This window comes from Anomaloglossus baeobatrachus, chromosome 3 (genome assembly GCF_048569485.1).
Source record: "Anomaloglossus baeobatrachus isolate aAnoBae1 chromosome 3, aAnoBae1.hap1, whole genome shotgun sequence".
NCBI classification, from domain to species: Eukaryota; Metazoa; Chordata; class Amphibia; order Anura; family Aromobatidae; genus Anomaloglossus; species Anomaloglossus baeobatrachus.
Genome location: NC_134355.1, coordinates 93,339,713 through 93,483,891, shown reverse-complemented (window position 1 = coordinate 93,483,891; position 144,179 = coordinate 93,339,713). Strand labels below are relative to the sequence as shown.

The window sequence follows — 144,179 nt, the reverse complement described above, 5'->3', positions numbered from 1 at the left end:
GCCTGATCACATCTGCGTCCATCGCTGGGTCCTTCCTGGGCATTCTGCTGATCTGCCTGCTGCTCCTGTAAAGCTGTCCATCTCTCTGCCATCTGTTCCTCTGCAGCTCTTCTGGTCAGTGATCCTCCTGCTAGTCCTCTGGGTACTGTGAGTATAACTTTTTTTTTTTTTTCCGTATCCCCTGTCCATTTTTACACCTCATCCGTCTGTGCGTCCCGCCAAGCGCTGATCAGGGATGCAGATAACGGATCGGCATCCCTGCTCAATTTTTGGCGTGACTTTTTTTTCCGTATCCCCGACGCTTTTTGTATCGCATCCGTCCGTGCGTCCCGCCAAGCGCTGATCAGGGATGCAGATAACGGATCGGCATCCATGGTCAATTTTTGGCGTGACTTTTTTCCGTATTCACGACGCTTTTTGTATCGCATCCGTCCGTGCGTCCCGCCGAGCGCTGATCAGGGATGCAGATAACGGATCGGCATCCCTGCTCAATTTTTGGCGTGACTTTTTTCCGTATTCGCGACGCTTTTTGTATCGCATCCGTCCGTGCGTCCCGCCGAGCGCTGATTAGGGATGCAGATAACGGATCGGCATCCCTGCTCAATTTTTGGCGTGACTTTTTTCCGTATTCGCGACGCTTTTTGTATCGCATCCGTCCGTGCGTCCCGCCGAGCGCAGATCAGGGATGCAGATAACGGATCGGCATCCCTGCTCAATTTTTGGTGTGACTTTTTTTTCCGTATCCCCGACGCTTTTTGTATCGCATCCGTCCGTGCGTCCCGCCGAGCGCTGATTAGGGATGCAGATAACGGATCGGCATCCCTGCTCAATTTTTGGCGTGACTTTTTTCCGTATCCCCGACGCTTTTTGTATCGCGTCCGTCCGTGCGTCCCGCCGAGCGCTGATCAGGGATGCAGATAACGGATCGGCATCCCTGCTCAATTTTTGGCGTGACTTTTTTCCGTATTCGCGACGCTTTTTGTATCGCATCCGTCCGTGCGTCCCGCCGAGCGCAGATCAGGGATGCAGATAACGGATCGGCATCCCTGCTCAATTTTTGGCGTGACTTTTTTTTCCGTATCCCCGACGCTTTTTGTATCGCATCCGTCCGTGCGTCCCGCCGAGCGCTGATTAGGGATGCAGATAACGGATCGGCATCCCTGCTCAATTTTTGGCGTGACTTTTTTCCGTATTTGCGACGCTTTTTGTATCGCATCCGTCCGTGCGTCCCGCCAAGCGCTGATCAGGGATGCACATAACGTATCTGCATCCATGGTCAATTTTTGGCGTGACTTTTTTTTTTTTTACGTATCCCCGACGCTTTTTTTTATCGCATCCGACCGTGCGTCCTGCAGCGGCCGATCAGTGCACTGCGTTTGAAAAGTCAAATGGCGCTCCTTCTCTTCTGAGCCCCGCCATGCGCTCAAACAATTACTTTCCACCACATATGAGGTATCTGCGTACTCAGGAGAAAATGCACAATACATTTTATGGTGCATTTTTTCCTGTTACCCTTGTGAAAAAAAAAGCTACCTAGTTGAAGCAACCATTTTGTGGTAAAAAAAAAAAAAATTCTTTTCACGGCTCAACGCTATAAACTTCTGTGAAGCCCCCAGGTGTTCAAAGTGCTCACCAAACATCTAGAAAAAATATTTGAGGGCTCTAGTTTCCAAAATGGTGTCACTTGTGGGGGAGCTCCACTGTTTAGGCACCATAGGGGGTCTCCAAACGTGACATGGCGTCCGCTAATGATTCCAACCAATTTTGCTGTCAAATGGCGCTCCTTCTCTTCTTAGCCCCGCCATGCGCCCAAACAATTACTTTCCACCACATATGAGGTATCTGCGTACTCAGGAGAAAATGCACAATACATTTTATGGTGCATTTTTTCCTGATAGCCTTGTGAAAAAAAAAGCTACCTAGTTGAAGCAACCGTTTTGTGGTAAAAAAATTTTTTTTTCTTTTCACGGCTCAACGCTATAAACTTCTGTGAAGCCCCCAGGTGTTCAAAGTGCTCACCAAACATCTAGAAAAATTATTTGAGGGCTCTAGTTTCCAAAATGGTGTCACTTGTGGGGGAGCTCCACTGTTTAGGCACCATAGGGGGTCTCCAAACGTGACATGGTGTCCGCTAATGATTCCAACCAATTTTGCTGTCAAATGGCGCTCCTTCTCTTCTGAGCCCCGCCATGCGCCCAAACAATTACTTTCCACCACATATGAGGTATCTGCGTACTCAGGAGAAAATGCACAATACATTTTATGGTGCATTTTTTCCTGTTACCCTTGTGAAAAAAAAAGCTACCTAGTTGAAGCAACCGTTTTGTGGTAAAAAAAATTTTTTTTCTTTTCACGGCTCAACGCTATAAACTTTTGTGAAGCCCCCAGGGGTTCAAAGTGCTCACCAAACATCTAGAAAAATTATTTGAGGCCTCTAGTTTCCAAAATGGGGTCACTTGTGGGGGAGCTCCATTGTTTAGGCACCTCAGGGGGTCTTCAAACCCGACATGGCGTCCGCTAACAGGTGCAGCTAATTTTGCACTCAAAAATTCAAATGGCGCTCCTTGCCTTCCGAGCACTGCTGTGTGTCCAAACATTTGATTTCCACCACATATGAGGTATCTGCGTACTCAGGAGAAAATGCACAATACATTTTATGGTGCATTTTTTCCTGTTACCCTTGTGAAAAAAAAAGCTACCTAGTTGAAGCAACCGTTTTGTGGTAAAAAAAATTTTTTTTCTTTTCACGGCTCAACGCTATAAACTTTTGTGAAGCCCCCAGGGGTTCAAAGTGCTCACCAAACATCTAGAAAAATTATTTGAGGCCTCTAGTTTCCAAAATGGGGTCACTTGTGGGGGAGCTCCATTGTTTAGGCACCTCAGGGGGTCTTCAAACCCGACATGGCGTCCGCTAACAGGTGCAGCTAATTTTGCACTCAAAAATTCAAATGGCGCTCCTTGCCTTCCGAGCACTGCTGTGTGTCCAAACATTTGATTTCCACCACATATGAGGTATCTGCGTACTCAGGAGAAAATGCACAATACATTTTATGGTGCATTTTTTCCTGTTACCCTTGTGAAAAAAAAAGCTACCTAGTTGAAGCAACCGTTTTGTGGTAAAAAAATTTTTTTTTCTTTTCACGGCTCAACGCTATAAACTTTTGTGAAGCCCCCAGGGGTTCAAAGTGCTCACCAAACATCTAGAAAAATTATTTGAGGCCTCTAGTTTCCAAAATGGGGTCACTTGTGGGGGAGCTCCATTGTTTAGGCACCTCAGGGGGTCTTCAAACCCGACATGGCGTCCGCTAACAGGTGCAGCTAATTTTGCACTCAAAAATTCAAATGGCGCTCCTTGCCTTCCGAGCACTGCTGTGTGTCCAAACATTTGATTTCCACCACATATGAGGTATCTGCGTACTCAGGAGAAAATGCACAATACATTTTATGGTGCATTTTTTCCTGTTACCCTTGTGAAAAAAAAAGCTACCTAGTTGAAGCAACCGTTTTGTGGTAAAAAAATTTTTTTTTCTTTTCACGGCTCAACGCTATAAACTTTTGTGAAGCCCCCAGGGGTTCAAAGTGCTCACCAAACATCTAGAAAAATTATTTGAGGCCTCTAGTTTCCAAAATGGGGTCACTTATGGGGGAGCTCCATTGTTTAGGCACCTCAGGGGGTCTTCAAACCCGACATGGCGTCCGCTAATGAGTGCAGCTAATTTTGCGTTCAAAAATTCAAATGGCGCTCCTTCCCTTCCGAGCTCTGCCGTGCGCCCAAACAATTGATTTTTACCACATATGGGGTATCAGCGTACTCAGGAGAACATGCACAATAAATTGTATTGTGTACTTTCTCTTTTCTCCCTTGTAAAAATGAAAATTTTATGGCTAAAGTAACATTTTTGTGTTAAAAAGTAAAATTTTCATTTTTTCCTTCCACATTGCTTTGGTTCCTGTGAAGCACCTAAAGGGTTAATAAACTTATTGGATGTGGTTTTGAGCAGTGTGAGGGGTGTAGTTTTTAGAATGGGGTCACTTTTGGGTATTTTCTGTCACCTCGGCCTCTCAAAGTCACTTCAAATGTGATGTGGTCCCTAAAAAAATTATTTTGTAAATTTTGTTGGAAAAATGAGAATTTGCTGATGACCTTTGACCCCTTCTAACTTCCTAACGGAAAAAAAATTTGTTTCGAAAATTGCGCTGATGTAAAGTAGACATGTGGGAAATGTTATTTAGTAACTATTTTGTGTGACATATCTCTCAGATTTATGGGCATAAATTTTCAAAGTTTGAAATTTGCGAAATTTTCAAAATTTTCGCCAAATTTCCTAAATTTTCACAAATAAACGCAAAAAATATCGGCCTAAATTTACCACTGACATGAAGTACAATATGTCACGAAAAAACAATGTCAGAATCGCCAGGATCCGTTGAAGCGTTCCAGAGTTATAACCTGTCAAAGTGACACTGGTCAGAATTGCAAAAAATGGCCCGGTCATTAGGGTGTTTTAGTGGCCGGGGGTGAAGGGGTTAAAGGTTCCTTCTTACCAATAGATGCTACATTGTAAGGAAGATGGAAATGCATAATAAACAAGCAATTGTTATAATTTCAGGTCAATTTAGTACAATCCGAATGTCCATAAGGAAAATCTTGGCTATTGGCTTGAGTGAACACCTCATAAGAAAATGTAAAGCTTTGACATATTGTAACATTATAACTTTAAACTCTGTCCCAACCTCGCTGAAGTACTAAACAGGGAGCCAGCTTCTGTGGTTCCTGCAATGAAGAGGCTATTTATAATAGCTTTCAATAAATTGAGAGCCAGTTTCACTTCAAAAGCAACTTTATAACAGATTTTCTTACACTGAACCTCAGCGCACAATCATGACTTCATACTTCAGCATTCTGCATGCATACTCTGTTTGATTTGAGTCCTTGACAGATGCCAATGAAAGCATGCTTATTCCAGCCCCGTTACATTGAAGAGTTTCCTTATTTCATCCTCTACATTCTCCACGGAGCCAAAGGCTGTGCTATGTTAAGGCTTTGAGATGGCTCGTTGGCATTTTTCTCTCCACTTCCAAGGGAATTACCATTCGGAGGCCAACAGGGGTTCATTTAGTTTGTGTTGTTCAAAGCATATAAAAAAGCCTTTCTATGATTAACAGGCGTGATTCTTAGGTTTACCGGCGTGCTAATGATTCTCACATTTACTGTAAGTGGTCCTCTTACCTGTAGAGGGGATCTTTTTAAGGCAAGTTATCCTTATTATGTTTCTTTAGGATTTGTGAAATTAATAAATACAAAATGTTAATCCATTAAGAAAAAATAAAAAACTACCTTTGATATTTAATTAGTAATTAATAGGGATGATAGAATGCCTCAATTATTCGGCTTCGCAAATATTCGACGAATAACTCACCGCTATGAGAATATTCGATGCGCAATGTAGGTCTACCCGAATCAAAATTCAGCGTATAGTGTGCGGGGGGGGACGGGGTTTAGATCAGTACTGCTGCTGAGTGCTGAGAGAATGCCGATGGCCATTTTTTTTTTCCCCTAACCGCGCGTATAGTGGGGCGGGCCAGGCTGTCAGCCAATCACAGACACACACACAGCTAAGAGGATTTTTGACAGACAAGAAAGGGCATGTGTCATAGCATAGGCTGTGCATGTCACATGTCCTTGCATGATAAGACACAGCCATTTTCCCCGTCGCCGCCATTATCTCTCTGTTGCATGTGGATGACAGTCACCACTCCCGCTGCTGCTGCTGCTGTGTGCGCTATAGAGATACAGTGCAATCTACACAGCGCTTTAGGGATTAGGGACTACTGGTTATTTCAGCCCTTTTCAGGGCTGATTTAAAGGCGTTCATAGCAATAGCTGCTAGGCAGGTCTGTGCTAATTCTGTGCATGGCTTTAGATAACAGCGTCTGGCTACCTCAGCTCAGGCAAATCCTTGCTGCATTTTTTCTTTAGCAGGGATAGAAAGGGAGGCTTCCTTTGCTGTCCTGCTACCTACAGCACCCATGCATTCTACCCACCTACCCATTTTTGCCACGCTATTTTATTTCTCCAAATAGCTGACACTTTTTGTGGCATCCTAAAAGTGTCTGGAATACTAAGTTAGTGTTCCTTTGCTGTCCAGTGACCAACAGTACCCATGCATTCTACCAACCTACCCATTTTTGCCACGCTATTTTATTTCCCAAAGAGCTGACACTTTTTGTGGCATCCAAAAAATGTCTGGAATACTAAGTTAGTGTTCCTTTGCTGTCCAGTGAGCCACAGCACCCATGCATTCTACCCACCTGCCCATTTTTGCCACGCTATTTTATTTCCCCAAAGAGCTGACACTTTTTGTGGCATCCTAAAAGCGTCTGCAATACTAAGTTAGTGTTCCTTTGCTGTCCACTGACCCACAGCACCCGTGCAATCTACCCACCTGCCCAGTTTTTGCTACGCAATTCTAATTGCAAACTGTGCTGCCACTGTTACGGGCATACTAAAATTGTCTGGGATACTACCTTAAGGTGGTTTTACATGCTACGGAATTTGTGACGCATATTCGGCCGCTTTAGCGATGTCGTTGCGTGTGACACCTATGAGCGATTTTGAATCGTTGCAAAAATGTTCAAAATCGCTAATCGGTGACATGGGGGTCCTTTCCCAATTATCGTTGCAGCTGTAGGTACGATGTTGTTTGTCGTTCCTGCAGCAGCACACATTGCTATGTGTGACACCGCAGGAACGAGGAACCTCACCTTACCTGGTGACCAACAGCTTCCATGCATTCTACCCACCTACCCATTTTTGCCACGCTATTTTATTTCCCCAAAGAGATGACACTTTTTGTGGCATCCAAAAAGTGTCTGGAATACTAAGTTAGTGTTCCTTTGCTGTCCAGTGAGCCACAGCACGCGTGCATTCTACCCACCTGCCCATTTTTGCCACCCTATTTTATTTCCCGAAAGAGCTGACACTTTTTGTGGCATCCTAAAAGTGTCTGGAATACTAAGTTAGTGTTCCTTTGCTGTCCAGTGAGCCACAGCACCCGTGCATTCTACCCACTTGCCCATTTTTGCCACGCTATTTTATTTCCCAAAAGAGCTGACGCTTTTTGTGGCATCCTAAAAGTGTCTGGAATACTAAGTTAGTGTTCCTTTGCTGTCCAGTGACCCACAGCACCCGTGCATTCTACCCACCTGCCCATTTTTGCCATGATATTTCATTTCCCCAAAGAGCTGACAATTTTTGTGGCATCCTAAAAGTGTCTGGAATACTAAGTTAGTGTTCCTTTGCTGTCCAGTGAGCCACAGCACACGTGCATTCTACCCACCTGCCCATTTTTGCCACCCTATTTTATTTCCCCAAAAAGCTGACACTTTTTGTGGCATCCTAAAAGTGTCTGGAATACTAAGTTAGTGTTCCTTTGCTGTCCACTGACCCACAGCACCCGTGCATTCTACCCACCTGCCCAGTTTTTGCTATGCAATTCTAATTGCAAACTGTGCTGCCACTGTTAGGGGCATACTAAAATGGTCTGGGATACTACCTTAAGGTGATTTTACATGCTACGGAATTCGGGACGCACATCCGGCCGCTTTAGCGATGTCGTTGCATGTGACACCTATGAGCGATTTTGAATCGTCGCAAAAACGTTCAAAATCGCTAATCGGTGACATGGGGGTCCCTTGCCAAATATCATTGCTGCTGCAGTAACGATGTTGTTTGTCATTCCTGCGGCAGCACACATCGCTATGTGTGACACCGTTGGAACGACAAACATCTCCTTACGTGCGTCCACCGGAAAAGGAGGAAGGAAGGAGGTGGGCGGCATGTTCCGGCCGCTCATCTCCTCCCCTCCTTTTCTATTGGGCGGCGGTTCAGTGATGCTGCTGTGACATCGCTGTGACGCTGAACGAACCGCCCTATTAGAAAGGAGGCGGTTCGCCGGTCACAGCAACGTCGCCTCACAGGTATGTGCGTGTGATGCTGCCATAGCGATAATGTTAGCTACGGCATCGATCACCACATATCGTTACAACGTTGGGGGCGGGTAATATCGCGCTCGACATCGCTAGCAACTGCTAGCGATGTCGTAGCGTGTAAAGCGGCCTTTAGTGTTCCTTTGCTGCCAATCACGGTACAGCACCTGTGCATGCTACACATCTGTCCATTTTTGCTACGCAATTCTAATAGCAAACTGTGCTGCCACTGTTAGGGCCATACTAAAATTGACTGGGATAGTCAGCGTTGGTTCTTCAGCTGTCAAAAAAGCTAGACCACCTCTGCAAGCTACACCACCTCTGCATGTTTGCTACCATATTTTAAGTGTCCAATCTTGTTGCTAACAAAATGAGTGGCAAAAGGACAGATGCTGGTGGAAAGGGGAACAGGCGTGTTGGAAAAGGAAAAAAGTTTGTGTCCGTGGGGAAGGTGGGAAAGCTACATTAACATCTGCTGAAGAAAGGCCATCTTCCAGCAAAAGTAAGATGTCTACTACTTTCCGTGGACAATCGGATGTGCTACCTTTTTTACGGAACCAAACAACTGTAACTAAGGTAGATGATGCACAAAAAAAGAACATGCTTGAATGGATCTCAAGTGCTCCACAAGTGGCCTCTCCTCCACCTCAACTTCAACATCCAAAAATCAACAGTCCTCTGAGTTGTCACCCCAATCGCACTTGCTTTCTCCCAGCTCTCAAGTCTCCACCCGCCCTACAGAGTATGGTGTAACAGAGATAGCTGAGTCTGCAGAGCTGTTCAATCACACTATAGCCTGGGAATAAGAGGTCTGCTCCCAAGCTAGAGTGAGTACAGAACAGGAAATGGTCTGCAGTGATGCCTAGAAGCTTTGTGAGTCAGATTCAGGCCTTGATGAGATGACCAAGTTTCTGAGCATAATGTAGACCCTCATTCCCAAACTTTAACACCTGTTGGTGGAGACATTGAGGAACATACTGATGACGATGAGACGCAGATACCTGATTGGGATGACAACTTAACTATTCAGTCAGGGCAGGACGAGGTTAGGTTTGAGGGCGAGGGGAGTGCAAACACAACTCTTGATGATGAAGTTCTAGATCCCACTTACTGTCAACCCACAGTCAGGCACTCGCGGAGGTCACCAGAGGTGGTGGAGGAGGATGCAACTGATGACGAAGTTACCTTGCGCCTTAATGGACAGAGTCGGAGTACTAGTAGCACGTCAACAACTGCATCCTCAGCCACAACTCTGCCTCTGAGCACAAGTCATGGTGGCTCTGCAGGTCGCATGGGCTCTAAGCCTTGCCTAGCCTGGTCCTTTTTTGACATCGCAAAGGATCTCCCAAATCATGTGATCTGTAAGATTTGTCACCAATCTATAAGTAGTGGCCAAAACCTCACTAGTTTGACAACTTTTTCCATGAATCGTCACATGAATAACAAGCATAAGTCCCAATGGGAAGCTCACCGTGCTACAATGCGGCCTAGCAGAGCGGGCCAACCACTGTCTGCCTCTTCAAGTGCATCCACGCGCTCTTCATCCTCTATGACTGTGGGGACAGCTGTCACACATGTTTTTCCACGCAGACCTTCCACCTCTTTAACTGCAACAGGCAGTTTCCTTGGCGGTCGTCAGTTGTTTTGAAAGGGGAAACAAGTGCTGGTGTAGAGCTCTCTCAGACATCAAGAGCACTAACTTTGGATGAAGGCAACATCATGTCTCCGCCTGCACTTTCCTCACAGACATGCAGTTTTCCAGGGACACCCTACTCAACACCGTCTCCACACAGCAGCCAGATCTCGGTCACTCAGATGTGGACAAATAAAAGGCCATTTCCTCCGAGCCATGACAAAGCTAAGAGGTTGACTTTCACCCTCTGTAAGCTCTTGGCTTCCGAAATGCTGCCTTTCCGCCTGGTGGACACAGAGGATTTTCGAGACCTTATGTCAGTCGCAGTGCCCCAGTACCAGATGCCCAGTCGCCACTACTTTTCCAAGAAAGGTGTGCCTGCGCTACACCAGCATGTCGCACACAACATCACCGCTTCCTTGAGAAACTCTGTGTGTGACAGGGTGCAATTCACCACGGATACTTGGATCAGTAAGCATGGACAGGGGAAGGCCGTGTGCGACAATGCTGCAAACATGGGTGCGGCCCTACGCCGGGGCAAGGTGACACACGTGGCTTGTATGGCTCACATGTTGAACCTTGTTGTCCAGCAATTTTTAACCCACTATCCCGGCCTAGATGGGCTTCTGCACAGGGCATTGTCACTCTCTGCTCACTTCCGCCATTCAACCAGCGCAGCTGAGCGACTTGCATCACTCCAGAATTGCTCTTTCGGCCTGCCGGTTCATCGCCTGAAATGCGATGTGCCGACACGCTGGAATTCGACTCTCCACATGTTGCAGCGACTGTGGCAACACCGCCGAGCCCTGGTGCAATACGTTATGATGTATAGCCTGGGCCAACGAGATGCAGAGGTGGAGCAGATCACGCTGCTGGATTGGTCTCACATCAAGGACCTATGCACCCTTCTACACAGTTTCGACATGGCGACGAATATGTTTAGCGCTGACAATGGCATTATCAGCATGACAATTCCAGTCATTTACATGCTGGAGCACACACTAAACACTATTCGGAGTCAGGGGATGGGACAAGAGGAAGGGGAGGAAGTACAGGAGGATTCATATGTGCAAGGGATACCAACATCTACAAGGTCCAGACGTTCAGCATCACCAAGGCGGCAGGCATGGGACGGTGGGGGAGAGGGATTAACAAGGGTGCATGGTAGCAGCCAAAATGTTGGGGAAGGTGCAGGAGACCAGGAAGAAATGGAGGACAAACTTTCGATGGGCATGGAAGACTCAGCAGATGAGGGAAACCTTGGTCTAATTTTGGTTGAACGAGGTTGGGGGGAGATGTCAGAGGAAGAAAGCATGGTTATCACCTCGCCGCCACAAACACAGCAAGGGCTTGGTCCGCATGGATGCGCAGGACATGAGCGCCTTCTTGCTGCACTACCTACAACATGACCCTCGGATTGTCCGAATTAGAAGTAATGATGACTACTGGGTTGACACACTATTAGATCCCCGGTACAAGTCCAAGTTTGGCGAAATAATTCCAGCCATAGAAAGGGACGCACGTATGCAGGAGTATCAGCAGAAGCTGTTACTCAATTTTAGCTCGGCTTTTCCACCAAACACCAGTGGTGCACGGAGTGAATCTCCCAGTTGTAACTTGCCAAGCATGGGACTGTCTCATCATTATCAGTCAAACTATACGAGCAACACCGTATCTGGTGCTGGTAACAGCAATTTTATTGAATCGTTTCATAATTTTTTTAGACCATCCAATGCAAGGCAACAAGAGACAAGAAGTGTGACACATAGTCAACAGCTGCAGAGGATGATACAGGAGTATCTCCAAATGAAGATCGATGCCAAAACTTTGTAACTGGAGCCTTGCTCATTTTGGGCTTCAAAAAAAATGGCCTGAGCTCGCCACTTACGCCTTGGAGATCTTGTCGTGTCCCGCAGCCAGCGCTGTCTCTGAACGTGTCTTCAGTGCTGCTGGGTGTGTGCTGACAGATAAGTGCACGCGTCTGTTCAGTGACAATGTGGACAGACTAACGTTCATCAAGATGAACAAGTCATGGATCCGCAAGGACTTTACTACCCCTGTGTCATCCTGGGGAGATTAAAGGCTGTCGTATTTTTGAATGTGCTTGGAGTCCCCTTGCGGTGTTTTTAAAAATGATCAAAGATGAACAAATCATGGTTCAGCAAAGACTTTGCTACCTACCCCGGTGTCATCCTGGGGACAGTTAAGGCTGGCGTATTTTTGAATGTGCTTCATGCAAATCTACCTGTCAAGTTTGCAACTGAGGCACAAGTGATGCCACTGAAGTGGTGTCTGTGTGGCCCAATTTTTGGAAAAAAGGGAGACTCAGCTTAGAGTCCCCTTGCTGTAATTTACATGATTTTAGAAGGGCATGACATGCCTATATCTGTGTCTCCTCCTCTTTTTCCTCATCCAGCTGTTTTGTTTTCGCATGAGTATATGTCCTTGTCACTTTCCCATGTGTTTGTGGTGTCTTGGTAGTTGTTTGCCACCTTTTGGACACCTTTAAAGGTGTTTTCTATGTGTTTTTATGTGTTTGTGTTTGCCTCCCATTGTTTTCAATGGGGTTCGAGAGGTTCGTCGAACAGTTTGTCGAACGTTCACCGAACCAGCCCTCCGTTCGATGAACCGAACCAAAACTCGAGCCTTCAGAGATTCGCTCATCTCTATTGGTTACCAAAGAGCGTTCTCAATGTCAAGCAGCAGCTGCAAAAGCCTATCAAATTTTGCGGTGTTTAAAAAAAGCATAAAATCTTGTGATCTCAATATATTATTACCCCTCTTTAAATCACTTGTAAGGACATATCTTAAAAATGGGATTCAGTTCAAAGGCAAGATTATTACACAAGATTGTGGATCTCTCCTAGAATGAGAAGTTAGGAAAGTTGGGCTTATTTAGCTTAGACAAAGATAGCTCAGAAGTGATCTTATTGATATGGCTAAAATACATGTTTTGTCAATAGAAAGGACTTGCACTTATTACTTATAAGAACTTTACAAATGACCAGGATACATTCATTACATGTAGAGGAATGGCGATTCTAGCAGCTATATATGAAAGGGTTCTTTACAGTTAGAGCAGTCAGACTATGAAATGACTTACAGTAAAGGGGACTTTACACAGTAGCGATATCGCTTGCAATTTCTAGCGATAGCGAGCGTGTAAGTACCCGCCCCCGTTGCGCATGCGATTGTTTGTGATCGCTGCCATAGCGAACATTATCGCTACGCAGCGTCACACATACTTACCTGGTCGGCGGCGTCGCTGTGACTGCCGAACAATCCCTCCTTCCAGGGGGAGGACATTCGGCATCACAGCGACGTCACCGCAACGTCACTAAGCGTCCGGCCAATGAAAGCGGAGGGGCGGAGCTGAGCGTGATGTAAACATCCCGCCCACCTCTTCCTTCTGCATTGCGGCCGGCGGCAGGTAAGGAGACGTTCCTCGCTCATGCGGTGTCACACTCAGCGATGTGTGCTGCCGCATGAGCAATGAACCACAAAGCTAAACAACCCTTACCGATTTTTGAGTTTGGGATGACCTCTCCATGGTGAACGATTTTCACTATTTTTGAGGTCGCCTAAGGTCGCTGGTAAGTATTACACGCTGCAATATTGTTAATGACGCCGGATGTGCATCACTAACAATGTGACCCCGACGATCAAACATTAACGATATCGTAGCGTGTAAAGCCCCCTTAAGGTAGTAATCATCGTGTGATCCTAACATAGCTTTACCCCCTATAAATCACTTGTAATCACATATCTTAAAAATGGGATTGAGTTCAAGGGCAAGATTATTACACAGGATTGTAGACCTTGTCTATAACGAGAAGTTAAAAAGTTGGGCTTGTTTAGCTTAGACAAAGACAGCTCAGAAGTGATCTTATTGATATTGATAAAATACATGTTTTGGTAATACAAAGGACTTTCACTTATTAATTCTAAGAACTTTACAAATGACCAAGATACATTCATTACATGTGGAGCAAAGGTGATTAAAGTATTTATATAAGAAAGGGTTATTTACAGTTAGAGTAGTCAGACTATGAAATGACTTACAGTAAGAGGTAGTAATGATCCTGCAATTCCAATATATTATAACCTCTCTATAAATCACTTGTAAGAAAATATCTTAAAAATGGAATTCAGTTCAAAGGCAAGATTATTACACAAGGCAGTAGACCTCTTTTATCATGAGAAGTTAGAAAAGGTCAGCTTGTTTAGCTTAGATAAAGATGGCTCATAAATGATCTTATTGATATGGATAAAGTGCATGTGTGGTCAATACAAAGGATTATTACTTCTAAGAACTCTACAAATTACCAATATACATTCATTACATGTGGAGCGAAGGTGATTACAGCATTTATATAGGAAAGGGTTCTTTACACTATGAAATTACTTACAGTAAGTGGTAGTAATGATCTTGCGATTGCAATATATTATTACTCCTCTATAAATCACTTGTAAGAACATATCTTAACAATGGGATTCAGTTCAAAGGCAAGATTATTACACAAGATTGTAGACAGCTCCTATAATGAGAATTTAGAAAAGTTTGTCTTGTTTAGCTTAGACATAGATAGCTCAGAATTGATCTCACTGATATGGATAAAATACATGTGTGGTCAATACAAAGGACTTCTAAGAACCTTACAAATGACCAGAATACATTCATTACATATGGAGTAAAAGGGTTCTTTACAGTTAGAGCAGTCACACTATGAAATTACTTACAGCAAGAGGTAGTAATGACAGATGATATATAAGCATTTTCTAAAAAAGGGCTGGATGCTTTTATCACAACAATAGCATTGTGGGTAATAATGAATTCAGAAATACATAATGTATAATTTGTCAAGAAATAATTATTTTAATGGACCTGTGTCTTTTTCATCCTATGTGATAATGTAATTATATGCGATCCTCTATATTTCCCTATATTTAAAAAATATGTAAAGTATAATCCCGATAAACAGAAGACACTAAAATGTTGGGATTGTCGTCACACCACATCCACAAAAGACATCCAAGTACTTTCTTAATGAGACTAAAGGCCGCTTTACATGCAGCGATCTCGGTAGCGAGGTTGCTAGTGTACCGCCACGCGCTCGGCTGCAGCCAAGCCGCTCAGATCCGGGCTCGTTGGTGGGTGGCTCAAGCGCCTCTGGACCCGGGGTCACTTCGCTCTGAAAGGATGCTGGCGCTACGTAGGGGGGGTAGTAGGTAGGTGTACGGCCGGAGCCGTGTTTGAGTTCGTGACGCCACCCACGGGATGTAGTGAAGGTGTAGACACCACCACTGCAGTTACGGGGCACCCAGGGGAGATGGTTATGCAGCAACATGTTAACCCCTCTGTGGGCAGGGATGATGGCCCCGGGACCCGTTGGGGAGAAGTAGCTGGGCGGTGCAGGGCGATGCGCGGCCGGATGGCACTGTTGTACTCACTGTTATTGACACACACAAGTCTCTGGTAAACAAAGTTGATGGTGGTCGGTGCTCTCAGCCGGCTGCGTCTACTCCCCCACCCGTTTCGGTGGTCTTTGCCTTTCTCCTGCACCATGTAGTGTATGTGTAGACTGCCTGCGCTTCAGCGACGGGAGTCCGTTCCCCGGCTGTAGGTATGTCGGGAAAGTCCGTTTGCCCGCAGATGCTAGCCCGTGGGATCTCTCTGCCTGTGCGGTGGCTTTCTATCCCTCTCGGTGGGCTGTTGTCTTCAGTCGGGACTTGGGTGGCAAAGGACCTATAGTCCAGACCTCAATCAGTGAATTAACTCAGTCCAGTGGCTTCTGGACCTCGCTTCAGGGTCTGAGTACCCCCCTGTGTGCTCCGGTTTCCAGTCGGTTCCCCGGGTCGGTACCGGCGGGCCACTACCCTGTCCCGATCCACCACGGTTCCACCCAGCCGTCTTCCCGGCTCCTGCAGGCTAGGCCACCATCTGCCCCCTAGCCACAGTACCAGGGCTACGACCCTGGCACCTGTCAGTTTCCGCTGCAGACCTGTCACCACAGGCCTGCTGCACTTGACTACTCAACTTGCACGACTGCACTAAACTGACAACTAACTTAACTAACTTGTGCTTCCTGCCTCAGGCCCTCTGAACTCCTCGGTGGGCGTGCCAACCGCCTGGCTCCACCCCCCTGGTGTGTCCATTAAGCACTGAGGGAGGTGACTAGGGTTTATGTGTTTGGCTGGTATTACCTAATGTGGGACTGGTGTTATGCGGGGTGCTATCTGTGACTACCAGGTTAGTCCAGGGTGTCACACTAGCATGCGTACCCGTCCCCGTCGGTTGTGCGCTACGGTCAAATTGCTGCCCGTGGAGCACAACATCGCCAGGACCTGTCACACTACTTACCTGCCTAGCGACATCGCTGTGAACGGCGAACCATCTCCTTTTTAAGGGGGAAGTTCGTACGGCGTCACAGCAACGTCACTAAGCGGCCGACCAATAGAAGCGGAGGGGAGGAGATGAGCGAGACGAACATCCCGCCCACCTCCTTCCTTCCTCATTGTGGGCGGCTGCAGGTACGATGTGGTTCCTCGTTCCTGCGGTGTCACACATAGCGATGTGTGCTGCCGCAGGAACGACGAACAACCTGCGTCCTGCAACAGCAGCGATATTTGGGAAGTGGACAGCGTGTCAACGATCATCGATAAGGTGAGTATTTTTGATCGTTAGCGGTCACTCGTACATGTCACACGCAATGACGTCGCTAAGGAGAACGGATGTGCGTCACGAATTCCGTGACCTCAACGACATCGCGCTAGCGATGTCATTGCGTGTAAAGCGGCCTTTAATTGAAAAAAATCTTCAGAAATGAATAAATGATGAAGAGGATTTAAAGCTGAAATATTTCACTTTATACTTAGAAGAAAAAGAAAACATGCTACCTCACTGAATGATTTCATACAAATCCGCTTCTGTGGCAAGTAAAATATACAGCTCCGTATAATACTTATATATTAAGCATTTCGTTCAAGCTGAGGTTTGGTTCTTGTGTAGATTGGCCAGACTGTGCTTACATGGTCAAAATACAGCTCCAAACACAACATTTAATATGTTGATGACTGTTCCTCTTCTTCCATATTATTACTCTCTTATATGATGAAGTATGGAATAAAATCAATCCGACAATATCGGTGACACTATCTATGGGCCAACCTTAAAATACGCAAAAACATAGGTTTATACAAAAGGTTTATTTGTTATACGCATCTCAGATTTGTATTGCTTTTTTGCGCTTAGAAGTAAAATAAATTTTAGAGGTTTAAGCAATATACCACAAATAAAGATATACAATCTACAAACGGTTTCAAATGTGTTTCCCACTTGGGGAAGTCCTCTCCAAAATCCATTCCTATTAGTGATGAGCGAGTACTAAAAAGCTCGGGTGCTCGAAGCTCGGGCCGAGCCTCCCAAGATACTCGTGTACTCGGCCCGAGCAACGAGCCCAATGTTATCCTATGGGAGACCCGAGTATTTTTGTGAAATGACCTCCCGGCAGCATGGAGAAACCCTAAAAATGTCACAAAAGTCTCAGAAGAGTGCTCAAATGACATGGCAACAGCATGGGGAAGACCCCTTGAAGCATTTATCACTCAAAAGTCACAGCTGTGAACAATTTTGTCCGCGTTTTACGCCATTTTTACGGACTCACCAGAAAACCTTCCAAAATGACCCCAAAATGATTTTTCATGGCGGAAATGTTAAGGGCACATACCCAATAGTGAGATAGATCTGGTGTATGTTACTTTTTGAGATCAATACATGAAAGATTTTACGTGAAAACATTGTGTGGCACTCCGATGTCCCTGAGAAGAGACGTACATGAAGGCCTCTTGAGTCTAATGTGCCCATTTTGAGGAAGTGAGTCTTTGTAGTATTTTCCTTTGCCAGGGCAGTCCTAAATTGTGAGGTTCACCAATGCCCCTGCATACAGACGTGCATGAGGGCCTCAAAACATTAAGTGTCCATTGTCAGGAAGTGGGTGTATTATAGTATAGCCCTTAGGCAGGGCAGCCAAAAATTGGGAGGCTCCACATTGTCCCTGGGTAGAGACGTGCATGATGGCCTTTAAACCTGAAGTGCCCATTGTAAGGAAGTGGGTCTATTTCAGTATAGCCCTTTGCCAGGGCAGCCAAAAATTGGGAGGCTCCACATTGTCCCTGGGTAGAGACGTGCATGAGGGCCTCAAAACATTAAGTGTCCATTTTAAGGAAGTGGGTGTATTTCAGTATAGCCCTTAGGCAGGGCAGCCAAAAATTGGGAGGCTCCACATTGTCCCTGGATAGAGACGTGCATGATGGCCTTTAAACCTGAAGTGCCCATTGTAAGGAAGTGGGTCTATTTCAGTATAGCCCTTTGCCAGGGCAGCCAAAAATTGGGAGGCTCCACATTGTCCCTGGGTAGAGACGTGCATGAGGGCCTCAAAACATTAAGTGTCCATTGTCAGGAAGTGGGTGTATTATAGTATAGCCCTTAGGCAGGGCAGCCAAAAATTGGGAGGCTCCACATTGTCCCTGGGTAGAGACGTGCATGATGGCCTTTAAACCTGAAGTGCCCATTGTAAGGAAGTGGGTCTATTTCAGTATAGCCCTTTGCCAGGGCAGCCAAAAATTGGGAGGCTCCACATTGTCCCTGGGTAGAGACGTGCATGAGGGCCTCAAAACATTAAGTGTCCATTTTAAGGAAGTGGGTGTATTTCAGTATAGCCCTTAGGCAGGGCAGCCAAAAATTGGGAGGCTACACGTTGTCCCTGGGTAGAGACGTGCATGAGGGCCTCAAAACATTAAGTGTCCATTTTAAGGAAGTGGGTGTATTTCAGTATAGCCCTTAGGCAGGGCAGCCAAAAATTGGGAGGCTCCACATTGTCCCTGGGTAGAGACGTGCATGATGGCCTTTAAACCTGAAGTGCCCATTGTAAGGAAGTGGGTCTATTTCAGTATAGCCCTTTGCCAGGGCAGCCAAAAATTGGGAGGCTCCACATTGTCCCTGGGTAGAGACGTGCATGAGGGCCTCAAAACATTAAGTGTCCATTGTCAGGAAGTGGGTGTATTATAGTATAGCCCTTAGGCAGGGCAGCCAAAAATTGGGAGGCTCCACATTGTCCCTGGGTAGAGACGTGCATGATGGCCTTTAAACCTGAAGTGCCCATTGTAAGGAAGTGGGTCTATTTCAGTATAGCCCTTTGCCAGGGCAGCCAAAAATTGGGAGGCTCCACATTGTCCCTGGGTAGAGACGTGCATGAGGGCCTCAAAACATTAAGTGTCCATTTTAAGGAAGTGGGTGTATTTCAGTATAGCCCTTAGGCAGGGCAGCCAAAAATTGGGAGGCTACACGTTGTCCCTGGGTAGAGACGTGCATGAGGGCCTCAAAACATTGTTCCCATTGCAAAGGAGCGGGTCTCCTGTCGTTGTAATGTCCATTCTGCAAAGAATGGGCGAAAAAATTTACCACTGGGGGTATACCTGAAACAAAGACCTAACTATTGTAACGGTCATCATGATGGCGCATGAGGAGAAGGAGGAGCAGTCCAGCGATTATCCAAAGTCGAGAAGTGTACCCATGGGTGAGTGGAGGTACATGGCAAACTTTAAATTCCGCTCTCATTTGCTGGTGGTGTGGTGAAGTCTGGCCCAATCCAACCCTTGTTCATCTTTATCAGAGTCAGCCTGTCAGCATTTTCAGTTGACAGGCGGGTGCGTTTATCTGTAATGATTCCACCTGCGGCACTAAAAACACGCTCTGACAAAACGCTAGCAGCAGGGCAGGCCAGGACTTCCAAGGCGTAGAGAGCCAATTCATGCCACGTGTCCAGCTTGGATACCCAATAATTGTAAGGCACAGAGGAATGTCGGAGTACAGTTGTTCGATCTGCAAGGTACTCCTTCAGCATCTGGGCAAACTTAGGATTTCTTGTGGCACTACCCCGCACCTCAGGGGCTGTGGTACGTGAGGGGCTGAGAAAACTGTCCCACATCTTAAAGACTGTTCCCCTACCTCTGGCGGATTGGACTTGTGCCTCTCTCGGCTGTACGCCTCGGTTGTCCACTGATTCCTGACCTATGCCGCTAGCGTTTTGTGAGGGGAATGCTTTGCCTACTTCCGTGAGTATGGCCTTCCGAAACTGCTGCATTTTGGTTGACCTCTCATCCACGGGAATAAGAGACAAAAAGTTCTCCTTGTAGCGTGGGTCTAACAGTGTTACCAACCAGTAATGATTGTCGGCCAAGATGTTCTTAACGCGAGGGTCACGAGACAGGCAGCTTACCATAAAGTCAGCCATGTGCGCCAGACTCTTAACAGCCAGGACTTCAGTAGCCTGACCAACAAGATGACTGAACATGCTGTCCTCCTCCTCCTCCTCCTCCTCCTCCTCCTCCTCCTCATCTACCCTGTCCTCTGGCCAGCCACGCTGAATCGAGGATATGACTGGTGTGCATGTCATATCCTCAATTTGGCCGGAGAGTTGCTCCATGTCTTCATCCTCCTCCTCGTCATAGTCCTCCACTGCACGTTGTGATGAGACGAGGCTGGGCTGTGTGTTATCACCCACACCCACTACTGTTTCTTGCTGCAACTCATCGCGCTCCGCCTGCAATGCATCATGTTTGTTTTTCAAAAGGGACCGTTTTAGAAGGCAGAGTAGCGGTATGGTGACGCTAATAATGGCGTCATCACCACTCACCATCTTGGTGGAGTCCTCAAAGTTTTGGAGGATGGTACATAGGTCTGACATCCATCTCCACTCCTCAGGTGTTATGTGTGGAGTTTGACCCATTTCCCGACGGCTTAGGTGATGCAGGTACTCAACAACTGCCCTCTTCTGCTCACATATCCTGACCAACATGTGCAGAGTTGAATTCCAACGCGTGGGGACATCACACACCAGTCTGTGAGCCGGAAGATGCAAACGGCGCTGAAAGCCGGCAAGGCCGGCTGAAGCAGTAGGTGACTTTCGAAAATGTGCAGACAGGCGGCGAACTTTTACCAGCAGATCAGACAGCTCTGGGTATGACTTTATAAACCGCTGAACCACGAGGTTGAGCACATGGGCCACGCATGGAACATGTGTCAGCTGGCCTCGCCTCAAAGCCGCCACCAGGTTCCGGCCATTGTCACAAACGACCTTTCCTGGCTTTAGGTTCAGAGGTGTGAGCCAGTGATCTGCCTGCTGTTTCAGAGCTGTCCACAGCTCTTCTGCATTGTGGGGTTTGTCACCTATGCAGATTAGCTTCAGCACAGCCTGTTGCCGCTTCGCCGAGGCAGTGCTGCAGTGCTTCCAGCTTGTGACTGGTGTGGAGGGCACAGTGGATGAGGATGCGCAGGAGGAGGAGGAGGCTGAAGAGCATGACATTCCGGAGCTGTAGAGTGTGGGTGAAACACTGACTGAGGTAGGGCCTGCAAACCTTGGTGTGGGAAGGACGTGTTCCGTCCCTCGCTCAGACTGGGTCCCAGCTTCCACAATATTAACCCAGTGTGCCGTCAACGAGATGTAGCGGCCTTGCCCACAAGCACTTGTCCACGTGTCTGTGGTTAGGTGGACTTTGGGTGAAACAGCGTTGTTCAGGGCACGTGTGATGTTTTGTGACACGTGGTTATGCAACGCGGGGACGGCACACCGGGAGAAATAGTGGCGGCTGGGGACCGAGTAACGTGGGACAGCTGCCGCCATCAGGTCACGGAATGCTTCTGTCTCCACCAGCCTAAAAGGCAACATTTCCAGCGCAAGCAGTCGCGAAATGTTAGCATTTAGAACTGTGGCATGTGGGGTGTTGGCAGTGTATTTGCGCCTGCGTTCAAAGGTTTGCTGAATGGATAACTGAACGCTGCGCTGGGACAAGGACGTGCTTGATGATGGTGTTCTTTCTGCGTAGGCAACTGCAGGTGCAGGAGTGGAGGAGGCTTGTTCGCAGGCAGCATGGACAGAGGATTGGCTCGCATGCACAACCAGCGAAGACGTAGCAGTGACATCAGCAAGCACTGCTCCTCGACTCTGTTGTACTTCCCACAAAGTCGGGTGCTTGGCTGACATGTGCCTGATCATGCTGGTGGTGGTCAGGCTGCTAGTTTTGGTACCCCTGCTGATGCTGGCACGGCAGGTGTTGCAAATGGCCTTTTTTGAATCATCTGGATCCAACTTAAAAAACTGCCAGACTCGTGAAGACCTAACATTTGTACAGGCACCTTGTGTCGTCGTGTTGTTACGGGGAACGGTTGCCTGACTTCTGCCTGGGACCACCACCCTGCTTCTTACTGCCTGTTGTGATGCTACGCCTCCCTCCCCCTGTGCACTGCTGTCCTCGCTCTGCATATCCTCCTGCCAGGTTGGGTCAGTTACTGGATCATCCACCACGTCGTCTTCCTCTTCCGCACCCTGCTCCTCCTCCTGACTTGCTGACAATTGTGTCTCATCATCGTCCACCACTTGTTGAGACACGTTGCCAACTTCGTGAGAACGTGGCTGCTCAAATATTTGGCTATCTGTACAGACGATCTCCTCATGACCCACTTCAATATGAGCTGGCGAGAGGCCAGAATGTGTGAATGGAAACGTGAACAGCTCTTCCGAGTGTCCAAGTGTGGGATCATTAATGTCCGAGGAGGACGTGTACTCAGCCTGGTGGTAGGAAGGAGGATCAGGTTCAGAAATGTGCGGTGCAGTATCACGGCTACTGACACTTGACCGTGTGGAAGACAGAGTGTTTGTGGTGGTGCCAATCTGACTGGAAGCATTATCCGCTATCCAACTAACAACCTGTTGACACTGGTCTTGGTTCAAGAGCGGTGTACTGCTGCGGTCCCCAAGAATTTGGGACAGGACGTGCGAGCGACTAGATGTGGCCCTTTGTTGTGGCGAAATTAGAGCTTGCCCACGACCTCGGCCTCTGCCTGCACCACCATCACGTCCACTTCCTTGTTCCTTGCCAATGCCCTTGCGCATTTTGCAATGCTGTGCACTGCTGACGTGTATATTCACTACTTGTGCGTTATATCAAAGTTTCTGGAAATTGCACACCAGTGCACCTGTACGCTGCCACCAACAGGCACACACGTGCGGTTTTAAAAACCAAGCACGGACGCAATAATAACCTAACACAGGTTTTAGGAGCAAAAATTAAGAACTCTGACACTATCAGCCACTGCTGACTGACGTGTATTATACACTACACTTGTGCGTTATATAATAGTTTGGTAAACGCACACCAGTGCACCTGTACGCTGCCACCAACAGGCACACACGTGCGGTTTTAAAAACCAAGCACGGACGCAATAATAACCTAACACAGGTTTTAGGAGCAAAAATTAAGAACTCTGACACTATCAGCCACTGCTGACTGACGTGTATTATACACTACACTTGTGCGTTATATAATAGTTTGGTAAACGCACACCAGTGCACCTGTACGCTGCCACCAACAGGCACACACGTGCGGTTTTAAAAACCAAGCACGGACGCAATAATAACCTAACACAGGTTTTAGGAGCAAAAATTAAGAACTCTGACACTATCAGCCACTGCTGACTGACGTGTATTATACACTACACTTGTGCGTTATATAATAGTTTGGTAAACGCACACCAGTGCACCTGTACGCTGCCACCAACAGGCACACACGTGCGGTTTTAAAAACCAAGCACGGACGCAATAATAACCTAACACAGGTTTTAGGAGCAAAAATTAAGAACTCTGACACTATCAGCCACTGCTGACTGACGTGTATTATACACTACACTTGTGCGTTATATAATAGTTTGGTAAACGCACACCAGTGCACCTGTACGCTGCCACCAACAGGCACACACGTGCGGTTTTAAAAACCAAGCACGGACGCAATAATAACCTAACACAGGTTTTAGGAGCAAAAATTAAGAACTCTGACACTATCAGCCACTGCTGACTGACGTGTATTATACACTACACTTGTGCGTTATATAATAGTTTGGTAAACGCACACCAGTGCACCTGTACGCTGCCACCAACAGGCACACACGTGCGGTTTTAAAAACCAAGCACGGACGCAATAATAACCTACTAACAGGTTTTTTTGGGGAGCGACAATTACAGTACAGACAAGTCAGACACTATCTGGACTGTTTTACACTGTGTACACCAGCCCCAGATATGAAGGCTGGTATACGGTCACCACTACCCTGCCTGCCTGCCTGCCTGCCTGTATACTGCTACAATAGTCCTGACAAGGACTCTTTTGGTCACTAGCCTGTATTCAGACCTGGCTATACCCTGCCTGTATATAGCAACAATAGTCCTGAGAAGGACTCTGCTACTGTACTCCGACCTGGCTATACCCTGCCTGCCTGTATACAACTAGAATAGTCCTGAGAAGGACTTTTGGTCACACTGTTTGCAGCCCTGCAACTGAAAAAGCTATAAAGGGCCGCAAAGCTTTCCCTGAATCAGCGACACTCTCCCTACACTCACTGTCAGAATAGCTGTGAGCAGAGCACAGCGCGCCGGCCGATATAAAGGCTCGGTGACGCTGTGCAGGCCGGCCAATCACTGCAATTCCACAACTAACAGGGCTGTGGCATTGCAGTGGTCTGCCAGCCAATCCCTGCATGAGGGCTGGCTCTCAAAAGAGCGCCAACATGCAGAAATGAAGACCACGAGTAAAGCACGAGTATCGCGAGATTACTCGGTCCCCGCCGAGCAGCCCGAGTACAGTGATACTCGTGCGAGTACCGAGTAGTGACAAGCATGCTCGCTCATCACTAATTCCTATTATAGTCCCAAAGAAAGAGAACATATATTACAGAATCAGATGAGCAATGAGATCTTGGCTTTAGATTCACATCTGGAAAGGTCCATGTACAGTAACTGTATTTGGCAGATACATTCGAAAATGGCTTCTGTCTGCCAATTTGTTATAATGTTTCAGACAGATTAGGAAACAAGAAAAGTTTTATGCTTGAACAAAGTGTAGCCTGTAAACCCCAACGTGATGGCTAGTACACTGTGTGCACAATTATTAGGCAAATTGTATTTTTGATGAGTAGTTTTATTATTGAACAACTACAGTTGTAATGCTCGAGGGTGCTTGCGGGAGTGGACACATTGGGCTGCAGCACACGGTATATCTGAGAGGCATGACTTAAGGCCGCTTTACACGCTGCAATATCGTTACCTATATCGCTAGAGTGCGTTCCCGCCACCGTCGGTTGTGCGTCACGGGAAAATCGCTGCCCGTGGCACACAACATCGTTAGTCCCCGTCACATGGACTTACCTTCTCTGTGACGTCACTGTTGCTGGCGATCCGCCTCCTTTCTAAGGAGGCAGTTTGTTCGGCCTCACAGCGACGTCATTAAGCGGCCGCCCAATAGAAGCGGAGGGGCGGAGATGAGCGTGAAGAACATCCCGCCCACCTCCTTCCTTCCTCATTGTGTGTGTCTGCAGGTACGATGTGCTTCCTCGTTCCTGTGGTGTCACAGATAGCGATGTGTGCTGCCGCAGGTATGACAAACAACATTGTACCTGCAGCAGCAACGATATTTGGGAATAGAGCACCATGTCAATGAGCAACGATATGGTGAGTATTATTGCTCGTTAACGGTCACTCCTGCATTTCACACGCAACAACGTCGCTAACTAGACCGGATGTGCGTCACGAATACCGTGACCCCCAATGACATCTCATTAGCTATGTCATTGCGTGTAAAGCGGCCTTTAGGCACACACCGGGTATTCACCAGAGCTTCTGATGGTGAGGATGGACTGAGCTGCCAGTAGCCACCAAGTACCAATCAGTGATACTTGGTGCTGCAACAGCTAGCCCCAAGGTTATAGACACTGGCAGTCTCAGATATGACAGATGCAGCCTGGACAGTCAATGCAGCATTCTTGCAATCATGCAGTAGGAGCGGCCGGTACAGCAGACTCTGCTGATATGGAACAATGCAGCAGGAGCAACCAGTACTAGGAGACAGACAGGCTCTAAGTAACGCAGCAGAAGCACATAAGTAAAGGACCTGAAAAACTAGTAATGCGTCTCTAAGATTAGATCAAGTTGCCCAGACACCTCCCAAAAGGGGAAGATGCCTTAAACACATAGTGCATGTCAGCCATATGCTGAGAGGCATTTCCAGGTTAGGGCACACTGGTCTTTTAAGAATAGGTTCACGTCTGCCCTAAGTGTGCTCCCAGGAGGCCTGTGCAGCACAAACAAGTCCTGGGAGCTGCCAGCAAGGACCGAGGGCAGAGCAACCAGCACTGAGCAACAGAAAGGGTGAATGAGCAGGTGTCCGTACCAGGTGAGGGGAGTGGGACAGTGTGGAGACACCGGAAACAGCGTTACAACAGTGCTGTTGATTAATCCAAAAGGTTGAAGCACCACTTCAGCGTTTTGGGTTTTCTCAGTGCTGCAGTGGAGCTTTAAATCGAAGCCCTCTTCCCGCTTTCATATACTCAACTTCCTACGTTTTCACCTTCTACCAATGTTGCTTCGGTCCCATGTACCATTGCCGTCTTGTGACAATAACGGCTGATTGTTTGGAAGTCAGAAGATACTTCGCAAGAACCCTGTGCAAGTCTATGAGAGCTAGAACGATGCTCCCATAAAGACGTACTGAAGAGTGACCTACAATGCGCTCTAGATTATAAATTGTTGAGAATGACAGGAGCAGTGGCAATAGAAAGTGAGTATATGAAGGGTCAGGGAAACCAGAAGCCTGAATATTTAAAAACAAAAGTGAGGTTTTGTCTTTCTTAGGTGACATTTTCTGTCTATCTATACCTGCTGTAGATTCTGCATTTTGGGGCCGTTTTTTTGCCATGCATTTTTCAGACTGAAGTCAGTTGGTGCAAGGGCTGAAAAATGCAGGCAAAACCACACCAAGAATTGACATGCTGCAGATTATTTTCTGCACCGAATCTGCAAGAAAAAAAAGCAATGTGCGTACCAAAAAATGTCTCATAAAATGCATCAGAAACTCAGGGAGCTCACACACTGAGTTTTTGCCAGTATTCTCACGCTTGGGAGGCCCATGGTTATTGGGCCCCCTCCAGTCAAAAAATAGCAGCCTGGGGCCAATTAAAATTGTTGTATCCATTAGATACTCCAGAAAGAGATTTCCTTCCGGCACTCCACAGAAAACTTGGGCTTATGAAGAGTTTTGTCAAGGTGATGAATTGTGATGGCGAGGGTTATGTATACCTCAGAAACAAATTTCCACAAGACCAAAATCACGTAAGGACTTTTCTTGGAGCCACAAATAAAGGAAATTATGAAAGATATTGATTGTCACAAACCAAGAGAGACTGAAGCACCGGTATGGAAGTGGTTCAGAAATGTAGTGGTGAACTTCCTTGCCATATAGCACCAAACTATAGAGATCTTGTGACTTATTAGCTATTACAAAGCTACAAAGAATTGGGATGCATTATGTCTCACATGACACATTTCCTGGTCTACCATTTAGATTTTTTTTCCCCAATTACCTTGGAGATGTCAGTGATGAGCACGGGGAGTGGTTTCATTAGCACATTGTGCTACATGAAGACCATTGTAAAGGGAATTATAGCCAAAAATTCTCACAGACTACATGTGGGGACCAGGAAAGGGATGTACCTGAAGCTAAATATTCAAGAAAATAGGACAATTTTATTTATATAATTAAAAAAACCTAAAATTTATATTTTAATATTTTAAGTAATTTCTGTTAAAAATAAAAGTTTTAAGTATTTAAATGTGTGTTTCTCAAAATCCCTGCCCAATCGAAAAATTATTTAAGCAGATTTGGAATCAGAGGACAAATCACCATAAGAAGCAGCCAATTTCATGTAATTAACACAAAAAATAGTAACATTTTGTAGGTCAGTGTTTTAGTCCATTAACAACCCAAAAAGGTCCAAATAGCTCATAATAACAGCCAATAATAGTATCACACCTCCATTGTGTCAAATTAGAGGTCTGTGACTTTTATTGATCCAGTCATGAGCCTATCCATTTGGTCCACTAAAGGCCCTGTCACACGCAGCGATATCGCTAGTGAGCGTACCCGCCCCCGTCGTTTGTACGTCACAGGCAAATCGCTGCCCGTGGCGCACAATATTGTTCGGAGCCGTCACACGGACTAACCTGCCTAGCAACGTTGCTGTTGCCGGTGAACCGCCTCCTATCTAAGGGGGCGGTTCGTGCGGCGTCACAGCGGCGTCACTAAGCGGCCGCCCAATAGAAGCGGAGGGGCGGAGATGAGTGGCCGTACCATCCCGCCCACCTCCTTCCTTCCTCATTGCCGGCGGCCGCAGGTAAACTGTAGTTCGTCGTTCCCGAGGTGTCACACACAGTGATGTGTGCTGCCTCGTGAACGACGAACAACCTGCGACCTCAACAATCAACGATTTTTTGAAAACTAACGACGTGTGAACGATCTACGATTTGGTGAGTATTTTCCATCGTTAAAGGTCACTCGTTGGTGTCACACGCAACGACATCGCTAACGATGCTAGATGTGCGTCATGGAATCCATGACCCCAGCGATATATCGTTAGATACGTCTTTGCGTGTGACGGGGCCTTAAGAGTCCCTCTCATCTCATCTCAGCCCTACTTAAGCCTGCTTTACACGTTGCAATTTCGCATACGATTTCGTATGCGATTTGCAACGCCCCCATCTTATGTGTGGCACGTTCAATTTGTTGAACGTGCCGCACAAACGATTAACCCCTGTCACACGTACTTACCCGTCCATACGACCTCGATGTGGGCAGCGAACGTCCACTTCCTGGAGTGGGAAGGACGTTCGGCGTCACAACGACGTCACGCGGCAGCCGGCCGATAGAAGTGGAGGGGCGGAGCTGAGCGGGACGTAAACATCCCGCCCACCTCCTTCCTTCCGCATTGTGGGCCGGGAGCCGCAGGACGCTGGTAAGGTCTGTTCTACCCCAGGTACGATGAACAATCTGACGTGCAATTCTAGAGAAAGGTATGATGTGTATGCGATGAACATTTTACCGTTCAATCGCACATACCTGTCACACACTGCAATGTACCTTACGATGCCGGATGTGCGTCACTTACGACGTGACCCCGCCGACACATTGTAAGATATATTGCAGCGTGTAAAGCAGGCTTAAAGCGGGCTTTACACGCTGCGATATCGGTACCGATATCGCTAGCGTGGGTACCCGCCCCCATCTGTTGTGCGACACGGGCAAATCGCTGCCTGAGCCGCACAACATCGCCCAGACCCGTCATACGTACTTACCTGCCCGGCAACGTCGCTGTGACCGGAGAACCGCCTCCTTTCTAAGGGGGCGGTTCATTCAGCGTCACAGTGACGTCTCAGCAGCGTCACTGAACCGCTGCCCAATAGAAGCGGAGGGGCGGAGATGAGCGGGACGTAACCTCCCGCCCACCTCCTTCCTTCCGCATAGCGGCCGGGAGGCAGGTAAGGAGAGCTTCCTCGTTCCTGCGGTGTCACACGGAGCGATGTGTGCTGCCGCAGGAATGAGGAACAATTTCGTTACTGATGCAGTAACGATATTTGAGAATGGACCCCCATGTCACCGATGAGCGATTTTGCACGTTTTTGTGACGATGCAAAATCGCTCATAGGTGTCATACGCAACGGCATTGCTAATGCGGCTGGATGTGCTTCACCAATTCCGTTACCCCAACGACTTCGCATTAGCGATGTCGTAGCGTGTAAAGCCCCCTTTAGTCTCATTTTCTTTGCTTCCTTCTTTGGGTTTCAAAAACCTGCACAACTCACTTGGAAATAAGGGCATGGAACTGGGCTATGGTTAGGGAGCTGATTCATTAAGGCTAGTGTTGTACATACCATTCATAATGATGGGTTCGCTGGAGTATAATGCATCAAATACATTAGAGGTGAATAAAGAGACGATAAGAGCATGCTATTAAAACGGGAACACTGGTGAAAAACAGTAATTTTATTCAGCGAAAACAATCCACATGACAAAGATAGTAAAAAGCATTTAAAAAACCCTTAGGGGGGCTTTGCACACTACGACATCGCAGGTGCGATGTCGGTGGGGTCAAATCGAAAGTGACGCACATCCGGCGTCGCAGTCGATATCGTAGTGTTCATATACTTTTTGATACGATTAACGAGCGCAAAAGCGTCGTTATCGTATCACCGGTGTAGGGTCCGACATTTCCATAATGCCGGTGCAGCGACAGGTACGATGTAGTTCCTCGTTCCTGCGGCAGCACACATCGCTGTGTGTGAAGCCGCAGGAGCGAGGAACATCTCCTACCTGCGTCCCGGCTGCAATGCGGAAGGAAGGAGGTAGGCGGGATGTTTACATCCTGCTCATCTCCGCCCCTTCGCTGCTATTGGCCGCCTGCCGTGTGACATTGCTGTGATGCTGCATGACCCGCCCCCTTAGGAAGGAGGCGGGTCGCCGGTCAGAGCGACGTCGCAGGGCAGGTGAGTGCATGTGAAGCTGCCGTAGCGATAATGTTCGCTACGCCAGCAATCATAAGATATCGCTGCTGCGACGGGGCAGGGACTATCGCGCTCGACATAGCAGCATTGGCTTGCGATGTCGCAGCAGGCAAAGTACCCCTTAGAGGGTTAACGGAGATCAAACTAGGTGTGCCACCAATCCTCACAGAAAGGCCACACTCATAATGGAGGATATAAGGTACTAATGTTGAGTGGTCACACATGAACACAATAAGCTAATATGACAAAAAAATACAGATATAAATGAAATAAATATTGAGCAAAGCTCACAATCTAAGTAAATATAGTTGCTGGACAATGGTGCCTTCCAAAAAATGCTAAAAAAAAGAGAATAAAGTGAAGCACATAACCATATACGGTAATGTACTAAGGATAAATAGCATAAGGAAATAAATGGAATCGGTTATATGTAAAAAGCTCTTAGTGTTGTAATTTCTTAAAGCATTTTAAAACAATTTTTTGGCATAATAGCTTTGATGAATTGAGAAGTAGGTCTTTTTGTTCAGGAAAGCAAAATGTGGCATCAAAATTCGAAAACATATTTTCTGCATTCACTATATACAGGAAGCAAAAGGAATTGGGATTAGACGAGTTATTCGGGAAAGAAGAAGAAATGGGTGAGACCTAGTGATGGACGAACCCAAACTGCAAAGTTCAGGGTCCGTTCCGAATACATAGTGTTCGTGCACACGATCCCAAACACAAGCTTTCTGGGAAGCTTGTGTTACAGTTTGGGTCCAGTTCTGGTCCAGGGGCTGTAAAAAAAAAAGCACATTATTAAAAACATTATGATTATACTTATCGCTACGGCGACACGTCCTGCAGACTCTGTCTCCCGACCACTTTTGCTTCCGGGTCCGATCATTAACTTCCGGCGGTAATCACTGCACTGCTCATCACTCGGCAGTCTTTGGCTATTTTCGGCCGTGTTCGCGGTGACGTCAGGGTTCACCCAAGTCCATGAGCCATGGACTCGATTGAACTTTGACTGTCACTGTGCGAGTCTCACATCGGTATCACCCGGTACGACGCACACTCTCCCGACAGGAGCTGATTGGCTGCATGTATTTCCATGTCAGGAGAGTATGCGCCATGCTGGGTGATACCGATGCAAGACGCGCATGAGTCTTACGCAAGTGGAATCATACCCTCAGTGTCAGCCTGCTTCTTGGTCTCTACAGATGGTTAACTGTACAGACAGAGCAATGAAGCAGAGCTGACATGGCTCTCCCTGTGGACTACACCGGACTAAGGAGTTTTTTATAATAAAGATGGAGTCTCACATTTTTTTTTGCTTTATTTCTAATAAAAAAATTTCGATGTGTTGTGTTTCTTTTTTACTTTTTACTAAAAACTCATGGTGTCCATGTCTAATTTGGCATGACATCATCAATTTCGGGCTTAGTACAAGCTGAGAATACAAAGCTGGTATTGACTCCTTTATTACCCAGTGTGCCATCGTCATCAGAGCCACTGGATGAGCTGGGTAAAGTGCCTGGAAATAGCGCTAATAAACAATGTGCCATCTTCTGCGGTTTTTAGCGTGGGGGCCCAAAACGCTTGGGCCTTACCACAATGAGAATCCCAGCCCCCAGCTGCCTGGTTTTACATGACTAGCGATCAAAATACGCCGGAAACCCACGCATTTTTTTCTTATTATTATTTTTTTAAATAATTAAAAAAAATTAATAAGCTTCCCACTCTGTGACAGTGTTTGTGATTGTCTGTTATTTTAACAGTCTAATAAAATAACAACACAGAGAAAAAAAATATTTTTATTAAAAACTAGCTGTACTACCCGGCTTTGCCTGGGTTAATAACTATTGTTAACAAAATAGAATGTATTAACATTCCCGGGATAGAATGTATAAATAGAATATATTACTGCCTGGGATAGTAACTGTCTTTCTGTTTCTCTCCCATTCTCTGTCTGTCTCCCCCTCTGTATATACCGTATCTCTCTGTCTCTCTCTCTATCTCTTTATCTGTCTGTCTCTTTCCCTGTCTGTCTCTGACTGTCTCTGTCTCTTTCTTCGTCTCTCTCAATCTCTTTACCTGTCTGTCTATCTATCTCTTTCCCTGTCTGTCTATCTATCTCTGTCACTTTCCCCGTCTGTCTCTTTCCCTGTCTGTCTCTTTCCCTCTCTTTCCCTGTCTGTCTCTTTCCCTCTGTCTCTTTCCCTGTATCTGTCTCTTTGCCTGTCTCTTTACCTGTCTTTGTCTGTCTCTTACCCTGTCTGTCTCTTTCCCTTTATTTCCCTGTCTGTCTGTTTCCCTGTGTCTGTCTCTGTCTCTTTGTCTGTGTCTGTCTCTTTCCCTGTCAGTCTGTCTCTTTGTCTGTGTCTGTCTCTTTGTGTCTGTCTCTTACCTTGTCTATGTCTGTTTAATACTCTGTCTGTGTCTGCCTCTTTCCCTGTCTGTGTCTGTCTCTTCCCTGGCTGCATTGTGACATGCCAACATATAAGGGCGTGGCTGCGCATTCTTCTGAAGTTCTGGCTGCACTGTGGCTCCCAGCTCCATTCGCTTTAATGGAGGCAGGTTTTTTGGTGAATAACTGTAAAGCGTGGGGTTAAAATTTCCACTCAAAACATAGCCTATGACGCTCTAGGGGTCCAGACGTGTGAGTGTGCAAAATTTTGTGGCTGTAGCTGCGACGGTGCAGATGCCAATCCCAGACATACACACACACACATACATACACACACACACGCTCACAAATACACACATTCAGCTTTATATATTAGATAAAACAGAAGACATTTAGGACTCCATCTTTATTACCCCAAAATAAACCTCCGACGTAGTCTAAGTGGGTGAGTATCTTCAGCTCTGCTACATCTGTGCGAGGAGATAACCACAGGTCTGCTCACACAGACTCAGCTGAGAGCTGTCAGAGCCTTCACTAGAGTACCCAGCTGAGGCCAGTTAGCTGTGCACCCAGGTAGTGTAAAAAATAAATAAATAATTTAAAAAAAATGATTCTCAGTGCAGATAAAGCAGACAGCTATGGGCTGCCATCCCCATCCACCTGGCTTTACCTTGGCTGGCAATCAAAATACAGGTAAACCCATTATTTCTTTTTTTTAATTATCTAAAAAAATAATTAAAAAAAAAATGTGTGAGCTCCCATCGTATTTTGATCACTAGTCAGGTAAAACCAGGCATCTGGGGGCTGGGATTCTCCGCAGCCTTCAGCCGCCCCTGGAAATGGCGCATTGTTTCTTAACGCCATTTCCAGGCACTTTACCCGGCTCATCCAGAGGCTCTGATGGTGGTGCACACTGGGTAATAAAGGGGTTAATACCAGCTTTGTATTCTCAGCTGGTACTAAGCCCAAAATTGATGGTATCACGCCAAATTAGCCATGGCCACTATGAATTTCTAGTAAACAGTAAAACGAAAAACACAACACATAGAAAACATTTTTTTATTAGAAATAAAACAAAAAAAAATTAGAGACTTCATCTGTGTTATAAAAAAATCCTTAGTCCAATGTAATCCCCAGTGAGAACAATGTCAGCTCTGCTTAATCGTTCCATACAGACAAGCGTCTATACGGAGCAAGAAGCAGGCTGACACTGACAGTGGAATCACATCAGCTGACAATGGAGGAGATGGGGAGATAACTCCCTGCCTCTCCTCCACAGCGCCTGTACTCCACCCGCCGCTGTGCTGGGATCGCAGGATCATAGCACAGTGATGTGAAAATCGCATAATACTCAGCTCACACTCCAGCAGAGCTTATAGCCATGGACTCGGGTGAACCCTGACATCACCACAAACACAGCTGAAAACAGCCAAAGACTGCTGAGTGATGAGCAGTGCAGTGAATACCACCAGAAGTTAATGATTGGACTCGGAAGCAGAAGCAGCCAGGAAACAGAGTCTGCAGGACGAGTCGCGGGAGCAGTAAGTATATTGACAATGTTTATTATTACCTATATTCTTTATTTTACAGACCTTGCGCCCAATCCCACAACTGTAAAGTCCAAGTCCGGTGTTTGGACGCAAGTTTGCGTTATCTCAGAACCAGAACTCGAACTTTACAAAAAGCTTGGGCGAGTCTCCCAAACACGAATATCGGGGGGGTTCGCCCATCACTAGTGAGACTAACGCCTGCTTTAGACGTTGCAATTTGTTGTGCAATCGCGTTTGCGATGTGACACGCCCAGATCGCATATGTGATCTAATGAGATCGCACGTAGGTCGTTCATTTGCTGTCACACGTGCGTTAATAGTCTATGTTAAATTGATCAATTTTGTGTGTGATCCTTTAGATCATGTGTTCTGTGACGTATGCAATGTGCACCCTTTTTTTTATTTTTTTTTTTATTTATTGACTTGCCAAGCGTGTGTAATGCATAGGGGATCCGTTTTTACTATGTCATCTGCCATTCAGCTCTGCTACATGGCCACTAACAGCAGACACAGACAGCCATGTAGCAGAGATGAATGGCAGATGACAGCAGACACAGACAGAACTGCACGATCAGAATGAAGTCGGATGAACTTCACCCGACTTCATTGTCATATCGCGGCTCTGTCTGTGTCGCCTACTGATTAGCGGTCACCCATGAAGGACTCACCGGTGACCGCTAATCTCCTGAGTGACTGAATTGAGCAGCCCTCTCTCATACTCACTGATCCCCGATCCCCGGCGCGCTGCTGCACGGCGTTCACACTGCTCCGGCGGCTTTTACTATTTTGAAAAAGCCAGCCGCTCATTATTCAATCTCGTATTCCATGCTTTCCCTGCCCACCGGCGCCTATGATTGGTTGCAGTCAGACACGGCCCCACGCTGAGTGACAGGTGTCTCACTGCACCCAATCACAGCAGCCGGTGGGCGTGTCTATACTGTGCAGTGAAATAAATAATTAAATAATTTAAAAAAACGGCGTGCGGTTCCCCCCAATTTTAAAACCAGCCAGATGAAGCCATACGGCTGAAGGCTGGTATTCTCAGGATGGGGAGCTCCACGTTATGGGGAGCCCCCCAGCCTAACAATATCAGTCAGCAGCCGCCCAGAATTTCCGCATACAATAGATGCGACAGTTCTGGGACTGTACCCGGCTCTTCCCGATTTGCCCTGGTATGGTGGCAATTGGGGTAATAAAGAGTTAATGGCAGCCCATAGCTGCCACTAAATCCTAGATTAATAATTGCAGGCATCTCACCGAGATACCTTCCATGATTAATCTGTAAGTTACAGAAAATAAACACACACAGCCGAAAAATCCTTTATTTGAAATAAAAAACACTAACAAATTCCCTCGTTCACCAATTTAATAAGCCCGGAAAAGCCTTCCATGTCCGGCATAATCCAGGATGGTCCAGCGTCGCTTCCAGCTCTGCTGCATGAAGGTGACCGGAGCAGCAGAAGACACCGCCGCTCCTGTCACCTCCACGCGGCAACTGAAGACAGCCGCGCGATCAGCTGAGCTGTCACTGAGGTTACCCGCGGCCACTGCTGGATCCAGCGGTGGCCGCGAGTAACCTCAGTGACAGCTCAGCTGATCGCGCTACTCACCTCAGTTGCTGCGTGGAGGTGACAGTGCAGGGCCCACCGTTATTAAAGTGTCCCTGATGTACCCTTTAGTTGTGTTTTTGTCATCAGGCTGGACCTCCCCTAGTCTGAGAGTGACATAATAACCCGCCGTTATCTTACTACTGAGCCTCTATGGCTCAGGCTACAGTGTTAGCTCACCTGTTGCAGACTCTATCACAAGAGTTGGTGGAGATGTGGTTACAGGTGGTGCAATGTCTGCAGCATGTGGCCGGTCTGCTGGTTGCAGCCCAGTCACAGCCTGAACCCAAAGTTGCTCTCCCAGATAGGTTTTCTGTTAAAAAAAAAACTGCATTCCCCTGGTGGTATTGAGGATAGCGACCAGTGTGTGTACGTGCCCCACGCTTCAGGTCAAAAATTTATTTTTTCTGAGTAAACATGGAGCATGACAGTCTGGGTGTGTATATTTCCTTCATTATATCTGGCTTGTTTTCTGTGGTTTCTGAGCCAAAATCGGAGACAAGCAGTGTTAAGTTTCCCACTCCGCAGGTCAATCTTAGGCCTCAGTGTTCCCCCTGGAGAGGTGATATGAGGGTGCGACCGTGATTTCTGAGCATATGGCTCTGCAGACATGTGGAGATACTTCTGTTGTGGGTCCTTCAGTGAGATTGCCAGTTTCCAAATGTGTGCCTAGTAATAAACATTCAGGTACAGAACCTGTGTATGAACAATCTGTGGAAATGTGCATCCGGGGCTCTGAATTCTAGGTGGCTAAGTCCATATCATGTTGCAAACATACAGCCATGTGGCTGGAGCTAACCCCGGGACTTTTCGTCCATAACATGGTTCACAGGTTGGTGCTCAGATGTCTGGTGTTTCTCCGGGGCATGTGTGGTGCTCCTGAGGCTTCAGTCGCCACAGAGGTACCGCACCTCAGCCAGAGGTGTAGTGTCCCATTCCCGGGTAAGGAGGAGGTCGCAAACCGGTATACACAAAACACAGACACTCTCATTTAGTAACACTCCACTGGACCGGGGTTAGGGCAAGTTGCACATTTGATACACCACTGGAACGCACAGTCTGAGCCAGGCTGGGTATGAAGTCTAATTAGTGGGAGTCGTCTGCAGAACGTGGCAAGTCGAGAAGGAGCAGAAGAGGAATAAAGACCAGTTGTCTGGCGCTGCAGCAGCTCGGCCCATGCACACGACAGAAAGGGTCTTAGAGCCCACGGGAAGTCTACCATACTCCTGTGGCCTCATTCCACAGACGACATACTGGAAATGGAGGGACTTGGCCATATAGGGGACCGGCCCCTCAACTAGTGGAGAAAATTCAAGGCACAGCGAGCAAACTGGAGTCTGAGGTTACATCAAATGCTGAAGCCACATCCACACACAACCAGTGAAATGGTGACCACATAGGGCCAAAGGATAGAGTTTCAAGCCACCCGACAGGTTCCGCAGACACCGGCTTGGGGCTCTCTGTGTGCAGGCATGGGACAGGCAGGAGAGGTCAGCGTGGGAAGATGACCAGAAAAGGAACACAGAAGGGTGTACCGGGTTGTGCCTCCAAACTATCCGGGATCAGCTGGAGCCCATCACAGCAGGACTCCCCGAGGGCAGCATTTGTCTAGACATGCTAACCTGGTACCCTGAACTGTGAGTAAAAACCTTGTGACTGCATCCCTGTGTTGTCCGGTTATTCCCTGCACCTCTGGCCCTGCAACCCACCATTACAGACTACTACTCCCAACAGCCCTGGGGCCCACCTCTATCTGTGGCGAGCAATTCCAACTCTGCTGCGTCACCACCGACCACAGGGGAAACTGAACTGCAGCAGCAGGTGCCACAAGTGGCATCATGACATCTCCCTTGTAAATATAATCCCCACTATCCTCAGCCATTTAAACGATACTGCCGGGGTCACGGAACCGGACCCTGTCGCCGTGACATCCTCCCAGACAGAGCAGAGTCACGGTCCTGTAACGAGTAGTCCCCAGTCCCCGGTGCGGGCGTGTCACATGCATGCATTTGTGGTAGACATAGGGGTTTGTTCACATTGGAAGTAAACAACCAAGAGGATGGATTCCATCTTGAGAGTCTGGAAGCCTCTCCTTAACATGGGGATAACCGTCACGGTCTCTCTCTGCTGTAAGGGATTAGTAAAAGGTTCTGGGTCTCAGTCTCATTTTAAGTTATGAGACTCTGCTATTTAAATGTGGTTTTCTTTCCTTTGGCATAGAGAGGGTTAGTGTCAGTTTGCTTTGCAGCAGCCTCAAACTCCTGATCAGTTGTTTCCAGTTTGGACTACTCCCAGTCCCAGCAGTGTGCTGTGGTGTTTTCGCCCTGTCTGTCTTCCTTTCCCAGTGTGTTTTTTCAGGGCAGGGGTGAGGTTAGCGTCCATCACCTGCTCACACCTAAGTCAGGGAATATTGTTGGGCCATCTCAGGGCTTCAGGTTCTGGCTCGGTGACAGGTGAGGAACCTGTATAGGGACTGGCTAGGAGTGCAAAGTACAGCGTCAGGTAAGTGAGGAGGTGCCCATCTTCCCTCACACTAGTGCTAGGGCCCAGTGTTGTTAAAATATCCCTGGTGTACCCCTTGTTTGTCATTGTATTTCCTCTGTTTAGTTGTATTTTTGTCCTCACGCCGGACCTCTCCTAGTCTGACCATGACAGGGACCTTGCGGACACCGCACTCTACCTACAGAGGCCTAAGCTATTCCCTAACTATTATACCTGGGTGAAAACTAATGACCCTGTCCAAAAGACCTGTCTGCTGTCAGAACACTTGGTACGTTGGTGCGCTCTTCTCTTGAGATGGGCAGCGGAGGCTTTTCTTCCCTCGGGTCACAAGACAGTTGGGCTCTTCCAGGTAACATCTTCTACTGGGCCGGGTACTGACTCTCAGGCTCCTTCTCACTGAATGTCTACCACTCCTCACCCTTTTACTTTCTCCTCCTTCCTGCACTTTTCCAGGGCAGAGCAAACAACACACCCACAGAAGGGAAGCCACGATCCAGTCCATTACACTAAGCAAAGGAGCCCTGTTTCCTTAAGTCACAGTACAACACAGTCGTTCATGGGGTTTACACCCCGTACACATCCACCACATCTCATTTTTTTATCTTATCTTCGTGTCCTTTCATTTTACCTATTTTGCCCAACTCCCTTTTGTATTTCTTAACCCTGTGTATTGTTCTTACTTATCTAATAGTGCCTAGGGATTAGAGATGGGCTAACCTTTGGAGGTACGGTTCAGAGGGCACATTCGAACCTTCAAAAAATTTGATATTTGACCCCGACTTGATCTGAACCTCAATGGAAGTCTGTAATTGGGCATGTCATGGCTCCACCCACTTGCTGCCAGCTATAAACAGAACACTTCCGGGGGTGGGCGGGTGGAGTTTTGTTTGTTCGTGTGTGCACACCCTGAATCTGATCATCATGATTTTACCCCAAGTGCAAGCCATTCAAGCACTGCACGTGGCTCGCACTGGGCTGAGCATCACTCATACCCGAGCACAACACTGCTCGCTTGAGTGGTTTCCACTTGTAACTCACTCAAACTTCAAACCTGAACTTTGGGTTTTTTCTTTTAGAAGTTGGTTTTTGACCGCAAATTCCGAATATCGAACCTCAGGTTGGCTCATCTCTATTAGGGACGATACCTTTTCTAGGAGTATGCCATTAATCTGGAATATCTACGCACAGGGAGACAGAGGATGACTTGTGTCCCAGTGAGTCATTGCTAAACTGAACTAAAACCTTAAGTTCTTATGTGAACAAAGCCTAACAGTTTGAATTGAGCATTTTTTTACGGGTGATAGGAAGTATACATACTGCTCAAAAAAATAAAGGGAACACCAAAATTCAAAATCCTTGTTTAATTGTTCCCTTTATTTTTTTGAGCAGTATATTTATATCTGCAGGTTAATAGTGTTTTTTACATGACAGGTTCACTTTAAAGCTGGAGTTAAAAAAAATTCTTATATGTGTAATGTTGGCATGATTTCCTCTAGACATGTTGCAGAAGTTTATTCTGGCTTATATATTCCAGATTATCCTGCTAACCTGTCATATGTCTGTACATTTAACTTGTAGTCAGTGTTTATATATAACACACCAGGTGAGTTGGGGATGGGTTATGGAGTAGACTGTGTGTGAACAAAACAATGCTGTAACATAGACCTGGTAACTATTTCTGACTGCTCTTAGGAAACATATATCTACTAAAGTGTATTATTGTATATAAATATACATGGGCAAAGGAATTAGGACAGCTACACATTACATCTACAGGAACTTTTATAAAATCCCATTCTAAATATATAGTCATTATTATGGACTTAACTCCTCATTTTGCACCTCTACCAGCTTTTGGAATTCTTTCTACAACATTTTGTAGGGTGGCACTGAGAATTTTTAGCCAGAAAAGCGTTTGATGTCAGACACGTTTTGAATAAGATGACCTCGCTCGCAAAATCCATCCTATTTCAGCCTTAAGGCCCCGTTACACGCAACGACATCACTAACGAGATGTCGTTGGGGTCACGGAATTCGTGACGCACATCCGGCTTCGTTAGCGACGTTGTTGCGTGTGACATGTACGAGCGACCACTAACGATGCAAAATACCAAATCATTGATTGTTGACACGTCGTTCCTTTCCCAAATGTCGTTGCTGCTTTTGGACGCAGGTTGTTTGTCGTTCCTGAGGCAGCACACATCACTACGTGTGACACCCCAGGAACGACAAACAACACCGTACCTGCGTCCTCCGGCAACAAGGTGGGCGTGTCTTTCATGTGGCTGCTCTCTGCCCCTCCGCTTCTATTGGACGCCTGCCATTTGACGTTGCTGTGACGCCGCACGGACTGCCCCCTTAGAAAAGAGGCTGTTTGCCGGCCACAGCGACGTCACTAGGAAGGTAAGTCCGTGTGACGGGTACTAGCAATATTGTGCGCCACGGGCAGTGATTTGCCTGTGACGCACAAACGACGGGGGAGGGTGCTTTCACGAGCGACATCGCTAGCGATGTCGCTGTGTGTAAAGCGTCCTTTATAGTTATTGATGGGGTTGATGGGCTCTTTCCCCAATTAAGTTCTTCCACATCAAATTCACCCAACCATGCCTTTATGGATCTTGCTTTGTGCACTGGGCACAGAGAAGAGCCCTCCACAAAGTGATCCCACAGGTATGGTAGCATATGATTGTCCAAATTGTCTCAGCATCCTGAAGCATAAGGGTATGTGCATGCAGTGCATTTTTATCAGTTTTTTTATATTTTTAATGCAGTTTTGTCACAAATCTGTAAGTAAATCATTATGCCAGCAAAGTCAATGAGAATCTTGAATTTTTGTGCAAATGTTGCTTTGTTTTTCTTTGCAGAAATAAATCTGTAGCATGTCAATTCAGTGTTTTTGCAGTATTTTTCCACCCCAGGATGCATGGAAAACGCACTGAACAACCCGAACAGTACCTAAACGTTGAGAGTCTAGGTCTCTGACTAGAATACTGAGGTTTAAAAAAAGTCTGTGTTCAGGTACTATTCATATGCCAATAAAATTTGTTGAAATCAACAGCTAATCAACCATCATACGGAAGTTGTCTGTACGCTGCTGTAAACAATAAAGGAAAAAAAATATTACATGGAGTCCCTCCTGTTTTTGATAAGCAGCATAGGTAAGGCAGACAACTGCGGGCTGCAAACCTTAGCTGTCAGGCTTGGCTGGTTACCAAAAATAGGGAGGATCCCACTCTGTTTTTAAAAATTATTTAAATAAATAATTTAAAAAATGGAGTGGGGTCCCCCCTATGTTTGATAAAACAAGCCCCCAGCTGTCTACTTTACCTTGGCATGTTATCAGACTAAGAAGGCCCATTGTTATTTGGTCTATCCCAGCCTAAAAAGAGCAGCCACACCCACTCCAGAAGTGGCACATCCATTAGATGTGCGAAATCTGTCATTTGGAATGTTTCTTCCCGATTGCCCTGGTGCAGTGACAATCAGGGTAATACTTTGGGGGTTGTTGTTAGCTTTGAATTGAAAAGTGGCATCAAGCCCAGGGGTTAATACTGGATAGGTATCTAACAGACACCCCTATTACTAACGCGGCAAGTGTATAGTTAAAAAACCACACACACAGGGGAAAATTGGCTGATCGGGAGTGACCTACGAAACTTCGTTCTGACAACATTCTCAAAACAAGGCTCCATAGAAGTCGATTGGCTTTGTGGGACATTACTTTGTTGGATCATGTCAGAACTTCCAGGATTTCTTTTCATTAATAAATTGGTGAATGAGGGAGTGTGGGGAAGTCCTCATTCACGAAGTGGATTACTTCAGAATTTCAAGGATTTTTTGTATTCAAAAAATGGAGTGTTGGGGAGTGTTTATTCAAATAAACTATATTTTCCTGTGTGTTTTTTTTAACTCCATATTTACTGAGTTAGTAATGAGGGTGTCTGAAAAACATGTATCCAGCTTTTTGGCCAAGGAATCCCATGCCATGAAGCGCTGGGTGCCCAGTTTTTGTCCTGAGATTAATGTCAGAGAAGAATGTTACTGACTTTCTTTGCACTAGTGACTGCAAGGCTTCGGGTTCGGTTTTATAGAACTGTAAAAATTGGACTAAATGATAAATCTGAATTTAATAAGTAAAGGCCGCTTTACACACTACGATTTATCTGACGATCTCATTAGCGATGTGAGATGCTCAGATCGTAGTTACGATTTTCCAAGATCGCACATAGGTCGTTTATTAGCGGTCACACGTACCGCTCTCACAAGCGGAGCAAAACCGTTCAGCGATATATTGTTTGACCAAGGCGGTCGTGTGGATGTTGTTCGTCGTTGGCAGGGTGTCAAACGTACCAATATATCTGCTGCATTCCAAACGATGAACAATATTTTGAAACTGAACGACATGTCAACAATCAACGATTTTCAACCTATTTGCGATCGTTCGGAGTTGCATGTAGGTGTCACACGCATCGACGTCGCTCAAGATGCTGGAAGTGCGTCACAGAATCCGTGACCCCGACGACATATCGTCAGATAAGCGTGTAACACCGCCTTTAGAGTTTCTCAATTAAGATATTTTTTACTTTTTAAATATATTGGGTATATATAACAATCACACATGTTCAATTTTGACAATTATTTTCTTTTGTTATTGTTTTATTTCTACCTTGTTATCGTTTTTGTAATATCAGTGTGTTTTCTTTATAAGACTTGTGCAATAGATGACATATATTAGTTTACATTGGATAATGTAACAATATAATATTTTTTTTATATTAAACCTGTGCATTTATGTATCAAGAGGATGTTAAATTAAAAATGTCAACCTCCCTCCCCCATTCCATGTGAAACCCAGCAGACAACCTTGAGCAAATGTATTAAGCTAAATACTCCCATTGCTTGAAGGAGATTACTTTCCTTTGATAGATCTTGTGCAGATTTAACTGTGTTTTTACAGCCAGGATTTTCTTCTCTTAATTCCTTTTTAAGTAACGGCTTGGAACTTTTGAGTGAACCTTGTATTTGTTCCACGGATATACTCCAGAGTCCTGGGAGAAAGTCTAACTTAACACCTGAGGTTCTTGATTAATGTTTGTGGACCTGCTGAAAAGCATCTTTATGGAGGCCATAAATGATGTCCTCAGTATTTCCAGACTCCTCTACAAGACAAGAAACACTAGACGTAGTGAAGAGCTGTTCTGCCGTAATGAATTACTTCAGTGGTCTGACTCGTCTGTCGTATAACGTGTGGAAATATTTTATACTTACACATTACCAATTTAGGCATAGCGGATAGGTGGGTATGTTAATGTTAGCTACAAAAAGTAAAAAAAAAAATAACTGTGTCCTCCACATAGTAATAATTCCCATGTTATGGCAATACATGCATACAGAAGCATTCCAGGCATAACTATAGATGGAACATCAGCTTATATCATATAAATATGTATGTGGGTATTAAGAGTAGCTAGTCCATAATGCAGATAGACAAACAGCAGATGACAGAGGAACCTCAGTAGGCCAGGCTCTACCATGCGGGAAAATAGCCATTGTTTCCTATAAATTACATGCTGGTTATTGTTATAATTTTATACATTTATGAATCACATAGCATATAACTTACTCAAGAGATATTAAAAAAATATTTTTAAAGATAAATGGACAGAATAGAGCAGTTAACAAGTTATTTTAGGGGTTATTTGCTTTGGACAACCCCCTTTGGTTCGAAAGGTCCCCAATGATAAACTGCTTTGGAATATACTGGTACTCATACCTTTAGCCATCAATGGTAATCAGTGAGGGAACCTTGATAGAATTAATTTTTTCTGCAGCACCAGTACAGGAGAAATTAAGTATTACACTATTCTCATCTAAATATAGGCCTGCAAAGGTGACAAGGTGACATCCTGGCTGATTAAGGGGTACTTTACACGCTGCGACGTCGCTAGCATTTGCTAGCGATGTCGAGCGCGATTGCACCCGCCCCCGTTGTACGGACAATATGTGGTGATCGCTGCCATAGCGAACATTATCGCTACCGCAGCGTCACACGCACATACCTGCTCTGCGACGTCGCTGTAACCGATGAACCGCCTCCTTTCTAAGGGGCGGTTCGTTCAGCGTCACAGCGATGTCACAGCAGCGTCACTGAACCGCCGCCCAATAGAAAAGGAGGGGAGGAGATGAGCGGCTGGAACATGCCGCCATCTCCTTCCTTCCTCCTTTTCTGGTGGAGGCAGGTAAGGAGATGTGTGTTGTTCCAGCGGCGTCACACATAGCGATGTGTGCTGCCGCAGGAACGACAAACAACATCGTTACTGCAGCAGCACCGATATTATGAAAATGAACGACGTGTCAACGAGCAACGATTTTTAACGTTTTTGTGCTCGTTGATCGTCGCTCATTTGTTTTACACGCTGAGATGTCACCACCGGCGCCGGATGTGCGTCACTAACGACGTGACCCCGACGATATATCGGTAGCAATGTCGCAGCGTGTAAAGTACCCCTTACTCTTCTGATGCCGCAATCTATAGCAATCATGGCTATTAGAAGGTTATAGGAGGGAGGTGGCTCCCTCTCTCACCCCCATTGGAAATCCCGTGATGAAATCACAGGAAGCCGATGGTTGTCATTGCAGCCAGAAGTCAAACAATTACCTCCTTGTCTGCCAGGTATGGAGGCCTGTTAGATCCAGCCATAGGCATCATCTAACAGGTATTCTGCCAGTATAGGTCTCATGGATTGCAATATGTCTCTTGCAATACCCATGAGACCAGTGATCAGAATAATAAAAGTTCACATTTCACAGGGATCTGATGGTTGACATGGCAACCAGAGGTCAAACAATGACCTCCTGTCGTGCCAGGTATGATGGCCTGTTAGATTGTGCCTATGGCTGGATCTAACTGGCATTCTGCCAGTGTTGGTCTCACTCTCATGTATTGTTATTTGCAATACATTAGGTCAGTGATTAGAATAATAAAATGTGCACATATTTGGTATAGCCACATCCAGAATGATCTATAAAATGGTGTCACTATTTAACCCCTACAGTGCACACCATACAGAAAAAATTAAAAACCTGGAAAAAAAACTATTCTTTATCATCATACCTCCATAATAAAAGTGCAATAAAACGCGATCAAAAAGAACAATTTAAATAAAACGTTATCCTGTCCCCAAAAAACACTACTCAATTAGTGGAAAAATAAAAAAGCTTACAGTGATTCAAAAACAATACTATTTCTATAAAACTGTTTTTAGTGTGTAAAAGTGCCAAAACATAAAAATGTTTATAAATGTGGTATCATTGTAGTCGGACTGACCTGAAGAATAAAGCCGCCTTTTCACTTGTACCACAGAATGATGAACGGCATACAAAAAAAAAAAATTGTGAATTGCTATTTTTTGTTAATTCTGCATCCCAATATAAAGTCAACTCATCCTGCAAAAACAAGTCCTTACATTGGTCTTTCGACAGAAATATAGAAATATTATAGCTCTCGAAATAAGGTGATGCAAAAACTATTTTTTTTAAAAAAAAAGTATTCTTTAGTGTGTGATAGTATTGGAACCGATACAAATCTGGTATCGCTGTAATCACATGGACCCAAAGTGTAAAGCTGTCTAATCACTTATATCACAAGGTGAACAATGTAACAAATAAATGTTCATTCTGCCTCCCAAAGATTGCAGTAAGGCTCGGCTCATATTTATCCTGCACTCAACACTGAAGGGTTATATCGGGGTTTCAGTGTAAACCTCTGAAATACGCTATTCAGACAGAACCCCAGATGGAACATTCTCTATAATGAGGCAGATGGAGACACGTTGGACTCTCTCTGGCCTATCATCCACCCATGCCCGTCCTTTTAGGAGTGCATAAAAGGGTGGTCAACCACATCTTCTGAGCACATCTTAAAAGCTGGATATCACCAAACAGAAGCCACACAGAGCCCAGTATATCTGTGCTGCCTCATTAGTGAATGGATCCCTCGAAAGTTTCAGCTGAATCACATGTTTTGTAGATTTAGGTGGAAATCTCCATGTAACTGCTCAGCGTAAAGCACAGGATAGATCTGAACTGATCCAAAATGTTCTGTATCCCAAAATGCCACCAATAAAATCTTCAACTCAGCCCACAAAATAAAAGTCCCCAGTCAAGTTCGTCATGTGTTAACAAAAATATAGAGGGCTTCCACATTTCTGGTAGCATTAATTCTCTGGAAAAGCACTATGGCGTCCCCCCAAAAGAAATCCAGTAACATCTGTGCTGCAAAATCCAAATGCCCCCCTCCATTCTGAGCCCCACAGTGTGCGTAAACTACAGTCAGCGTCCACACATTTAACATTACTGTAGTGAGGAGAACCCACTTAATTTACGGGGTGCAGGTCTCCAGAAGCCCAAGTGGGGCACAATGGACAGTGCACTACAATAGCAGATTTCCATTTTAACTCTGCAACATACATTGCTGCTTGTCTCTGGAACGCACCCATAGAGTCAAAATCATCACTATAGATGAATTCCCACAGGGGTGCAATCTCCAAATTGAGATCAATTGAGGGAGGTTACTGCTCTTCTGGCACTTATGGGCTTTGTATAAATGGAGTCTGCAAAATATGCTAGGAAACTCTGGGCTCCAAAAGTCAAATAGCGCTCTTTCCATCCCGAATCTCATAAAGTGGCCTAACGGTACTGTACAGTAAACCATTCCATCCAAATTTGCACTCTGATATGGCACTCCTTCCTTTCTGAATTTGTGGTCTACTTTCTGCTTTCTGCTTTTACCCTTGTGAAAAGTAAAAATTTGGGCCTTCAGCATCAATTTAATTGAAAAAATGTAATTTTTCATTTTCATGGCCTAATTAGTGAAGCACCAATGGGTTCTAAATGCTCACCACATCCCAAGATAAATTCTTTGAAAGGTATAGTTTCCAAAATGGGGTTACTTCTATGGCATTTGCAATGTTTAGGCACATCATGGGCTTGGCCTCCAATACCTGCTCTGCATCCAAACAGTAGTTTTCCATCACATATGGGGTTACAGTGTAGTCATTAGAATTGCACAACAAATTGCACTCTGCTTTTTCTCCTGTTACCCTTGTGAAAATGCTAAATTTGGGCTAAAACAATATCTTTGTGGGAAAAATCGGATTTTTTTATTTTCTCGGCTCAACGTTATAACATTTTGTGAAGCACCTGGGGGTTCACAGTGCTCATCACACATCTAGATAAAATCCTTGAGGGATCTAGTTTCTAAAATGGAGTCACTTGTGGGGTTTCCACTGTTTAAAAACATCAGGGGCTCTGTAAATGCGACATGGCATCCGCTATCAAATTCCAAACAGTTTTGCATTGCATAATTAAATAGTGTTCCTTTCCTTGCAAGCCCTGCCGTGCACCTAATTAGTAGTTTTCCATCATGTATGGGATTTCGGCACATATGTGGTTTTTTGGTGCATTTTCTCCGGTTACTCTTGTTAAAATGAAAAATTTGGGCTAAAACATTTTTGTGGGAAAAATGATTTTTTTATTTTCTTGTTTCAGCGTTATAAAATTCTGTGAAGCACCAAGCAGTCCAAAGAGGTCACCATACATATAGTTAAATTTTTTGAAGTGTCTAGTTTCCAAAATGGGGTAACTTGTAGGAGGTTTCCACTGTTTAGGCACATCAGTAGCTCTGCAAACGCAACGTGGCATCCACTATCGATTCCAGTCAATTTGAGTTCCATCAGCCCCTCCCCCCCTCCCCGTGGCTGAAACCCGGATACTACCAGGAGGAATAAATTTACTTTCCTCCCGGCAGCGAGGTTCAATGTGCAGGTGCCAGGCAGTTTTCAAACATTATTAACCTGCAAATTAGCCCCATATCTGCAGGTTAAAGATGTGTAAGCACATGGCAGATTCCCTTTAACAAAATAACTTGTTGATTAGCAATAGTTGCCTACACTCTAATAAGAGATTGTACCACAGTCTACATTCATATTACACACCAGGTATTCCTGTTTATTTTACAGCCTAAAGAGCAGCAATATACTTGTAATATCATGATTTCATTCTTTTTTTGAAAATACACAAATAATACTGTAATGATGAATTATCATATTCTCTACAACGTCTCTCTTTTTGCATATTTTCATTACCAACTTTACACACAACTTTCTCAAGCCAAGCTTTTGGCTCCCATTCAGTAGGCTACATTTTGGAACGAAATCGGTCTTCTCGAACAAAAGATTTGTCTATTTCTTTTACACTGCAGCAACCTGTAGAAAAAAAATTGGGATTAGAGTAACTGGTAGGACATTTACGTGTATAAAATGTTTCATTCCTTAAAAATAGAAGATCTGATTAGAGATGAGTAGATTTGATAAAATTCCAATTTGAGAAATCCTATTAATTTTACCAGGAAATTTGATTTGCATTGAAGTTAAGCGGGCTTTACACGCTGCGACATCGCTAATGCGAAGTCGTTGGGGTCACGGAATTTGTGACGCACATCCGGCCGCATTAGCGATGCCGTTGCGTGTGACACCGATAAGCGATTTTGCATCGTTGCAAAAACGTGCAAAATCGCTAATCGGCGACACGGTGGTCCATTCTTAAAAATCGTTACTGCAGCAGTAACGAAGTTGTTCCTCGTTCCTGCGGCAGCACACATCGCTGCGTGTGACGCCGCAGGAACGAGAAAGCTCCCCTTACCTGCCTCCCGGCCGCTATGCGGAAGGAAGGAGGTGGGCGGGATGTTACGTCCCGCTCATCTCCGCCCCTCCGCTGCTATTGGGTGGCGGATCAGTGACGTTTCAGTGACGTTGCTGTGACGCCGCACGGACCGCCCCCTTAGAAAGGAGGCAGTTCGCCGGTCACAGCGACGTCGCCGGACAGGTAAGTATGTGTGACGGCTCTGGGCGATGTTGTGCGGCACGGGCAGCGATATGCCCGTGTCGCGCAACAGATGGGGGCGGGTACCCACACTAGCGATATCGGGACCGATATCGCAGTGTGTAAAGTAGCCTTTACTATCTGTGAATTGAATGTTCTCTATTATGCTTTAGGGTCTCTTTGGGCCCCTGAGCACAACAAACATAAGATATTAAAAGATGCCTCCCTACTGGTCCATACCTGCTGTCCGCTATGCGCAGTATCCTCCGAGGCTTTCTCATAGCAGGAAATGCCACCCTAGAGGAGGAGATGCAGCGTGATAGTGGCACAGAGAACCGGTCATGTGCAGTGACCTTCGGTAGTGATATTCATGGCTAAATGTTCCAGCCTACAACTCAATTCCATTCAATTAAATTTAGCCATCTCTTGTTCTGATGCATCAAACTGAATTTTGTCTGTTTGAAATGTTGGATTACATTTTTCATGTTGGAGGACCTCGGTGTTCAGTGCATTGTTTGGTGGCTCCCCTTAGTAAAATGTGATATTTTGGTTAATAGGAAGTGGAGATCTTACCACTAGAGTTGAGCGCGGTTCGTGGTTCGTGGTTCTCCAGTTCGCGGCTCGAGTGATTTTGGGGCATGTTCTAGATCGAACTAGAACTCGAGCTTTTTGCAAAAGCTCGGTAGTTCTAGAAACGTTCGAGAACGGTTCTAGCAGCCAAAAAACAGCTAAATCATAGCTTGGTTTCTGCTGTAATAGTGTAAGTCACTCTGTGAATCAAACTATTATCACATTTCAGTGTATAGTGTGCGTGAACAGCGCCTTCAGATCACTGCTGTTTCTATAATGGCGATCGCCATTTTTTTTTTTTTTTTTTCTTGTCTTCCTTCCCTAAGCGCGCGCGTCTTGTGGGGCGGGCCAGCATGTCAGCCAATCCCAGACACACACACAGCTAAGTGGACTTTGAGCCAGAGAAGCAACGGCATGTGTGATAGGATCTGCATGTCACATGTCCCTGCATTATAAAACCGGACATTTTCTTCACGGACGCCATTATCTGCCTTCTGCGTCTTTGGTGTCAGACATCACTGTCGCAGCTCCGTCTTCCTGAGTCCTATAGCCGATACAGCTGTATGCGCTGCATACACAGCGTTAGACAGCTTAGGGAGAGCACTTTATAGCAGTCCTTTTAAGGGCTCCAACCGGCAGGGTCAGAGAGCCATAGGTGACAGGTCCTGCAAACAGCAACAGCGTCTGTGTAGCCCAGGTCAGGGATTTCCTACCTGCATTTCACCATTAGGAGGGAATAGAAAGGCAGGCTTCCATTCCTCTACCCAGAGCACCACAATCCTGCCACTGTACCCTCTTGTCCTCTGCACACTCCAACTGATAACTAAGCCATTATACTAGCAAACACTCAGTGTACCTAGTGGCATCCTATACGTGGCTATTGGACTTTGCTATAGTCCCACTAGTGCAAAGACATTTGCAGAGCGCGTCTGCCTGCATTGCACACTACAACTCATTCTAACCAAGCCATTATACTAGCAAACACTCAGTGTACCTAGTGGCATCCTATACGTGGCTATTGGACTTTGCTATAGTCCCACTAGTGCAAAGACATTTGCAGAGCGCGTCTGCCTGCATTGCACACTACAACTCATTCTAACCAAGCCATTATACTAGCAAACACTCAGTGTACCTAGTGGCATCCTATACGTGGCTATTGGACTTTGCTATAGTCCCACTAGTGCAAAGACATTTGCAGAGCGCGTCTGCCTGCATTGCACACTCCAACTCATTAAAACCAAGCCATTATACTAGCAAACACTCAGTGTACCTAGTGGCATCCTATACGTGGCTATTGGACTTTGCTATAGTCCCACTAGTGCAAAGACATTTGCATAGCGCGTCTGCCGGCATTGCACACTCAAACTCATTTTAACTAAGCCATTATACTAGCAAACACTCAGTGTACCTAGTGGCATCCTATACGTGGCTATTGGACTTTGCTATAGTCCCACTAGTGCAAAGACATTAGCAGAGCACATCTGCCTGCATTGCACACTACAACTCATTCTAACCAAGCCATTATACTAGCAAACACTCAGTGTACCTAGTGGCATCCTATACGTGGCTATTGGACTTTGCTATAGTCCCACTAGTGCAAAGACATTTGCAGAGCGCGTCTGCCTGCATTGCACACTCCAACTCATTAAAACCAAGCCATTATACTAGCAAACACTCAGTGTACCTAGTGGCATCCTATACGTGGCTATTGGACTTTGCTATAGTCCCACTAGTGCAAAGACATTTGCATAGCGCGTCTGCCTGCATTGCACACTCAAACTCATTTTAACTAAGCCATTATACTAGCAAACACTCAGTGTACCTAGTGGCATCCTATACGTGGCTATTGGACTTTGCTATAGTCCCACTAGTGCAAAGATATTAGCAGAGCACATCTGCCTGCATTGCACACTCCAACTTTTTTAAACTAAGCAATTTTACTAGCAAACACTCAGTGTACCTAGTGGCATCCTAAACGTGGCTATTGGACTTTGCTATAGTCCCACTAGTGCAAAGACATTTGCAGAGCACGTCTGCCTGCATTGCACACTACAACTCATTGTTACTAAGCCATTATACTAGCAAACACTCAGTGTACCTAGTTGTATCCTAAACGTGGCTATTGTACTTTTGTCTATTCACAGTATTGGAACGATATTTGCAGCACGTCTGCCTGCATTGCACACTCAAACTTTTTTAAACTCAGCCATTTATAGTAGCAAACACTCAGTGTACCTAGTTGTATCCTAAACGTGGCTATTGTACTTTTGTCTATTCACAGTATTGGAACGATATTTGCAGCACGTCTGCCTGCATTACACACTCTAACTTTTTTAAACTCAGCCATTATACTAGCAAACACTCAGTGTACCTAGTGGCATCCTATACGTGGCTATTGGACTTTGCTATAGTCCCACTAGTGCAAAGACATTAGCAGAGCACATCTGCCTGCATTGCACACTACAACTCATTCTAACCAAGCCATTATACTAGCAAACACTCAGTGTACCTAGTGGCATCCTATACGTGGCTATTGGACTTTGCTATAGTCCCACTAGTGCAAAGACATTTGCAGAGCGCGTCTGCCTGCATTGCACACTCCAACTCATTAAAACCAAGCCATTATACTAGCAAACACTCAGTGTACCTAGTGGCATCCTATACGTGGCTATTGGACTTTGCTATAGTCCCACTAGTGCAAAGACATTTGCATAGCGCGTCTGCCTGCATTGCACACTCAAACTCATTTTAACTAAGCCATTATACTAGCAAACACTCAGTGTACCTAGTGGCATCCTATACGTGGCTATTGGACTTTGCTATAGTCCCACTAGTGCAAAGATATTAGCAGAGCACATCTGCCTGCATTGCACACTCCAACTTTTTTAAACTAAGCAATTTTACTAGCAAACACTCAGTGTACCTAGTGGCATCCTAAACGTGGCTATTGGACTTTGCTATAGTCCCACTAGTGCAAAGACATTTGCAGAGCACGTCTGCCTGCATTGCACACTACAACTCATTGTTACTAAGCCATTATACTAGCAAACACTCAGTGTACCTAGTTGTATCCTAAACGTGGCTATTGTACTTTTGTCTATTCACAGTATTGGAACGATATTTGCAGCACGTCTGCCTGCATTGCACACTCTAACTTTTTTAAACTCAGCCATTTATAGTAGCAAACACTCAGTGTACCTAGTTGTATCCTAAACGTGGCTATTGTACTTTTGTCTATTCACAGTATTGGAACGATATTTGCAGCACGTCTGCCTGCATTGCACACTCTAACTTTTTTAAACTCAGCCATTATACTAGCAAACACTCAGTGTACCTAGTTGTATCCTAAACGTGGCTATTGTACTTTTGTCAATTCACAGTATTGGAACGTTATTTGCAGCACGTCTGCCTGCATTGCACACTCAAACTTTTTTAAACTCAGCCATTTATAGTAGCAAACACTCAGTGTACCTAGTTGTATCCTAAACGTGGCTATTGTACTTTTGTCAATTCACAGTATTGGAACGTTATTTGCAGCACGTCTGCCTGCATTGCACACTCAAACTTTTTTAAACTCAGCCATTTATAGTAGCAAACACTCAGTGTACCTAGTTGTATCCTAAACGTGGCTATTGTACTTTTGTCTATTCACAGTATTGGAACGTTATTTGCAGCACGTCTGCCTGCATTGCACACTCTAACTTTTTTAAACTCAGCCATTATACTAGCAAACACTCAGTGTACCTAGTTGTATCCTAAACGTGGCTATTTTACTTTTGTCTATTCACAGTATTGGAACGATATTTGCAGCACGTCTGCCTGCATTGCACACTCTAACTTTTTTAAACTCAGCCATTATACTAGCAAACACTCACTGTACCTAGTTGTATCCTAAACGTGGCTATTGTACTTTTGTCAATTCACAGTATTGGAACGTTATTTGCAGCACGTCTGCCTGCATTGCACACTCAAACTTTTTTAAACTCAGCCATTTATAGTAGCAAACACTCAGTGTACCTAGTTGTATCCTAAACGTGGCTATTGTACTTTTGTCTATTCACAGTATTGGAACGTTATTTGCAGCACGTCTGCCTGCATTGCACACTCTAACTTTTTTAAACTCAGCCATTATACTAGCAAACACTCAGTGTACCTAGTTGTATCCTAAACGTGGCTATTGTACTTTTGTCAATTCACAGTATTGGAACGTTATTTGCAGCACGTCTGCCTGCATTGCACACTCAAACTTTTTTAAACTCAGCCATTTATAGTAGCAAACACTCAGTGTACCTAGTTGTATCCTAAACGTGGCTATTGTACTTTTGTCTATTCACAGTATTGGAACGTTATTTGCAGCACGTCTGCCTGCATTGCACACTCTAACTTTTTTAAACTCAGCCATTATACTAGCAAACACTCAGTGTACCTAGTTGTATCCTAAACGTGGCTATTTTACTTTTGTCTATTCACAGTATTGGAACGATATTTGCAGCACGTCTGCCTGCATTGCACACTCTAACTTTTTTAAACTCAGCCATTATACTAGCAAACACTCACTGTACCTAGTTGTATCCTAAACGTGGCTATTGTACTTTTGTCAATTCACAGTATTGGAACGTTATTTGCAGCACGTCTGCCTGCATTGCACACTCAAACTTTTTTAAACTCAGCCATTATACTAGCAAACACTCACTGTACCTAGTTGTATCCTAAACGTGGCTATTGTACTTTTGTCAATTCACAGTATTGGAACGTTATTTGCAGCACGTCTGCCTGCATTGCACACTCAAACTTTTTTAAACTCAGCCATTTATAGTAGCAAACACTCAGTGTACCTAGTTGTATCCTAAACGTGGCTATTGTACTTTTGTCTATTCACAGTATTGGAACGTTATTTGCAGCACGTCTGCCTGCATTGCACACTCTAACTTTTTTAAACTCAGCCATTATACTAGCAAACACTCAGTGTACCTAGTTGTATCCTAAACGTGGCTATTTTACTTTTGTCTATTCACAGTATTGGAACGATATTTGCAGCACGTCTGCCTGCATTGCACACTCTAACTTTTTTAAACTCAGCCATTATACTAGCAAACACTCACTGTACCTAGTTGTATCCTAAACGTGGCTATTGTACTTTTGTCAATTCACAGTATTGGAACGTTATTTGCAGCACGTCTGCCTGCATTGCACACTCAAACTTTTTTAAACTCAGCCATTATACTAGCAAACACTCACTGTACCTAGTTGTATCCTAAACGTGGCTATTGTACTTTTGTCAATTCACAGTATTGGAACGTTATTTGCAGCACGTCTGCCTGCATTGCACACTCAAACTTTTTTAAACTCAGCCATTATACTAGCAAACACTCACTGTACCTAGTTGTATCCTAAACGTGGCTATTGTACTTTTGTCAATTCACAGTATTGGAACGTTATTTGCAGCACGTCTGCCTGCATTGCACACTCAAACTTTTTTAAACTCAGCCATTATACTAGCAAACACTCACTGTACCTAGTTGTATCCTAAACGTGGCTATTGTACTTTTGTCTATTCACACTACTGCAAATCTATGTGCAGCACCTCTGCATGACAACCTCGTGCTCTGTTTTTAATAAGCTATAATGATAGCACAAAATACTGCCATTTTGTGGCATCATAGAACTGGCTGTTGTATTCCATTAGTGCCCCACTGGTGACAAGCTATTTCTAGCACCTCTACATCACACCCTCATGCACATTTAGCTACGCTAATGTTATAGCAAACTCATGGAATTCATTGCTGCATTTCATAATTCGGAGGGATAGAAAGTCAGGCTTCCTTTAGCTTTTCCTTCTGTTCATAGACAGCATCTCCAAGACAAATTTCCCCTCCACGTCTAAGTGTGGAGAGGCAGCTAGTGCGCATGCGTGTGCCGATGTACCCCAGCTGCAGCATAATTACAGTGTTTCGCCTAGTGAGTATGCTCAGCCTGACTGTGCCATTCCTGACGCTAAGTCTTCATTTCGGGATACAGCGCATGCTCCCACACTAAGTGTGAAAAGCCTCTTTGCACAGGTGCTTGCATTCTGTGCCGGGTCTAAGTCCTGTTTTGTGCCTAGACACCATGCTAAAGCTGATAGTCTTTTTTCAGAGACTGTATTTCATGCTACTGAGCATGCTCAGGCACTTCCTGCATCAGAGACTAGGTCCGGTAATGAACTCTTTGGCCCTGGCCCTGATGTGGGGGTCCCATATAGACCACAGGGCATCAGGTGTCCTCCCAAATGGCTTGCAGAGGCCCACACCTATGACTTGTCACCGCATTATTGATGGTCAGACGATGACTGGTGAGGTGTTTGGGTCATGGCAGCCATGAGGTCATCATTGAAGTTGCGTTTCCAAATAGGACGCTAGTTATGCCACTCATGACGTGTCACTCTGCTTTTGTCTCCAGGAGGTGCATTGTGGTTCACCCTGGTTTGGGGCGGACCCAGGTTATAAAAGGGGCTGGAGCCAACAAGGAGGTGCGCAGTCTTCTATTATGCTCCGAAAGAGCACACCTCCATGTGTTGAACCCATTGCGGCTTTAGGCCAGAGGTAGGCAGGGATAGGGTGGTGGATGCAGGCCACCACCACAGTTGGTAACGCAGAACGGTTAAGACCAGCTCCTGTCCTAACAGTCCTGCTTGTGCAGCCCAGTGGCATTAACAGGCCTGCTGCTGCTGATGCGCCTGCTGTCCACAGGTGTGGCCCCTACGCACACGGTCAGCGTACTCAATGGCCCCTGTGTTGTTAACAGGGAGTTCCTGGGCTGGGTGGGCATGTGGACCCTGTGACGCTAACAGGGCTCACAGTCTCCAGATCCGAATGGCGTCTAACTCGGTTCAGGCTACTATTAGTTTCATAGCCACACAGCTCTGTATCCTCCACCAAACCTTCAAGTTGCCAACCTCTCCTTTTCCAACTGGGAGCACGGTGGACACTGACTGCTGAAGGTGATATATACCTTTCTCTTTCTTTTCTTATTAATTTTTGTTATATAGCGGTCACAGATTATATACCACTTTATCCAAATCTGCCAGTCCCACTGTAACAGATGTTGTTTCTTCAGCAAATGTTACAGTTGTTTAACCACCAAATCCACGGACCAAAATTTTTTTCCCCTTTCCAACACACCTGTTCCCCTTTCCAACAGCATCTGTCCTTTTTCAACTCATTTTGGGATATGACCAAAAGTGCAACTGTGCAGGGACACCGTACTCAACGCCATCTCAGCACAGCAGCCATCCCTCGGTCCCTCCGATGTGGACAAGTAAAAGACCATTTCCTCCTATCCATGACAAAGTGTTGAGATTCACTCTGTGCAGCACTGGTGTTTAGTGGAAAAGTAGATCTAAGATTGCGTACCACATTCTGCAGATACTCCTGTATACGTGCGTCTATTTCTATGGCAGGAATTAGTTCGCCAAATTTTGTCTTGTACCGGGGATCTAACAGTGTGGCAACCCAGTATTCAGGATTACTTCAAATTCATACAATCCGAGGGTCATGTAGGTAGTGCAGCAAGAAGGCGCTCATGTGTCTTGTGCATCCAGGAGGACCAAGTCCTTGGTGTGTTGGTGGCAGAGAGGTGAGAATCGTGCATCCTTCCTCTGCCCTCTACCCACAACCTCGCACAACCGAAATGTGAGCAAGCTCTCACTCATCTGCTGAGTCTTCTATGCCCATCGCCAGTTCGTCCTCCATTTCTTCATGGGCTCCTGCACTTTCATCAACACTTTTTGCTGATACTATGCGCCCTTGTTAATCCCTCTCCCTCACCATGACTGCCGCATAGGTGCCGCTGACCATCTGGACCTCGTAGATCTTGTTATCCCTTCCGCATATGACTCCTCCTGTACTTCCTCCCCTTCCTCTTGTCCCAACACCTGACTCCGAATAATAATTACAGTGTGCTCCATCATGTAGATGACCAGAATTGTCACGCTGAGAATGACATTGCCAGTGCTAAACATCTTCGTCGACATTTCAAAACTGTGTAGCAGGGTGCATAGGTCCTTGATCTGACACCACTCCAGCAGCGTGATCTGCACCACCTCTGGATCAACTTATCCCAGGCTATATGTCTTACCGTATTTCAGCAGGGCTCTGCGGTGCTGCCACACACGCTGCAACATGTGCAGATTCCAATTCCTGCGTGTCGGAACATCGCATTTCCGGCGTTTAACTGCCAGACCCTAAGACTTCCGGAGTGATGAAAGTTGTTGAGCTGCTGTGTGCGCACGATGGAAGTGAGCACATAGCGAGCGTGCCCGCTGCACAAGGCCATGTAGGCCGTGATGGTGTTTTAAAAATTGCTGGAGAATTCGGATCAACACGTGAGCCATAAAAGGCACGTGTGTCACATTGCCCTGAGGATGGCCCGCAGCCAGGTTTGCATCATTGCCGCACACGGCTGTTAAGTCACCAACGGAGTCCGCTCCGTCAATTTGTACTCCGGTCGCCAGGTGACAACGTGTTCCTTTCATGAATAGTGCTGATGATGGGAGAGTAGTCGATGCCAGCGGCGCAGGTGGACGCAGGTTATGCTCACCCACTGGGCTGCATTACCTTGACAGATGCAGAATCTCTGGCTGAATGTAGCTGGTGGGTATCTCACAGATGAAATACCATCATTCAGCTACAACCAATGGGAAGACACCACACCCTTTTTTATGCCCATCCTGTCTGCAGACCACTGCCAGACATAGCTATGAACCTCTGGTTAATTTTACCCCCAGTTCAGTTTTATGATTTTGTGTGCTTGTTACCTGACTACTTTTCCTGCTTGCTGTTTATGTACCTTGTTGGCCGATACGCATTTCACCTCTGCTTGTTTTCTGATTAAGTCCTGGCCGTCCCATTCTGTTCCTGTTCCTCAATTAATGTTTTGACCCTGCCTGACTACTATTCTCTGTAATAGCGGTGTGACTCACATTTCCCATACATTTCAAAGTAAAACTTTGACCGCCTGATGGCATTGAGCTCTGCTGCCAGCATAGTAAGGAGGTGTGTGGTAGTCCTTGTGCGCAGTTGCAAGGAAGGGTGGCCTGACCACACAGGGTTTGCGCAAAGGTAGAGGACCCACACGAGGTTGAAGAGGCAGAAGCAGTGTATTAACTTCTACATACAGAACAAGGATTGAAACAACTCGTGGGGACGGCAAGACTTGTACAGCAGACCCTTCTCCATCTCTCACCATAGTTTGCCAGTGCCCAGTCAGTGACATGTAATGACCCTGTCTATGCTTACTGGTCCAAGTATCTGTGTTGAAATGCACCCTGTCGCACACAGATTTTCTCAAGGAAGTGGTGATGTTGTGTGCGACATGCCGGTGTAGCGCGGGCATGCTTTTCTTGGAGAAGCAGTGGTGATTGGGCATCTGGTACTGGGGCACAGCGACAGACATAAGGTCTGTAAAATCCTGTGTGTCCACTACGCGTAAAGGCAGCATTTCGGTAGCCAACAGCTTACAGAGGGATAGAGTCAACCACTTAGCTTTGTCATGGGTCGCAGTAAGTGGCCTTTTATTTGACCACATCTGAGGGACAGAGATCTGGCTGCTGTCTGTAGACGGTGTTGAGTAGGGTGTCCCTGGAAAAATGCAGGTTTGTGAGAAAAGTGCAGGCGGAGACATGATGTTGGCTTCATCTTGCCTTCAGATCTGTTCATCTTGTATCATTTTTAAAAAACACAGCAAGCAAGGGTTACTCCAAGCGGAGTCTCCCTTTTTTTCCAAAAATTGGGCCCCACACAGACACCTTATCAGTGGCAGCACTTGTGCCCTAGTTGCAAACAGGATGTTTTGATTTGCATCAAGCACATTCCAAATCCACAAGCATTTACTCTCCCCAGGATGACACAGGGGTAGTAAATTCCTTCTGGATCCATGACTTGTTCATTTTGATGAACGTCAGTCTGTCCACATTGTCACTGGACAGACGCGTGCGCTTATCTGTCAGCACACACCCAGCAGCACTGAAGACACGTTCAGAGACAACGCTGGCAGCTGGACACGACAAAATCTTCGAGGCGTAACTGGAGAGCTCTTGACATTTTTCTAGATTTGAAGCACAAAAGGAGCAAGGCTCCATTTGCAAAGTCATTGCATCGATGTTCATTTGGAGATACTCCTGTATCATCCTCTCCATCCGTTGACTATGTGTCAGACTTGTTGTCTCTGGTGGCCTTGCAAAGGAGGGTCTAAAAAAATTATGAAAAGATTCCATAAAATTGCTGTTACCAGCACCAGATACGGTCCTACTGGTACGGGTAGACTGTTGAAGATGACGAGGCCGTCCCATGTTTGTCAAGTTACAACTGGGAGAATCACTCCCTTCACCTGCACGGTTGTTTGGTGGAAAAGCCGAGCTAAGATCGAGTAACAGCTTCTGCTGATACTCCTGCATACGTGCGTCCCTTTCTATGGGTGGAATTATGTCACAAAATTTGGACTTGTCCCGGGGATCTAATAGTGTGGCAAGCCAGTAGTCATCATCACTTCTAATTTTGACAATACGAGGGTCATGTTGGAGGTAGTGCAACAAGAAGGCACTCATGTGTCTTGCGCAGCCATGCGCACCAAGTCCACGCTGTGTTTGTGGCATAGAGGTGCTAACCGTTCTTTCTTCCTCTGTCATCTCCCCCCAACCTCTTTCAACTGAAATTTGACCAAGGTCCCCCTCATCTGCTGAGTCTTCCATGTCCATGGACAGTTCGTCCTCCATATCTTCATGTCCTCCTGCACCTTCCTCAACATCTCACCTGCTACCATGCGCCCTTGTTGATCCCTGTCCCCCATGGTCCCATGCCTGCCGCGTTGGTGATGATGAACGTCTGGACCTTGGTGATGTTGTTGTGTCTTGCGCATATGAATCCTCCTGTAGTTCCTCCCCTTCCTGTTGTCCCACCCCCTGACTACGAATAGTGTTTAGCGTGTGCTCCAGCATGTAAATGACTGTAATCGTCATGCTGATAATGGCATTGTCAGCGCTAAACATATTCGTCGCCATGTCGAAACTGTGCAGAAGGGTGCATAGGTCCTTGATCTGAGATCACTCCATCAGGGTGATCTGCCCCACTTCTGCATCTCGTTGGCCCAGGCTATACATCATGACGTATTGCACCAGGGCTCGCCGGTGCTGCCACAGTCGCTGTAACATGTGGAGAGTTGAATTCCAGCGTGTCGCCACATCGCATTTCAGGCGATGAACCGGCAGGCCGAAAGACTTCTGGAGCGATGCAAGTCGCTCAGGTGCGGCGGTTGAACGGCGGAAGTGAGCACTGCAGACAGTTTCCGTGCCCTGGTCAGAAGGCCATCTAGGCCGGGATAGTGTGTTAAAAATTGCTGGACAACAAGGTTAAACACGTGAGCCATACAAGGCACGTGTGTCACCTTGCCCAGGCGAAGGGCCGCACCCAGGTTTGCAGCATTGTCGCACACGGCCTTACCAGGCTGCAGGTTGAGTGGAGACAACCATTTATCAAAATCAGTCTCCAGAGCTGCCCACAACTCAGTCGCTGTGTGACTCCTATTTCAAAGACATGTCAAGCTAAAGACCGCCTGATGCCGTTGCGCTCTGCTACCAGCATAGTAATGAGGGGTGCGTGATTCCTTCTGCGCAGTGAGAACGCTGGTGGCCTGACCAGGCAGGCTTGGGGCGGAGGTGGAGGACCCAGATGAGGTGGAGGATGCAGAAGCAGTGGCGGAACTTGGACAGACAGAGGATTGACACACAAGTCGTGGGGACGGCAAGACTTGTGCAGCAGACCCTTCACCATCTATCACCATAGTTACCCAGTGGCCATTCAGCGACATGTAACGTCCCTGTCCATGCTTACTGGTCCAAGTATCGGTGGTGAAATGCACCCGTTCACACACAGAGTTTCTCAAGGAAGCGGTGATGTTGTGTGCGACATGCTGGTGTAGCGCGGGCACACCTTTCTTAGAGAAGTAGTGGCGACTAGGCATCTGGTACTGGGGCACAGCGACAGACATAAGGTCTCTAAAATCCTGTGTGTCCACTAGGCGGAAAGGCAGCATTTCTGTAGTCAACAGCTTACAGAGGGATAGAGTCAACCTCTTCGCTTTGTCATGGGTCGCAGGAAGTGGCCTTTTATTTGACCACATCTGAGGGACAGAGATCTGGCTGCTGTGTGTAGACGGTGTTGAGTCGGGTGTCCCTGGAAAAATGCAGCTTTGTGAGGAAAGTGCAGGCGGAGACATGATGTTGCCTTCATCCAAAGTTGGTGCTATCGATGTCTGAGAGAGCTGTACACACTCACTTGTTTCCCCTTCCAAACCAACTGACGACCTACCAAGCAAACTGCCTGTTGCGGTTACAGTGGTGGAAGTTGTGGGTGGAAAAACAGGTGTGACAGCTGTCCCCACAGTCCTAGAAGATGACGAGCGCGCGGATGCACTGGAAGGGGCAGGCGGTGGATGGTTCGCTCCGCTAGGCCGCATTGCAGCACGGTGAGCTTCCCATCGGGCCATATGATATTTATTCATGTGACGATTCATGGAAGAAGTTGTCAAACTGCTGAGGTTTTGACCTCTACTAAGAGAACCATGACAAATTTTACAGATCACATAATTTGGGCGATCTTTTTCTATGTCAAAAAAGGACCTGGCTAGGCAAGGCTTAGAGGCCATGCGACCTGTTGATCCACCCCGAATAATGCTCAGAGGCAGAGTGGTGGCTGAGGATGCAGTTGTAGACGTGCTACCAGTGCTCCGACTGTGTCCAGGAAGGCGCCAGGTTACTTCGACGTCGGTTGCATCCTCCTCCACCGCCTCTGTTGACCTCCTCGAGTGTCTGACTGTGGGTTGACAGTAGGTGTGATCTAGAACTTAATCATCAATTGTTGTGTTTGCACTCCCCTACCCCTCAGACCGAGTTTCTTCTTGCCCTGACCGAATATTTAAGTTGTCATCCCAATCGGGTATCTGCGTCTCATCTTCATCAGTATGTTCCTCATTGCCTATAACCACAGTTGTTGGAAAGGCAGCATTTTGGTAGCCAACAGTTTGCATATGATGAAAGTCAACCTCCAAGCCATTTCATGCCCTTCTAAAAGCATGTAAAACACAGCGAGGGGACTCCAACCACAGTCTCCCTCGTTGCCACTAACTGGGCCACACACACCCCACTTGACTGGCATCGGTTGAGCCCCCTTTTGAAAAAGAAAAAGATGCTTTGCATGAAGCACTCTCAAAAATACGCGTGCCTTTCCCGTCCCCTGGCTGACCCAGGGGAAGAAAAGTCCTCTGAGAGCCATGACTTGTTCATCTTGGTTCTTTTAGAGACACAGCGAGGGGACTCCAACCACAGTCTCCCTCGTTGCCACTAACTGGGCCACACATACCCCACTTGACTGGCATCGGTTGAGCCCCCTTTTGAAAAAGAAAAAGATGCTTTGCATGAAGCACTCTCAAAAATACGCGTGCCTTTCCCGTCCCCTGGCTGACCCAGGGGAAGAAAAGTCCTCTGAGAGCCATGACTTGTTCATCTTGGTTCTTTTAGAGACACAGCGAGGGGACTCCAACCACAGTCTCCCTCGTTGCCACTAACTGGGCCACACACACCCCACTTGACTGGCATCGGTTGACCCCCCCTTTTGACAAAGAAAAAGATGCTTTGCATGAAGCACTCTCAAAAATACGCGTGCCTTTCCCGTCCCCTGGCTGACCCAGGGGAAGAAAAGTCCTCTGAGAGCCATGACTTGTTCATCTTGGTTCTTTTAGAGACACAGCGAGGGGACTCCAACCACAGTCTCCCTCGTTGCCACTAACTGGGCCACACACACCCCACTTGACTGGCATCGGTTGACCCCCCCTTTTGACAAAGAAAAAGATGCTTTGCATGAAGCACTCTCAAAAATACGCGTGCCTTTCCCGTCCCCTGGCTGACCCAGGGGAAGAAAAGTCCTCTGAGAGCCATGACTTGTTCATCTTGGTTCTTTTAGAGACACAGCGAGGGGACTCCAACCACAGTCTCCCTCGTTGCCACTAACTGGGCCACACACACCCCACTTGACTGGCATCGGTTGACCCCCCCTTTTGACAAAGAAAAAGATGCTTTGCATGAAGCACTCTCAAAAATACGCGTGCCTTTCCCGTCCCCTGGCTGACCCAGGGGAAGAAAAGTCCTCTGAGAGCCATGACTTGTTCATCTTGGTTCTTTTAGAGACACAGCGAGGGGACTCCAACCACAGTCTCCCTCGTTGCCACTAACTGGGCCACACACACCCCACTTGACTGGCATCGGTTGAGCCCCCTTTTGAAAAAGAAAAAGATGCTTTGCATGAAGCACTCTCAAAAATACGCGTGCCTTTCCCGTCCCCTGGCTGACCCAGGGGAAGAAAAGTCCTCTGAGAGCCATGACTTGTTCATCTTGGTTCTTTTAGAGACACAGCGAGGGGACTCCAACCACAGTCTCCCTCGTTGCCACTAACTGGGCCACACACACCCCACTTGACTGGCATCGGTTGACCCCCCCTTTTGACAAAGAAAAAGATGCTTTGCATGAAGCACTCTCAAAAATACGCGTGCCTTTCCCGTCCCCTGGCTGACCCAGGGGAAGAAAAGTCCTCTGAGAGCCATGACTTGTTCATCTTGGTTCTTTTAGAGACACAGCGAGGGGACTCCAACCACAGTCTCCCTCGTTGCCACTAACTGGGCCACACACACCCCACTTGACTGGCATCGGTTGAGCCCCCTTTTGAAAAAGAAAAAGATGCTTTGCATGAAGCACTCTCAAAAATACGCGTGCCTTTCCCGTCCCCTGGCTGACCCAGGGGAAGAAAAGTCCTCTGAGAGCCATGACTTGTTCATCTTGGTTCTTTTAGAGACACAGCGAGGGGACTCCAACCACAGTCTCCCTCGTTGCCACTAACTGGGCCACACACACCCCACTTGACTGGCATCGGTTGACCCCCCCTTTTGACAAAGAAAAAGATGCTTTGCATGAAGCACTCTCAAAAATACGCGTGCCTTTCCCGTCCCCTGGCTGACCCAGGGGAAGAAAAGTCCTCTGAGAGCCATGACTTGTTCATCTTGGTTCTTTTAGAGACACAGCGAGGGGACTCCAACCACAGTCTCCCTCGTTGCCACTAACTGGGCCACACACACCCCACTTGACTGGCATCGGTTGACCCCCCCTTTTGACAAAGAAAAAGATGCTTTGCATGAAGCACTCTCAAAAATACGCGTGCCTTTCCCGTCCCCTGGCTGACCCAGGGGAAGAAAAGTCCTCTGAGAGCCATGACTTGTTCATCTTGGTTCTTTTAGAGACACAGCGAGGGGACTCCAACCACAGTCTCCCTCGTTGCCACTAACTGGGCCACACACACCCCACTTGACTGGCATCGGTTGACCCCCCCTTTTGACAAAGAAAAAGATGCTTTGCATGAAGCACTCTCAAAAATACGCGTGCCTTTCCCGTCCCCTGGCTGACCCAGGGGAAGAAAAGTCCTCTGAGAGCCATGACTTGTTCATCTTGGTTCTTTTAGAGACACAGCGAGGGGACTCCAACCACAGTCTCCCTCGTTGCCACTAACTGGGCCACACACACCCCACTTGACTGGCATCGGTTGAGCCCCCTTTTGAAAAAGAAAAAGATGCTTTGCATGAAGCACTCTCAAAAATACGCGTGCCTTTCCCGTCCCCTGGCTGACCCAGGGGAAGAAAAGTCCTCTGAGAGCCATGACTTGTTCATCTTGGTTCTTTTAGAGACACAGCGAGGGGACTCCAACCACAGTCTCCCTCGTTGCCACTAACTGGGCCACACACACCCCACTTGACTGGCATCGGTTGACCCCCCCTTTTGACAAAGAAAAAGATGCTTTGCATGAAGCACTCTCAAAAATACGCGTGCCTTTCCCGTCCCCTGGCTGACCCAGGGGAAGAAAAGTCCTCTGAGAGCCATGACTTGTTCATCTTGGTTCTTTTAGAGACACAGCGAGGGGACTCCAACCACAGTCTCCCTCGTTGCCACTAACTGGGCCACACACACCCCACTTGACTGGCATCGGTTGAGCCCCCTTTTGAAAAAGAAAAAGATGCTTTGCATGAAGCACTCTCAAAAATACGCGTGCCTTTCCCGTCCCCTGGCTGACCCAGGGGAAGAAAAGTCCTCTGAGAGCCATGACTTGTTCATCTTGGTTCTTTTAGAGACACAGCGAGGGGACTCCAACCACAGTCTCCCTCGTTGCCACTAACTGGGCCACACACACCCCACTTGACTGGCATCGGTTGACCCCCCCTTTTGACAAAGAAAAAGATGCTTTGCATGAAGCACTCTCAAAAATACGCGTGCCTTTCCCGTCCCCTGGCTGACCCAGGGGAAGAAAAGTCCTCTGAGAGCCATGACTTGTTCATCTTGGTTCTTTTAGAGACACAGCGAGGGGACTCCAACCACAGTCTCCCTCGTTGCCACTAACTGGGCCACACACACCCCACTTGACTGGCATCGGTTGACCCCCCCTTTTGACAAAGAAAAAGATGCTTTGCATGAAGCACTCTCAAAAATACGCGTGCCTTTCCCGTCCCCTGGCTGACCCAGGGGAAGAAAAGTCCTCTGAGAGCCATGACTTGTTCATCTTGGTTCTTTTAGAGACACAGCGAGGGGACTCCAACCACAGTCTCCCTCGTTGCCACTAACTGGGCCACACACACCCCACTTGACTGGCATCGGTTGACCCCCCCTTTTGACAAAGAAAAAGATGCTTTGCATGAAGCACTCTCAAAAATACGCGTGCCTTTCCCGTCCCCTGGCTGACCCAGGGGAAGAAAAGTCCTCTGAGAGCCATGACTTGTTCATCTTGGTTCTTTTAGAGACACAGCGAGGGGACTCCAACCACAGTCTCCCTCGTTGCCACTAACTGGGCCACACACACCCCACTTGACTGGCATCGGTTGACCCCCCCTTTTGACAAAGAAAAAGATGCTTTGCATGAAGCACTCTCAAAAATACGCGTGCCTTTCCCGTCCCCTGGCTGACCCAGGGGAAGAAAAGTCCTCTGAGAGCCATGACTTGTTCATCTTGGTTCTTTTAGAGACACAGCGAGGGGACTCCAACCACAGTCTCCCTCGTTGCCACTAACTGGGCCACACACACCCCACTTGACTGGCATCGGTTGACCCCCCCTTTTGACAAAGAAAAAGATGCTTTGCATGAAGCACTCTCAAAAATACGCGTGCCTTTCCCGTCCCCTGGCTGACCCAGGGGAAGAAAAGTCCTCTGAGAGCCATGACTTGTTCATCTTGGTTCTTTTAGAGACACAGCGAGGGGACTCCAACCACAGTCTCCCTCGTTGCCACTAACTGGGCCACACACACCCCACTTGACTGGCATCGGTTGAGCCCCCTTTTGAAAAAGAAAAAGATGCTTTGCATGAAGCACTCTCAAAAATACGCGTGCCTTTCCCGTCCCCTGGCTGACCCAGGGGAAGAAAAGTCCTCTGAGAGCCATGACTTGTTCATCTTGGTTCTTTTAGAGACACAGCGAGGGGACTCCAACCACAGTCTCCCTCGTTGCCACTAACTGGGCCACACACACCCCACTTGACTGGCATCGGTTGACCCCCCCTTTTGACAAAGAAAAAGATGCTTTGCATGAAGCACTCTCAAAAATACGCGTGCCTTTCCCGTCCCCTGGCTGACCCAGGGGAAGAAAAGTCCTCTGAGAGCCATGACTTGTTCATCTTGGTTCTTTTAGAGACACAGCGAGGGGACTCCAACCACAGTCTCCCTCGTTGCCACTAACTGGGCCACACACACCCCACTTGACTGGCATCGGTTGAGCCCCCTTTTGAAAAAGAAAAAGATGCTTTGCATGAAGCACTCTCAAAAATACGCGTGCCTTTCCCGTCCCCTGGCTGACCCAGGGGAAGAAAAGTCCTCTGAGAGCCATGACTTGTTCATCTTGGTTCTTTTAGAGACACAGCGAGGGGACTCCAACCACAGTCTCCCTCGTTGCCACTAACTGGGCCACACACACCCCACTTGACTGGCATCGGTTGACCCCCCCTTTTGACAAAGAAAAAGATGCTTTGCATGAAGCACTCTCAAAAATACGCGTGCCTTTCCCGTCCCCTGGCTGACCCAGGGGAAGAAAAGTCCTCTGAGAGCCATGACTTGTTCATCTTGGTTCTTTTAGAGACACAGCGAGGGGACTCCAACCACAGTCTCCCTCGTTGCCACTAACTGGGCCACACACACCCCACTTGACTGGCATCGGTTGACCCCCCCTTTTGACAAAGAAAAAGATGCTTTGCATGAAGCACTCTCAAAAATACGCGTGCCTTTCCCGTCCCCTGGCTGACCCAGGGGAAGAAAAGTCCTCTGAGAGCCATGACTTGTTCATCTTGGTTCTTTTAGAGACACAGCGAGGGGACTCCAACCACAGTCTCCCTCGTTGCCACTAACTGGGCCACACACACCCCACTTGACTGGCATCGGTTGAGCCCCCTTTTGAAAAATAAAAAGATGCTTTGCATGAAGCACTCTCAAAAATACGCGTGCCTTTCCCGTCCCCTGGCTGACCCAGGGGAAGAAAAGTCCTCTGAGAGCCATGACTTGTTCATCTTGGTTCTTTTAGAGACACAGCGAGGGGACTCCAACCACAGTCTCCCTCGTTGCCACTAACTGGGCCACACACACCCCACTTGACTGGCATCGGTTGACCCCCCCTTTTGACAAAGAAAAAGATGCTTTGCATGAAGCACTCTCAAAAATACGCGTGCCTTTCCCGTCCCCTGGCTGACCCAGGGGAAGAAAAGTCCTCTGAGAGCCATGACTTGTTCATCTTGGTTCTTTTAGAGACACAGCGAGGGGACTCCAACCACAGTCTCCCTCGTTGCCACTAACTGGGCCACACACACCCCACTTGACTGGCATCGGTTGAGCCCCCTTTTGAAAAAGAAAAAGATGCTTTGCATGAAGCACTCTCAAAAATACGCGTGCCTTTCCCGTCCCCTGGCTGACCCAGGGGAAGAAAAGTCCTCTGAGAGCCATGACTTGTTCATCTTGGTTCTTTTAGAGACACAGCGAGGGGACTCCAACCACAGTCTCCCTCGTTGCCACTAACTGGGCCACACACACCCCACTTGACTGGCATCGGTTGAGCCCCCCTTTTGACAAAGAAAAAGATGCTTTGCATGAAGCACTCTCAAAAATACGCGTGCCTTTCCCGTCCCCTGGCTGACCCAGGGGAAGAAAAGTCCTCTGAGAGCCATGACTTGTTCATCTTGGTTCTTTTAGAGACACAGCGAGGGGACTCCAACCACAGTCTCCCTCGTTGCCACTAACTGGGCCACACACACCCCACTTGACTGGCATCGGTTGAGCCCCCCTTTTGACAAAGAAAAAGATGCTTTGCATGAAGCACTCTCAAAAATACGCGTGCCTTTCGCCTCCCCTGGCTGACCCAGGGGAAGAAAAGTCCTCTGAGAGCCAGGTCCACATTGTCAGTGGACAGACACGTGTGCTTATCTGCCAGCAGACCCCCAGCAGCACTGAAGACAGGTTCCGAGAGAACGCTGGCTGCAGGACACGACAAGATCCTCAAGGCGTACGTGGCGAGCTCAGGCAATTTATCCAGATTGGAAGCCTAAAATGAGCAGGGCTCAAGTTGCACAATAATGGAATCGATGTTTCTTTGCATATACTCATATATCTGTGTGTCTCCCTCTTTTTCCTTGTCCAGCTGTTTTGTTTTCACATGAGTATATGTCCTTGTCACTTTCCCATGTGTTTGTGTTATGTTGTGAGTTGTTTGTCACCTTTTGGACACCTTTCAGGGTGTTTTCTAGGTGTTTTACTGTGTTTGTGATTGCCTGCCATTGTTTCCTATGGGCTCGAGTTCGGTTCGTCGAACGTTCGACGAGCCGAACTCGAGCCAGACCCCCCGTTCGGCGAACCGCCTCGAGCCGAACCGGGACCGGTTCGCTCATCTCTACTTACCACACTATACTGTCCTCACATACAGGTCCCTGTAAAGCTTCAAACGGGATGAGGAGTAGCAGTGAGATGAATTGTGCAGGTGCTGGTTCGAATTAATGGGATTGTTCCCTTTTTTTATATTTAACAGGTATATTGGAGACATGATACTATGGCACATACTAATATATACAGTGGGTTAAACAAGTATTGAATATGTCACTAATTTTTAAGTAAATATATTTCTAAAGGTGTTATTGACATGAATTTCTCATCAGATGTCGATAACATATTTAATACACACAAAACAGGCAAAGAAATAAAACCTTAAATGATTGTCCATACATTAAGTTATATATAATAATGAAAAATTACACCAAAAAAAATATTGAGCACACTTACAGAAATGTAATTAATACTTTGCCCAAGAGCCTTTGTTGGTGATGAAAGTTTCAACATGCTAGTGCATGGAGACACCAGTTGCATGCATTGCTCAGGTGTTATTTTGGTCCATTCTTCCACCCAAGCACTCCAAATCATAAAGCTTCTGTGGGCTCCATGTTTCATCTCTGACCTTTACTTCCTTTTATAAATGTTCTATTGGATTCAGGTCAGGTGATTAGCTAAGCCATTCTAGCAGCTTTATTTTCTTTCTATAAAACCAATTGAGTGTTTCCTTGGCTGTGTGTTTGGGATCATTGTTTTGTTTCATCCTCATCATCCTGATAGATGGCATCAGAATTTTATCATGAATCTCGCTGTATGGCTATGTGCGCACTTACCGGATTTTGCAGCGGATTTTCCGCGGATTTGCTGCATGTTTCGCTGCAGAAAATGTTCATAACATCTCTGCAGTGAATCACCAGCAAATCCTATGGAGAAAAAAAATCCTGTGCGCACTGGGCGGAATTTGACAGCTGCATGTTTTGCTGCGGGATTCCCGCAGCAAAAACAAGTGCATGTCACTTCTTTTCCGCACATCGCTGCGGGATTTCACTCCATTGACTCAATGTTAATCGTGAAATCCCGCAGGGAATAACGCAGGCAGCAAATTCTGTGCGGTTCACTGCGTTTTCCTGCGTTATTCCCTGCGGTATTTCGCGGTTTACCTCCGGTAATGTACATCGCTTGTCTGCGGTTTTGCAGGGAAGTGATGTCATTACAGGAAGAGGAAGCAAAGCAGAGAGTAAACACAAACACATCACAGACACAGAACACATAGACACAGACACATAGAACACACATAGAAATAAAACGGAAATATAGGAAAAAAAGAACGTGGGCTCCGCTGCATATTCACCGTCCAGCCGAGGTAAGCACACAGCGGCGGCCCGGTATTCTCAGGCTGGGGAGGGAGAGGGGCAGGGTTAATGTCCCCCGCCTCACTCCCCCTCCGGCAGCCGAGAATATCAGCCGCAGCTGCCCCGGCACTGTCGCATGCAATATGCGGCACTACCGGAGTGTCCTCGGCTCTTCTTGCCACCGTGTAGCAGTGGTGGCAAGGTAATACAAGGGGTTAATGGTGATGGGGGACCACCGCCATTAACCCCAGGCTTGATCATGGCAGCGTCTATGTGACAGCTGACATGATCAACCCGTAAGTAAAGTGAAAAAAACACACACACCGAAAAATCCTTTATTTTAAATAAAACCAACAAGCCTCTTCACCATTTTATTAACCCCTCCCAAACAAAGCTCCGGCGTAATCCACAGGTCCAGCATAATCCACAGGGTCCTGCACTGCTGACATCCAGCCGCGATATGTCACAGACACAGCGCTGAATGAAAGCAGCAGACAGCAGAGGTAATTACCGGTCATTTCCCACGGCCGGTAATGTGAACTCACTGCCGACCGTGGGAAATGCAGCGATCTGTCCTCTATCTATCCCTCTATCTATCCCTCTATCTGTCTATCTATCTATCCCTCTATCTATTCTTCTGTCTATCTACTATCAGAATTAAATGTATTTTTTTTTTTTTTTTTTTCTTCAATGTGCTTTATTGCATTGAATGCAATAAAGCACATCCCAACCCGCACGCGGCAAAACCGCGGCAATACCGCGAACAATACCGCGGTAAAACCGCAGCAAACCGCGGCAAACCGCATGCGGTTTTCGGGTGCGGTTTCCCGCGGTTTTTTACCGCGGGTGCGGTAATCTTTGAGAGCATGCGGAATTTACGCAAGGAAATTTCATCTCCCAGTGCGCACAGAGCCTATATTTGTTCATTCTTCCCTTCTTCAATTACATGAAGTTCGCCAGTGCTAAATACTGAAAAACATCCCCACACCATGATGTTCCCACCTCCAAACTTCACTGTTGGTATGGTATTTTTGGATTGGAAATCTTTGGCATCCAAAGAGTTCAATTTTGGTCTCAACTGACCAGACTATATTCTCCCAGTATGTGATAGGCTTGTCTAACTGTTTTGAGCAAACTTTAAACATGCTAGAACATGCTTTTTGTTGAGCAATGGTGTTGCATAGTGAGCGTTTATACAGGCCATGGAGGTTGTGTGCATTACTTGTTTTTTTCACACAGTTGTACCTACTGATTCCAGATCTTTCTGTAGCCCCCTACACTGTGTTATTGGCTCTTGGATAATTCTTCTAATAATTCTTTTCCCTCCTTTGTCTGAAATATTGCAGAGAGCACCTGGTCATTGCTGGTTTATAGTGAAATGATGTTCTTTCCACTTCTGTATTATAGACCCAACAATGCTCACTGGAGCCTTCAGTAGTTTAGAAATTATTCTGCACCAATGCTATAAGTATGTTTTGCAACAATAAGATTTCAAAGGTCTTGAAACAGCCCACTGGTTTTGCCCATCATGAGATGTTTTTTTGTGTGGCACCATGGTAATGAGACACCTTTTTTAGACCATCTGATGAACCTGCTGATATTATTTTTTAATAAGTGGCAAAATTGTTTTCTAATTACTGATAGATTTTAGCTGGTGCCGTGACTTTCTTTTCTTTTCAATACTCTTTTTATTGTATTGAGAAACACATTTAACACAGTACATATCATACAGGTATTAACCAGAACATGGTGTGATCATAACATAAGCTGAAACAATGGAGATATGTATAACAAAAATGGAACATATGCCTTGGAGGGAGAGTCTTCGTTCCGGAGTTCAGTCCCAAAGTTCCAGTTTGTCTTTCCTTCTTAGTCGATTATACCACGGTTGGGTGTACGTATCTTTATAGTCAATATGTGGTCCACAATAAACTTTTTTGAATGATCAACTTTAAAGAGATGAACAGATGTAAAACTTTTCTGCAGTGGGGTTAGGGGATATAAAGAAGAGTGGTATTCAGGGAGGTTAGCCTATTAGGGACAGATAATGTTGAAGACCTCTGTTTGAGGAGGAAGTGGGGGGGATGGTTTTAAGAAGGGAAAGAAAGACAATGGGTGTGAGTGGAGATTATAATAGCTGAGAGATGCATCCTAGCCAGCTTGGGGAGTGGAAGGGGTCAAGACGCTACCAAATCAAAATACTCAGTGCATTCACGGAATTTTAACCAGGGCGTCCATGATACCGTGACTTTCCATTGCTTTTTGCACCTCTTCCTTTATGTGTTCAATACTTTTTCTCATTACTACACAACACAATTTTCCGACACCTATGGTTTGATTTCTTTCCCTGTGCGGATTGAATGAGTTGTTATCAACATCTGGTGAGAATTTCATATGTAAAGCACGTTTATAAATATATTTACTTAGAAAATTGGTGACAAGTTCAATACTTATTTCACCAACAAGATGTATTAGAGGTTCTCCTCCTGCACTCATTTTTATAGTCTTCCTCACAGTTCTCCTCCATACAATGGCTGCTGGTGGAGTAGTATATGACTAGGCCTGTCCATCAGCCTCTTCCTTTGGAGGAGTGTGCAAAGAGCGTCTGTACTTAGTTTCTAGAGTCACTTAATGCTGACAGAGTCCCTATAAAATAAAGTGATCAACCCCTTTAAGTTTTACCTATGGAAATGTTGTAGAATAATTTTGGTATTCTCATGACTGCCCTATCTGAATACCATACGAAATATGGTAAGTCCCCTTTAACAGGAGAAAATTACAGTAAAGTAATAGTAAAATGTAAGTTTTATTAGTTTTTTTCGCTGTCTTGTCTTTAAAGAGATTAAAATAACTACAAAGAACTTGATTTCAATGAAGAGATTAAACCTAAGAACAGTAAATAAATAGGTTGAAGTCTGAATTGTTCAGCATGTCAGTCATTACCTGACCACTTTTGTCTGGGGTAAAGCCATGCCTTGAAATGTGACAGAGAAGCTTGACACCTGCTATAAATCCTCTTTTAATGAACTGGACAAATAAAGGGGTTTTTATAGAGTATTACACACTAAATGCTTGTTCTAATCGCTGCATGAATGCGCTGCCAGCTAATTAGGATGAAGCTCCATAAGAAAATGCCTTTTTGGTCCCTATGAAGGTTGCATACAAATATAAAATTTACTGTATAATACATAAAAAAGTAATGTGTAACAGTTCTAATTATGTGTATACTTTAAACACAAGATTGCTGCAAATGTTTGGTGTTTGCTGAGATATATTACCTATTAACTGCCTAATAGTAAGGGTTGGCACACACACAGGAGTGGAATTATCCGGAAAACCATTTTTGTTTTTAAAAGTGTACTTTTTTTGCTTTGTTTTTATGCCATCACTTTTTAGAGTGTCCATCAGCCCCAGATTTACTCTAAATGACACCAGAAATAACTGTACAATACAGAGTAAATCAATTCCAGTCTTCATAAATTCTTCAAAATGCGTTTCTATATGAATGTGAAGACTAACGGAAGAACTAGAAAAGGGGCAATGCAACACAAAAATGCAGCTAATAATAAATAATAATAATATAAGATGTGCATAAACCTAAGGGTACATACACCATACAGAACTTTTATGTAGGTATTCAGAGTCCATATGGCTCCATTATACAGAGATGTTGGCACTCAATATGCAGATATAGAGCGCCTACACGGGGTGTCTTATGCAACATGGCATAATACTTCAGATTGAATCCAAGAGAGCAAATCCCTGTATATGAATCTTTATGTTAAGGAAGAGTAGCGCCCTATGTAAGTCTTTGGGTGCTGTGATATTAGATGCCATATGGTTACAAGTAAGCTGAGCAGCAGCACTCAATGTCAAGCAGCAGCTGCAAAAGCAAACAGGATTTTAGGGTGTATAAAAAGAGAGATTAGATCCCATGAACGTATTGTTACCCCTCTATAAATCACATCTAGAATATGGGATCCAGTTTTGGGTTACACACTTTAAAAAGGATATTCAGAAGATAGAGTCAGTTCAAAGGTGGTCAACTATCCTACTGGAATGGAAGGCCTCCCATATGATGAGAAGTTGGAAAAGTTAGATTTGTTTAGTTTAGAAAAAAGATGTCTCAGAGGAGATCTCATTGATATGTGTGGTCAATATAAAGGACTGACTTATGACTTATTCCTTCCAAAAACAATACTAAGGACCAGGGGGCATACACTGCATGTGGAAGAAAAGCGATTCCAGAAGCTAAATAGGAAAGGGTTCTTTACAGTTAGAGCAGTCAGACTGTGGAATACACTACCACAAGAGGTAGTAATGGCAGATACTAAAACTGCTCTTAAAAATGGGCTGGATGATTTCCTCAGTACACACAACATTGTCGGTTATAAATGACTTAGTGACAAAATATAAACGGTTATTGGTGGAGGAAGGTTGAACTAGATGGACCGGGGTCTTTTTCCAAACTATGTAATGTGTATGGCTCCATAAAATTCAGAAGTTATATAATGTAGTAGATACAATAGGTACATATTCTTGGTACAGTTTTAGCATACCTTAGTTATCTCATTTGTCAAAAAAAATGCAAAAATTCTTGGTATCAGAGAAAGGCTGAACAGAATTCTACACTGGTTTACATTGATTTATTATCATTTACACTAGATTTGGATACTTCAGTGTCCGTTCTACCTGACACATTTCTGTGTGTAGGATACAAGTAAATACAGCTAAATCTCAACCGTACATAACCCAGACCTCCAGCCTGGAGTCTGCATGAATATAACATGACATCACACAGGCCAAGACAATACATTTGTTTTCCGGGGTTCATAACTGTGCTCTTCTCCCTTGTCTCGTGAGACAAGTGCAGGCTGAAGCCCCCCAATACACATTAGATTGATGTCAGATGCACCCACCAATATCAAGTTTTGCAGACAGACTTATGTATATGGAGGACCTGGCCAACTGATTGTCGGGGGGAGATATCAATCGTAGTTGTCTGACTGTGAACTAAAGCGGGCTTTACATGCAATGACATTGCTAACCAGATGTTGTTGGGGTCACGGAATTTGTGACGCACATCCAGCCTCGTTAACGACGTTGTTGCATGTGAAACGCACGCACGACCCATTAACGATCAAAATTACTCACCTAATCGTTGATCGTTGACCGGTCGTTCTAATCTCGATTATCGTTGCTGTTACAGGACGCAGGTTGTTGGTCATTCCTGCGGCACCACACATCGCTATGTGTGATACCGCAGGAACGAGGAACATCACCGTACCTGCGGCCGCCCGCAATGAGGAAGGAAGGAGGTGGGCGGGATGTTCGGCCTGCTCATCTCCACCCCTCCGCTTCTATTGGGCAGCCGGTTAGTGACGCCGCACAAACCACCCCCTTAGAAAGGAGGCGGTTCGCCGACCACAGCGATGTCGCTAGGCAGGTAAGTATGTGTGCCGGGTCCTAGCAATGTTGTACGCCAGGGGCAGCAATTTGCCCGTGACGCACAACCGATGGGGGCGGGTGATTTCACCAGCGACTTCGCTAGCGTTGTCGCTGTGTGTAAAGCCCGCTTAACGCTCACTTTATTCTCCCGAATATAAGCTGCCAGAAGACATGTCTTGTCTGTAGACAGCTTTCTCATAGAGACCAATGGAGCGATCAGCCGCTCGAGTAATGCTGTGTTATGGGTGAGATGACTGTGAGCTGAATGATCAGCCAAAGCATCGTTTGTCCAAGTTGTATGGGCATCTTTAATGTAGTTCAGTTACCTGGACATGTTACCACCTGCAGTACATGGTACCACTTAACAAAAATTCTCAGTACTCATTTACAGAATATAATGGAAGTCAAAGGGCAACTCAAAAAATGCTTGAGTTCCCCATTGGCTTCCATTCTACTCTGTAAACGAGTACCCAGCATCCGAGCATCAAAATGCTTGTTACGCCTACCGAGCACCGAACAGTTCACTCATCCCTAATTATATTCCAGAAAAAAGCTACTGAATGGGTTATACATTCAAAACCATGTGTCTTCATGCTCTGTTCCTGTGCTGATAATAGATGCAGTAAGCTAGAAATTTTGGTTCCCTGAAAAATGCCCACAGGAAAATTGCCCACAGGAAAAATGCCCACAGAAAAATTGCCCACAGGAAAATTGCCCACATGGAAAATTGCCCACACGGAAAATTGCCCACACGGAAAATTGCCCACATGGAAAATTGCCCACACGGAAAATTGCCCACATGGAAAATTGCCCACACTGAAAATTGCCCACACGGAAAATTGCCCACATGGAAAATTGCCCACACAGAAAATCGCCAATTGCAGCATCACAAAGTTTCAGATCTATGATATTTGAGGTGCAAGGTGAGGATGTTCACATGATAGGTGATCAACTTGTGATTTACAGTTGACCTAGCGCAAAACTGCAAAAATGCTGAAGATCTGTGGTTTGTAGCAGTCTGTCATTATCAGCAATAGATAGATACAGTCTGCTCTAATCTCACTGATTCTGCCTTACTCCTTCCACCAGCCCAAAACAGCAGCACATGAAGAACCAGCAGCAGTGTGATCAAGAGGAGCAATCACTACTGTACTCACCAAAGTATCACTGTATCATCTGTTGAGTTACATGTGACTGCAGGTCACATCTAATACATTATCATCTCAGGGGAGCCCACCAAAAGCAGGGTGCTGCTGGCAGAGATAGGGAACTTTCACACTTGCGTTCATCGCAATCCGCCACTATGGAAAATAGCGCAGTCCATTAACAGACTGCACTATTCTCCATAGACTTATATTGACAACGCACTGTGATGTAGTGTCTGCGTTTCATCTGCTGGCCGACACTGAGTCGTTATTTTGACTGAGCACCGGGAGGAGGGAACGCAGCATGTAGCGTTTTTGGTGTCGTTAAAACAACTCACCTTGGCGGATTCTGTTGGAATCCGCCAAAGTGTCTAATGATCGTCTATGGTGGCGGATTCCGCCGCTATGCGCTAAGCAGCAGAATCCGCTGATGGATTCCATCACATTCTACTGAGCATATGTACCACCCCGGGGCTTGGCCGGCTGCCAAGACGCTCGGATCCGGGCTAATCAGTGGGTGGCTTGAGCTCCTCCCGGACCCGGGGGTCACGTCACTCTGAAGGGATGCTGACGCTACGTGAGGGGTGGTGTTCGGTGGGGAGGTCCATGGTCGAGGCCGCGGTTGTTTTTGGGGGTTAAGTTCGTGACGCCACCCATGGGTTGTGGTGAATGGATGGACACCACCGCTGCCGTTGACTAGGCTCCCGGGGATGGTGTTGCGCAGCTTGATGTTGACCCCTCCGTGGGTAGGGGGTGATGGTCCCGGGGGCCCGAGGGTGCTGAGGAGGGGGGATGCGTGTTGGCTTGTTGGTGCGATGCGGTGCGCGGCCCGAGGGAACTGTTGTACTCACTATTACAGACACACTGGAGTCTCTGGTAAACCAAACAAGATGGTGAACGATGCCGCTTCTCCCCTTTTTTCAGGTTGGTGGTTTCCGCCTTTCTCCTGCACCTCACTTTTAGTAGAATGGTGACTCCTATGCCTGAGTAACAGTAGTCCGCTCCCCAGCTTTGTGTGTGCCAGTAGAGCCTGTTTGCCCGCAGATGCTGGCCCGTGGGATCTCGTTGCCTGGGCGGTGGCTTTCTATCCCTCTGGTTGGGCTGTTGTCTTCAGTCGGGTCTTGGGTGGGAAAGGACCTAAAGTCCAGACCCCAATCAGTGAATGCAACTCAGTCCAGTGACTTCTGGGCCTCGTACTGGGTCTGAGTACCCCTCCTGGTGCTCTGGTTTCCAATCGGTTCCCCGGTTCGGTACCGGCGGGCCACTACCCGATCCCTGTTCCTTACGGTTCCACCGGCTGTAATCCCTGCTCCTGTAGGTGGCCACCACCGTCTGCCCTCTGGCCACAGGGTATCCGGGCTCCAACCCAGATCCCTGACAGACGTGCACACTTTGCTACCACTCTCCTCTACTCCTGTCACTGAACTCTCTGTTTTTCCCGCCTCAGGCTCTCCGAACTCCTCGGTGGGCGTGGCCAACTGCCTGGCTCCACCCCCCGGGTGTGAACATCAAGTCCTGAGAGGGGTGACTCAGGGTTTTAAGGTTGGCTGCTGGTACGGTGTTTGTGCAAGGGCCTACTTGTGACTACCTGGCTAATCCAGGGCGTCACACATGCTCAGCATGTCCAGCAGAACGATCTAAATTGTTTAAAATCACTCCTGGTCTCTCTATCGCTCTCTGTTGGTCGGTCTCTCCCTCTCACCCCCTATCTCATACTCACCAATCATGGGCGCGGCGCTGCACACCTGTCACCATGCTCTGGTGGCTTCTCCTCTTTTGAAAATGTCGGCCGCTCATTATTCCATCTCGTATTTCCTGCTTCCCCCGCCCACTGGTGCCTATGATTGGTTGCAGTCAGATGCGCCCCCACGCTGAGTGACAGCTGTCTCACTGCAACCAATCACAGCCGCCAGTGGGCGGGTCTATATCATGCAGCACAATAAATAAATAAATAAATAATTTTAAAAAAACGGCGTGCGGTCCCCCCCAATTTTGATACCAGCCAAGGTAAAGCCACACGGCTGAAGGCTGGTATTCTCAGGATGGGGAGCCCCACGTTATGGGGAGCCCCCCAGCCTAAAAATATCAGCCAGCAGCCGCTCGAAATTGCCGCATCCATTAGATGCGACAGTCCCGGGACTCTACCCGGCTCATCCCAAATTGCCCTGGTGCGGTGGCAATCGGGGTAATTAGGAGTTAATTGCAGCCCATAGCTGCCACTAAGTCCTAGGTTAATCATGGCAGGCGTCTATGAGAAACCCCCCATGATTAACCTGTAAGTGAAAGTAAATAAACACATACATCCAAAAAAATCCTTTATTTGAAATAAAAGACAAAAATACACCCTTTTTCACCACTTTATTAAAATCACTAAATACCCCTCCAGATCCGACGTGATAAACAGAGGTCCCATGACGCTTTCAGCTCTGCTACATGAAGCTGACAGGAGCGGCCACAGACCATTACCGCTCTCTGTCAGCTCCACACAGCAACTGAAGTGAATCGCGCTGTTAGCGGGGATGTCACTGAGGTAGTGCTGGTGTGTGCATTAATGATGGGGGTGGTAGTACCTGCGTGTGTGCGGTGATGATGGGGGCGGTAGTGCCGGTGTGTGCGGTGATGATGGGTGCGGTAGTGCCGGGGTGTGCGGCGGTGATGATGGGGGTGGTAGTGCCGGGGTGTGTGCAGTGATGATGAGTGCATTAGTGCCTGCGTGTGTGCGGTGATGATGGGGGCGGTAGTGCCTGCGTGTGTGTGGTGAGGATGGGGGCGGTAGTGCTGGGGTGTGTGCGGTGATGATGGGGCGGTAGTGCTGTGGTGTATGCGGTGATGATGGGGGCGGTAGTGCCGCTGTGTGTGGTGATGATGGGGGCGGTAGTGACGGTGTGTGCTGTGCTGATAGGGACGGTAGTGCCTGTGCGTGGGCGGTGATGATGGGGGCGGTAGTGCCTGCGTGTGTGTGATTATGATGGGGGCGGTAGTGCTGGGGTGTGTGCGGTGATGATAGGGGCGGTAGTGCCTGCATGTGTGCGGTGATGATGGGGGCGGTAGTGCCTGTGTGTGTGCGGTGATGATGGGGGCGGTAGTGCCTGTGTGTGTGCGGTGATGATGGGGGCTCTCTCTCGGCTAAAGAAAACTAACGTAATGTGTTATTTCACAGGAATCTGTTGCCTTTATTATCACACTATTTACAACGCATCCGTCACATGCGTCACACAACGCATTGTGACGGATGCCAAACAACGCAATTGTGAAAGTAGCCATAGCTGGTCCTGAAAGCCCCAAAGGCACAGCAGAGAGGTGAGACTCTGTCGCTTGTACCACCTTGTGTTCATGCTGGGAATGTATGATATGTTTTTGCAGTGGTGTAACTAGAGTCCAATGGGCCCCAGTGTGAAATTTGGACCTGCCCCCCCCCCCCCCCCCACTCACACATGTTCTCACATGTACGGGACCTTGTAGTGTTCTAACATCTATCAAGACTTATGAACTGCCTCCTCTCCCCCTTCATTATGTAGTAATGTCCTCCGCCCTGGTATATATGCCCATAATCCTGGTGTATATGACCCAATGCTGGTATATAAGGTCCTCATCCTGGTATGTATGGTACACATTGTCTCCATCCTGGTATATATGTTCCCATCCTGAGTTACATGGTCCCCAATCCTATTGGGCATTCATGTCTGTTGGCAATTTTCTGTGGACATTTTTCACATATCATGTGAACATCCTCACCTTGCACCTCAAATATCATAGATCTGAAACTTTCTGATGCTGCAATTGGCAATTTTCTGTGTGGGCAATTTTCCATGTGGGCAATTTTCCGTGTGGGCAATTTTCCGTGTGGGCAATTTTCCGTGTGGGAAAATTTTCATGTGGGCAATTTTCCATGTGGGCAATTTTCCATGTGGGCAATTTTCCATGTGGGCAATTTTCCTGTGGGCAATTTTCCTATGGGCAATATTCATGTGGGCATTTTTCCTGTGGGCAATTTTCCTGTAGGCATTTTTCTGGTCACCGTCCGTTTTCTCTCCGGCATCACGGGTGTCACACGGAACGCAAACGGGTCACACGTAACGCAAATGGACCACACGGCTGTGTTCCGTGTGACATGCACCGGAGAAAACACATGTGTCTGCGAGAAAAAAAAAAACTTTACTCACCTTCTTCAGCCCTGCTGTCTCTGCCGCTGCTGTCACTTGCTTCCGACCGCCGCTCATTATGCTCACTGCATATTCACTTCACTGCGGCCGGAAGCAGCAGCAGCGGTGAGTTGTGAAGACCGGAGACCGAAGAACAGCACCACGGACAGCGACGCCAGGGACAGGTGAGTAGAAAGTTCACGTTCTCCGTGTGTTATCACGGATAACACACGGAGAACACACGTGTGCCATAAATACGGCTCACGGAGGGCAATACGTACCTTTGACACGTCCGTGAAAAATGTGAGTGGTTTTTCACGGATGTGTGAAAGAGGCCTCACAGACATTTTTCACCTGGTTGTGATGGACACCACTCCCTTTTTCCCAGCATTCCCTGAAGCGCCACAACTACTTCCTGCCTCATTTTCACATTATGAATCCCGCTAGTTGCTATCTGATTCTATATCACAATACAGCTTCTATGTGTCACACAATTATTGGGCAGTGCGAGAATTGCATCAGCTGACAGTAGAGGAGATATCCTCCCTACTCTCCGCAGAGCCAGTGCTGTCCTCCGTGGCTGTGCTATAGCAGAACAGTGGCATGACATGCGCATAACACTCGGCTTACACTCCAGCAGAGCGGGAGCTGAGTGTTATGCGACTGACTCACAATAAAGCCCGTGTGTCACCAGCCTAATATTAAAACTATGCCATGTGTAGAAGGAACAGACCTGAAGCTTAGAGATAATGAAAATATCTATCATGTTAAATGATTTTACTGTCATGAAGAAAATACATTAAAATGAACCTGTCATTTCAGGAAAAGCAGAATATCTGTCTCTGCTTCTTGCTCCTCCTATCCCTCCATAGAACTTTATAAGCACCAACTGCCATCTCCTATCACTGTGATGGGAAAGTCTGTATTTACTGAATACAGATTTTACTCATGAATTGAGAATCTAAGATCAGTCCAGAAAGAGAAAGGAGCAGATTTATTAATAAGATATATTACAGTGTGTCCTATTGTTTTATTTACAAAAATAAGATGAGATTATGATCCTGCTGAACATACCTGAGAGAGCCATAGCCAGCCGGAATTCATCTCTTAGTATATTAAGTACCTCTTCCACACCATGTTCTCCCTTGTGTTAATAAAGAAGGAGCACATAAGTAATTCATATCCTTCTGATAATTGTAATATATAATATCTGTATTCTACAAATCTACTGTACCTGATAGGCCAAGCCCCATAACACAGGTCTTCCTATGAAAACTGTCTTGGCGCCCAATGCCAAAGCTTTCAGAACATCTGTTCCTTTCCTTACTCCACCGTCTAAATATACCTCCACTTTCCCATCCACAGCTTTCACAATTTCCTGAAGAACATCAATCTGTGGGGTGAAATGGTGCATAAATGATATTTAGCATCACCTTCATGAATCGTTCACATACAGGGTGACTAGATAAATATCCACCCTATTTGTGCATTATGACTAGGGACTTACATTCTGGGACACAGTGTATAGACATGGTATCCAATGAGATGTACAAAGATCAATATCAGATTAAGCTAAATTTGCCATTTTTGGTGGTGCTGAGAGAAATGCTGTAATGCAGTACTAGAAATATTGATGAACTTTTTGGCATATAACCATATCTTTTTTTCAAGATACAACTCTCAAGTATCCCAAACTCTGTGTATCAACCTATGAATCAGCATTTTGGTACCAGGTCTCTGTATATTGAAAGCATCCTTGCATTAACCCAATACATTTTTCCAAAATGTGTCAGGAAAATATGTAAAAAATGACTGTTTCTCTATGCACTTCCGTTTAAAGAAGTTGTCCATTACTAGGACAACACCTTCTGATTCCACGTGTCCCCCAGATAAAATAATAAAGAATCTACTCACCTTCTGTGAGCCCAGACCCTTCCAGAGGTGTCCGGGATAACGGGTCGGGAGCTCACATTGAGTTGTGACATGATGCGAGCCCCGCATCCATTCAGCGCCAGCTTCCTTTTCCTCACCTTCAGACCAGAAAGGGAGCGGACCCACAGTGTTCTCTTTCTGTTGATTAGCTCATTTAGTCTGAAGGTAGGGAGAGAAGCCGGCAGTGATTGGGTGCGGGACTCATGTAAGGCCATAACCCCTTGACCGCTGGAAGGACGCCTGTTGTGAATGTTAGTTATGTCTTGGCTGCTGGGAGGCTCCCTCTGGTGGCCAGGAAGGGTTTGTACAGAGACCAGGTGGGTTGTGCAGTGGGTGTTTCCTTTCCTAACTCTCTGCTTATTTAAGTCCTGGTCTGATTGCAGGCTGTTGCCGGATGTCAGTTGTTCTTTGTATCTTTAGCCTGCTTGATCCTGCTTTACACCACATCTTCCCCAGATAAGTGCTTGCTCTTTATTTATGGTCTGGTTCTTTGTTTATCTGGGTTTGTCATTTTGTTGTGGTTATTTTCAGTTTATTTGCGTGCAGGGATTTTCCCTCTTAGTGGGTTGTTGAGGAACTCCCGGCAGTTCTGTGTGGAGTATAGCTCCTTTGGGTTCATGTGTTTGTGGCTTGTTGACTTTGTTATGATTCTTGTTTTCTGTTCATTGGTATGACAAGGGCACCTGGTATAGGACGGAGTTCAGATCGAGCGATCTGAGGGCCTTTTTGTACTATCAGGAAGTTGGTATTTTGCAGGGTTTTTCTCTGGCAACCATCAGTCCCTTTCCTGTCTTTTCCTATTTTAGTCAGCGGGGGCCTCACCTTTTGCTAATCCTGTCATCTACCTGTGTATTGTGTTTTTCCTATATCACGCAGTCTTTGAATGTGGGGGGCTTGCTATTCTTGTCTATTTTCTGAGGCAGAGAGTTATTCATCTTTCCTACCTTTAGGATAGTTAGTTCTCCGGCTGGGTTCGCGGTGCACAGGATGTTAGTTCACCCCTCGGCTACTTCTAGTTGTGTTGGTTAGTAAGGGGATGGCGGCCAGATTAGTTGCCAAGGCTCTTGTCACCTTTTTGCCAATGATTTGTGGTGGTCTTCCATGGTTCCGGATCATAACAGACGCCCATATGGAAGGTGAATATAGGCTTTATTATTTTACCTGGGGGAAACATGTGGAACCAAAAGAGGTTATCCTAGTAATAGACAACCCCTTTAAGTGAATACCCCTGAACACTTTTTATAAAATCTTAACGAGCCTAAAAAATTTTGCAATGTAATTTTTGTTACTTATTAATTATGATCAGAGCATAGATATAAATTTTAAGATTTTGTCTGCCTTTGCCCACCACTAGGTAGTGTATCATAAATTGTTTTCATATTGAAATTGTCTCTCCAGTAAAGGAGACAAACTCTAGCACAGCGCCACCTATTGGAAGTAGCGATCCTAAAAGTCACAAGTGGATTTTCAACAATCCTTTGCAATATGACTCAGGATATATAAGCCAGATCAGAATCCCAATTTGCAGACACGGTGTTTCGGGGTGCTTGCCCCTCGTCAGTGCAAAGTATGGGGGTGTCTGATCTGGCTCATGAGAAAGCTATGTGGGGACCACGGGGGAACACTATTCTCCTTAAGGAGACTTTGCAAGCCAGTCTGGCTGCCAGGTAAGGGGACTTATAGCTGCAATGCCCCTCTGGGAAATATTCAAATTGTCTCTCCAGTAAAGGAGACAAACTCTAGCACAGCGCCACCTATTGGAAGTAGCGATCCTAAAAGTCACAAGTGGATTTTCAACAATCCTTTGCAATATGACTCAGGATATATAAGCCAGATCAGAATCCCAATTTGCAGACACGGTGTTTCGGGGTGCTTGCCCCTCGTCAGTGCAAAGTATGGGGGTGTCTGATCTGGCTCATGAGAAAGCTATGTGGGGACCACGGGGGAACACTATTCTCCTTAAGGAGACTTTGCAAGCCAGTCTGGCTGCCAGGTAAGGGGACTTATAGCTGCAATGCCCCTCTGGGAAATATTCAAATTGTCTCTCCAGTAAAGGAGACAAACTCTAGCACAGCGCCACCTATTGGAAGTAGCGATCCTAAAAGTCACAAGTGGATTTTCAACAATCCTTTGCAATATGACTCAGGATATATAAGCCAGATCAGAATCCCAATTTGCAGACACGGTGTTTCGGGGTGCTTGCCCCTCGTCAGTGCAAAGTATGGGGGTGTCTGATCTGGCTCATGAGAAAGCTATGTGGGGACCACGGGGGAACACTATTCTCCTTAAGGAGACTTTGCAAGCCAGTCTGGCTGCCAGGTAAGGGGACTTATAGCTGCAATGCCCCTCTGGGAAATATTCAAATTGTCTCTCCAGTAAAGGAGACAAACTCTAGCACAGCGCCACCTATTGGAAGTAGCGATCCTAAAAGTCACAAGTGGATTTTCAACAATCCTTTGCAATATGACTCAGGATATATAAGCCAGATCAGAATCCCAATTTGCAGACACGGTGTTTCGGGGTGCTTGCCCCTCGTCAGTGCAAAGTATGGGGGTGTCTGATCTGGCTCATGAGAAAGCTATGTGGGGACCACGGGGGAACACTATTCTCCTTAAGGAGACTTTGCAAGCCAGTCTGGCTGCCAGGTAAGGGGACTTATAGCTGCAATGCCCCTCTGGGAAATATTCAAATTGTCTCTCCAGTAAAGGAGACAAACTCTAGCACAGCGCCACCTATTGGAAGTAGCGATCCTAAAAGTCACAAGTGGATTTTCAACAATCCTTTGCAATATGACTCAGGATATATAAGCCAGATCAGAATCCCAATTTGCAGACACGGTGTTTCGGGGTGCTTGCCCCTCGTCAGTGCAAAGTATGGGGGTGTCTGATCTGGCTCATGAGAAAGCTATGTGGGGACCACGGGGGAACACTATTCTCCTTAAGGAGACTTTGCAAGCCAGTCTGGCTGCCAGGTAAGGGGACTTATAGCTGCAATGCCCCTCTGGGAAATATTCAAATTGTCTCTCCAGTAAAGGAGACAAACTCTAGCACAGCGCCACCTATTGGAAGTAGCGATCCTAAAAGTCACAAGTGGATTTTCAACAATCCTTTGCAATATGACTCAGGATATATAAGCCAGATCAGAATCCCAATTTGCAGACACGGTGTTTCGGGGTGCTTGCCCCTCGTCAGTGCAAAGTATGGGGGTGTCTGATCTGGCTCATGAGAAAGCTATGTGGGGACCACGGGGGAACACTATTCTCCTTAAGGAGACTTTGCAAGCCAGTCTGGCTGCCAGGTAAGGGGGCTTATAGCTGCAATGCCCCTCTGGGAAATATTCAAATTGTCTCTCCAGTAAAGGAGACAAACTCTAGCACAGCGCCACCTATTGGAAGTAGCGATCCTAAAAGTCACAAGTGGATTTTCAACAATCCTTTGCAATATGACTCAGGATATATAAGCCAGATCAGAATCCCAATTTGCAGACACGGTGTTTCGGGGTGCTTGCCCCTCGTCAGTGCAAAGTATGGGGGTGTCTGACCTGGCTCATGAGAAAGCTATGTGGGGACCACGGGGGAACACTATTCTCCTTAAGGAGACTTTGCAAGCCAGTCTGGCTGCCAGGTAAGGGGACTTATAGCTGCAATGCCCCTCTGGGAAATATTCAAATTGTCTCTCCAGTAAAGGAGACAAACTCTAGCACAGCGCCACCTATTGGAAGTAGCGATCCTAAAAGTCACAAGTGGATTTTCAACAATCCTTTGCAATATGACTCAGGATATATAAGCCAGATCAGAATCCCAATTTGCAGACACGGTGTTTCGGGGTGCTTGCCCCTCGTCAGTGCAAAGTATGGGGGTGTCTGATCTGGCTCATGAGAAAGCTATGTGGGGACCACGGGGGAACACTATTCTCCTTAAGGAGACTTTGCAAGCCAGTCTGGCTGCCAGGTAAGGGGACTTATAGCTGCAATGCCCCTCTGGGAAATATTCAAATTGTCTCTCCAGTAAAGGAGACAAACTCTAGCACAGCGCCACCTATTGGAAGTAGCGATCCTAAAAGTCACAAGTGGATTTTCAACAATCCTTTGCAATATGACTCAGGATATATAAGCCAGATCAGAATCCCAATTTGCAGACACGGTGTTTCGGGGTGCTTGCCCCTCGTCAGTGCAAAGTATGGGGGTGTCTGATCTGGCTCATGAGAAAGCTATGTGGGGACCACGGGGGAACACTATTCTCCTTAAGGAGACTTTGCAAGCCAGTCTGGCTGCCAGGTAAGGGGACTTATAGCTGCAATGCCCCTCTGGGAAATATTCAAATTGTCTCTCCAGTAAAGGAGACAAACTCTAGCACAGCGCCACCTATTGGAAGTAGCGATCCTAAAAGTCACAAGTGGATTTTCAACAATCCTTTGCAATATGACTCAGGATATATAAGGCAGATCAGAATCCCAATTTGCAGACACGGTGTTTCGGGGTGCTTGCCCCTCGTCAGTGCAAAGTATGGGGGTGTCTGATCTGGCTCATGAGAAAGCTATGTGGGGACCACGGGGGAACACTATTCTCCTTAAGGAGACTTTGCAAGCCAGTCTGGCTGCCAGGTAAGGGGACTTATAGCTGCAATGCCCCTCTGGGAAATATTCAAATTGTCTCTCCAGTAAAGGAGACAAACTCTAGCACAGCGCCACCTATTTCATATTGAACTCACTCTGGACCACCCATAGATGTTAAATGTTCTGGCAGTCCACAGTTTACTCTCCAGTAACGTTTTAAAATGTCAATGCAGAGTAAGAATGTTGGAGGAGATCGTGCCACTGAAGAAGCGGGGAGTTGGCTGCTAGTCACATCTGACTTTCCATAGAGAATGCAGACATGATTTATTATCATTTTTTGTTTCTGGCATTGACAGTGTTCCATGCTTGAGAAACCAGTGATCATGTGATCGCAGGATGCAGTCAGAGAACAGGAGCTGCTGATTTTTCCTTGTAACTAAGACTAATATACCAGCTCCAGTTGCAAGGGAAATCAGTAATAAAGATAAAGTATTCATATACTGAAATGCTCCTCAAAGGTCATTAAAACCTTATTTGAGGCACAAAGGCAAAATAATTAAAAAAAATGAAGGGAAAAAAGACAAAAAAAAAGACAAAATAAGCAAAGCTAAAAAACAAAATAGAAAGTCCGCCAATCTGAATGAATCTTTGCAAATGTCAGGAAAAAAGTGTCCAATACATAATAATAATTTCTACTGAAAGCAGAACAAAATTCTCATGTTGTTTGGCAGTCCTATGTGTCAGTGTAAAAAAAAAAAAAAAAAACAATTTGGGAACTTTTTTTTATATTTGCCAATATATCAGCCTAAAAAAAAAAAGTATAAATATGAGCTAAAAATTAAGCTCCATGAATCGTGAAAATAAAAGTAGGCAAAAATGATTTCAATATCGAAAGCAGAAACCTTTTTACAACCATTAAAATAACTGATTGAATTAAACAATAAAAAGAAAGTTCATTAAAGACAAGAACAATAAATAAATCAATAGGTCCAAAATGCTAAAAAAAAATTCATCTAGAAGAAAGATTAACAAAATGTGGGAAATGGAAAAAAATACTGAGAAAGATTAAAAATGTTGAAAAAAATTGCAGTGGTAGTTGGGACTTGATCTCACCAAAAAGTGTAGAAAAAAAGTGTGAATGTTAATTCAATTACCAATTAAATAGCTGGTAAAATGTTTGACATTGGAGTTCTAGATATGTGGAAAAAAATGTGATTACAGCTCCTGGTGTCTTATGTATTCACTTCTCTCTCCTATTAGCTGACCTAGCTTGTCTTAAGGCTGGTTTCACATCAACGTTGTTTTGCCTAACAGTAGAAAAAATGCAAACTGCATGTGACCGGATCCTGCCCTGATTTCAATGTATTTTCAATGGAATCGCAGTAAGATGCGGTTGCATGCGGTTGGGTGCGGCACACACCAGATCCGTTATTTAGCGTTTGTTTTACCTAGGCCGCAAACATGTTGTATTTTTGACCTTGGTCAAAAAACAGCATCTGAATGGATCCTGCAGCTTGTGGCTGGAGCTGTAATGTATGTGAATGAGTGCCGAATCCCGCTTTTCAAATGTGGTTGCATCCATCACGAACAGATCCAGTTTACCCTACAGAGCATGCTCTGAAGTGGCCTGGCGTGAATAGAGTCTCAGCTGATCGCTCATAAAAGCCAGCCGCCGGCTGATCAGCTGATCGCTCATGAAAGCTGGCCACCAGCTGATCAGCCGGCGGCCGGCTTTTATGAGCGATCAGCTGATCAGCCGGCGGCCGACTTTTAAGAGCGATCAGCTGATCTCTCTCTTCTCTCTCTCTCTCAAGACCAGGATTGTGGAGGGGTGAGAGGGGGTAATAAAGATGAAGTCTCTAAGTGTGTCTGTGTATTTATTTCTAATAAAGTATTTTTTCTCTGTGTGTTGTCTTTTTTTAACCCTTTATTGGAGATTCTTAATGGCCGGGTCAAACTTGGCCTGACATTAAGAATTTCTGGCTTAATATCAGCTGGTAAACAAAGCTGGTATTAACCCCTTATTACCCAGCACGCCACCCGGCACCAGAGCCGCTGGAAGAGTTGGATACAGCACCAGAAGATGGTGCTTCTATGAATGCACCATTTTTCTGGGGTGGCTGCTGCCTGCAATTCGCAGCAGGGGGGCCCAGAGAGCTTGGGCCACCCTGCACTGGGAATTCCAATCTCCAGGTGCCTAGTTGTACTAGGCTGGACACAAAAATTGGGCGAAGCCCACGTCGTTTTTTTTTAATTATTATTTCATGAAATAATTAAAAAAAGGGCTTCCCTATATTTTTGGTTCCCAGCTGAGTACAAATAGGCAGCTGGGGGTTGGGGTCAGCCTGTACCTGCCTACTGTACCTGGCTAGCATACAAAAATATGGAGAAGCTCACGTCATTTTTTTTCACCCCTAACCCTAGCGTTAGGGTTATGTGTTTGGGGTTTTTGTTTTTTTATTTTTTAATGAATTTACAAAAAAATCGACAAGGGCTTCGCTCATCAAGCACCCTGGTATTTTACTGCTCACTCATCCTTTCTCTTGACCACACAGCCAGTAGAGCAAGTAATCAGATCAGCTGACTCCAGTGTCGGCGAATTACTTGCTCTGTGTACCGCTGCATCCATCACAGAGTGTGCAGGCTGTGAGGTCAGCTGAGTTCAGACGTAAATACATTTGAACAGTGCACCGGGACAGGGCCCTGCCCCCGATGTGCAGCAACGTGATGAGATCAGCACCTTGCTGACGTCATCACAGAGCTGTAAGCGCCACACTGGATACATCAGGAAGCGGTAAGCACTCCATGGAGCAGTCGAAGATGGCAAGTTTAATTAATGGGGATGAGTGGGGAGGGTCTGAGGACACAACGGGGAACATTTGTGAAGGAACACAGCTTTGTGACAGGCAGAGGAGAAGTACTGTATTCCGAGGGAGGGGGGGAGGCAGGAGTGTGTAGTGATAGGGTAGTGTTATTTGTGTGTGTAGGGGGTGATGGGGGTGCATTGTATTATGTCTGGGGAGGGGGTTTTCGGAGGGTGCATTGTATTGTGTGTGGGGGAGGGGTAATGGGGGGTGCATTGTATTGTGTGTGTGTGTGTGTGTGTGTTTGTCTGTAGGGGGTGATGGGGGGTGCATTGTATTTGTGTGTGTATGTGTGTAGAGGGTGATGGGGGCGCATTGTATTGTGTCTGTGTGTGGGAAGGGGTAATGGGGGTGCATTGTATTGTGTGTGTGTGTGTGTGTGTGTGTGTGTATGTGTGTAATGGGGGTGCATTGTATTGTGTGTGGGGAGGGGTAATGGGCGTACAGTGTAATGTGTGTGTGTGTGTGTGAGGGTAATGGGGGTGCATTGTATTGTATGTGTGTGTGTGTGGGGGGGAGGGGTAATGGGGATGCATTGTAGTGTGTGTGTGTGTGTGTGTGTGTGTGTGTGTGTGTGGGGGGGGAGGGTAATGGGGGTGCATTGTATTATGTGTGTGTGGGGAGGGGCACAGAGTCATTAATCGAGGAAGATTTAGTGTGATATCAGTGATATTAGTCCTGGACCTGTCCGCACAGGTACAATCCCCTGTAGTGACTGCAGCGCTTGTAGAGTGATTAGGACACAGGTATGTGCGGAAAAATCCACAAATCAGGGAAGCAAAGAGCAGAAAATACATCAAGGTCTGCTACACACTGCAAAAATGTGTCACATAGTGCCATACAGTACTCGCATAATGCCATACAGTACTCACATAGTGCCATACAGTACTCTCATAATGCCATACAGTACTCACATAATGCCATACAGTACTCACATAATGCCATACAGTGTCACATAATGCCATATGGTGCTCACTTAGTGCCATACAGTACTCACATAATGCCATACAGTACTCATATATTGCCATACAGTGTCACATAATGCCATATAGTGCTCACGTAGCGCCATACAGTACTCACATAGTGCCATACAGTATCACATAATGCCATACAGTGCTCACATAATGCCATACAGTACTCACATAGTGCCATACAGTACTCACATAGTGCCATACAGTACTCACATGCCATACAGTACTCACAGTGCCATACTGTGTCACATAATGCCATACAGTGCTCACATAGTGCCATACAGTACTCACATAGTGCCATACAGTGTGACACAGTGATAGTGTCACATAGTGCCATACAGTGCTCACATAGTGCCATACAGTGCTCACATAGTGCCATACAGTGCTCACATAATGCCATACAGTACTCACATATACAAGTGCAGAAATATATTACACATTCACCACGCGAAAAGTGGGCCTGTGTACCCCCAAATGCCAGGGCTGGATTTTAGTCCCAGTCCGGCCCTGGTCATCCGTGTTAAAAACGGATATCACAAGTACCTGAAACACAGATGTCTGAAAGGGGCCTTAATTGGAGTGACTGTCCATGGAAGAGTTGCCAGTACCCAATGACAGCCTCAGAGTATATAGGAGTTTTGCAACCAAAAAGCATATGCAAATATATTAATCCTCACTGAATATTAAACTCTACTCAATAGGTGGAAATTTCCACTTCTTCTGCTAGAGAGATAAACCATGGCTGACTCCAAAATATGTAGTACCAACAAGCAAGTTGTTGTTTTTCTCTTTCACAAACAAATTCAATTTCCTTGAAAATGTATATGAATTGCTGCAGTTACTCAGACTACTGCCCCGATTCATTAAGACTGGAGTTTTGTCTGTGTTGCCGAAGCTCAGCCCACTTTTCACAAGGTTGGTAGAGATAGACAGGACTGGCATAAAGATATAAAAAATGGTCCAATTAAGAGTATCAAAATGGCTTTAAATACAATCAGATAAAAGAAGATCCACGGCTGACGCATTTCTGACAAAATATGATGCTAAGTCGTAGTATTGGGATGTTTTTCTCTTTTTACTCTTTCTTATCTAGTGCAAGCAGTTATTTATCAGAATTGTGGTGAAAACGTCTTTATGGATTGGCCCTTATGTGTACACCATCTTCAATGTATCGGCAGAAAGAATAGATGATATTCCTTAATTTCCTTGAACTAAAACTTGCAATTTGCTTACAGTAGGCAGAAGTACAGTTATACAGCTGGGTTACTTTTACTATATAAACAATTTTATGTGGTAAAGCTCGTGTAGCTAAGACTTTTTTTACATACTGCACATGATAACATAAACCATGCACTTACTGTGGCTGGAACCCCGTCCAACTGACGTGCACCATGATTAGACACCAGGATGCCACTTACGCCACACTTCACAGCTTCTATTGCGTCCTCCGCTTAAAATAAAAATACAATCAATGCAGTTACATGTAAAGCCATAGATGTCCATCAAATAATAATCTCCTGTGCTTAACCCCTTCATCCTCGACCCTGTTTTCATTCTCCTGACCAGGACAATATTTTTCAATTCTGACCAGTGTAATTTTATGCGGTAATAACTTTGGAGCGCTTCAATGGATCCAAGTGACTCTAAAGGTGGCTTTACACGCTACGAGATCGCTAAAACGATCTCGTTGGGGTCACGGAATTTGTGATGCACATGCGGCCGCTTTAGCGATGTCGTGTGTGACACCTATGAGTGATTTTGAATCGTTGCAAAATGTTCAAAATCGCTCATCGGTGACATGCCCCCCTCTTCCCAATTATCGTTGCTGCTGCAGTAACGATGTTGTTTGTCATTCCTGCGGCAGCACACATTGCTATGTGTGACGCCGCTGTAACGACAAACCTCTCCTTACCTGCGTCCACCGGAAAAGGAGGAAGGAAGGAGTTGGGCAGCATGTTCCGGCCGCTCATCTCCTCCCCTCCTTTTCTATTGGGCGGCGGATCAGTGACGCTGCTGTGACGTCGCTGTGATGCTGAACAAACCGCCCCCTCAGAAATTAGGCGGTTCGCCGGTCACAGCGACGTCACAGAGCAGGTATGTGTGTGTGACGCTGCCGTAGCGATAATGTTCGCTACGGCAGCGATCACCACATATCGTCCGTATGATGGGGGTGGGTGCTATCATCGGCTAGCGATGTCGCAGCGTGTAAAGCCCGCTTAAGGCCCCCTTCACACGTCAGTGAAAAACATACACATTTTTCACTGATGTGATAAAGGTGTGAATGTCCCTCCATGTGCTGTGATTTTGGCACACGGGTGATCTCCGTGTGCTATCTGTGATAATACAACCCCTGGTAAAAATTACGGAATCACCTGGCTCTGAGGATGTTCATTCAGTTGTTTATTTTTGTTAAGAAAAAGCAGATCACAAACATGGCACCAAAATAAAGTCATTTCAAATGTCAACATTCTGGCTTTAAGAAACCCTAAAAAAAATCATGAAAACTTAATGTACTAGCCAGTAACGGTTACTTTTCAAGACCAAACAGGGAGAAAAGTTATGGAATCACTCAATTATGAGGAAAAAAATATGGAATCACCCTGTAAATTTTCATTCCCAAAATTAACAGATGCATCAAATAAGATTTGCTTGTTAGTCTACATCTAAAAAGGAGTGATCACACCTTGGAAAGCTGTTGCACCAAATGGACTGACATGAATCATGGCTCCAACACAAGAAATGTCAATTGAAACAAAGGAGAATATTATCAAACTCTTAAAAGAGGGTAAATCATCACACAATGTTGCAAAATATGTTGATTGTTCACAGTCAGCTGTGTCTCAAATCTGGACCAAATACAAGCAACATGGGAAGGTTGCTAAAGGCAATGCATACATACTGGTAGACAAAGGAAGACATCAAAGCGTCAACACAGGAAACTTAAAGCAATATGTTTCCAAAACAGGAAATGCACAACAAAACAAATTAGGAACAAATGAGAGGAAACTGGAGTCAATATCTATGACTGAACTGTAAGAAACCGCCTAAAGGAAATGGGATTTATATACAGAAAGGCTAAACAATAAAGAGATGACTGCCTGAAGAGAACATGTAAGTTTCCACAGTCATTGATGATATTGGGCTGCATGTCAGGTAAACAAACAGGGGAGATGGCTGTCATTACATATTCAATAAATGCCCAAGTTTACATTAAAATTTTGGACACTTTTCTTATCCCATCAATTGAAAGGATGTTTAGGGATGATAAAATCATTTATCAAGATGATAATGCATCCTGCCATAGGGCAAAAAGAGTGAAAACATTCCTTGTAAGAAGACACATAAGGTTAATGACATGGCCTGCAAATAGTCCAAATCTCAATCCAATTGAAAATCTTTGGTGGAAGTTGAAGAAAATGGTCCATGACAAGGCTCCAACCAGCAAAGCTGATCTGGCAACAGCAATCAGAGAAAGTTGGAGCCTGATTGATGAAGAGTACTGTTAGTCACTCATTAAGGCCATGCCTCAGAGAATGCAAGCTGTTATAAAAGCCAGAAGTGGTGCAACAAAATACTAGTGATGTATTGGAGTGTTCTTTTGTTTGTTTATTTTTCATGATTCCATAATTTTTTCCTCATAATTGAGTGATTCCATAATTTCCCCCCCATTTAGTCTTAAAAAGTAATCGTTACTGGCTAGCACATTATGTTTCCAGGGGTTTTTTTTAGTGTTTCTTAAAGCCAGAAAGTTAACATTTGAAATTACTTTAGTTTTGTGCCATGTCTGTGATCTGCTTTTTTTAAACAAAAGTAAACAACTGAATGAACATCCTCAGAACCAGGTGATTCCATAATTTTTGCCATGGGTTGTACACGGTGATGAGGCACTTATACTCACCTGTCCACACTAGAGTTGAGCGATGTTCGAGGTTCGAGGTTCGCCAATTTCATGTTCGAGTGATTTTGGGCGTTGCTCAAGATCGATCTCGAGCTTTTTGCTAAAAGCTCGACAGTTCGAGTATGGTTCGATCACCATAAACGTGGCTTTTCACAGTAAGGCTATGTGCACATGTTGCTATCTGCATGCGTCCTGCGTCCCCAGCACAATCCCTCTCTCTTTCCTACTCACCGATCACAGGCGCCTCGCTCCACGTCTGTCACAAATCTGTGGTGTCTTTTCCTCTTTAGAAAATGGCTGCCGCTTCATTAGTCAATTAGTTATTCCGTGCTTTCCCTGCCCACCAGCGCCCATGATTGGTTGCAGTCAGACACGTCCCCAAGCTGAGTGACAGGTGTCTCACTGCAACCAATCACAGTCGCTGGCGGGCGGGTCTATATCGTGTAGTAAAATAAATAAATAAATAAATTTAAAAAAAATGCGATTCCCCCCATATTTGATACCAGCCTGGATAAAGCCGCATGGCTGGAGGCTGGTATTGTCAGGATGGGGAGCTCCACGGTATGGGGAGCCCTCCATCCTAACAATATCACCCAGCAGCCGGCCCGGAACTGCCGCATCCATTAGATGCGACAGTCTCGGGGCTCCACTCAGCTCATCCCGAATTTCCCTGGTGCGGTGGCAATCGGGGTAATAATGAGTTTCTTCAAGCCAGGCGTCTCCCCAAGATACCGTCCATAATTAAACTGAAAGTGAAAGTAAATAAACACACACAGCGAAAAATCCTTTATTTGAAATAAAAGACAAAAAAACACCCTGTTTCACTCCTTGATTAATCCCCAAATACCCCTCCAGATCCGACGTAATCCACACGACACTGTCAGCTCTGCTCCCTGAAGATGTAGCAGCAACGAAGAACACCATCGCGCTGTATCAGCTCCACGTAGCAATGTGCCTATCTTTATCATTAGAGGCAGTAGCTAAGTGGATAGAGCGCTCGCCTCAGAAGCATTAGGGTGAGTTCTAATCCCGTTCCCGGTAAAAAATTACATTTTTTTTTAATTTTAAATTATAATTATTAGATATTTATAATTATAATTTAATTGAATTATGCACTGAGGGGGAGGAGCCGGACATCAGCTGTGAGCCGCGGGACACACCTCTAAAATCGAAGCAGTTCACAGAATGAGGCTGCATTGCTCTCTTCTCTCTCTTCTCTTTCTTCTCTCTCCTCTCTCTTCTCTCTCTCTCTCTCGCTCCATCCCTCTCTCTCTCCTCTCTCTCCTCTCTCAATTTTTCTGTTTTTTTCTCAGTCTCTCTTTTTCCCTCTCTCTCTTTCTTTCTCTCTCTCTCTCCTGTTTTCTCTCTCTCTTCTCTCTCTTCTCTCTTCTCTCTCTCTTCTCTCTCCTCTCTCTTCTCTTTCTCTCTTTTCTCTCTCTTTTTTCTCTCTCTTCTCTCTCTCTCTCAGACCTGGCGATGATCAGCTGATGCGGTCACCTGACGGAATCTGCTGACACTATAAGTAGAGCAGTGAGGCCAGCTTTTTACCGCCCGGCCGGCTAAACTATCAGATGATGCTGTCGGACAGGAGTCTGATTGTATAAAAGACGTTTACACAATCAGCTGCTTTGCCATGTGATTCAGACCCTTGAACCTGACACATCATCTGATCTCTTTGCCTTTCAGCAAACCGATCAGATGATATTGGATCCGGATTGGACGGCGCGGGACCCTTGACCGAGGATTACTGCGGAGGGGGGTTCTTTATTTCAATAAAGATGGAGTCACTAATTGTGTTGTTTTATTTATAAAAAAAAATTTCTGTGTGTTGTGTTTTTTTTTTTATCTGTACTAGAAATTCATGGTGGCCATGTCTAATATTGGCATGACACCATGAATTTCGGGTTTAGGGCCAGTTGATAATATACAGCTAGCCCTAACCCCATTATTACCCAGCGAGCCACCCATCACCAGGGCAGCTGGAAGAGTTGGATACAGCGCCAGAAGATGGCGCTTCTATGAAAACGCCATTTTCTGGGGTGGCTGCGGACTGCATTTCGCAGCAGAGGTGCCCAGAAAGCTTGAGCACACTGAGCTACGGATTCCAATCCCCAGCTGACTTGTTGTACCTGGCTGGACACAAAAATTGGGCAAAGCCCATGTCGTTTTTTTTTTATTATTTCATGAAATTCATGAAATAATTAAAAAAAGGGCTTCCCTATATTTTTGGATCCCAGCCGGGTACAAATAGGCAGCTGGGGGTTGGGGGCAGCCTGTAGGTGCCTGCTGTACGTGGCTAGCAGATAAAAACATGGCGAAGCGCACATGATTTTTTTGGGGGGCAAAAAACTCCTGCATACAGTCCTGGATGGAGTATGCAGAGCCTTGTAGTTCTGCAGCTGCTGTCTGTCTGTATGGAGGAGAGCAGACAGCAGCTGCAGAATGACAAGGCTCAGCATGCTCCATTCACTAGTGTATGCAGGAGAGCAGACAGCAGCTGCAGAACTACAAGAACTAATTTTAAGAAACAATGTGCGGCCCACCAAGTTTTGATACCCAACCATGATAAAGCCAAAAGCTGGGGGTCAGTATTCTTAGGCTGGGGTGGCTCATGTTTATTGCCCCCTCCAGCAAAAAAAATAAAGCCTGCAGCGGAGCAGAATTGTCTCATCCATTAGATGTGACAACTCTGGCACTTTACCCAGTTCATCTGATTGCCATGGTGAGGTGGCAATTGGGGTAATAAGGTGTTAATGATAGCTCCCAGCTGCCACTAAGCTCTAGATTTGTAATGGGAGGCATCTATGAGACCCCCCTATTGCTAATCTATCAGTGAAAAGAAATAAACACAAACACCGAAAAAAATCCTTTTTTGAAATATAATATAAAAAAACACCCTTTTTCATCCATTTATTAGCCCCAAACATCCAGTTCTGACATAATCCACACGAGGTCCCATGAAGATTCTGGCTCTGCTACATACTGAAGTCACAGTGTGCAAGCACAGAACATGTCCGCATGCTGTGAGCTTCAGGTCATAGGTCACAGGTCCCATGGTACCACACCTGTGACTGCAGGTAAACTAACCTCAGGTGTCCTCGTTAAACTAAAGTAAACAGGTGAGGTTACTTAGTTCACAGACCTGCATCTCCTGGCAGACAACCACATTTTATTTTGCCAAAAGATGCAGATTTGGTGCTGAAATTTGTACACCATAGTCCTCCACGCAATCTGCACCTCCTGGCAAAAAATTGCATCAAAACTGCATCATAAGGCATGCGATTTTGATGCGATTTTTTGCCAGGAGATGCAGATTTGGTGCAGGAATTGGGTGTTTAAATGTCAGCACCAAATCTGCACTTCTTAGCAAAAGAATGCACAAAATCAGTTTTGAAGCTGTTTCGGTGCGGTTTTCTGCCAGGAGATGTAAATTTAGTGCTGAAATTTGGTGATTACACCACTATAGACATGCACACAGCGACTGTGATTCCAAGCAGTCAGATACTCTGTCACATAGGGTTGGGATGCGGTTCGACTGCAACCAATCAGAGACCCCGAGACTGGGGAAGCAGTGCATATGCATGAGGGATAATGAGTGGCCCTGGAAATAGTGTTACAGCCGCGCAGAGATTGGTTAGTATAATGTGCCTGTTCCAATCCCTCTAGCCCTTTCTACCACCATTTTAAAGACCATGATTCAGGTCCCCATAGACTTATATGGGGATCGGCGTCCAGGCAGAGATCTGGGATTAATTCCGGGCCTGGACATGCAGAATGAACACTGATGACATCCATGTGCTGGTTGCAATCATGTATTAGTAATTTGTATCCATATTGCACGTAAAAAACACACTTGTGTCCATTTTGTTATTTGTATAGAGATATGGTCCACAAATAATCACAGACATGGGAACAACATCATAAACTATAATGATTATGTGGTCTGTCTGTGAAAAATACAGATAGAAAACGTACCAGGAAAATTGTGACATGATGTAACATTAATTAATCAGATGCATAAATATTTAAGTCTACAAACAATACAGTGACATAAAACTATCTAATGTCTTGATTAATCAGTTTAAGCATTCATTAAAATTTCTCTTACAATCAATTTTTCACATTTTTTTTTCTTACTTTTTTGTTTGAATACAACTATTAGATTCTTACTAATGTTTTACTTTAGCATGTTCAGACAAGTCAGTGGAAGATATCAGTATTTGGGTAGACCTTCAACTAGAGATGCACACCCCTCTAAGAATTTGCGTCCCATTACAGCCAGCATGCTGAGGAGGGCCTTTCCATCAAATACTTAATTAACCTCTTGACATAAGGAATTGTAGGAAGTGTGTTGATTTGCCTCACATAAGTCAGTCATCAGAGATATCCAATATGGCCCCCGATAACATCAGCATCACCGCAGATCCGCCCGATGACATCACAAACTCGCCCATTAGCATCACTGCAGATCCACCCCGATGACATCATAGACCTCCCCACCAGCATCACCACAGATAATACCATTGGTTAACCCATGGACTATCCCACTGACCAATGTGCATACCAATACGCTGCCATTACCACTGCCACAGCTGTTCCAGCACCACATGGTGCTTTTGAGCAGGCGTTCTCTCCTCTCCCCTTTTGCCTCTGTGTATACTCACCACATCACCACCATCCTGATACCGCATACTGCTGAATGTGATGCCCTCCACTTACTCTCTACCCTGACGGCTGTCCTTGTGACCCTTATGCCCCTGCGTCTCTATTATACTACCAACTACCTTGAGAAAGGTCTGATAAACCGAAATGTTGGTTTGTTGCTTTGTGTTAGGATTCACATTTTGCAATTTTGTCGGTTGTAAATAAAAACACTTGCATCCAAATTCTCCTCTCCTTCCATATTGAGTGCTCGGGTTTCCCATTACTTGTGATTATTATATTACCCTGCAGCACCTATATCTGTAGCAGTTGCAGCCAGACTTTTTCTGTATTACAATGTGCATATCCCAGCATACTCCGCCCGTAACCTATAAACGAGGCCACATAACTAACAAATGCTCTCTTTCGGTGCCATTTTGCTCTGATCAAGAAGAGAGTTCACAACTGACCCTTTGTCCAGTGTAAATTCTTTTACGCATGCACTTGATCCACATCAATTAGGTCAGGCTGCAGGCAACTCTTCAACCCTGGTTAAGTGTTCACCCTAACATGGGCATGGTATTCTTTGTAGTGCTTCAGCACTTTTGGCTTTGCCACCTGACAGGTTGGTCATAGATCCCTATTGGTGCCATCCAATGGGGATCTATGACCAACCTAACACTTTCTGTTATGTTGTGAAAAGCCCTTGAGACCAAAATGTCTAAAGGGCTATTTATAACAGACCAGAAAGTGTCCACAGATTGGACCTCTGCTGAATTAATTTTTGATATTATAACACAGTGTTACTTTTTTTTTACAGACCTGTTAAGATCCCTTTAGCTATTATAGGCAGAGATGTTAATCCTTTAAGCCACGCGATGTCCTCCCACTTGATAGAAGCATCAATAGCTTGTGATACATACACCGCCAAACCACTGTTGTCTCCATAGCCTTGTTTTGATGAAAATGCCAAGTCTTCATTCTCAAAGTTTTTCATCCTTCAGATATCAGTTAAATTAGCAGAAACAAAAAACAGGTTACAAGTAAATTTAAGGGGAATATTAGTAGAAATGCTGATCATAGACATAAGATTGCAACTTTTCAATCTATAAATAACGGGAAACATTAGCACGTAACTGCCTATAGGTGTTGTGCTCAGAAAAAGTGGCCATGGTCGAATAACATAATGTTATCTTGGACACAAGACTATATGATTAGTGATGAGCGAATGTTAAATATTCGAGCTCAGATTATTAGTACCAAAGCCTAGTACTATTCTACTAGTATTCATAACGAAAAATAAACCTAATGTAGGTCAATTGAGAACTCAAGTATTTTTTATGAAGATTTGCATTAGGTTCGTTATTTGTTACGAATACTGGAATAGTATTAGGTATTTGGTACGAATAAACTCAAATAATATTCGCTCATCACTATTTATGATCCAGTAGGATTTTCTTGCATTAAATGACACTTTATTATTCTAAAGGGGACTTTACACACTGCGATATCGGTACCGATAACGCAAGCGAGCGTACCCGCCCCCGTCAGTTGTGCGATATGGGCAAATCGCTGCCCGTGGCGCACAACATCGCTAACACCCGTCACACGGACTTACCTGCCCTGCGACGTCGCTCTGGCCGGCGATCCTCCTTCTTCCTAAGGGGGCAGTTCGTGCGGCGTCACAGCGTCGTCACACGGCAGCCATCCAATAGCAGAGGAGGGGTGGAGATGAGCAGCCGGAACATGACGCCCACCTCCTTCCTTCCTCATTGCCGGTGGACGGAGGTAAGGAGATGTTCGTCGCTCCTGCGGTGTCACACATAGCGATGTGTGCTGCCGCAGGAACGACAAACAACATTGTACCTGCAGCAGCAATGATATTATGAAAAAGAGCGACGTGTCAACGAGCAACGATTTTTCACGTTTTTGTGCTTGTTGATCGTCGCTCCTTGGTGTCACATGCTGCAATGTTGGTAACGGCACCGGATGTGCGTCACTAACAACGTGATCCTGACGATATATCGTTACTGATGTCGCAGAGTGTAAAGCACCCTTAAGGGTATGTGCACATGTCTGTGTTCTATTCCGCAGCGTTTAAGTCACTGCATGTGTGTTTCAAAACGCAGCCAAAAAGCTGCATTTTGAATGCATTGTGAATGCAAAATTCTTGCAGAATTCATGCATTCTGGATGCTTGCTCTGCCATAGACAGAGCGGGAAAAGCATCCGGAAAGCACAAAAGAAGTGACATGTTGCTTTTTAGAACGCAGCATTTTGGCAAAAAAATTCAGCTTGCAAAACGCTGCGTTCTAAAACGCAACGTGCGGATGGAATTTGCACAATCTTCATAGATTGTGCTGAGGACGCAGGACGCATGCTTTTACGCTGCAGTGCAATACGCAGCGTAAAAGCATGCACAACGCAGACCTGCGCACACAGCCTAATTCTGACTTAGAAATACAGATACATGAATTCGACATTCCGACCAATGAGATCTTTTTAAGATTAACTGTGCAATGGGTAATTGGCGATCCGAATGGTATGCACATACCAACGGTGTGACATTTTAATCTACTTTAGCCGGCCTTCCTTTTGGACTAAGTGGGTTGTTTGGGACCACTAGTAATGTATTTCTTCACGTTGGCACTATAATATAATCTACATACCAGAATAGAATGCACAACAAAGAGACCTACGGCACACTTTCATTAAAGTATAGTGCCAACCACACTATGACATAAAGGTGTTGAACCCATGACCTACTCCAAAAGTATTGCAAACAGAAAAAGGATAATGGAGTTTTATAGGTGAAAACATTAAAATACAATTTTATTATAAATACACTTTAAAAATACATGATTATGTGCTGGTTTACATGACATGACATGATGATAAATACAAAAATAAATATACAATAAATAGTAAAAAGAAGCACGGTGGGTGGGCATGAAATAGTGACTGGAAATACAGTGTCTCCTGGCACAACCCAAATAACACAATCCCCAAACCTAGAAGCACAATGGCATTACACACTGAGAAAGAATTGGGAAACAGCAGGATTATTACCTAAGGTACCAGTACTCACAGCGTGCCGATGGAGGGAGAGCTCCGTGTGGAGGATGGTCCTCCACACGGAGCTCTCCCTGTATTTCCAGTCACTATCTCATGCCAACCCACTGGGCTTCTTTTTGCTATTTATTGTATAGTTATTCTTGTATTTATCATCATGTTGTGTCATGTAAACCAGCACATAATCATGTATTTTTAAAGTGTATTTATAATAAAATTGTATTTTAATGTTTTCACCTATAAAACTCCATTGTACTTTTTCTGTTCAGAATAGAAACAGTTAAGCTTATACCAATTGATTCAGTGAGTCCTTATGAAAATAAATTCAGAATAAATCAGAGTAACTGTAGTATGTTTGTGGCCCATAAAGAGGATTTACACCCAAGAAATCATAAAAATAGCAATACAATATTAATCTATTACACTGTCACTTGCTGAATGGAAGATTTTCCTTCCTCTTGAGCTTGGTTTTCTCCCCTATTTGATTAAACACAAAGAGCCTGATTCATCAAAGCTTTTATGCCAGAATATAAAAAACTTTGAAAAGTTGCAAAGTTTTGGCGCAATGTGAGGCTGCACTAAGATTTTGTGACTTTTGACATTTTCACACCATTTTCTCCCAACTCTGACAAAGTGGACAAAGCTGAGATAGAATGGAGCGAGGCAACCCCAGCTCATTAAATTCACGACAAGCAGCAGTGTTTGCTGACACAAATTTTGTTCCAATCTCCAACGGGAGTAATATTTGTAGCGATGCACACATGAATGTGCATGTTACTTTTCAGACACTCCTAATTCATTAAGAGGCATGAATCTTTTAATGAATCAAGAGTGGGTGAGTCCAAGAAGCTCCTTGATTAGTAGTGATGTGAAAACCATCGCTCTTGATGAACTAGGGTCAAAGTCTCTAGTGTGTCTAAACTGTCTTAAGGCTAAGCACACATTTGCAATATTTTTTTATATTTTGTTCATAAGCTTTTAAATAATTTTTGATGTAGTCATCATTAAACTTTTTCTTTGGTTTTGTTGCTGCGTAGTCTATCTAGTTCAGGGCTTTGCAAAAATATTACAAAATTTATTAAAGCTCCTACTCCTGACCGCTCTCTTTGCTCTCCCCCTTCCTCAACTTACAGGTGCACACCTATCAAAATGTCTATCCTCCTAATATATTGTAATCATCACATTATATAGCAGTGTATTTACAATGGCTCATTTTGCTCTTCTACCCAATTAATTTTCCTCTTTTCCATTAGGTCTTTGACATCACATGATTAAAACCTGGCTGGCTGAATCCTTCTAAGCTCTACATAGAAGCATGAAGTCTCTTTTCCCTATATGAGTCATGAGTCTATGCAAAAGTAAATGGCAGGAGGGTGGAGGAGAGCAGCTGTGTCATATGTTGAAGAGGGGGATTGCTCATGCAGGGAAAAGAGACTTCCTGTTTCTACAAAAAGCAGAGAAAAGAGAACAATTAACTGGGTGGAAAGGCAAAATGAGCAATTGAAGACTCACATTACTATACAATATGGTGACTACAATACATTGAGAGGATAAACACTTTCATGGTATTACTTCTTTAATGTTGGAGATAACAGTATTAGAGGTATGGAGGTTGTACATAGATCTCAAGAGTGGAGGAATGAAGCTGTAGAATAGGAAGAATGCATATGAAGAAGAAATAGGAGCAGGATAGAAGCTATGCAGATAAATGAGCCCGTGAAGGCTGCAGCACCCTGGATACATACAGAGATCACACCCAGCCTATACTACAAGGTGACATACGGTACTTCCATAAGAGAAAATCTCAACAATGGATATGGATGCATAATAAAGGCGACTGAAAATTCACAAGGGAGCAAAGTTTACAGACTAAAACACACTGCAACTTTGTTAAGAAAAGGTCACCCCTATCATGTTTAATTAGATTTTTTCCAAGTCAAAAGTATCCACAGCATTTAAGTGGAACCTGTAATCTAAACAAAAACATTATTTACTTATTATAGTGTTAATCTGCAGGTTCTAAAGCTGTTTGGCCACTGAAAGATCGGCTAGTGGGAGGAATATAAATGCTTTAAAGATCATTGAGGCAATCTTTTTTTCCACCTAAGAAAAAAACGGCATCCGGGCTCTGATTCATGCCGCCAGTAGTTTCGTCAGCTTGAATCAAGTGACGGGTTATCTTTAACTACTGCTTTAACTGAGGACTGAGCTAAAATTACACCCATAATCTATAACGCTCAGTTTACATATGAAGTAATTATCCATCCATTAGAATGGATCCAGCAGTAATCCACTGGCAAAAAAGTTGTGCAAGCACCACTTTTTCGTCCGTTTTGAAAAAAAAATATTTTTGTAGGATCCGTTTTTAACATGGGAGTCTATGGAAAATGGATTTATTAATGGATTTCTATTGATCTTGCAAGTGAAAGTCATCCAGTAATCGAAAACTGGATACTTTACAAATAAAACAAAAATGGATGGATAAATAACAATCAGTTAATGGATCTGTTTTCAATAGGCTCTAATGTTAAAAAAAAATGGATACTGCAAAAATCAATTTTTCCAAAATGGTCAAAAAAGTTGTGTGTGAACAATTATTTTGCCAATGGATCCGTTCTAAGAATTACTGAACATATGACCTTAGCCTGAAAGGTATGGAGCTACTTTTGGAGGAAAACTGACTTTTTTTTCTAACCTTGTACATGCAGTAATAGTAAAATGGAATATTACCTGAGATGAGGAGGTAGTTGGAACTTATTCCGCACATCATCAAGCCTTCTTCCCAGATAAGGAGTGTCCACAGTTAGAAAGATCGCTTTATATCCATGTTGTTCAGCTCTTTGTACCAGTGACTTTGTTAGGTTGCGATCTTTGTAGATGTACAGTTGCATCCAGCGTAGACAGTCCGGTGCAGCTTCAGCAACCTCTTCAATGGAAGAGGTGGCCCAAGAGCTCAACATCATTCCTGTTCCAGCTGACCTGCAAGCTATAATATAAAATTCTGTATACCATGGACATATGAGCAACATATGAGTGCAAACCCTAAAAACTCTTAATATGTCTCAACTTTGGAAAAAAAATTATCAATTTTGGTGCATATTAAAGCATCTACATTTAGAACTATATACTATGTGCCCTCTTCATGAAGACCATCATTGTAGTTTTCGTTGTTGGTCATAATGTGGGGCTGGGGTTGGGGCTGGAGTCAGACGTTCCTGATTCATGAATCAAGAGCATTGGAGAAATGGCGCGCACCTCCATGTGTGCCTCTCCAGTAATCTTACTCCAGTCTCTGCTGAAATAAGATAAAGTATGTGGCATCGTGAACACCGCTACACGGCATGATTTTGATGAGCCGCATTTGCCTCACTCCTGTCGTGCCCCAGCTCCACCCATGTTGCTCATTGTGTCAGAATGCCAAAAGTCACATCATTTTAGTACAGTTTCTAGTTGCACCAAAATTATACAACTTTTCAAAGCTTTTTATGACAGCCTACTGGCATAAAAACTTTGATGAACTGGAACCAAAGTGTCTAAGATACTGTTTGCAGCTCACTTAAGAAGATATGGCTTCACAGTAGGGTTTAGCAGGCAACGGAAGTATCATAAAATAAAATAACTCACCGAAGATCATCAAAATTGAAGTGCCGAAATGTCAAACAAGAGGAATTGTAAAGATTGACAAAAAAGTCTAAAGATGCATTAAATTTGTCATTAAAAATGGGCCCCTATTATACCTGGATAAATTGTAGGACTGTCCAGACTAACTATTATATAGAATTAGTAAATCTGCCCAATAAATCAGTAATGGTTACCAGCATCTTGGATACCAGAAATTATGTTCTGCAGTGCCAGTCTAAAGGCCCTGTCACACACACAGATAGATCTGTGGCAGATCTGTGGCAGATCTGTGCTTGCAGTGAAATTGTGGACAATCAGTGCCAGGTTTGTGGCTGTGTACAGATGGAGCAATATGTCCATGATTTCTCTGCAACCACAGATATTTCAAAGATTTATCTGTGTGTGTGACAGGACCTTTAGGCTATGTGTCCACGCTGTGGAAAATTCGTGGAATTTGATGCGATTTTTTTCGTGGAAATTCCGAGGATTTTTCAAAAATCCGCAGTACAGCGAGTCCCCAGCCCTTTCTATGGCATTTTGGAACTACTGTGCCCATGCTGCGTTTTTTTCCGCAGTGAAAATAATGCACAGTTCCCTGAGGAAAAATCTGCAGCATTTGAATTATTCCTGCAGATTTTTCCGCACGATCCCATACTTACCTGCCTTGATACAAGACACCGGAGTCACTTCCTCCAGTGCAGAGGAGTGCGGTGGAGCCAGGAGCAGGAAGCAGGAGGTGCGCGGGGCCTGCATGAGTTCCGGTCATATGACAGCCAGAGCTAGTTCAGGCCCGCCCACCTTCTCCTGCAATTTGCAGACAGGCACGGCCGGAAAGTGAAATGCTGCGTGATGGAGGTAAGTATGAACGCCCTGATCACTCCAGCACTTGTTCTGCATTGAGGATGTGTGTCGCCCTGGGCAAGCCAGGGGACACAGGTCACAACACCACCACACCCCACACTCCAGGTAGGCACATCTGCTAACCATAAATCCTTGTTGCCTTCCTCCAGGAGTCTGTTGATGCACACCAGGGGGTGGGCCAGGCGGTTGGCTCCGCCCACCAAGGAGCTCGCAGCTCTGGAGGCAGGAAGTGTCAGGCAGATTAGCCCAGGCAGGGCTTGAGTAAACATCGAGTTAGAGCCCAGGGAGGGCAAGTGTAAACACCTAAGTGAAAGTGAGGAGAGAAAGAAGTGGTAAAGGAGGAAAGCAAGTGAGGTGACAAGAAGGAAGGAGAGCCTGAAGGTCCAGCTTGGTGTAGGGCCAGAACAGCAAGGTCAGCGACGGCGGTGACTGTCCGGAGGGGAACCGTTTGGAAGTTCCTGGAAGGACCCCGTTGGCTGTGTGCCCGGTGGTCTGAAGCAGTGTTCCGAAAGACAGTCAGCACCAGGGCAGGGGCCTCTCGGACCCCGGCAAGGCTAGGAGTCGCCAAATTTGCCGAATCCGTCAGTGAAGGGGACGTAGATTCCCCCAACAACCAAGTCCCGATTGAAGGCAACAGTCCAACCTGTACAACAGAGGCACCGCCACCGCCAGGGCACCAGTCTCTGAGGGCCAGCGCCTGCGGGCAAAGTGTAGTGCTCCTCCGGCCCAGCTTGAAGCAGGGGAGCGGGTTACCGGTGGGGACCCATCGCAACCATCCGTACATACAGGTGCAAGGAAGAGGGACATCACCGTCACCTACCAGGAAAGCAAAGCAGCCGTCTGTGGGACCGTCCTACCAGCCGTTTGGTTTACCGTACAAACTGTGTCCAAGTCTCAGGCTGAGTGAGTACCATAGTGCCGCAAGGCACAGCGCTGCCCCCGCGTCCCTGCGCCCACCAGGCCCGGCACCTCACAAGCCATCACCGGGCCCTGGGATCACCAACCCCTACCCACGGAGGGGCAACACAACACCTGGCTGCTCCCCCATCACCATCCCCGGGATCCCCGCATTGAGCAGCGGTGGTGCTACACATCACCACAACCGTGGGTGGCGTCACGGACATTATCCCAACACCCCAAACAACCCCCTTTCACTCACGGGCGAGGAGTGCCGCTCGAGAAACCCCGGGATCCGGCCCACCGCTCGAGCCACCACTGAGCAGCTGCCGGACCCGAGCAGAAGGGGTGAGCGCGGTGTGCTGACAACCCTCCTCCCCGCCCGCGACAACTTGGCGTCACGAACAGGATCTTACCGCTCTGCCGTCTGGTAGAGGTGCGCCTTGTTACCGCCGGAGGTATCCGGCAGGAAAATTTCAGAAGCCGCCATCTTTGGCGCGAAAAGTTCCCGCTCGAGCGTCTTCTCGAGCAGTAGAGGCGCGAAGGCCAAAACCCCGCCCCGAGAGAGGAGGGGCCGGAAAGAGCTAAGGGGGACGGAAACAAGATGTCTGCGCCCGACGGAGCCGCTGGAGGAGCGGTGGTCGCAGCCGCAGCGGCACCCGCGGATGGGAATGGGCCTGCCCAGGTCCCGGCCGGACCGGCGGGAGGTGCCGCGGCCCCCGCGCTTGCTCAGGTCATGCCGTTTTCCTTGCCCTATGCGCCCGGAGCTGCCTGGCTACCGCAGTATGACGGGAAACCGGATGCCTTACAGGCCTTCCGGAAAAAGCTTAACCCATTGCTAGAGCTGTACCCCCTGACTGATAAGCAACGTGCAGCGATAGTGCTAGGCCAGTTAACCGGTGCGGCGGAGCAGGAAGCGGAGACCTGGGCCGAGGGGGACCGGCTCTCTGTAGCCACCATCTTCGAGAAGCTACAGACTGCCTTCGAGACCCGGACTGAAGCTGAGCTGAGGATGCAGTTTTACCAGTGCCGGCAACGAGCTGGGGATAGCATTCGGGACTATGCTCTACGTCTGCAGACCGCCCTCCGCACGCTGAAGCGGGTGAACTCTATTAATGAGGTGGATAGCAACAAGATGTTAGTGGAGCAATTTGCGCAGGGGATGAGGTCCCCTGAGGATCGTAAACAACTCCGGCTGTGGGCCCTGGAACACCCTGATGTGGACTTTGCTGTGTTAAAGGAGCGGGCTATCAAAGCACTACAGCCCCCAGCTGCTGAAGCTCTGGAACCCGTCCCGTGGCCCGTTGAGACAGCTCCCGTTGTGGCGGCCCCAGCCAAACCAACCTCCTTAATACCTGCAGCCTCGAGCAGCACCGTGGAAGAACTGGCAGCCCAGGTCCGTCGCCTGGACGGAGACCTTGCCAAGATCCTTGCTGCGCTACAACCTCTGACCAGATCCCAGCCTCCAGCACAGATACTGATGCAGAGAAAACCTCGCATCACCTCTTGTGGGTGCTCAGGAGAAAAATAAGTCAGACAATATGGGAACCCTGGCACACTCACAATCACCCTTTGAGACACAGAAAGTCAGAAAACATAAGGCTGATGTCAAAATCCTTTTCTTTTTATTTTGTAGTGAAAAAAGTGCCAAAAAGTGCTGTACAATAGTCCGCCAATCTCAACGTTTCGGCCAATATGGCCTTCTTCAGGTCGGACAGGCTTAAGGATGGAAGGACGAAAAAATGGGGATGAATATGTGCAGGACACTGTTGTTCAACCAATGCTGGGAAGTCGTATGAATCAAGGAATACAAGGTGGTCAGTTTCGGAATACACTATACGTGGAGAATAGCACTGTTATTGAAAAGTATCAATCCCAGACATTGTCTGGGATTGATACTTTTCAATAACAGTGCTATTCTCCACGTATAGTGTATTCCGAAACTGACCACCTTGTATTCCTTGATTCATACGACTTCCCAGCATTGGTTGAACAACAGTGTCCTGCACATATTCATCCCCATTTTTTCGTCCTTCCATCCTTAAGCCTGTCCGACCTGAAGAAGGCCATATTGGCCGAAACGTTGAGATTGGCGGACTATTGTACAGCACTTTTTGGCACTTTTTTCACTACAAAATAAAAAGAAAAGGATTTTGACATCAGCCTTATGTTTTCTGACTTTCTGTGTCTCAAAGGGTGATTGTGAGTGTGCCAGGGTTCCCATATTGTCCAGCACAGATACAGCTTGCTGACAGTCCCGAAGATGTTCCCTGGATGCAGCGGAGAAGCGCTAACAACCCGCGGAGCAGACCTCCAATCTGCTACAAGTGCCGTAAGCCGGGCCATTATTACCGACAGTGCCCGTTAAACGAGCAACCCCTGGGGCCCCGGGCCAATCCTCAGGAGTAGAACACCGTGGCCCCCCGGACTGGCGAGACCGATATGTCGGGGCCCGCCCCATCATCCCCGTGGCTGTGGACGGCATACCAGTGATGGCTCTCTTGGACACTGGATCACAGGTAACTACCATACCGTACACGTTGTATCAGCGATATTGGGCCACAGACGAGCTGGCGCCTCCAGACAATAGTATAAATTTGATTGCCGCTAATGGACTTCCATTGACCCAGGTGGGGTATAAACAGGTGGCTATGACAGTGGGGCAGGCTGAACTGCAACACCAGGGTATGATTGTGATCATGAATGAGCCTAGTGATCATAACCCGAAAATAGTGCTGGGAACCAATGTGATGGAACACTGCATGGCTGATGTGTTGAACCTATTGCAACAGCTAGCCGCCACGGCGGCGGGGAGCCGGCAGAGGGCTGTGCAGCGTGAGATCCGCGCCCTGATGTACCGCCAGCATGTAAGCTCAACCGGAGGGGAGATTGGTGGAGTGCGAGTGATGGATGTTGCTCCATTGACTGTGCCCCCTAGGAGTGAGATGATGATCTGGTGTAGGGCAGCAGTAGGGCCTCAGGGGCGTGACTATCCTGCGATGATGGAGCCCATGCCTTCCGAGCACTGGCCCACTGTAGTAGCCGCCCGAGGGGTGGTAGACGTGAAGAAAGGGAGAGTGCCCGTGAGAGTGTTGAACTGTGGGGAGGAAGAAGTCAGGCTCCCCCGGTATGCCACCATTGCCAAGCTGCTCACCCTGGACCCTCACACTATCCAGGAAGCCAGTCCATCCACACTCCCACCTACCACCAGCACTTCCCCACACCAGGGGGACACCAAGGAGTGGCACCAACAGCTACATGTGGGCACTGATGATACCCCTACACATCACAGGGCGGGGGTACACAGGGTGGTGCAGGAGTACGAACAGGTTTTCAGTAAGCACCCCCTAGACTTTGGGCAGATCAAGGGGGTCCAACACCACATTCCCACGGGTGAACATCCCCCTATCAAAGAGAGGTATAGACCTATTCCCCCTGCACATTACCAGTGTGCCAAAGATATGTTGAAGAATATGAAGGAGGCAGGGGTTATTCGGGACAGTTGTAGTCCCTGGGCCGCTCCGTTGGTACTGGTCAAGAAGAAGGATGGTACCATGCGGATGTGTGTGGACTACCGGAAGATCAACCAGATAACCCATAAAGATGCCTATCCATTGCCTCGTATTGAAGAATCTTTGGCTGCACTAAGAACTGCAAACTACTTCTCGACCCTTGACCTCACCAGCGGATACTGGCAAGTGGCCGTGGCCCCAGAGGACCGGGAGAAGACCGCCTTCACCACCCCGATGGGGCTCTGCGAATTCAATAGCATGCCGTTTGGGCTGTGCAATGCCCCCGGGACCTTCCAACGGCTGATGGAGTGCTGTCTGGGACATTTAAACTTCGAGACCGTCCTGCTGTATTTGGATGATGTGATTGTTTATTCCCAGACGTATGAAGCCCATCTGGAACACCTGGCCGAGGTGTTCGCGTCCCTTGCCAAGTACGGGATGAAGTTGAAGCCCTCAAAATGCCATCTGCTGAAACCCAGGGTGCAATATCTAGGGCACGTGGTGAGTGCGGATGGTGTCGCCCCCGACCCTGAGAAGATCACTGCCATCCAAAGCTGGCCGAGGCCCACTACAGTGAGAGAAGTAAGGCAGTTTCTGGGTCTGGTGGGGTACTATCGGCGCATTATAAAGGGGTACACGAAGATGGCCGCCCCCATGCAAGATCTCCTCGTGGGACAGACCAAAGGTGGTAAACCCGTCGGAGCCCCACTGTCGTGGGAGGACAAGCATGAGGAGTCCTTTTGCCAGTTGAAGGCGGCCCTGACCGGAGAAGAGGTCCTGGCGTACCCTGACTACGGGCGCCCATTCATCCTCCACACGGACGCCAGTAACGTGGGGCTAGGAGCGGTCCTCTCCCAGGTCCAGGATGGAAAGGAGAAGGTGATTGCCTACGCCAGCCGAAAACTCCGGCCGACCGAAAGGAACCCTGAGAACTATAGCTCTTTCAAGCTCGAGCTACTGGCGTTGGTGTGGGCTATCACGGAGCGGTTCCGGCACTATTTGGCGGCAGCAAAGTTCACCGCATTCACGGACAACAATCCGCTGACTCACCTGAACACGGCCAAGTTGGGCGCGCTGGAGCAGCGGTGGGTAGCCCGGTTAGCCAACTATGATTTCACCATAAAGTACCGAGCTGGTCGTGTCAACATCAATGCAGATGCACTCTCCCGGATGCCCCATTTGTCAGAAGAGGGGTGTGAGGATGACGACCTCGAGGAGATTGAGTTGCCTGCGTTTCACCAGCCGCCTGCTGAGAGGGTACAAGTGTGTCAGCAAAGGGTGGATCTGGACCCGCGGCCCAGTCAAGAGTGGCAGAACGCCCAGGACCAAGCGCCGGCTGTCCGCCTTGTCAAGACTCTGGTGGAACAGGGCGCCATGGGAATGGACCCTAGCGCTCCAGCCGAAGCTCAACGCTTGTGGAAAGAACGAAAACGGCTCTACCTACACCAAGGAAGGCTGTGCCGTGAGCTGATCAACCCAAAAACCCATGAGAAAATATGCCAGTTGATCGTCCCTCAAGCTGAGGTCGCTACTGTCCTGCGGGCATACCATGATGGTGCTGGCCACTTCGGGTGGAAAAAGCTGGAGATGCTGTTGAGGGAGCGGTTCTATTGGAGTGGGATGCGGGAATCGGTGGAAGCCTGGTGCCGAGAGTGCGGTCCTTGTACATTGAGGAGAAAGGACGAGACTAGCCAGAGGGCACCATTACATCCCATCGTTACCCATCAGCCGCTGGAGCTGGTCGCCCTGGACCATGTCAAGCTCACCCCTAGCCGAAGTGGATACACCTATGCATTGACCATGGTAGACCATTATTCAAGATTTATGGTGGTCGTCCCTGTTAAGGACCTAACTGGTCGAACCGCTGCTCGAGCGTTCCAGGCTTATTTCTGCCGACCCCACGGGTACCCCGAGAAGGTGCTGACAGACCAAGGCCCGGCTTTTGAAGCAGAAGTGTTTCACGAATTCTGCCAGTTTTACGGCTGCAAGAAGATTCGGACCACCCCGTACCACGCCCAAACCAACGGCATGTGCGAGAAAATGAACCACTTGGTCCTGGGACTCCTCAAGACGCTGCCGCTGGAAGAACGGAACATGTGGCCGGAAAAGTTGCCCGACTTGGTCGACATGTACAATAATATCCCGTCCAGCTCGACGAAGTGCACCCCGGCATATCTGATGAGGGCTCGGCCTGGCCGCCTGCCGGTGGATCTGGAGATGGGGTTGGAGGCCCCGGAAGCACTCCCTTCAACGGCAGAGTGGGAAAGTCGGAGGAGGGCACAGTACCGGCAAATCCAGGAGTATGTGGAGAAAAACCTCAGTCGAAGTCGAGAACAGCAAGAGCACCGGTTCAATCAGAAGGCGCCCGCAGGTCCTTTCCAGCCAGGAGATGTGGTACTGAAACGAAAGAGAAAAGCCCACAAGCTGGATGATCAGTGGGAGCAAGTCCCTTACGTCATACAACCCACAGAATGGGGAGATGGGAAGACCTACCAGATCAGTCGTGACCAAGGGAGCACCCTGGCCACAGTTTCCCGGGACCATCTAAAAAAATGCCCCCCAGCGTTGAAGGCAGAGGCTGAAGTACCGGTTCCTCCACCAGTGGAGAAGGCAGCAGAGGTAATCCACACTGTAATGGGTGACTTCCCAGCAAACTGGCCTACACAGAACGGCGCGGTGATCCTTCCAGTGATACTGTTCCCACAACCCGTGGATGAAGAAGTAGTGGAAGCGGTTAACCGTGAGCCAGAACCAATGCCAGTGCCCAGGGATGAACCTGCACCCAGCTCCCCTGCACCTCCGCCGGCTCCACATTATAGCAGGGAGGAGGAACCGATTGTTCCCTCTACCCCACTATCTAGCACCACTGACACCGGGCTCCGAAGGTCCACCCGTTCCAACCTAGGTAGACCCCCACTTAGGTACAGGGAGACCGTTCTATGAGTAAGAGGGGTCCGCAAATGTAAAAGAGTGTTGTGTGTCTGTTTGAAAAGTTTTTGAAAGTTCTGCAATGATAAGTGAAAATGATTACCGAGTGTTCACCTGATTTTGTGTGATTTGCAACCGGCTGGAGCCGGCACCGTTGTCCCCGTGGGGACCGTTTAAAGTTTAAAAATGCATGGGAATTAGCCATGGACAAGCCCGTGAACTCTGCAGGGCAACCACAAACGTTAGTGGCTTGTAAATATGTTGGGTACCGTTACCGTTTCCGCAGGCCGCCTCCGGAGAGGCAGGTTTGAGGGAGGGCCCTGAGCAGAGCAGGCCAGGGCCCAGCCACCAAAGGAACCGGTGGCTACCCTCTGGAGGGAAGGACAGATCCCGCTCGGGTACCGTGTGCTGGACTGTGGGTCAACGGGTGCTGCCTGGGTTTTAGGGGCAGCATCAGGGCCAGGTTACTTGGGTGGGAGAGAGCGGAAACCGTAACCGTATACCGTTGAAACGTTAAAAGTAAATGTGCCTCCCGTCTTGGGAAGAGTTTATTAAAAATGTTATGCATGTTATGTTTAACCCTGTTATCCCTTTTACAGAAAAATAAAACCGGTGTAGGACGGCAGCCCGCGGACGGTCTGCATTTTGCTAAGGGGGAATGTGTCGCCCTGGGCAAGCCAGGGGACACAGGTCACAACACCACCACACCCCACACTCCAGGTAGGCACATCTGCTAACCAGAAATCCTTGTTGCCTTCCTCCAGGAGTCTGTTGATGCACACCAGGGGGTGGGCCAGGCGGTTGGCTCCGCCCACCAAGGAGCTCGCAGCTCTGGAGGCAGGAAGTGTCAGGCAGATTAGCCCAGGCAGGGCTTGAGTAAACATCGAGTTAGAGCCCAGGGAGGGCAAGTGTAAACACCTAAGTGAAAGTGAGGAGAGAAAGAAGTGGTAAAGGAGGAAATCAAGTGAGGTGACAAGAAGGAAGGAGAGCCTGAAGGTCCAGCTTGGTGTAGGGCCAGAACAGCAAGGTCAGCGACGGCGGTGACTGTCCGGAGGGGGACCGTTTGGAAGTTCCTGGAAGGACCCTGTTGGCTGTGTGCCCGGTGGTCTGGAGCAGTGTTCCGAAAGACAGTCAGCACCAGGGCAGGGGCCTCTCGGACCCCGGCAAGGCTAGGAGTCGCCAAATTTGCCGAATCCGTCAGTGAAAGGGACGTAGATTCCCCCAACAACCAAGTCCCGATTGAAGGCAACAGTCCAACCTGTACAACAGAGGCACCGCCACCGCCAGGGCACCAGTCTCTGAGGGCCAGCGCCTGCGGGCAAAGTGTAGTGCTCCTCCGGCCCAGCTTGAAGCCGGGGAGCGGGTTACCGGTGGGGACCCATCGCAACCATCCGTACATACAGGTGCAAGGAAGAGGGACATCACCGTCACCTACCGGGAAAGCAAAGCAGCCGTCTGTGGGACCGTCCTACCAGCCGTTTGGTTTACCGTACAAACTGTGTCCAAGTCTCAGTGAGTACCATAGTGCCGCAAGGCACAGCGCTGCCCCCGCGTCCCTGCGCCCACCAGGCCCGGCACCTCACAAGCCATCACCGGGCCCCGGGATCACCAACCCCTACCCACGGAGGGGCAACACAACACCTGGCTGCTCCCCCATCACCATCCCCGGGATCCCCGCATTGAGCAGCGGTGGTGCTACACATCACCACAACCGTGGGTGGCGTCACGGACATTATCCCAACACCCCAAACAACCCCCTTTCACTCACGGGCGAGGAGTGCCGCTCGAGAAACCCCGGGATCCGGCCCACCGCTCGAGCCACCACTGAGCAGCTGCCGGACCCGAGCAGAAGGGGTGAGCGCGGTGTGCTGACACCCTCCTCCCCGCCCGCGACAGATGCAGTGCTGAAGCCATGGTACTGTATCCTCAATGCAGAATACCCGCAGCATATCCACAGGACATTCCACAATACAACCGCAGCATTAAAACAGACAAAGTTGTGCTGCGGTTTTCTGGGAGCTCCTGCGGATATATCCGCATGACACTTTCCCCGTGGGCACATAGCCTAAAGGCCCCGTCACACGCGACAATATATTGGGCGATCGCACCCGCCCTCGTCGTTTGTGCGTCATGGGCAATTAGTTGCCCGTGGCACACAATGTCGGTAACCCCCATCACACATACTTACCTCCCGAACAACGTCGCTGTGGGCGGCGAACATCCTCTTCCTGAAGGGGGAGGAACGTTTGGAGTCACAGCGACGTCACACAGCGGCCGTCCAATAGAAGCGGAGTGGCGGAGATGAGCGGGATGTTACGCACTTCTTTCTGCATTGCCGGCAGCCGCAGGTAAGCTGTGTTCATCGTTCCCGGGGTGTCACACGTAGCGATGTGTGCTGCCTCGGGAACGATGAACAACCGGCGCGCAGAAGGAGGGACGATATTATGAAAATGAACGACGTGTCAACGAGCAACGATAAGCTGAGTAATTTTGCTCGTTAACAGTCGTTCGGAAATGTCACACGCTACGACATCTCTAACGATGCCGGATGTGCGTCACAAATTCCGTGACCCCGCCGACATATCGTTAGATATATCGTAGCATGTGACGGGGCCTTAAGGGTCTGTGCGCACTGGGAAATGTATGTTTCTTTAGAAAATTCAGCACCCTCTGGCAGAATTCCGCACCCGCAGCAAAAACCGCACCAAAAAAGCACCCAAATCTGCATGCATTTTGCCACGATTTGTTGTGTTTTTGCCGCGGATTTGGTGCGGTTTTTCCGCGGGTTGGTCCCTGCAGTTTTTTACCATTATCTATGGCAAAAACGCAGGTACCTGCAGAAAAGATGTGACATACTACTACTTTTTACTGCAGTAAATCTGCAGAAATTCTGCATCAAAACCTATAGGGGAAAAAAACGCAGCATTTTGGATTTCTCATAGATTTTTTTGGGGAAGGAAATCAGCAAGGTTAGGAACAAAAAACTTACATTTTCTGCAGCAAAAACAGCAGCAAATCCACGGCAAAAAACGCAGTGTGCGTACAGAGCCTTAGGCTCCAGTTTTGAGCACTTCTAAGGGCTTGTGCGCACGTTGCGTTTTTTCTAGAGTTTCTGCAGTATTTTAAGCTGCAGCGTCTCATTGTTAAAATGCATGAGTTTGGTTTCCAAGCAAAGTCTATGGGAATTATGCAAAATTTGTGCGCACAATGCTTTTTTAAACGCAGCATTTTGAGTGTCAAAAATTTGACAAAATCTGCGTTTAAAAATGCAGCATGTCACTTCTTCAGTGCGTTTTGGCAGCGATTATCAACCATTGAAATCAGTGAGATGTTTGAAAACGCAGTCAAAATCCTAAGCATTGCGTTTTCCCTGCATTTATGTTGCAATCCGCATCTTTTTTTTTTACATCAAAAAAGCATGCGTTTTGGCCTGGAAGCGAGATCAAGAGGATAACTGTTGACCTCACATCCAGCCCTAAATAAAATGAGAGTTGTACTATATTTAATATTAATTTTAATTAATATATATTATTTAATATACTTTTTCTGAATATTCACATTATAGTGAATGAGTAGAATCAGGAAATGTCATCAGTAGGATTTTTTTTTTCTCATGGTGTTTTATTGAAGAAACTTTATTTTCCATTGACAAAGTTTTGTAAACGCATCAAAATTTAAGCATTGAAAATGCATTGGAAAAGCGCTTAAAACGCATGCATATTTCTTGCAGTTTTTTTGACAAAAGAAAAATTGTCAAAATCAGAAACTGCCAGAGGATGCATTTATTTCTGCAATGGACAGGACGTGTTTTTTCCGCAGTGCTTTTCCTGCCAAGAGATGCAGTTTTTGGTGCAGAAAATCTGCACCCAAATCTGTAACGTGGGAACATACCTTAAGATGTACAAATTTAATGAATGTCACTCCTATATTTAAAAAAATAAAATCGTATAGTATACGTATTACTGTGAAACAGCACAGAAATATGGACCAGCAGTGTCTTGCTTACCTCGTACGGTTGCCGTTTCTCCGTCAGGGTGAGCCATTCTCTGCATCGCTGTTGCTCCTACACATATTGGCATGCTCACCTTCTGTCCTAGGATGGTTGTCGAGAGATCGGCAGCAGAAACATCTCTCAGAACTCGAGGATACAGCCTCCATCTGATGACAATGAAATGGAAATCAGGCTTTAGATGCCAAACACGTGTTTAGGGTTGGCTTTCACATTTTTTCTGCAATTAAGCAAGCAATTTTCAAGGCAAGTCTTAAAAGTATTCTTTTTCATGGCAGCTATTTGTGCCAATTCTGTAATCAATGTGCTAATGACAAGAAGCAGTTCTGCAAATGAATCCAATCCAGTTATACAGCAGACATCATATTCTTGCCATGTCACATGGTTTTAGCCACATTTGTACAGAAGAAGTATCATCTTGGTCTTTAGTACCTCTATACTGGTGATGCATATTCTGCCCATTGTAGGTGGCAGGAGCAAACATATCATTGGTGCAAGCTTGTGCAGCCGTACAGAAGCCCAAGAGGTTAGGGGGCCCATTTATATCTCCAAAGTTAATGGAACTGTGCATTTTTATGAGTTTTTGGACTGAAAAGGGCTCATTTACTGTCTTTGCACAGGGGCCCTTTTCTGTCTGTGACCACCAGTGGTAAGTGGTAATTTTATCAATTTTACTACTCCCCATATTTCCAATAAAAGGAACACTTTTCTGCACACTCGTCTCACAGTAAAGGGGGCTTTACACGCTACGATATCGTTAATGTTTTATCGTCGGGGTCACGTTGTTAGTGACATACATCCGGCGTCATGAACAGTATCGCAGCGTGTAACACTTACCAGCGACCTTAAACGTCCTCCAAAGTGGTGAAAATCGTTCACCATGGAAAGATCGTCCTAATGGTGTCCTAAAACCAAAAATTGTTAATGGTTGTTTATAGATGTTGATGTTGATGACCGTATTTTTGGTCCGGTTGCTATCGTTCCAAAAGTTGAGTCCCATTCAGACCAATGTTATTTTATGAGGCAGTGCACGTCCGATTTTTTTTCCCTCGGAGCAAGTAAAAAAAAATGCACCGTGCACAGTTTGGCCCAGAGAATCCGATGGTAGTCAGCCATTTAAGTATGATGACCACAGATCACATTAATGATGAGTTGCCCTGTCTTTTGGGCACACAACCACAATTGAAAGAGTTACAAGCTCATGTCAAAATAAGCACACTGACAGATTCTCAGTTATCTGATTTTACAGCCAGTATGTGTATAGAAAAAAAGAGCTCATAAAAGTAAAACTTTCACAATTTTTAATGAAACCCAATTGTCAAAATGATTTTTAGCCCAAAATTATTTATTATTATTGCGCCATTTATTCCATGGCACTTTACATATGAAAAGGAGTACATAATAGGGACAAGTACAATAATCAGGAACAATACAAGGGAGAGACTAGTACAGGATAAAAGAGGACCCTGCCTGGGAGGCTCACAGTCTAAGGATACAGTAGGTGAGGATGGAGCTTGTTATGCGGTGGTACAGTGGACTGAGGGTTACGGCAGGTTGAAGGCTTGTCGGAAGAGGTGGGTCTTCAGGTTCCTTTTAAAGCTTGTCAAGGTAGGTGAGAGTCTGATGTGTTGGGGCAGAGCATTCCAGAATATGGGGGAGGCACGGAAGAAATGGTGGGAAGAGGAGATGAGAGGGAGCAGAGAAGGAGATATTGTGAGGATCGGAGGTTACAGGAGAGTAGGTCACAGATGTATGGAGGAGACATTTTGCGGATGGCTTTGTATGTCACGGTTAGGGTGTTGATCTGGAGTCGTTGGGCAATGGGGAGCCAGTAAAGGGATTGCCAGAGAGAAGCCAGGGAATAGTGTGGGGGGGGGGGGGGCAGGTGGATTAGTTGGGCAGCATAGTTTAGAATAGATTGTAAGGGTGCGAGACTGTTAGAAGGGAGACCAGAGAGCAGGAGGTTGCAGTAGTCCAGGTGGGAGAAGGGCATGCACTAGGGTTTTTGCAGCTTCTTGGAAAAGGAGTGTACAAATTCGGGAAATATTTTTGAGTTGTTGGCGGTAGGCAGTGAAGAAGGCTTGGATATGTGGCTTGAATGAGAGAGCAGAGTCTACAGTTACACCGATCACAAATACATGCATTTAAAACTATTGCCCACAAAGGTATCCAGGTGATTAAACATTTGATGGAATTTTGTAAAAATGCCCCGCCACACAATCGCAAAGGTGTTTTATAATCAATAAACAAATTAAAATTAGTATTGACTCTAGTGTATTTGATATATAAGGTTATCTTTATTGATTGCTTCAATCCAAATGTAGTGTAGATCAATCTTATGCAATCATTTAGAAAATTCTATAGGATTCTCAAACTCTTCAAAGCCTACAATAGATAAACAGTCATTTTTTAGATTGATGCATATTTATATTATGCTTAATCCAAATACATAGTTACTTTATGCTTTTTACAATGTGTTTACAATACAATTACAGTTAATTGCCATCTTCATCAGATTTTATGTGCAGAATAAATAGAGCGGTCCATTTTAGTATCATTTTTTATGATGTTTTTATATTGTAGCTTACCCACAAACTTACTGCAGACAAGGGCTTCTATGTAATGGATTAGCATTCTAAGCAGTAACCCTCTACAGCCTGAATTTCTTTTATTCCTAAGTTGATGAAACCCATTCCTTCTCTTCTTTGCATAAACATACAGGTGCACACAGTCATCACAGACTGGTCTATGTCCAAAGACAGATAATTCTTTAAAGACGATCTTTCACCAGTATCTTAAACTGGCTACATTATGGAATAATGGCTGAAGAGCTGATTAAAATGTAAATTTCATTTGTTCACTTGTCATCTCCGTTGTGGAGAAATTAGCTTGCAAAGTTTAGAGTCTAATATTTGCTAGGATCACTGGGGCCTTTGCAGAGATTCTTCTCTGGGGGTGTTTCCTTTTCCCCTTGTACACTGTTGACCAATCATAAGAGTCTGGCATCATGCAGAGGAAAAAAAAAGAACATGCCCCGATAGAATGTCAGTTCCGGTATTCTCTGTGTGAGGCATGTAATGACACACAGCTCTGCTCTCCTTCCTGATCTCACTGTCTGCATCCAACAGGGAAAGAGAGGAGAGCAGAACTGTGTGGCACTACAAACACCTCTTGCAGCTTTCATTTCATGGAATAGAACAGAACTTTGTCATTTCAAACACATATGCATCTGCAGCTCTCACTTCACAGCACTGTCAATGCAGGAAGAAGGGGAGTAGAGCAGAGCTGACAGTTTTTGAAATGAGAACTACAAGATGCAGATTTGTTGGTAATGTTGATGGCTCTATCTCCCTCCTCCTACAATGACTACCATGAAATTAGACCTGCAATTTGTGTTTGTAATGACAAACAGTTCTGCTCTACTCTTCTCCACCTTGTGTAATCACAGTAGATGCCTAGCAGTGAAATCAGTGAGGAGATCAGGGCTATGTATCATATTACATCTCTCACACAGAGAAATTCAGATCTGACCATCTTTGGGAGTGTGTTCTTTTTTCCTCTGCATGATGCCTCAAGCTTGTAATTGGTCAGTGTCATGCCTGGAAAAAAGTGCACACTCAGATTCCTGCACCTAAAGACACACACATATCACTGTATGGAAGTAAAGAATGTATATAGTAGGATTGCTATGTAGAAATGTAAAGTGCAGAATTCCTATGTAGGATATTGCAGGAAATGTCACCATCTACTAGCTGGTTTAGATAGAGTCTATGGCAACAGTAAGGAGAGGCCAGTTGCAGGGCACAGGCTGACTCCATCTTAGCTAGATAGAGACTAATTAGAGATTAGATAGGATGTGCAGGTTGCTCAATATCACTGACTGCAGTTAATGGGTGTGAGTTATCCCAAAAAGTAGTGTATAGTCAGTGGACAACGTGGACTCTAGAGGAGTACAGGTGATGCTTGAAGCTGGTTTGTGGCAGGAATGGGTGATCCCTACTAGAGTTGAGCACGGTTCGTGGTTCGAGGTTCTCCAGTTCTAAGCTCGAGTGATTTTTGGGGCTGTTCGAGATCGAACTAGAACTCGAGCTTTTTGCAAAAGCTCGATAGTTCTAGATACGTTCGAGAATGGTTCTAGCAGCAAAAAGCAGGGCTTTTTACAGCTACAGTGTGCAGGAGCCATCGCTGGCAGCCTGCCAGAAGCTGGTAACCAAGATAAACATCGGGTATCCAAGCAAAGCGCTTTGGTTAGTAACCCGATGTTTATCTTAGTTACGTGCAGGAAGCCCACACTTCCCCGCTCAGCTCACTCCGCCCCCTCCTGCCCGCGGCATGTACACATACATACACACACACACACACACACATGGTCCCGCTCGGCTTACCTGCGGTGATGAAGTCCCGCCATCCCGACCTCAGCGCTGTCACTGTCCTCCATGGCCGCCGCTTGTCACATCACCTCTCGCTTCCGACCCGAGACGTCACGGACCTCTCGCGATACTTGATGTGAAGGCGCCGGTCATTGACCTCAGTGACAGGGGCTGTCGGCAGTGCTGGAGATCAGCGCAGGTAATGTACCTCGCTGACAGCAGCACTTGTCATGCCCTGCAGTGACCTGGGCTGACCCATTGATGTTATCTCAGGTCACTGTATTGCTCTCCCAGTCAATGGGGAACATCCTGCTCTTCATTGACTGGGACAGTGTGGATCGTCATGGCAACCCCTTGGATTACACCAGACCTGGATTTGTTTTTCATTCTAATAAATTGGTTAAAGAGGGAATGTTTTGGGGAGGGTTTTTTCAAATAAAAATGTGGTTGTCGTCTATTTTTTTTTTATTACTGACTGGGTTGGTGATGTCGGGTATCTGATAGACGCCTGCCCTCACCAACCCCAGGGCTTGATGCCAGGTGACATTACACATCTGGTATTAACCCCATATATTACCCCGTTTGCCACCGCACCAGGGCGCGGGATGAGCTGGGGCGAAGCACCAGGATTGGCGCATCTAATGGATGCGCCACTTCTGGGGCGGCTGCGGCCTGCTATTTTTAGGCTGGGGAGAGTCCAATAACCATGGACCTCCCTAGTCTGAGAATATCAGGCCCCAGCTGTCTGCTTTACCTTGGCTGGTAATCCAATTTTGGGGGACCCCTATGTGGTTTTTTTTTAATTATTTATTTAATTTAAAATAACAGCGTGGGGTGCCCTCAGTTTTGGATTACCAGCCAAGGTGAGGTTGCCAGCTGTGGTCTGCAGGCTGCAGCCGTCTGCTTTATCCTAGCTGGCTACAAAACTAGGGGTAACCCTACGTCATTTTTTTTTTTTCATTTTTTTGGCTAAATACAAAGCTAAGCACCCCTTAGTGCCACATGAAAGGCACCAAAGGGTGCTCCACTTTTTCTCCATTTTTTCTCCACTTTTCCTCCATTTTTTCTCCACTTTTTCTACATTTTTTTCTCTACTTTTTCTCCACTTTTTCTCCACTTTTTCTCCACTTTTTCTCCATTTTTTTCTCCACTTTTTCTCCACTTTTTCTCCACTTTTTCTCCACTTTTTCTCCACTTTTTCTCCACTTTTTCTCCACTTTTTCTCCACTTTTTCTCCACTTTTTCTCCACTTTTTCTCCACTTTTTTCTCCACTTTTTCTCCACTTTTTCTCCACTTTTTCTCCGCTTTTTCTCCGCTTTTTCTCCATTTTTTTCTCCACTTTTTCTCCACTTTTTCTCCACTTTTTCTCCACTTTTTCTCCACTTTTTCTCCATTTTTTCTCCACTTTTTCTCCATTTTTTTCTCCACTTTTTCTCCACTTTTTCTCCATTTATTCTCCACTTTTTCTACATTTTTTTCTCCACTTTTTCTCCACTTTTTCTCCACTTTTTCTCCACTTTTTCTCCACTTTTTCTCCATTTTTTTCTCCACCTTTTCTCCACTTTTTCTCCATTTTTTTCTCCACTTTTTCTCCACTTTTTCTCCACTTTTTCTCCACTTTTTCTCCACCTTTTCTCCACCTTTTCTCCACTTTTTCTCCACTTTTTCTCCACTTTTTCTCCACCTTTTCTCCACCTTTTCTCCACTTTTTCTCCACTTTTTCTCCATTTTTTTCTCCACTTTTTCTCCATTTATTCTCCACTTTTTCTCCATTTTTTTCTCCACTTTTTCTCCACTTTTTCTCCACTTTTTCTCCATTTTTTTCTCCACTTTTTCTCCATTTATTCTCCACTTTTTCTCCACTTTTTCTCCACTTTTTCTCCATTTTTTTCTCCACTTTTTCTCCATTTATTCTCCACTTTTTCTCCACTTTTTCTCCATTTTTTTCTCCACTTTTTCTCCACTTTTTCTCCATTTTTTTCTCCACTTTTTCTCCACTTTTTCTCCACTTTTTCTCCACTTTTTCTCCATTTTTTTCTCCACTTTTTCTCCACTTTTTCTCCACTTTTTCTCCACTTTTTCTACACTTTTTCTCCACTTTTTCTCCATTTTTTTCTCCATTTTTTCTACACTTTTTCTCCGTTCTTTTTCTATGGTCGGTCTACCCATTAGCTCTGCCATGCATACTGTAGCTCTACACCTACTGCACATGTTACTTTATGATTGACATCTCTTTCGTACCAGAGCTGTCTAAGCCTACTCTGACCCCATATTTGTCATTACTATATTGTCCTTGTACTGTATTATGACATTTGTATCATGTGTTTCATTTCTTGCTGTGTTGCAATTTTTTTGCTGCATCCCAATTGTACCTCTACATTGTTCGAGTTTATGTTATTGTTCTCTCACTCTTATGTGATACTGATTATTGTCATTTTTCATGATTACATGCAGATAAGTCCAATCTGACGAAGGCTCAGGCCGAAACGTCATTTGTAACTTGTTTTGGACAAAAACATATATGCTTATGAAAAAAAAATTTTCTTAATACGGACCAATAAAGAGTGATTTTGCATTACTATCCATTGTGACTTACTGACTTAGTCTGGGAGATATAGAGTGCCGAGGTTACTCACTAATTTTATCTATTATTACCTCTGAGCACCTATATACCAGTGAGCAGAGCTTCCTCTACAGTAGTTCTCCTGATTAGGCATGCCCTTACCTCATGAGCAGGGCATTGCAGCTTTGGTAGCAACCATTACGACATGGACTCTGCTGCTGTGGACCCGGGGAGAGTGAGTGCAGATTCATTGCACCCACACTCCTCACATGAAGGGTCCGCACTCCTAGAAAATGGGGGATACATTCCCTGAGTGTCTCCCCCCCATATTCTAGACGGTTCAGAGTCGTCGTGGGACCCCTTTATTTTTTTTCTTACAATAAATTGGTGAAAGAGGAAATGTTTTGGGGACTGTTTTTTCAAATAAATTTCTTTTGTCGATTTTTTGTTTTTGTTAGTACTGACAGTTTATGATGTTGGGTATCTAATAGACGCCATGACATCACAAACTGCTGGGCTTGATCTCAGGTGACTTTACAGCTAGTATCAACCCGATTTATTACCCCGTTTGCCACTGCACCAGGGCACGGGATGAGCTGGGGTGAAGCGCCAGGATTGGCGCATCTAGTGGATGCGCCACGTCTGGGGTGCCTGCGGCCTGCTATTTTTAGGCTGTGAAGGCCCAATAACTATGGACCTTCCCACCCTGAGAATACCAGACCACAGCTGTCCGCTTTACCTTGGCTGGTGATCCAATTTGGGGGGGAACCTACTTTTATTGTGTAATTATTAATATTTATAAAATAATTATAAAAAAGAGCCTGAGGGGACCTCCACATTGGATCCCCAACCACGGTAAAGCTGCCAGCTGTGGTTTTCAGGCTACAGCCGTCTGCTTTACCCTAGCTGGCTATCAAAAATGGGGGGACCCAACGTCATTTTTTTTTTTTAACTATTTTTTAAATAGAAAAAATTAATGGGCTTCCCTGTATTTTGATTGCCAACCAAGGTAACGGCAGGCAGATGGGGGTGGCAACCCATAGCTGTCTGCTTTATCTGCGCTGAAAATCAAAAATACCGCGGAGCGCTACGTCATTTTTTTAAAGATTTATTTTTACAGCACTGTGATGTCCAGCAATCAAAATACAGGGAAGCCCATTTTATTTTTAGTTATTTAAATAAATAATTAAAAAAAATATATATGGGCTCCCGCTGCATTTTTTGTATTGCTAGCTAAGGGTAATCCAAGCAGCTACTGGCTGCTAACCCCCACTGCTTGGTGTTACCTTCACTGGCAATGGAAAATCCAGGGAAGCATTTTTTATTTTTTTTGCCAAAAAACTACAAAAAAAGGACGTGAGCTTCGCCATATTTTTGTATGCTGGCCAGGTATAGCAGGCAGGTGCTGGAAGAGTTGGATACAGCGCCAGAAGATGGCGCTTCTATGAAAATGCCATTTTCTGAGGCGGCTGCAGACTGCAATTCACAGCAGTGGGGCCCAGAAAGCTCAGGCCAACCTGTGGTGCGGATTCCAATCCCCAGCTGCCTAGTTGTACCTGGCTGGACACAAAAATGGGGCAAAGCCTACGTCATTTGTTTTCTAATTATTTCATGAAATTCATAAAATAATAAAAAAAGGGCTTCCCTTTATTTTTGGTTCCCAGCCGGGTACAAATAGGCAACTGGGGGTTGGGGGCAGCCGTACCTGCCTGCTGTACCTGGCTAGCATACAAAAATATGGCGAAGCCCACATAATTTTTTCAGGGGGCAAAAAACTTCTGCATACAGTCCTGGATGGAGTATGCTGAGCCTTGTAGTTCTGCAGCTGCTGTCTGTCTGTATGGAGAAGAGCAGACAGCAGCTGCAGAACTACAAGGCTCAGCATACTCCATCCAGGACTGTATGCAGAAGTTTTTTGCCCACCAAAAAAATGACGTGGGCTTCGCCATATTTTTGTGTGCTAGCCAGGTACAGCTGGCAGCCACGGGCTGCCTCCAACCCCCAGTTGCCTATTTGTACCTGGCTGGGAACCAAAAATATAGGCAAGCCCGTTTTTTTTAATTATTTCACTTATTTCATGAAATAATTAAAAAACAAATGACGTGGGCTTCGCCCCATTTGTGTGTCCAGCCGGGTACAACTAGGCAGCTGGGGATTGGAATCCGCAGCACAGGTTAGCCCGAGGTTTGTGGGCGCCTCTGCTGCGGATTTCAGTCCGCAGCCGTCCCAGAAAATGGCGCTCTCATAGAAGCGCCATCATCTGGCGCTGTATCCAACTCTTCCAACAGCCCTGGAGCCGGGTGGCTTGTTGGGTAATCATGAGTTAATACTGGCTTTGTTTTACCAGCCAGTATTAAGCCAGAGATTCTTAATGTCAGGCACGTTTGACCCGGCCATTAAGAATCTCCAATAAAGGGTTAAAAAAAAGACACCACACAGAGAAAAAATACTTCAATAGAAATAAATACACAGACACATTAGAGACTCCATCTTTATTACCCCCTGTCAGCCCTCCACGATCCTGCTCTTCTGTCTTCTTTCTTTCTAGTGTAGTAGTAGTGACGATTGTAGTGAGGATTAGATTCACCAGCTCATCACTTGGGGCTGGGGAACCTCCATCCTCACTACAATCATCACTACAATCGGGAAGCAGCGTGCAGCCTTCACTCCGTGAGTGATCAGTGCTGGCTGCTAGCGGTAACGCTGACAGACGCGTTACCATAGCAACGGTGCTCTCGGAGCCGCGGTTAGCGGTGACATCACCGCTAACTGCGTTGCTATGGCAACGGTGATCTCCGTTAATGACCGGCTGTGTCAGCCGGTCCCTAACGGAACGGGGAGTCGACCGTGTGCTAGAGCATGTCGCCGGTACACGGCGATACACATATGTGCACCGTGTACCGGAGAGATGCACTCGCAGGTCCTACATGACGTGTCATAGTCATGTGACCAGTCTGTAGCCAATGAGATAATAGCCACGTGACTGGTCACATGGCTATTTTGACGTCACGATAGGTCCTGCATCTCTGCTGGCAGTGCAGGTCACCGGGAGGATTCAGCGATCATCGGATGGAATAGTGGCAGGAGACAGAGTGCAGAAGGGATCGCGGGGACCGGTAAGTGTTATGGCAATGTTTATTAACTGTTTGTGTACATTTATAATGCATTTTTATGTGTTTGTGATTGCCTCCCATTATAGCCTATACGTTCGAGTTCGGTTCGTCGAACGTTCGACGAACCGAACTCGAACGGGACCCCCGTTCGGCGAACCGGCCTCGAGCCGAACCGGGACCAGTTCGCTCATCTCTAATCCCTACCCCAGAAAGGCCTACTGTAGGACACAGCATAGGCCTCGGCAAACAGGCCGCCACGATAACAGACGTTAGACAATCTGAATAGTCCGTGCACACTGGTCAAAATTTGTACACAAATCTCTGAGGGTGGGATGCCAACCTCGAGCTGACAGGGACATAATGACTCTGTTGTGCAGAACCATGATGTCAGGCTGGGTGGCAGATTATGGACCTGTAATATCTCAGAGGCTGTGGCCAGAGGGAATGAAGGAGAAGTGTGTGTGTGTCATGTTAAGATAGTGGCCCATTCATTGCATTTCTTATGGCACCAGTGACACTTTTCTCCCGCCGGTCTTTGTTTACAGGGCAGCTCTGATGTCATAGACAACATGTTACCAGTGCAGCCAATCTTTGGCCTCAGTGGTTTTATGTCATCTGCCTCACCATCACTAATTAAAACATACAGGATTCACAGTGGAATGTCCGATCTGCGGATATTTCTATATAAGCCAGAAATATCATTGGCTCATGACGCGTATCACTCATAAACATGGCCTATCCATATATTACATTAATTGTAATGGCCACCATATAATACTATATTGCCTCACTTTATAGGAAATGTATAGCAGGCAATTTACTCAGGGATCTTCTAGTCATATCTAATGTGAGGGCTTTATTAAAAATTACTTTTCTAAAAACAACAAATTCTCAATTGCTTTATTTGTACAATATTCCCATGTCAACTGTCCTGGCTTCTGTGATTGGTTACAGTCAGATGCGCCCCCAGCCTATGTGACAGCGTGTGACTGCAAACAATCACAGGAGCTGTCTGCGGGTCCGTATCAGGGTATAACAATAAATAAATTAAATATTTGGTGTGGAGTCCCCCTGTATTATGATACCCAGCACAGATAAAGCATACGTCTACAGGCTGCAGCCCCCAGCCATGTGCTTATGTTGGCTTCTTTATCAAAATAAGAGGAACCGCATGCATTTTTTTTTTTTTAATTGAAATAAATCATTTAAAAAATTACGTTCGGTCCCCCTCAGTTTTTATACCCAGCCATGATAAAGCCTGACAGCTAGGGGCTGATGTTTTTAAGCTGGGGATGTCCAGTCTAAAAATAGCAGCCTGTAGCCATCCGGGATTGTCGCATCCATTAGATGCGACAAGCCCGGCACTTTACTCAGCTCTTCCCAATTGCCCTGGTGAGGTGGCAATCGGGGTATTAAGAGGTTAATAACAGCTCACAGCTGTCACTAAGCCCTAGATTATTAAAAGCAGGCATCTATGAGACCCCTCCATCACTAATCTGTAAGTGAAAATAAATAAACACAAACACCAAATAACTCTTTTATTTTATTTTATTTATGTGTTGAGTATCATAATATGGGGGAACCCTATGTTTTATTTATTTCTAGACCATGAGAGATGTACACAGCATGTGTGTTTGGAAGCGTCAGACACACTGTCACTCAGGGTGGGGGCACTTCTGACTGCAACCAATCACAGACGACGATGGGTGGGGAAAGCAGTGCATATTCAATGAGCCTCATGTGTGGCACTGGAAGTGAATGGGTGGCCTAAGAGGAGTGTAAAGCCATGCCGAAGTCTCGGTAAGTGCAGCATGCTTGCTCCCATCCCCCTATCCCTTCAACCACCATTTTTAATTGACGGATTCTAGTCCCCATAGACATATCCAGAACCGGATTTTATAAACCGAATCACCGGATCAGCAGCTCTATCTGCGAGTCCAGTCATCACTATCCATAATAAAACTGTAAATTAAATATGACTCAACTTTAATATAGCCACAATAATAACAATAGTTTTCAAAAACTACATTACCAATAATGAAACAAAATTGTTGCTGTGGCTAAAAAAATCACTTCTATTACAACTTGCGAAGAAGGATCCGCTCCAATAAATAATCCTAGAGAATTTCGCAAAAGGTTTCTCTGCATTATAACAGGAGTCAGTACTGTAACTAAGGAGTGCTTTGTGGAGCTATGTTACAGATTTTGTTCTGGGGCTCTAGAGAGTCATGATACGCTTTTGCCCTATTCACCAAGGCCTTATTGATGATATTATAAAGGTTCTCATCCCTCAATATGAAAATGAATGAGCTCAAAAAGGGTGGAGTCCTTCTCCCAAGAATATATACTGTTATACAAAAGTCTGCTTAAAAGAAAATATGGGCTTGAAATACTTGTATTGGTTGCAGAATGTGCCAGATGGCTCAGTAGTTATCACTATATGTCTGCAGCAATGGGGACCTGGGTTCGAATCTCAATAAAACATCATCTGCAAGGAGTTTGTATTTTCTCCTCACATTTCTGTACATTTCCTCCAGATATTCCAGTTACCTCCCACACTCCAAAGACATACTGATAGAGAATTTCTATTGTGAGCCCCAATGGGGACTGTGATGTCTGCAAAGTGCTGCGGAATATGATGGTGCTATACTATTTAAGTGAGTTAAATAAATTAGTCTTCCAATACACCTTTAAATTTGCAGCAAAAAAAAAAATAAAAAAAAGAACATATATATATAATGTAAAACTACAAGCTTTTGAGGCAACTGAAGAGATTTAATTTGACTCCAAAATTTGCTTTTTAACATTTATTTGCTAGACATTAAAAGTATTGTACTTGCAACATTTTTACATTGTTTTTCTAAGGCTACATTTACACATCCATGTGAATTTTACTATCCGTGAGAAATGGACATTTTTTTTTCTCACGTATCATCTACTGTATTTTTCTGACTATAAGACGCACCGGACCATAAGACGCACCCTGGTTTTAGAGCAGGAAAATGGGAAAATAAAATTTTAAGCAAGAAATGGGAGTCATGACACACTGTTATGGAGTGAGGATCTGCTGCTGACACTGTTATGGGCGTAATGTCTCCAAATTCTCTACTAAGGTACCCCAGCCTGGTAATGATCCTCCTGCCTTGTATATACAGTATATGTCCCTCATCCTGCTATATACCCCATCCTGGCATATGTCCCCATCCTGCTATATACGGCAACCCATCCTGGCATATGGCCCCATCCTGCTATATACGGTAACCCATCCTTGCATATGGCCCCATCCTGCTATATACCCCCAACCTGCTGTATACCCCCATCCTGCTCATATACCACCATCCTGCTATATACCCACACCCTGCTCATATACCCCCATTCTGCTCATATACCCCCATCTTGCTCATATACCCCCATCCTGCTCATATACATGATCACTCCAGGCTGCAGTTGCCAGGGGTGATCATGCGGGCTGGCTGTTTGTCCCTCGCCCATCATCCCGCCCACCTGTCAGCGCCTGCTTCAGCGCTGAGAGATGGGCGGGAGGATGGGCGTGCATATTAAATGAACAGGTCTACGTGGTCATGGCAGGCGCTGCTACTGCCTGCTCATGCCCCCCGATGACCCGCGCCACCACAGCACCCTCATTCCCGGCCCTATATTCAGACCATAAGACGCACCCCCCACTTTCCCCCAAAATTTGGGGGGAAAAAAAGTGCGTCTTATGATCCGAAAAATACGGTATTTTTCTTTTCTCAACCACTTTTTTCTCACTAAAAAAATATCTTTGCTCCCAAGCCACCCGTTTTCATCCAAATTTATCACTAAGCAGCAGATCAATGAGACATTGTTGCAAATTGGAAGGCTTTCAATTGGCATCTGTGTTTGACCGATCCCCATGGACGATTCTGATCTTGAAACATGGATCAGAATAGAACCTGCTCTGAGGCTCATGGATCACACATATGGATCCATGTTTTTTCATGGAGGTGGGTAATGGATCCATGAATCTCTCTGGATCCCTGTTCTGTCCGTTTTTTCCTCAGACATGTCACATTGATGTGTGGATGTAACCGATAGCCGGCTCCCCATGTCTGCATTTCACAGTCCAGGTATGAACCAATGTTTCCAGGCTGACAACAGATCTCCTGACCTGGACTGAGAGCCTCATAGGCATATAGGAGACCTCTGGTTGGTCTGGGAGTTCTTTACATTATTTTGGGTTCCCGAGAAGATACCAACAGTAAGATGTGTGACAAATACAGTAGAGTAGTGTAAAACTAGGGAATCATGATTATTTCTAAAAACAATTAAAGCAGAGCAAATCATTGTGTTATGTCTCACCTTGAAAATGCTGCTACGTTGTCGGCGAGGGTTTGTTGATTTTCGGCCCCTGAGCGATAATAATCAAATACTGATTTTTTCATAGAAAGCTTTGCATATTGCTCAAAATCATCCAACGTAATAGGATTTGTAGACATTTTAGGTTGATATGTCCAACGAGTGACTGAGCCCTGGCTTTGCGTTATTTGGAGTTTGCTATAAGGAGGGTAAGATAATAAATAACTATTACACTATTCCTGTGTCATGTTTACATGACCTATGGCAGCGCTCCCTGTAAATGGGTAAACAGCAGTCCGCATACATACAGTTTTAGAATGGACTTTCTCCTTTTGTGCAAAACTAAGACATTTATCACTTGCAGATTGCATTCTGGCTTTTTCTGCTTATATTGTCTTACAAAAGGTCTATATATTTTTATATTTCATGGTATAGTTATTTTTTTAACAATTATATTTATTGGGTTTAAATAATAACAAAACACAATTTACAAATGTAGTTATCCTGAGTCTTAAGGGGGCTTTACACACTATGATATCGTTAATGTTTTATCGTCGGGGTCACGTCGCACATCCGGCGTCATTAACGGTATCGCAGTGTGTAACACTTACCAGCAACCTTAAACGTCCTCCAAAGTGGTGAAAATTGTTCACCATGGAGAGGTCGTCCTAAAACCAAAAATTGTTAACGGATGTTTATAGATGTTGTTCCTCATCCCTGCGGCAGCACACATCGCTGTGTGTGACACTGCAGGAGCGAGGAACCTCACCTTACCTGCGTGCCGCCTGCAATGAGGAAGGAAGTAGGTGGACGGGATGTTATGTCTCGCTCATCTCCGCCCCTCCGCTTTGATTGGCCGGCCGCTTAGTGACGTCGCCGTGACGTCGCCATGACGCCGAACGCACCTCCCCCTTGAGAGAGGGATTGTTCGGCAGTCACAGCGACGCCGCCGACCAGGTAAGTGCGTGTGACGCTGCCGTAGCGATAATGTTCGCTGCGGCAGCGATCACACGATATCGTATGCACGACGGGGGCGGGTGCTTTTGCGTACGATATCGCTAGCAATTGCTAGAAATATTGTAGCGTGTAAAGCCCGCTCTAAAGTCAGAAAAAAAGAAAGGGATGGCAGGGACAACATTTTTTATAGGGTATTGCTTACCTGTTCAATATATCTAAGCTGAGAATTAGGAAGTGACGAGTACACATAAGGTTTTGTCAGTGTTTATATGCGACATGTAGTGTGTGTGTGTAACGTGCAGTATTTGTGTAGAATTGTAACATGCATAGTGTTTGTGTAACATGCAGTGTATGTATAACATAATTCATGTATTTATGTGTGTGTAACATACATTGTATGTACAGTTGAAACTAGAAGTTTACATACACTATCTAAAAAGACACATCTGCATGTTCTCACTATCTAACATGAAATCACAATAAAACTTTCCCATTTTAGGTCAATTAGGAACCAAAATTATTTATATTTGCCAAATGCCAGAATAATGAGACAGAGAATGTTGAAAGGCATTTTTATTACTTTTCAAATGTAACATTTGTTACCATAAAATACAGTATGATTTACAAATAATGGACATAGGCGAGCTCTTTTGAGGCACAGGTGTCATCTGTCAGGAGACTCCCGCTCGACATATATCCCCGGTACCAGGTTTTGTAATATCGAGCATATTGGTTGTTGATGATGGCATGGTGTTTTTCATAATTCCTATGTAATGTGACATTTTCAATGATTTGGGTAGTTGTGGGGGGGAATGTTTCTCCAGTTTGCTGCTATACTATTCTTAGTTGTAAGAAGTATATTATTATAGTACTAAAAGTTGGATCAATTGATTTAGCGTCTAGGGAAAGAAGAGCCAATTGTGGTGTTGTAGCACCCACAGGGCAGGGGTTAAATGTTACTCATCGCCGGGCCAGTGATGTCGAATCCGGGATGTCACGGGTGGCCCTGCTTGGCTTTGTGGCCCCAAGGTGTACAATAAAAGGGGATGGATGAGGATGGACATGGAGCATGTTGGAAGTTGTCTCGTGATGCCTCCTGCGGTATGCGGCAAGGGATTAGCCGCTGCTGCGGTCGCTGTCCTCTGGGGCAGGTGATGTCGCAGCTCGGATGGTTCAGCTTCACACAGGTGAAGCTAGGCCCCAGGGAGGATGATGGAGGTAGTAGTGGCCGTTGGCGCCGAAGAGCGGGGTGACAGCGATGGCAATGAAGGCGACGGACACAGTAGTTGCAGTTCCAGGTCTTTACTCACTGTCTGTGGGTTGTCCAGGAGGTGCCGGTCTTCGCTGTGTTGGGCTCCAGCCAATCCCGGGTAAGTTAGAGGTAGCCACCGGTGCTTGAAAGTGTCCTTTCCTAAAGGATGCCCCGTCAGAAGTGAGGAACTTGGGCTGAGCTTCCCTCTCTAAGCCTCAGGCCCTGTGAAGAAACGAGAGAAGAAAATGGTGTTGTGTCGCCAGAACTGAAGTCCCGACTTGACTGAAGATTGTGTAAAGGTTGCTCCTACTTCTACCCCAAGTGGTGCCCGCCCCCCAGGTGGTTGTCCTAGTGACCGGGAAAGTCCCATGCTTCGTGATGGCCACCCCCTATCTACCCTAGTCCAATCCCCAGTGAAAAGGCACCTAACCTGTATGTAATGTGAAATGTGGAACACCGGTGATTAACCCCCTCCTTACCTGAGATGAATACTGCACTTAAGTGAGGTGCAGTTGTGCCGCCCCAGCAGCGGATCGAACCGCTCTGATCCGGGGGTAGTGTCTGTTCGTGGCTCGAGGGTCTACGGACCCGAGGGCTTAGGGGGCCACACTCAAATGTAAAGGTGGGTATTTACAGGGGATTTGGTATAATTCGTGACATCACCAGTGGTGTGCGGTAATTGGGAGTACCGCTGCTGCTGTTGGGAGTACCCGGGGTGATTGAGTGGGGCAGCTAGGTGACGTTGCCCTCCATGGGTAGGGGTAGGCTCCGGGACTCTGGATGGTGATGCGGGGACACAGTGCAGGGGGTCAGTCGGGTACTCACTCAGCAATGAAGCAGACGCTGACAACAGGGTAAACCAAGTCTCTGAATGCTGCTGCCTCTCAATGGGATCTCGTGTGGGTCCCGTCCCCTGCAGTGCTGCTGGTGGTCTGTAACCTGCCTCCTGGCACTAGATTTTAGAGTGTCCATTGTGGTCCGGTAGCTTGGAGCTATCCGGGCCCCACTCCCCACTGTGGCTAAGTGGAGGAGCCTGCTCTCAGAGATCACGCTTGGGATTTTAGTGGCCTGCTTGCTAGGAAAGCCCTATCCCCCTTGTTGCGCTAGTGCCCCGATTCTGGAGCTAGTGGGAACAGTCCATAAAGGCTCCGATCTCCTCACGTTAACTGCTGGGTTGCCTGAAGCTTCTCCCCGACGTAGAGTCCGTGTACCCCGTCGTGCCTTTGGTCCCGGGCCGGTAATAGGACCAGGCTGCTGACCGTCCTCTTTGACAGGTCCCAGGCACCTAGCCTCAGTCTCTTGCGACCGGGGGTCTGACTCCTCCAGGCCCAGACCACCGTTTGCGACCTAGTTTTCCTCTCCCCTGGGAGCTCCAACTCCCAGCTTCCTCAGAGCTCCTCACAGCTTGAGGGCTACTCAACTCTCTGACCTTGACACCTCCCACCTCCCTCTCTGACCCCTAAGTGGGCGGCCCTACTCCTGCTTAAGCAGCCCACTGGTGTGCCTGACAGGTGTGGTGCAAAGTGTATCTAGGATTTGTGAATGCTGATGGAGGCAACACTGCAGGATAGAGACCCAGAACCATGAGCGGTTGAATACTGCACTGAAGAGAAAGAGCGTGCAGTACCCTGTGACGACCTGACTAGTCCAGGGGCGTCACACAGTACCCTGTGGTGACTGAAGCTGCAGGGGCGCCACAGTGTGATCACAATGTTTAATCCAGAAATTTGGTTGATCAAATTTGATACACCAATCCATAAGTCTTTCAGAATTGGGCATCCCCAAAAGAGATGTAATAGATCTCCACAGCCACCACAGTTTCTCCAGCAGGTCGGAGAGATGTTATGGTTAATTTGGTAAAGCCTTAATGGGGAGAAGTATTATCTCGTAAGAAGTTTAGTATGCGTTTCCAAGAGGGATGAGCTTGCTGAATGTGACGCTTACAAAGCATCTTGCCATTCCTCTTCTAGGAATTGTTAATTTAGGTCTTTTTTTCCATTCGAAAAAAGGCTTTGTTTTCTCTAGGCTATAGTCTCCTATAACATATTGGTATAGCGCTTTACTACTCCAGGCTTCACTATCCTTGGGATTACAGAATAAAGGATCTATTAGGGATGAGAGGGGATTTTTATTAATAAGTAATTTCCAGATGGAATCTCTGAGGAGGAGTAAAATGTTGAAGCCCGTGTCAGAGATTTTATGTTTAATTTTCAGATCCAAAAATGAAATAAATTCGGAGCCATCATGTAAATCACTTAAAAATCTTAATTTCGAGTTTTACCATGAAACTGGGACTTCGGTTTTGGAAAGACGTGCTATAAATTATATAGAAATTTTTTTGATTGTTTTGTATTTGTTTAGATGTTTAAATTTTTTTACCAGGTAATTCCATGCATATAAAGTTGCCGATATGGTTGGTGAGTCGGGGAGTGGCAAAAATGGGGAAGAGAGGTGAGATGTTTTAATGAGCTATAATTATTAGAGGACATTTCTAAATCTACCCAGGGGAGTGTATAAGAACTGCTTATATTTTTGCGCCAGGAGTGGCATAAGGTCACCAAAAAGCAGTGTGAAAGACTGGTGGAAAGCATGCCAAGACGCATGAAAGCTGGGATTACAAATCATGGTCATTTCACAAAATATTGATTTCTGAGCTCTTCCTGAGTTAAAACTAGTATTGTTGTTTCTAAATGATTATGAACTTGTTTCCTTTGCATTATTTGAGGAGTGAAAGCAATGCAATGTTTTTTGTTATTGTGACCATCTCTCATTTTCAGAAAATAAATACAACATTTTTTGCTTGGAAATTCAGAGATGTTGTCAGTAGTTTATAGAATAAAAGAGAAATTTACATTTTACTCAAAAATACACCTATAAAGAGAAAAATCAGCAAAAATGAAAATGTGGAAGTCGTCTCCTAATTTTTGTCAGAGCTGTATATATATATATATATATATATATATATATATATATATATATATATATTTAACCCATACTGTTGGCAGGAGCAGCATTTTATCCAGTAAATTGCCTACTAAATTACCACCAATCCATTGTTCTTCTGTAGTCAGCAATGATGTAAGTGAGCTGGGGAGCAGTTTAGCGTTTTAGCATTATATGTATATAACTTAAGCTTTATAATATCAACTAATGACAAACTAAGCACTGCAGCTGATCACATTTCCATTTATTTTCAAAGTATGATAGCGCCATCTGATGGATAAACTGCATATCCGCAGTACAGTACGATTAATAAGAAAAAATGTTACAACACACTAAACCTTAATAACAAACAACTTAATCCAGATACTTTGAGCAAAATAAAGTAAATAAAATTATGACAACTAATTGTTAACATTAAATAAGGAAAGAACTCATTTAGATGATTTTTTTTTAATGTCATGTTATATTAGATGATTGGAATTTAAAGGAGTGCCATAGACAGTAATCTGTATTTATAGTATATAGTGTACTGTAGATGATATATAATCAGACATGAGGAACAAGAACTCCAGCATCCCTCTCTATCCCATAGAAAAAACAAAGATAAGAAGCTACACTAAAGTAATAATAATAATAATAATAATAATAATAAACAAATCATAAATTAACTGACAATTGATGGCATTTTCTCTTTTCTTTAACTAAAAGTGTTAGCAGCCCTTTAAAGGGAACCTGTCACCAGATTTGGTGCCTATAAGCTGCGGCCACCACCAGTGGGCTCTTATATACAGCATTCTAGCATGTTGTATATAAGAGCCCAGGCCGCTGTATAGAGCGTAAAAATCACTTTATAATACTTACCCTAAACGGTCGCTGCTGTGGAGTTGGGCTATATAGTTGTCTCCGTTCTCCGGTGCCAGCGCTATGTAGAACGTAATAAAGTGATTTTTACATTCTACAAAGCGGCCTGGGCTCTTATTTATAGTATTCTAGAATGTTGTATATAAGAGCCCACTGGTGGTGGCCGCAGCTTATAGGCCCCAAATCTGGTGACAGATTCCCTGTAAAGGTGATAATGCTGGGTCTCATTATTAGGAAACTCATTCCTAAGACTGAATTTCACTTGCCAACCATGACAGTTAAATAACTGCTGATCCGCTCTATATATACTGATCGGTGGTCATTTAAAGGCCAGTTGGACAGGACGACAGAATTTTCGTTATTGGGAGATGGCTGGCACATTTACACAAGCCAATACAAACGAGCCTTCTAGCAAACCCTTCTTCCAAATTACCAATTTATTTAATATTGCCTTAAAGAACGCCTTCTTTTGATTACTTTCTGACTTTGAGGAGTGAAAGAACGGCATCTTCCAAGGAGCGATGAGTAAAATAAAAAAATCTTTATTCAAAGCAGTTTAAAAACACTAAGAAAACTGCAGCATGTTAACACCTGTTGCTTTTCTGGTGCACAAAAAGACTCCTTTAGCCATAGGAAAGACTAAAGGCCACTTTACACGCTACGATATCGCTCAAGCGATCTCGTTGGGGTCACGGAATTTGTGACGAACATCCGGCCGCTTTAGCGATGTCATTGCGTTTGACACCTATGAGCGATTTTACAGCGTCGCAAAAACGTGCTAAATCACTAATCGGTGACATGCCCCCCTATTCCCAATTATCGTTGCTGCTGCTTGTACAACGTTGTTCGTCATTCCTGCGGCAGCACACATCACTACATGTGACACCGCAGGAGCGACAAACATCTTCTTACCTGTCTCCACCGGCAATGCGGGAGGTGGGCGGGATGTTACGTATCGCTCATCTCCGCCCCTCCGCTTCTATTGGGCAGCCGCTTAGTGACGCCGCTGTGACACCGAACGAACCGCCCCCTTAGAAAGGAGGCAGTTTGCCGGTCACAGCGACGTCACTAGGCAGATAAGTAGTGTGATGGGTCCGAGCGATTTTGTGCGCCATGGGCAGCAATTTGCCCATGTCGCACAAACAATGGGGGCGGGTACGCACGCTAGCTATATCAGTACCGATATCGCAGGGTGTAAAGTACCCTTTAGAGTATGTTCCCACGCGGCATCTTTTACCACAAAGATGCAGCATTTTTGTCTCCAAAAAAGCACCAAAAACGCATCAAAAATGAAAAGCAATGCGTTGACGCGTTTTTACCGCGTTTTGCCCAATGCGTTTTTTAAGTCAACTCTATTGACTGCAAGGGCTCAAAACGCTGGAAAAAACGCAAAAAGAATTGACATGCTGCATCTTGGGTGCATCTTCAAAAACGCAGCCAAAAAAAGATGCACTGAGTAGACAGCAAAATAGAAATCTCCTAGACTTTGCTGGGGGAAGGAAACGCATGCATTTTGGTGCATCTTTGTGACATCAAAAACACAACAATAACGCAGCTAAAGATGCCCTGTGTGAACTTAGCCTAAGAAACACGTTAGATGTTAACGTGCTGCAGTTTTTTTAGTGTTTTTAAAATGCTTTGACTAAAGATTTTTTGATTTTACTCATCGCTCCTTGGAAGATGCCGTTCCTTCACTCCTCCATTTCTATTTTTCTGGTCAACGCCTTAACAGAGGATCTCATGGATTGAAGCTGCTACATACAGCATGGTGAGCTTCCCCTTTTTTCTTTTGGTTTACTTTCAGACTTTGTATCATGGTAAAACCTTATGTTAGCAAACATGTCGATAAATAAAAACTTGCACTCTTAACAATTCTGAACAATCTTTTTTAAAACTCTGATTTATTCCTCTCCTATTACTCCAGAAAATGTTTAATAGGGTGTATCAATATATTGACACTCTATGTACTGACTTAGTCTGTCCCATTAACAAGCAGAATAGTATAAATGAGCTGTCAATGTATTAAAGGGAACCTGTCAGGGGTAATATGCACCCAGCACCCAGAACCACGAGCAGTCAGGGTTCCCAAATGCTCCACGCTACGGGGACTCAATCTACAGAGAGTGCCAGGGATACAGCAACCTGGGTCACTACATTGGCACTGGTCCTCCTGGGACCTGAACCAGCAACCCCTGGGTCCGCAGTGAGTAGAGACTGTTAAAGACAACCTGGTGTGGTCTCCATTATTGCCCCATTACATTGTCGCGGGCAGGGAGGGGGAGCTGCGCTCACCACGCTCGGGTCCGGCGCTGCTGCTGCTCGGTGGGCCGGATCCGGGGACTCAAGCGGCGCTCCTCGCCTGTGAGTGAAAGGGGAATAGTTTTTGGGGTTTGGGAAGTCAGTCCGTGACGCCACCCACGGTTGTGGTGAGGTTGGGACACCACCGCTGCTCTGAACGGGGATCCCGGGAGCGATGACAGGGAGCAGCCGAGATGTTTCTCTCCCCTCCATGAGTAGGGGGTTTTGGTGGTCCCAGGGCCCGGTGATGGTGACTGTAAAGTGGATGGCGGGGTTTGGTGAGGTGCAGGGTCGCGGGGGCAGCGCGGTGCCAGATGGCACGGTAGTACTCACTCAGCCAATAACGTACACGGAGTCTCTGGTAAAACAAACGGCTGGATGGACGGGTCCCGCAGGCGGCTGCGGTGGTCACTCCCGGTAGGTTGGCGGTGACTGTCTCTCCCTGCACCTGTGATGTGTTTTCGGCCCCGATGGCTTCCCACCGGTAGCCCGCTCCCCAGCGGTGTGTTTGCCAAAGGAGCCCCTTTTTGCCTGCAGGCTCTGGCCCTGGGAACTCTAGATGTGGCGGTAGCTGTATTTCCCTTCACGGTTGAGCGGTTGCCTTCAGTCGGGTCTTTGCTGCTGGGAAACCCCGGAGGTTCCCGTCACTGACGGATTTGACCGGTTTAACGGCGACTCCAAGCCTGGTCGGGGTCCGTAGGCCCTGCGGAATGGTGCTGGCTTCTCTTCGCTCCCTGGTTCGGTACCGGCGGGCCACTGCCCGTCCCCGGTCCTTACGGTTATGCGTCAATCGGCCTCTCCTGCAGACGGTCACCACCGTCTGCCAACCTTGCTCTTGGGTGCCCGGGCCACGTAACCGGACACGGTCAGTCTGCTCCACTACCACTTCACTCCTCTTTCACTTTCCCTCACCGTTCTCTCTCTCTCTGACCTCCTTTTCCTGCCTCCAGGACTGTGAACTCCTCGGTCGGTGGGGCCAACCGCCTGGCTCCACCCCACCTGGTGTGGACATCAGCCCCTGGAGGAAGGCAACAAGGATTTGCGTGTGTGACTGATGTGCCTAACCGGGGTGTGGGGTGTGTTGTTGCAGTAACTGTGACGTCCTGGCTTGTCCACGGCGCCACAACATCTCCCAGGCACAGCCCTAGCTGCGGAGGGTCTACCATTTCAGCTGCCACTACCACCATTCCTGGGCGTATCCACATTGAGAAGCGGCGGTTCCCCATCCTTAACCGCAACCCGCAGGTGGCGTCACATGACAAAAACTCTTATCTCCCCTGTAAATACACCCCATTAACAAAAGGGGATCAGAGCACGGGATCGGGCAACGTCCATCAGAGTGTCATCCCCATCTGTTACCGCCCGGGACAGAGTACCCCCTTCTCTGGGTGCTACAATACCATAAACGATCTATAGAAATACTTTTTCTAAAGATCTCTTTATCTATGCAAGTGTATACATGGTCTGACAGGCAGGGATTAGCAATATGCTCCCAGAACTGCTCGTGGTTCTGGGTGCATATTCGACTTGACAGGTTCCCTTTAATTTCCATTTTCAGTGCAGTTGCTGATGAACACTCCAATTTTTTCATTTATTTAAAGCAAATGTCGCGCCCAGGTATATAGCGTACTCGGTCCCGGGCAGGGTCTATCTTGGGAATGTCACTGTGGTGGCCGTTGCCCAGTTCTGTGCCCTGGGCCCTTTCTGTAATGGGGTTGTATTTACAGGGGATTATATTAGTGTTCATACGTGACGCCACTTGCAGTGTTGCGGCTATATGGATGTGTGACGCCCTGGCAAAAGCAGGTAGTCACAGATGACTTTACCCCCCACCAAGGGTACAGGAATTGCCATCTCCTTGGGAATTAACACCCCACATCCCACACACAGGAACATCAGCCACAAATCCTAGTCGCCCCCCCATGGCAGCCAGGACACACCAGTGGGTGGGACCAGGCGGATGGGAATGCCCACCTAGGGGTCTTGAGACAAGGGATGGGAACTAGTCAGTTCAGGTTCAGTTTTCAGTTGAGAGTGCAGTGCAGTGGAGTGGAGAGCTGGAGTCGGTGAGGAGCTGAAGTGCAGCGTGGTCAGGGTTGGAGCCCTTGGACCACGGGAGGACCGACTAGGTGGCAGACAGCTTTGTAGGGCCACAGGCAATGGAG

At 46.0% G+C, this 144,179-nt stretch overlaps 1 protein-coding gene across 3 annotated transcripts; it reads right to left on the bottom strand.

The window, feature by feature from the left end:
• Positions 1-47,977: 47,977 nt before the first annotated feature.
• HAO1 (hydroxyacid oxidase 1) lies at positions 47,978-133,869 on the bottom strand. 3 transcript variants are annotated; one of them, XM_075338077.1, is made up of 8 exons: positions 133,707-133,869; positions 119,316-119,467; positions 106,221-106,476; positions 101,242-101,417; positions 93,239-93,330; positions 82,795-82,953; positions 82,635-82,704; positions 47,978-48,373 (listed from the first exon to the last, which is right to left on the bottom strand). In XM_075338077.1, exons 1-8 carry the CDS (start codon positions 133,841-133,843, stop codon positions 48,306-48,308), a joined length of 1,110 nt encoding a protein of 369 aa, XP_075194192.1. In that variant the 5' UTR covers positions 133,844-133,869; the 3' UTR covers positions 47,978-48,305. The 3 variants fall into 3 exon arrangements, with proteins under 3 accessions (XP_075194192.1, XP_075194195.1, XP_075194194.1); XM_075338080.1 differs by lacking the exon at positions 47,978-48,373 and adding an exon at positions 49,228-49,286; XM_075338079.1 differs by lacking the exon at positions 47,978-48,373 and adding an exon at positions 72,605-73,172.
• Positions 133,870-144,179: the final 10,310 nt, after the last annotated feature.

What these genes read in the sequence shown, in the direction of transcription:
- HAO1 (XM_075338077.1), bottom strand. Translation starts at nt 133,843, where the DNA reads ATGTCTACAAATCCTATTACGTTGGATGATTTTGAGCAATATGCAAAG. An exon ending in AGAAACGGCAACCGTACGAG is followed by an intron (nt 106,477 to 119,315) that starts GTAAGCAAGACA and finishes TTTATATTATAG; the next exon opens with CTTGCAGGTCAGCTGGAACA. An exon ending in CAACTACCTCCTCATCTCAG is followed by an intron (nt 101,418 to 106,220) that starts GTAATATTCCAT and finishes TGATATCTGAAG; the next exon opens with GATGAAAAACTTTGAGAATG.